At 32.2% G+C, this 144,179-nt stretch overlaps 7 protein-coding genes and 1 pseudogene across 10 annotated transcripts in view; 4 read left to right on the top strand and 4 right to left on the bottom strand.

The window, feature by feature from the left end:
• Positions 1–22,191: 22,191 nt before the first annotated feature.
• Positions 22,192–24,264, bottom strand: LOC137826044 (GDSL esterase/lipase ENOD8). The gene is made up of 5 exons (XM_068631886.2): positions 23,714–24,264; positions 23,281–23,490; positions 23,043–23,212; positions 22,700–22,964; positions 22,192–22,613 (listed from the first exon to the last, which is right to left on the bottom strand). The coding sequence occupies exons 1-5, from the start codon at positions 23,973–23,975 to the stop codon at positions 22,345–22,347; spliced, it is 1,176 nt and encodes a 391-aa protein (XP_068487987.1). The 5' UTR covers positions 23,976–24,264; the 3' UTR covers positions 22,192–22,344.
• Positions 24,265–35,244: 10,980 nt separating this feature from the next.
• On the top strand, positions 35,245–35,350 carry LOC137827314 (small nucleolar RNA R71; annotated as a pseudogene).
• A 7,781-nt stretch (positions 35,351–43,131) lies between these two features.
• Positions 43,132–45,830, bottom strand: LOC137825200 (uncharacterized). Its single transcript, XM_068630873.2, has 5 exons — positions 45,664–45,830; positions 45,129–45,222; positions 44,425–44,901; positions 43,874–44,205; positions 43,132–43,417 (listed from the first exon to the last, which is right to left on the bottom strand). The coding sequence occupies exons 1-5, from the start codon at positions 45,799–45,801 to the stop codon at positions 43,259–43,261; spliced, it is 1,200 nt and encodes a 399-aa protein (XP_068486974.2). The 5' UTR covers positions 45,802–45,830; the 3' UTR covers positions 43,132–43,258.
• Positions 45,831–74,700: 28,870 nt separating this feature from the next.
• LOC137823823 (DNA repair REX1-B protein) lies at positions 74,701–77,688 on the bottom strand. 2 transcript variants are annotated; one of them, XM_068629108.2, is made up of 4 exons: positions 77,168–77,688; positions 76,283–76,376; positions 76,069–76,173; positions 74,701–75,151 (listed from the first exon to the last, which is right to left on the bottom strand). In XM_068629108.2, exons 1-4 carry the CDS (start codon positions 77,335–77,337, stop codon positions 74,879–74,881), a joined length of 642 nt encoding a protein of 213 aa, XP_068485209.1. In that variant the 5' UTR covers positions 77,338–77,688; the 3' UTR covers positions 74,701–74,878. The 2 variants fall into 2 exon arrangements, with proteins under 2 accessions (XP_068485209.1, XP_090149886.1); XM_090293760.1 differs by having other exon boundaries at positions 76,069–76,178; positions 77,168–77,433.
• A 19,997-nt stretch (positions 77,689–97,685) lies between these two features.
• On the bottom strand, positions 97,686–98,588 carry LOC137825198 (uncharacterized). Its single transcript, XM_068630871.2, has one exon. It carries the CDS (start codon positions 98,586–98,588, stop codon positions 97,686–97,688), a length of 903 nt encoding a protein of 300 aa, XP_068486972.2.
• Positions 98,589–111,838: 13,250 nt separating this feature from the next.
• On the top strand, positions 111,839–113,843 carry LOC137825469 (ribosomal RNA small subunit methyltransferase). Its single transcript, XM_068631135.2, has 2 exons — positions 111,839–112,217; positions 112,898–113,843. Exons 1-2 carry the CDS (start codon positions 111,909–111,911, stop codon positions 113,636–113,638), a joined length of 1,050 nt encoding a protein of 349 aa, XP_068487236.1. The 5' UTR covers positions 111,839–111,908; the 3' UTR covers positions 113,639–113,843.
• A 7,261-nt stretch (positions 113,844–121,104) lies between these two features.
• Positions 121,105–127,781, top strand: LOC137823499 (uncharacterized). Of its 2 annotated transcripts, none has more exons than XM_068628668.2 (4): positions 121,105–121,670; positions 123,241–123,284; positions 124,787–125,006; positions 127,392–127,781. In XM_068628668.2, exons 2-4 carry the CDS (start codon positions 123,277–123,279, stop codon positions 127,542–127,544), a joined length of 381 nt encoding a protein of 126 aa, XP_068484769.1. In that variant the 5' UTR covers positions 121,105–121,670; positions 123,241–123,276; the 3' UTR covers positions 127,545–127,781. The 2 variants fall into 2 exon arrangements, with proteins under 2 accessions (XP_068484769.1, XP_068484770.1); XM_068628669.2 differs by lacking the exon at positions 121,105–121,670 and adding an exon at positions 122,001–122,137.
• Positions 127,782–141,704: 13,923 nt separating this feature from the next.
• PDF2 (prefoldin 2) overlaps positions 141,705–144,179 on the top strand; it is a 3,111-nt gene continuing 636 nt past the window's right edge. The window contains exons 1-2 of one of the 2 annotated variants that reach the window (XM_068628665.2): positions 141,705–142,000; positions 144,015–144,179. The exon at positions 144,015–144,179 is cut by the window's right edge and continues 636 nt beyond it. In XM_068628665.2, coding sequence (XP_068484766.1) covers positions 144,019–144,179 — 161 coding nt within the window. In that variant the 5' untranslated portion in view covers positions 141,705–142,000; positions 144,015–144,018. Of the gene's footprint in view, positions 142,001–144,009 lie in introns of both variants that reach the window. The other variant, XM_068628666.2, reaches the window with a different exon arrangement.

Here is a 144,179-nt window from a genome sequence, read left to right as displayed (position 1 = left end):
CTTCATTTTTTTAATTAATCAAATAATGAAGTTATTGTATTACATTATCGTCAAACATGATCCATACACGATTATCCAATTTTTTGTTCCTTAAAACTAGCACTCTTAGAAAATTATGTATCAAATTAATTTTTAACATTACATAACTTACTATCCAATATTTAAACAATAAAATAAAATATATATATATATATATATATATATATATATATGACGTGGCAAAAGGCGTGTCAACTTGGCACGACTTATGTATGACAAGGCAAAAGTCGTGCCAAGTTGGCACGACTTCAATATGACGGGGCAGAAGTCGTGCCAAGTTGGCACGACTTCAGTATGACATTGCAGAAGTCGTGCCTAATTGGAACGATTTCTGCATATGAAGTCGTGCCAAATTGGCATGACTTGCCTAAATTTGTAATTTTTTTTAAACGGACCCCATTTTGGTAAAAACAAAAAAAAAATAACCCCATCATGATCAAAAAACCGATAGTCAAAGTGCATATTTTAACCCTAAAAACTCTCCACTCCCATGTTGAAAAATGATTTCCTCCCATTGGAACAAATCCCCTCAAATTAGAGGTTCACAAGTGGCTCTTCTTCATTAGTGAAAAATCATTTCCATTGAAGAGGTGCAATGTGACCTTTCATGCCTTCTTTGCCTATGCTTAAGTGGACTCATGCTTCCTATGACATGCTTACTATTTACACCTTCTTTTCCTATTTACACCCTACTCTAGTAGGTCCAATACATGACCCATGAAAATTAGTCCAAATAAAACCTACACTACTTTGTACAAAATTTCAATGCTAGAGAAAAATAAAAAGACTCTTCCAAAATGTGGTGGCTAGATGGTCCTCCATCATATTTACACAACAAAGGAAAAAAATGGTTAAATACAAAAAAAAAAACTATAGAAATAAAACATTCAAGTGATAATAAGCCTTACCCAAAGTTTGGCTACGGGGTCCTCAACATATGGCACACTAAGTAGGTCTTTATTGTTATCTCAATATATATCCTCTCCTAGACACTTAGTAGATATTGAAGCCTGGATTTGAATTTATTGAGCCTCAACTAGTAGAAGGGGAACCAAGGTGTGAAATTTGGGTAGAATATTAAAGAGTTTTGGTATCCTTGTGCGAGCACTTAATTTTTTTGTAAATGTTTTGCATGTATAGATGGTAAAAAGGACATTATATTAAGCATCGTTTAGTGACACCTAACTGACTTCAAAATCAGGTTTCAACAAATAGAATAACATGAACTTTGTAGGAATGATAGAAAAATATTGGCACAAGATTTGAAAAATTTTACAAAATATTCTAATTATTGAGGTGAAGTTAACTAGAGTTACGTTCATGGGAGTCAATATCTAACACTCAAACTCAAATAGAGAAAAAAGATATCAAGTTGTTTAAAAATATACATGTATACAAAAGTGAAGTCGATTACATTTAAGGGGATCTGAATACTCTATTGTCATCGAAACAAGCCTCAACCATAATAAACTTTTGTAGCCATGTGGGTAAAAAGTTTTCTATTGCACCCATGGTTCGGCTTTTATAGCGATCACCTCCTTCAATGGGAAGACAATCACTGCTACAACACCAATGAAAACTAATGAAGGAGGATCTCCTCCAGCATATCTCTGATTCAGACAGAGTAAGAAATGTTACAACTCTTAGAAGAAGAATCTTCCTTGTTATCAATAATCTCTCTCCCAACAAAGGGTCTACCACCATCGAGACCACTTTAAAAAGAACAAAACAAAGAAGAAAAAGACATGACAAATGTATATAAAATAAATAAAGTAAAAAAAGTGATAACCAAAGAAGACTATATAAAAATTTAAAAATCAAAGTGTGAAAATGAGAGGAAAAAAAACTTAGTGATATTTCATGTGTTTTACATTAAACAGCGTACCTTTTTTTAAACATCTCATTATTTGGTGCATTAAAAACGAAACATTGTTCACTTAAATATAATGATGTTTCGGAATTATTAACATTTCTTCTTAATTATTAATTATTGAAGACATATTTCTCTATATGATTGACAAAAAAATAAACATTAAATACCTGAATGATTATAAATACAATTTTTTTTTGTTATACTAAGCCAAGTAAACTTGTTATTAAATAAATTTTATAATTTTAATTAATTGTCCCCAAACTGTTAATTACTAATTCCATCTTTGAAGATTGGTGACTCTTTAATTAATATTGTTACTTAACAATGTAAACAACAAGTAGTAATAAACAGGGAAATTACAGAAAAAATCTGATCGATCAAAAGTTATATTAGAAACTTTTAAAAAATTAACAAGTAGATAATATTGTTAGTCACCCAACCTTTTGACGCAATAGGTTAACCATTTTTTTTCCTAACCTAACTTGGTTATTCAAATGATAGGTTATTCAATCAAATGAAAAAAGATCAACAAGTGCTCTTTTACAGTAAACAAGGTCCATTAAAAAAAATTATTAAATAAAAATTAATTTTAAAAACAAAAATAATTAATTATTATATTAACTAAATTAAATACTATTTTAGATGTTAAAAAAATTATTGGTCTCTAAAATAGTTTCTATTATTAATAAAATTATAAAATTAGTTTCTAAATTAGTATATAATTAGCTATCAAGGTTTTAGTGGCAATTAATTTAGATTCTAAAGTTGGTGGCTAATTAAATATCAATTTAGAAACTAATTTATAAATTTTATTTTATAATATAAACTATTTTAGACACCAATGCATTTTTAATCTCTAAAATAGTATCTAATCAAATCAATATAGTAACAAATTAATTTTTTTCTTTAAAATTAGTTTCAATATAGTGATTTTCTTGTAGTGGTCTTGATGAAAACCCATCCAGTCTCGAAAAATCTGACTAAGAAGATTGGAAGAAGAAAAATGAGGTCAGAAGATTTTCATCTCAGGGAGAATTAATTATTCTTTGCTCTTCCATTTTTCTCTAGTTTTATAAACATTGTATAGAGTAGTATACGCTTTATTTTGGGCTTGTATTTGAGCCATGTATCGGGCCAACTAGACTAGAGTGTAAATAGAGCAGTTTCTTTCTACACCCCTACATTTTTCTTCCTGCACCCCCACAATGTTATGCAAAGACCAAACTGTCCCTATTATTTTTTTTAAACCCTAAAATGCACTTGAACTGTATTTATGTTTTTGCATTTTGGATTATGGATTATGGAATCTGGAAAATTTCGGATTAGCACTTCCAGTAAAATTTCAGATCCACCAATCCGTAATTCAAAATATGCATTTCACATTCAAAAATCCATCATTCAAAAAAGCATTCTAGATCCACTAATCCATAATAGAAATACGCATTCTGGATTCATAAATCCATAATTAAAAAAAAAACATTTTTGATCCACCAATCCGTAACAAAATTAGGTTTCTGGATTCAGCAATCTGGAAATCAATAATTTTTACAAAATTTGCTTCTGGAACACCCTCTCATCCGAAAAAAAAATGATTCAGTTTCAGATTGATAAATCCGTAGCACACTCCCATATTCCGATTTTCGATAACCATGGTGCCCTTTTTCAAATAAAAGGTCAAGGCCAGTTTCAGGATTTAGAAAATTGTGGGGGTGCAGGAAAAAAAACGTAAGGGTGCAGGAAGAAGAAGCCTGTAAATAGAAAAAGAAAGAGTTTAGCTAGAGTTACAATTGGGTCTCCTTGGACCCAATGCAACTCTAGAACGTCTAGGGTGCATAAATAAATTACTAGAGTGCAAATAGAGAGCATGGAGTAGCAAGGAAGGCGTGAAGGTCCACATCATTGAAGATGGGAGCTTTGATGTATCAAATTCACATGAAGCCTGAAGTTGTGCTGCTTTCTGGGTTTGAGTTTAGATTAGGTTGTTTAAAATCCTTGTAAAGATCAGTTCTATTTCCTACACAAAGCAATCAATCAGTTTTAAAAGAAAGAAAGTGTTTTTCCATGCAAAGGGAAAACAACCGGTTGAATTGTCGAGACAATAGGTTGTTTGACACTTAGTTGGAAATGAAGTTTTGAAACTATTTTTTTAAATTGGTTATGTAACTACCTGACCCATCAACCGGTTAAATTGTGGTTTCAGCCGGTTAAATGAGTGTTGTGCTAACAATTTTTTGAAAACTTGTTTCAACTGTTTTAAACGAGAACAAAACTGATTTGACTATGTTATGTTGCCTTAAACGGCTAGATTTCAAATGCTATAAATATAGTCCTCTTTCAAATGTTTGATATACAAGTTTAACACAGTATTGTGGAATCAAGAGAGAGTTTAAAGATTCGCTTTTTGAAAGAAGTTTTTCAAAGTTTAGCAAGATTGATGTTAAAGCTTTGCTTTGGTGCAAGAACTGATCATAGGGCTTCTGGTTTTGTAATTCCAGGTGTTTTCTATTCTTGCTTAGTTTCCTGTAATTGTACTTTGATAAACCTGTGTAAGTGTTGGTAAAATCTTGTAAAGTCAGTGGGATTCTGGCTTGAGGTGTGAAGTGTTGCAAAGGGGGTGAGTAGGCTTTGTGAGATTCAAAGTCACCTCTTTGTGGTGTGTGTTGTAATCTGGTTTTGATTACTAGTGAAATACTCAGAGGTTGTTCTGATGATTGGATGTAGCTCAGGGTTGAGTGAACCAGTATAATCTGATTGTGTGAATCTCTCTATATCTTTCTCTCTATCATAATCTGTTTGATATTTGGTTTGTTGTCATAATCAATCGATTATTTCATATTTTCAACCGGTTGATACTCCTACTTTACAAACAACTTATGCTTGCTTTTGATCTCTGTAATATAAACAACCGGTTATATCGAAATATCAATCGATTGTTTTACTGATAACAATTTTAATTGCTCATTGCTTTTGGCTTCTCTGATTCTTCTTTCTGTAAATCTTTAAAGAACTTCATTCTTAGTCTTTATTTGCGAAAAACTTTCTTAAACAATCCCCCTCCCCCCTCTTGTTTGAGCCATCAATTCTAACACACATGTCATCCCTTCAATGGAAAGGATTTTTACCAATGTCAAAAGGCCATTTGTCTTCATGGGAATGGAGAGGATTCTCTCCTATTAGATGAGGACACTTGTCAACCTCTAATTTGAGTTTCTCCAATAGGAAAGTCACTTGTCCTTGTATGAGTGTAGAGTTTTTAGGGTTAAAACTTTCACATTGGCTGCCCATAATGTTAGAATTAATGGCTTAAACAAGAGGGGGGAGGGTGAATTGTTTCTAAAATATTTTCACAATTACTTTACTTTAGAAGGAATCTTTAACAATCAACTCAGATAAGAATTTCATAAAGTCAATCAAATAGTCTAACAGAAACAGGTATCAGAATTTCAATCGGTTAAAATACGATTTAACTAGTTGTTTATGACAGCGAAAATATCAAACAATTAAAGAGTTGAGAGAGAGATATACATACAGGTTTATACTGGTTCACTCAATCCCTGAGCTACATCCAGTCCTCAGTCAAACCACTGAGTATTCCACTAAGTAACCAAACACAGATTACAAACACTCACAAAGAGGTGATCCTGAAACCACAAGACCTACTCACCCTCTTTGCACACAACACACACCTCAAGCCAGAATCACACTGACTTTACAGGATTTTACAAACACGTTTACAGAATGTAATATGAACAATTACAAGAAACTAAGACAGGGTAGAAAACACTTGGAATAACACTAAACCATAAGCCTTATGATTAGTTCTTGAATCACAGCAAAGCTCAAAAGCAATCTTGCTAAACTTGAAAAACTCCTTTTCACAAACAGATTGTAATCTCTCTTTTTGATCTCAAATAAGAGTGTAAAACTTCAATATTTCTCTCATGTGAAGCATTTGAAAGAAGGATATATTTATAACCTTTTGAAAAGCTACCATTTAAAGCAGATTTGAACAACTGAATCAGTTAAAACAGGTTTTCAAAATACTGTTGTGAAAACTCATTTTTAATCGGTTGAAACCACGATTTAACGAGTTGAATGGTTTCAACAGTTACACACAAAAACAGTTTCAAAACTCCTTTGCCAGCTAAGTGACAAACATCCGATTGTCTCAAAATTTTAATTGGTTGTTTTTCCCTTTGCATGGAAAAAACATTTAGTTCTTTAAAACAGATTTAAACAAGCTTTATGTAGGAATCAAGACAGATCTTACAAAGATTCTAAACCCCATAACTAAACCCAAACCTAAAACATAGCACAACTTGAGGTTCCATGAGGATTTGATACATCAAAGCTTCCCATCTCCAACAATCTCCCCCTATTTGATGGAGACAAATCCTTGGGATGCTTTTAGGAATGTTCTTTGTTTAGAATTTGTTGAATCCTGCATTCATTGAACAAACACAGGGTAATCCAATCCAAAACAGATGTACGCCATACACTAGTTCTCACTAGGTGATTTCTAGAAGGAACATCAGCCACAATCAGATGAGAAACCAACAATTATAGAAGAATGCATAAGAATAGTCAATTATTTCACAGAGATAACCAGTAAAAATCTGTAAACCATAAATAACACCATTTAAAAAACTTCAAATTTAAAGCAGTTAACGTAGTCAATAATAGCAATGTTCAAAAGCAGTAAAACACAATTAAGAACATTACAACTCCCAACAATACTTCTCTCCTTATTTGTCTCATCAAATAGACAAAAGGTAGGATTAAAAACAACTTAAAATAAAACCAAATGTTTAAGATAATAAACCAGAAATTTAAAATGAAGGACTATCCTCCCTTTCAAAGTGTAGTTCCAGAATTTGCCTTTATACTTCTTCAATTTTCTCATCCAGTGTTAAAAAACATGTATCCATGTTGTTGAACCTTGACTTGCACATCTCGTGTAGGCTCCTCTGATTGTGAGCAAATGTGTCCATTCTATTGATCATTAGCCTTTCAAAAGATGACATGATAGGCATCCTTTCATCCATATTGATGTCATGATGTTCACCTTCTTGAGTTTCAGCAGCAAGTTCATCTTGCATTGCTGCATCTTCAGGTTCATCACCTTCATTAGTTCCAGTTGGGTCAGCTTGATTACCATCCTTGCTTATCCATCTTCCACCAATCTTAGTAAATCCCATCTTACTTAGGGATCCACTATTGATCTTGTTAGAAAAGATGGCTTTAAACTAGAGGGGGGGTGAATGGTTTAAAGGGGTTTTCGCAAACTTTTCAAAGCTAAAATGAACTTATTTCAGAAACCAATTGATTCAGCAATTCAGTTAGCCAAAACAGCAAGCAAAATTGTTATACTAGAAAAAACAATCGGTTGTTTCTTCGAAACAATTGGTTGTTTATACCAGCAAACAACAAACAAACTGAATTTAAAGAGTTAAGGATAGAGAGATTGTACACAGTTGTTTATACTGGTTCACTCCAAACTAGAGCTACATCCAGTCTTCTCAGAAACCCTGAGGATATCCACTAAGCAATCACCACTTGATCACTTACACCACAACCAAGAGAATGACCTTGAACACATCAAGAACACACAGCCAATCTCAGCAAAACACACACACGAATTGTTCAGCAGTTTACAAAGATTACACTTGTTACAGATGAATATCTGAAATCAATACAAGCAGAATCCTATTCAGCACCTTGATCAATCTCTTAACTCTTTAGCAATCTCAGAACTCTTTGAAAAACTCTTCTTGTCAAAAACTATGTTTCAAGATTCATAAAACATTAAAACAGTTTTTCAGAATATATCTAAGAATATAGTTTGTTATCAAATCTTAACAAACTCTTAATTGTATTTAAAACAGATTGGTCAAAGCATTTAATGACTGGAGCGTATTCAGTTAAAGCATTTAAAGCTCAGTCAAAGAAAACAGTTTTTCTGTTATGGTTTTAAAACAAACAATCGATTGTTTCCTCGAATCAATCGGTTGTTTTGTTACTTAACAAAATCACCATTCAAAAACAGTTTTCAAACTTTCTCAAAACACCTAAGTGTAAACAATCGGTTGTTTCGACAAAACAATCGGTTGTTTCAACTTAGTTTGAAAAACATTTTGCTCTGATAAAATTGAGATGCTAATTGCTTTGAGATTTAATCTAAGGGTTGATTACAACATTGAACTACCCCAGAACAAAGCTAAAACCAGCACAGCAGCATCAAGCAAAGCAGAGGCTTCATCATCCTTCAAAGGATTGGATTCTTCAAAACATTGAACACCACTTGGTTCAACAATCTCCCCCTATTTGATGAAGACAAATCCCTAATGCTTGTGTTGTTCTTTGATTAAATCTGAAGCAATTCCTGCAAAAGAACTTTGAGCAATACATTGAACTTCTGATATTCTGTTAGTATACAGATTAACAATTAAAGCTTAAACATCTAATATCAGAACCAAATAACATCACTAAAACTATTTTTAACAACTTTGAAAAACAGAAACTTAATACAAATTGGAAACACAGCATATATCTCCCCCTATTTGTCTTCACAAATAGACAAAGATAAGAGATAAAATAAAACATTGTTCCAATTACATCAGAAATAAAACAGCAACAGCAGAAGGAAAGAAATTTTAAAACCAGAAAAGAGAACAGCCAAAAACAATCGATTGTTTCGATGACCAATCGGTTGTTTTTCTCTCAATCTTCTTCATCAGCAAACTGAAGGTCAAAGATTTGATTCTGGACAGCTTCAATCTGTTCGTCCAGAGTCATAAACCTTGCATCCATGTTGTCAAACCTTGTGTCAATCCTCTGAAAGTTGCTAACACATAGATCATGAAGGCTCCTTTGATTTTCAGCAAAGGTATCTAGCCTATTCACCATGAGTCTTTCAAAAGGAGACATGGTTTGCATTCTTTCTCCTTAATGTTCAGCATCAGCACTAGGACCTGCATCTTGAAAATCTTCAGCTGGATCTTCATGTTGAACATCCATGTTAGCAGGTTCATCTTGTTCAAGATGAGCAGCACCACTAGAAGAAGCACCATGATCACCATCCTTACTTATCCACTTTCCACCTATTTTTGTAAAGCCCATCTTGTTGAGTGATCCATTGTTCAACTCTTGGGTTGACTTGACCAACTCAGAAGTTTCATCTTCAAGATTAACTTCAAAATAGTGTAGAAACTTAGATATTAAAACAACATAGGGATAGTGGTAATCACCTAACCTCATGGCTTTATGCATATGTTCTTTGATTATGTGAATCCAATTGATCTTCACTTTCTTGGAGATGCAGAAGATGTAAACCAGATCTTCTTCAGTCAACACAGAGTGGTTACTCCCCCTTGGAGTTAGAATCCAAGTTACAATGAGAGCAAGCAACCTCTCATCAAGCTTCAAACCTCCAACCGAACAAGTGTTAACTTGAGATTGATTGTTCTTCAAGCAACTTTTGTAGAACTGAATTTTGTTGAAATCTTCTACCACACCAAGGTTTCCTTTGTTGATTCTTAATCCAGAGAACTTAAGCCCAGCAACAGCTGCCCAAACCTCATGGGTTATCTCCATCTCCACGCCTTTCACATGAGAGACTAAGTTGTTTCCCTCAAACTTCAAGTTGGTGTAGAAAACTCTCACCAAATCTGGATATATGTTCCCTTTGAGCTCCAGAAACTTTCTGAGTGATTGGTCTTTGAGAAGCTTCCTCACATTGTCAAGCTTTTGACTTTTCAGCCAGTCAAAGCACACAACCTTGGGGTTGTTTATCTTCTTGACACTTGTTTCATATCTATACTTCTCAATGAGATCGGTGTCACCAGAAAACCAGCTTGCAAGCCTTCCTCTAGACCTTACAGCTCTGGTTTTGACTCTTTTAGAGGTGGGAGGGGTTGATTCCATGACAGCAGAGACAAAAACTCACTTCAAAGAAAATTTGCAAGAGATGGTGCAAGAGATGTTGCAAGAGATGTTGCAATTGGTTGTTCTTGATGAAAGAAATCTGCACCTGATTTTATAGCAGAAAGAAAATCAATTTGAATTTAATTTCATTCAATGGGTACCTGATTTTCAGAGAGAGGACTTGACTTTGTTCTACACTGAAAAATGTCAGAAAAAGCTGAAAATCACATGGTCTTCACATGTGATCTTTGACTAGTCCTTAAGGCTCTTAAATTTCCAAGATTTTGGAATATATTCCTTTATGACTGTTGTAAATCCTTTCTGAACATGATCAGCTTTCAACACAGATCCTTTGACCAAGATTCTCCCTTTGAAAAATATCTGCAACGACTAGAAATTCAAAAATCAGTTAAAACAATTTCTACACAGTGCTGTCAGACTCAAAACAATCGGTTGTTTCGAAGAAACAATCGGTTGTTTTTCTGCAGCAGTTAAAAACTTGATTTTTCAATTTTTAACCATAAACAGAAACAGATTAAAGTGCATGACATTGATTAAAAAACAATTAATCATAAGAAAGAACTTTGAAAAAAAAATTGATAACAAATAAAAGGAAGGTCTTATCCTTGTGTTGTTTCTTCAATGAGCCAATTGCTTGCTGATCAAGAAAACTTCTTTTCACTGTTTTGACCTTTTGTATAGCATTGATTCAGCTTCAATGACTGCCTTTTTCTTCAACAGCTTGATCAGAAGGCTCAATTCTTCCTTTTCTCTTCATTTTTCCTGCATAAACAAATTTAAGTTGCAAGATTTGGTCCCCTTACAAATTTGGGTCCATTTGGCTTTTCTTTGTTGTTAGAAACATCACATATCTTAGGAATTCATTTCATAAAACCTTTAGGAACATAATATTTTCTAATTTTGCAGAATCTAACAGAGTGGCCTTTCTTCATGCAATAAAAGCATGTAACAACCGGTTGTTTCGTCTTAACAATCGGTTGTTTTTCTGATTTTCTCAAAAAGCTTTTTGAAAACCTATCTTGCTTGTTCTGTGGATTGAAGCCTAAACCAGCTTTTCCAAAAACACAGCTTTGAGATGCTAGGACATTCTCAAAGTTTGACTTTCCTTTTGAAAGCTTGTCCACAGTTTCAACAAGATAGTGAACCTTTTTCTCAAGATTTTCACAATTTGTGCAACACTTGCAAGAGGCATTTTTGAAATCTTTTTCCAATTTTTCAAAATCACTTTTTGCTTTTCTCAGTTCCTCTTCAAGTGATTTAACTTTCTTTTCAAGCCCATTGTTAAGATCTTTCAATCGGTTGTTTGAAAGAACCAATCTATTAGCTTCATCATGAGTTTCTTGAAAAGCTTCAAGCAATTCACTATAGTTTTGTTCATTTAAGGAAGCACATGAACTAACCTCACTTGAACTGCAAGAATCATCATCATCATCCTCAGCAACTAAGCATATGTTGGCTTTTTCATCTTCACTTGATGAAGAGCTTGATGATGATACTTCATTTTCATCCCAAGCAATGTAGGCTCTTTTTGTCTTGCCTTTCTTCTCCTTGTAGCTTGTCTTTTTCTCTTTGCTCTTGTTGGGATAATCAGCCTTTATGTGACCTTGCTCACCACAACCAAAACAAGTATAGTTATTTGAATTAAATTCATTGGGTTTCTTGTTTCCATACCTATCCTTGTTGTTGTCTTTGTTGAGGTTTCTCTTTAAGAATTTGCTGAATTTTCTTGACAGGAAACTAAGATTTTCCTCATCACTATCATCACTTGAATCTTGCTTTCCCTTATGTTTGGATGCTTTCAAGGCTGTGCTCCTTGTGTGCTTATCTTCACTCTCTTGAACATTGAGTCTATTCATCTCTAGCTCATGTTCCCTAAGCTTTCCAAACAAAGAGGCAACACTTAATGATGTTAGATCTTTAGATTCGGAAATAGCAGTTACCTTTGGTTGCCATGCTCTATCAAGACATTTTAAGATCTTGATGTTCAACTCCTCTTTATCAAACGTCTTGTCAAGGCTCACAAGGTGATTGATGATGTGTGTAAACCTTTTCTGCACTTCAGCTATGGTTTCACCTTTCAGCATTCTAAACATCTCATACTCTTGGATGAGAGCATGCTTTCTAGCTCTTTTCACCTCATTTGTTCCTTCATGAGTGACTTCCAAAGTATCCCACATTTCTTTTGATGATTTGCATTGTGAGACCCTGAAAAACTCATCAGAATTTAAAGTAGAGGTTATAATATTTTTGGCAATGCAATCGAATTTGGCCTTTCTACTTTCTGCATCAGTCCATTGAGACCATGGCTTCTCAATGACAGAACCATCTTTTTCAAACGTTGGGATAAAAGGGTCATTTTCAATTGCATCCCAAATTCCTTTGTCAAGAGATTCCATAAATATTTTCATTCTAACTTTCCAAAATTGGTAATTCAAACCACAAAACAAGGGTGGTCTGTTTATTGAGGCACCTTCCCCAAACGGTAGTCTATCAGCCATTTTGAAAGAATTTAGGATCAACTTGAATAACTTTCAAGAACCAAACTCTGATACCAATTGTTAGAAAATATGGCTTTAAACTAGAGGCGGGGTGAATGGTTTAAAGGGGTTTTCGCAAACTTTTCAAAGCTAGAATGAACTTATTTCAGAAACCAATTGATTCAGCAATTCAGTTAGTCAAAACAGCAAGCAAAACTGTTATACTAGAAAAAACAATCGGTTGTTTCTTCGAAACAATTGGTTGTTTATACCAGCAAACAACAAACAAACTGAATTTAAAGAGTTAAGGATAGAAAGATTGTACACAGTTGTTTATACTGGTTCACTCCAAACTAGAGCTACATCCAGTCTTCTCAGAAACCCTGAGGATATCCACTAAGCAATCACCACTTGATCACTTACACCACAACCAAGAGAATGACCTTGAACACCTCAAGAAACACACTCTCCTTGGCCAACACTAAGATTGCTGATCTTGAACACCTCAAGAACACACAACCAATCTCAGCAAAACACACACACGAATTGTTCAGCAGTTTACAAAGATTACACTTGTTACAGATGAATATCTGAAATCAATACAAGCAAAATCCTATTCAGCACCTTGACCAATCTCTTAACTCTTTAGCAATCTCAGAACTCTTTGAAAAACTCTTCTTGTCAAAAACTATGTTTCAAGATTCTTAAAACATTAAAACAGTTTTTCAGAATATATCTAAGAATATAGTTTGTTATCAAATCTTAACAAACTCTTAATTGCATTTAAAACAGATTGGTCAAAGCATTTAATGATTGGAGCGTATTCAGTTAAAGCATTTAAAGCTCAGTCAAAGAAAACAGTTTTTCTGTTATGGTTTTAAAACAAACAATCGATTGTTTCCTCGAATCAATCGATTGTTTTGTTACTTAACAAAATCACCATTCAAAAACAGTTTTCAAACTTTCTCAAAACACCTAAGTGTAAACAATCGGTTGTTTCAACTTAGTTTGAAAAACATTTTGCTTTGATAAAATTGAGATGCTAATTGCTTTGAGATTTAATCTAAGGGTTGATTACAACATTGAACTACCCCAGAACAAAGCTAAAACCAGCACAACAGCATCAAGCAAAGCAGAGGCATCATCATCCTTCAAAGGATTGGATTCTTCAAAACATTGAACACCACTTGGTTCAACAGATCTTCCTGGAGGGCTTGATTAGTTCTGCTAGCTCCCCTTCTATATCCACTTCAAAATAATGAAGGAACTTAGAAATCAAAATGGCATAGGGATAATGAAAGTCACATAACCTCATAGCTTTTTGATTGTGTGAATCCAGTTGATATTTACTTTGTTCATGATACAGTAGATTATAAGAAGATTTTCTTCAAAAAGAGTTGAATGGTTGCTCCCCCTAGGTGTGAAAATCCATGAGACTATGAAAGCCACAAGCCTTTCATCAAGCTTCAACCCACCAACTGAAAAAAAAATCCTCAGTTTGGAGTGGGGATTCTTGAGACAACCTTTGTAAAACTGGATTTTGTTGAAATCTCCCACTACTCCAAGGTTTCCCCTATTGATTCTAAGTCCATAAGATTTAAGGCCAATCACAACAGACCATACATCACTTGTGATGACCATATCTACACCTTTGACATGTGAAACAAGTGAGTCACCATAAAAAAGAAGGTTAGTGTAAAATACCTTTACAAGATCAGGATATATGTTCCCTCTAAGTTCTAGAAATCTATTCAACTTTTGTTCCTTGAGAGTGCTCCTCACAGAATCCAGCTTATGTTGTTTCATCCATGTGAAGGAAACAACCTTTGGTGTATTCACATTCTTCCTACTTGTCTCAAGTAGATACTTGTTGATGAGATTGGTATCACCTGCAAATCATCCTTCAAGCTTTCCAGAGCTTTTAACACCCATTGATTTCATCCTTTTTGCAGAAGGAGGAGTGTCAGCCATTTCTTAATTCAGGACAAGGTTTTTAACTCACTGCAGAAACAAAACATAAAACAGAGAAGAGAGAAAAACAGCTTGTATAAGTGAGAGATAGCAACACATTGCATTGTCTTATATTAGCGAAACTTCATGATCAAAGATGGCACAGATAAAGATGTTTTCAAACTAAAAAACGAATCAAATCTGAACAATAAAGCTGACATAGTCAGTCAAACCAGAAAGTACAAATTCACATGTGATTTTGACCAAGCATTAAAGACAATTTTCATTTCCAAGATTTGGAGGGATCTTATATATTAATAGCATATGCAACAGAGTTAATCCGTATTCAACCATTCATTTAATACACTTTTGACTATACACATCACTGGGTTCAACAGAATTACAAACCAGAATTTAAAATCCAAAAACAGATTTTCCCAGAGTTTGTCAAATAGAAAATAATCAGTTGTTTCGAGGAAACAATCGGTTGAATTTTTGTTATGGGGAAAATTTTTCAAAAACCTTTGTTGCATACAATCATTATTGCTTACCATGTTTGCAAGATATTAAAAGTAGATGAACAGATAAAGCACACAACAATTACAGATTGAAACACATAGTAAAATACTTAATTGAATTTAAGCAACAAATGTTCTCAATAAAGAATGAGAATTTTATTCTCAGATTTCATATTTCCTAATTACAGAAAGTTCAAATGATCAGCACTAGACTTTGGCATGTTGGCATGTACAGAAATCTTGTCCTTGCTGAACCTTTCAAAATCACAAATCTGCAAAACAGAACTTTGTCAAATTTCAAGATTTGATCCCTTGAAGAATTTGGGACCTTCAGTGTTAGATTTATCTTTTGAACTAGCAATACATTTAGGAATCCACTTTTAGATACCTTTGGGTATAAGAGATTTACGAAACCTGTAGTACCTGACAGAATGGCCTTTCTTCATGCAATAGAAGCATGTAACAACCGGTTGAAACGATTTTTTAACTGATTGTTTTTCTGGAATATTTGCAAAAGGTTTTGTAATTTTATTTTAACCGATTGTATTTAACTCACTGCAGAAACAAAACTTAAACCAGAGAAGAGAGAAAAACAGCTTGTATGTGTGAGAGATAGCAACACATTGCATTGTCTTATATTAGTGAAACTTCATGATCAAACATGGCATAGATAGAGATGTTTTCAAACTTAAAAACGAATCAAATATGAACAATAAAGCTGAAGCTGATATAGTCAGTCAAACCAGAAAAGTACAAATTCACATGTGATTTTTCCAAGCATTAAAGAGAATTTGATTTCCAAGATTTGGAGGGATCTGATATATTAATAGCATATGCAACAGAGTTAATCTGTATTCAACCATTCATTTAATACACTTTTGACTATACACATCACTGGGTTCAACAGAATTACAAACCAGAATTTAAAATCCAAAAACAGATTTTCCCAGAGTTTGTCAGATAGAAAATAATCAGTTGTTTCAAGGAAACAATCGGTTGAATTTTTGTTATGGGGAAAATTTTTCAAAAACCTTTGTTGCATACAATCATTATTGCTTACCATGTTTGCAAGATATTAAAAGTAGATGAACAGATAAAGCACACAGCAATTACACATTGAAACACGGAGTAAAATACTTAATTGAATTTAAGCAACAATTATTCTCAACAAAGAATGAAATATTTATTCTCAGATTTCAGATTTCCTAATTACAGAAAGTTCAAATGATCAGCACTAAACTTTGGCATGTTGGCATGTACAGAAATCCAGTCCTTGCTGAACCTTTCAAAATCACAAATTTGCAAAATAGAACTTTGTCAAATTTCAAGATTTGATCCCTTGAAGAATTTGGGACCTTCAGTGTTAGATTTATGTTTTAAACTAGCAATACATTTAGGAATCCACTTATAGATACCTTTAGGTATAAGAGATTTATGAAACCTGTTGTACCTGACAGAATGGCATTTCTTCATGCAATAGAAGCATGTAACAACCGGTTGAAACGATTTTTTAACTGATTGTTTTTCTGGAATTTTGAAAAAGTTTTTGTAAGTTTATTTTAATTGATTGTATTTAACTCACTGCAGAAACAAAACTTAAAACAGAGAAGAGAGAAAAACAACTTGTATGTGTGAGATATAGCAACACATTGCATTGTCTTATATTAGCGAAACTTCATGATCAAAGATGGCACAGATAGAGATGTTTTCAAACTTAAAAACGAATCAAATTTGAACAATAAAGCTGACATAGTCAGTCAAACCAGAAAAGTATAGATTCACATGTGATTTTGACCAAGCAATAAAGACAATTTTCATTTCCAAGATTTGGAGGGATCTGATATATTAATAGCATATGCAACAGAGTTAATTCGTATTCAACCATTCATTTAATACACTTTTAACCATACACATAACTGGGTTCAACAGAATTACAAACCAGAATTTAAAATCCAAAAACAAATTTTCCCAGAATATGTCAAATAGAAAATAATCGGTTGTTTCGAGGAAACAATCGGTTGAATTTTTGTTCTGAGGAAAAATTTTCAAAAACCTATGTTGCATATAATCATTATTGCTTACCATGTTTGCAAGATATTAAAAGTAGATGAACAGATAAAGCACACACCAATTACACATTGAAACACGGAGTAAAATACTTAATTGAATTTAAGCAACAATTGTTCTCAACAAAGAATGAGATATTTATTCTCAGATTTCAGATTTCCTAATTACAGAAAGTTCAAATGATCAGACTTTGGCATGTTGGCATGTACAGAAGTCCAGTCTTTGTTGAACCTTTCAAAATCACAAATCTGCAAAATAGAACTTTGTCAAATTTCAAGATTTGATCCCTTGAAGAATTTGGGACCTTTAGTGTTAGATTTATCTTTTGAACTAGCAATACATTTAGGAATCCACTTATAGATACCTCTAGGTATAAGAGATTTACGAAACCTGTAATACCTGACAGAATGACCTTTCTTCTTCATGCAATAGAAGCATGTAACAACTGGTTGAAACGATTTTTTAAATGATTGTTTTTCTGGAATATTTGAAAAAGGTTTTGTAATTTTATTTTCTTTGCTTTGAGGGTAAAACCTCAAACCTGCTTTTCCAAAAACATATTTTTGAGATGCTAAAACATCTTCAAAATTGGACTTTCCAGTTGTAAGCTTGTCCAAGGTTTTCAAAAGATGGCAAATCTTCTTTTCAAGAAGTTCACAATTTTCACAAGATTTTTTCTCACAACTACGAACAATTTTTGTAAATTAAATCCAGATTTTCAAAATCTTCTTTTGTTTTGCTTAGCTCTTCCTCTAGATCCTTAACTCTATTTTCCAACCAATTATTTAATCCTTTCAACCGGTTGAGAGAAAGTGCCAATCGGTTGGCTTCATCATGAGTTTCATAAAAAGCATTAAGCAATTGATCATATGTGGTACCTTTACTTGATGCAGTAGAATCCATGCTATTTGTTACTGATGCTAGAAGGCAAAGATTAGCTTCCTCATCATCTGAAGAACTTGAGGATGAGACATCATTTTCATCCCAATGACAATGATGATTAACTTGATATGACCCTGTTCACCACAGTCATAGCAAGTGTACTTAATAGAATTGAATTCATTAGGTTTCTTTGAATCATACCTTTTAGAAGTTTGTCTTTTTCTCAAGAATTTGCTGAACTTTCTTGATAATGGACTTATGTTCTCTTCTTCACTTTCACTGGAATCTGGTTGTTGCTTACTAGCTTTAAGTGTTATACTCTTGTTATGCTGGTCTTCACTTTCTTGGACAGCAAGCCTTTGAATCTCAATTTCATGCTCTCTGAGTTTACCGAAAAGAGATGCCACAATCTATTGAGGTGAGATCCTTTGATTCAGAGATGGCAGTGACCTTTGGCTGCCATGTTCTATCAAGACACTTCAGTACCTTGATGTTAAGCTCTTCTTCATGAAACTTCTTACCAAGACTCATAAGATGTTTCACAATATGATAAAACCTCTTCTGCACATCACAGATGGATTCTCCCTTTTGCATTCGGAAGAGTTCATACTCTTGAATCAAAGCATGCTTCCTAGCTCTCTTCACATCAGTTGTGCCTTCATGTGTGACCTCCAAGATGTCCCACATTTCTTTAGCAGAGCTGCATTGTGAAACCCTGAAAAACTCATCACAGCTTAGCGTAGATGTTATAATATTTTTGGCTATCCAATCAAATTTGACTTTCTTACTTTCTGCCTCAGTCCATTCGGATGAAGGTTTATCAACTAAAGCATCATCTTTCTTAACTTGAGGTACAAAAGGACCATTTTCAATTGACTCCCAAATACCCTTATCAGTTGAGTGTAAAAAAATTTTCATCCTCACTTTCCAAAATTGGTAATTAACCCCACAAAACACTGGTGGCCTGTTTATTGAAGCACCTTCCCCAAGAGGCATTTTATCAGCCATCAAAAAGATTTTTAGAAAACAGAAATAAAAAACTTGAGTAACTTTCAAGAACCTAACTCTGATACCAATTGTTAGAATTGATGGCTTAAACAAGGGGGGTGAATTGTTTCTAAAAGATTTTCGCAATTACTTTACTTTAGAATGAATCTTTAAAAATCAACTCAGATAAGCATTTCAGAAAGTCAATCAAACAGTCTAACAGATATCATAATTTCAATCAGTTAAAACACGATTTAACCGGTTGTTTATGGCAACAAAAATATCAAACAGTTAAAAAGTTGAGAGAGAGATATACACACAGGTTTATACTAGTTCACTCAATCCCTGAGTTACATCTAGTCCTCAATAAAACCACTGAGTATTCCACGAAGTAACCAAACACAGATTACAAACACCCACAAAGAGGTGATCCTCAAACTATAAGACCTACTCACCCTTTTTGCACACAGCACACACCTCAAGCTAGAATCACACTGACTTTACAGGATTTTACAAACACGTTTACAGAATGTAATATGAACAATTACAAGAAACTAAGACAAGGTAGAAAACACCTGGAATAACACTAAACCAGAAGCCTTATGATCAGTTCTTGAATCACAGCAAAGCTCAAAAGCAATCTTGTTAAACTTGAAAAACTCCTTTTCACAAACAGATTGTAATCTCTCTTTTTGATCTCAAATCAGAGTGTAAAACTTCAATATTTCTCTCGTGTGAAACATTTGAAAGAACGCTATATTTATAACCTTTGAAAAGCTACCGTTTAAAGCAGATTTGAACAACTGAATCAGTTAAAACAGGTTTTCAAAATACTGTTATGAAAACTCACTTTTAATCGGTTGAAACCACGATTTAATCGGTTGAATGGTTTCAGCAATTACACAACTGATTCAAAAAACAGTTACAAAACTCCTTTGCCAGCTAAGTGACAAACAACCGATTGTCTCGAAACTTTAATCGGTTGTTTTTTCCTTTGCATGGAAAAAAAAATTAGTTCTTTAAAACAGATTTAAACAAGCTTTCTGTAGGAATCAATACTGATATTACAAATATTCTAAACCCCATAACTAAACTCAAACCTAAAACACAGCACAACTTCAAGTTCCATGAGGATTTGATACATCAAAGCTTCCCATCTTCAACACATAACACTATAAATACAAGTGCTAGCCCCCTTATAAATGAGCTTATAATTGATTAAAGAATTGCTACTCAAATTTGTGCACATCTTGTCTTCTTTGCTCACTCTTTGCTAGCACTAGTTTTGTGTCTAGCTTAGAACTTCTTAGGAGTTTGCCTCACATTTCTTAAGTTTCATTATCATTCTCCATACACCAATACTTCATGATTTCTTTCACTTACTTTAGCCACCAAATTTTGCACCCTAAAAATATAAAATAAAAGACACAAAGACATGAAAGCTAGGATTACATTAGGTTTTATATTGGATCTGAAAGTGGTAGGAATAATCCATTTTGTAAGATTTTTTTCGTCTTTCTATTATATACTCTCTATTGTGTTATTTTTCTTTTATTCCATAATATTCTTTTATTGTTACTATAAGAAAACCATTAAATATAAACTAATTTTAGAGACTAAAAATAGTTAGTTATTATATTAACTAAGTTAGATACTATCTTAGAGACTAAAAAAATTATTAATATATATAAAGTAGTTTCTATTATTAATAAAATTTTGTAAACTGGTTTCTAAATTGTTATCTAATTAACTACCAAGATTTTACTTACTACTTAATTTAGATTCTAAAGTTGGTAGCTAATTGATATCAATTTAGAAACTAGTTTATAAATATTTATTAATAATAAAAACTACTTTAGATACTAATAATTTTTTTAGTCTCTAAAATAGTATCTAATTTGGTCAATATAATAATTAACTATTTTTTATGTCTAAAATTATTTTTTATTTAAAAATTTCCTATGTGTTTATTTTGTATACTGTTTGAGTGTTTTTATTTGTTTTTGTTGAATCAAGTGTGTTCAAGCTTTGAAGAATCCAAATCCTTCGAGTTTGATGGAAAGTTGGATGTGCTTGATGTTACTGAGGTGTTTTAGAATAGGATCTGGGGTAGATTATCTATGTAAATCCACTCTTGATTGAATTCAAAGCTTAAGTATTCTCAAACCTTTTTAATTGAAAGTGTTTTTCAAGTTAAGTGAAAAACAACCTGTTGTTTTGTCGAAACAACCAATTGTTTCATACTTAGGTGTTTTGAGAAAGGTTGAAAACTGTTTTTGGTGGTTGACTTGCTGTCAAACCAAAACAATCGATTGATTTGAGCTTTCAATCGATTGTTTGTTTTGAAACCATAACAGGAAACTGTTTTGTGATTTGACTGAGCTTTAAATGATTTTATAATTGAATGCGCTCCTGTTTTAAATGCTTTGATCAATCTTTTAAAGCTATAAAGAGTTTGTTCAGTTTATGTAACAAACAAGAACTAAGATTTAATCATAGAAACACAGATTTGAGTTTTTCACTAATTTTGCTTTTGAAGAATTAAAGAGAGAGTGGAATAGGATTTTCATCTTGTATTGATTTCAGATCATTCTGTAACAAGTGTAATCCTTCTATACTTTGTGTAAACTCTTGTGTGAGGTCGAGAAGTGTTGTGTGCTCTTGAGGTTGTCAAGATCAACATTCTTGGTGGTGTATGTGCTGAGTCAAAGGAAGTGTGTGTCTTGAGGGGATCAAGGTCACTTCTTTGGTGGTGTGTGTAAGTAATTTAGGTTTGATTGCTTAGTGGATTCCCCCAGTGGTTTCTGGGAAGACTGGATGTAGCTCTTGGTTTAAGAGTGAACCAGTATCAACTGTGTGTGCAATCTCTCTATCCTTTGAACTCTTTTATTTCAGTTTATATTTGTTAACTGGTATAAACAACCGATTGTTTTTCTGATGTTGTGCTTAATTGCTTTGTGTTTTTGGCAAACTGAATTCTGAATCAAGTTTTCTCAAAGTAATTTCATTCTAGACTAAAAAGTTTGTGAAAACCCTCTTTAAACCATTCACCCCCTCTAGTTTAAAGTCATACATTCTAACAGTTTTTAGTAACTCTTCATTTACTTTCACATTAGTTTTTTTTTAAAATATATCATGTTTAAATTTAAATTTTATAATAATTAAATAATTTTAATTATAAGAATAATAGTAATAATAATAATAATACAAAATGTGTTTTTAATTCACAGAAGTTTACTTAAATTTATCCTTAATAACTCCTTATTTTCTTAAATCATGATTTTAATCTGAAATTAAATATAATTAATTTTACTGCACCAATAAAATGATAATGAATTTAAGAGGAGGGACCAACTTCTCATGTTTTTTAAAACCACCTAAATTAACAAAATTGGCTCCTTTCTATATAAAAGTTTATACTTTACCAGAAAATCGTACACAAAACTCATCAACCTAATTCAATCAACACCTTTATTGTTTGCTTTAGCCAGAGCAAAACGATACAAACAACATACTTATCACATTTTTTAGACTTGACATGGAATAATATAGCACTTGATATTTATTTAATACAAATTGTTGCATTGCAGGGATAAGCTACTAAAGCTCAATAATTATTTGTGTAAGTTTTGTGACATGCCATATTCAAAGGAAGGGGTGGCTCTGAGAAAGCCCCAGAAGAAATTTGATCAAAGATGAATTTGGCAGCTGCTTCTGTGAAATGAATCCCATCCCAATTCACTCTCACTGATTGCCTTTCACATGAGCCCACAAAAATTTCTGTTCCATTGACCTCTATGCTTTCTCCACATCCAACACTACTGTAGTTGTATTTCCCTCCATGTCCACAACAAGCAACTAGTGGGAGCTCAAATCCTACACAATAATGCACATCACTGACCCACTTAGCTCAAAATATTGTCAAAAAAAAAAGAGAATAGGACCACTTTAATTTGGCTCACCATATTTCTTTGGGTGGCTGAAAAGAGAGTACTTAACAGAATAGATATCTACATATGTGATTGCAGCCTGAGGAAGGTTTCTGCGAAGTTGAACCACAGCTTCCTTCAATTTCTGGTTGAAATACTGAGCTACTTCATTATATGGCTTTGCACAACCATAGGCATCCCTTTCAGCTGATAGAAAACTGGCCAAAATGTAAGGAAGGCATCCAATGGGTCCTATGTTGTGTATCCAAAATGATCTTGCTCCCAGATCATATATGTCCTTCATCACCACAATAATGTACTTAGAATAATGAACTAACTATACACAATAAAGTATCCAAGAAGGGTATTGAACTACCTTAACATTTTCTGAGAAAGCATTAACTATATCAGGTACAGTAGCATTGACTTGTTGAACACTCAAATTTCCAAAAAAGCCAGCACCAAGATCATTTTGACCGATATCAAATGTGTACAAAGCTTTACGAAAATAATCTTTTTGGGGCATCAAGCTAGCAAATATCCCACCTGCTAAGAGATATCTTAGAACAAAAACTTAACTATGCCCTTATTATATTTATAAGTTCTATCTTTACCTTGATGTCTGATGAATTGTGTTCTGGGCTTGAATTCTCTGAATTGAGTATACTGAACATCAAGATAGAAGGGGCTGAATCCACCCTCAGGTAAAACACTAGGTGGAGGTCTAATTGTTGACGCTGATGTTGCAAAGTTTGCACCATGTGAGAAGTTGGTGCCCAGGGAATCAAGATATGCACTTATATAAGGGAGTCCCAAACTCTGAGCTGGGATTACCATAATCAAAGATCAAAATTGGCGTGTGAAAACTTTTGCTTGGTGTTAAATTTATCAGTGCAAAATTCCCACATGTGGTATAGGTGCAGACTCAATCTTAATTTGGTACACTCAAAAAGCAAACCATTGTAACCTTACCTACCCATTTACAAGCATAAGTTTCTTAGCCATGATGTAAGTTAACATACAAATGGAAAACAAGATTACGAGTACCTATGAAATCAATGATGAGACGGCCATCAGAGAATCTCCCTGCAGGTCTGTGAAAATAGGTGTCTCCATATGGTGGTTTTGGTGCAATAATGGAAGCAGCTAAGCCACCTGTGTCTGAGTTTGAGTCACCAAAGTTGAATATTGCAGGGAAAGCACATTGATTGGTTGAAAATACTGGGTTTGGAACTAAGGTAGCAATAGATAAAATCACAAAAAGTGACACTTGTTGGATTTGAAACTTGGTAGAGTTAGGAAAGTCCATTGAAGATAAGATTGAGTCGGCAAAGGGCAAAGGAGATTGTAAATGGTAAAGCTATACTTCTTTGGAAGACCAAGATGTTGGTATGATTGAAGGTTGTTTATGTTTAGGAAATTTTCATATTCTAGATTTGTGAATCATTAACAAAGTCATAAATACTTTTCTCAGTAATAAAAAACTCTTTTTGAAAGAAATTATAAAATTTATTTGTATTAAAAGTAAAACTTAAATTTTAAACAGAAATTAGTAAAATAAGTACTTCATAATCTATATCCAAATCTTGTCCTAGTCTTCCTTTCATATTTTCTTATGATGCTTTATACAGTTTTCTTTTTCTTTCTTTTTTGTTTTCTATGACGTTATTGTCTTATTTTATATTTCATTGTTTTAAATTTGTAATGTAGACAAATTATAAGGTGTCCTTTCAAATACATCCAAAATTATCATGTATTGGTGAAGGACAATTTCGGAATTTGAATAAAAAGTATTATTATCATTATTAGAATTCTGTGAATCTCCTTACACTTTTTAATAAAATAACAAAAAATTAAGATGAAATTATCAAAATAAATAACCAAAAAATTAACGAATAACGTTTTGAATTTAAAAAATTAACAATGTTATTTTCAATTGAACCAATTATTGGCACGTGTTACATAAATTTTGGTAAATTCTTCTACCTCTATATTTTCCTCCTCCATCTCCTTACTTTTTTTAATTACAACAATATCCTTCTGAGTATGTTGGAGAGTGCGATGTTTTCTTCTTCATTCTCAAGTGATGGTAGTTGCTTTGCTTGTGGTAGCTGGTAGCGGTTAGTGGTAAAAATTGGTGGTTGAGGTAAGTTTTGTGGTATTTTTATTAGTGGTAACTATGTTGTTGTTCGTTTATTTTTCTTTTCATTTTTTTGAAAGTCACAAAACTTAAGGAAAAAAAACAGTGAGGGGCAAAAATGGAATACAAAACTCAAAAAACAAAATCTTGTCACACTTAGAAAGTTAAATACAACTAATCTTCTTGTCAACTCTCTCACACACTTAAATGTTGAAATTGCTTTCTCAAACATTCTGATTAAAGAATAATGAAAGTGTTGTGACTGAATGAGAATTATGAAGGAGAAGAGATACACCTAATGTTATTTAAAAATGTAAGATTATTTTAAGATTATTTTTTATTTAAAATTTTTTAAAAGGTTAAAATTGAGTTAATATCACTGTGTGAAAAGAGAAATTAAAGAGGTACATAAATTTTCCACATCTTTAGCATTTTTTTACAACTACATCTTTTTTCCTTTGATTTTTAAGTAATGTGTTATGCATAAGAGGGATGATCCATAGATAAATTTGTAGACTTTTCCAAGTTCTAACTTTTTCACGTTGATTCTTTGTATTTCGACCACTTAAGTTGTGTCCGATGTCAACAAAGGGGAACAAAAAGAAACATTATATTTGACCTTAAATTAATTCAGAAGAACAAACATATTTTTGTATGCGTGTACTTTTCTTCCCATACAAAACAGATTCTTAACAATAAATTTATATAAATGGCAATATCAACATGGTGGCCTCGCGATCTAAAATAACATAATTTTCAATGCACGTGTACCCTTTTCAATTTGTGACGTTATACCAATTTCAATTCAGAAGAAAAACATAATTTTCAATTCAAAAGAACAAAAGTATATATGTGTTCTTGTCATATTTATATATATATATATGTGTGTTCTTGCCTTAAAGTAAGAGAGAATTGTATTTTTTTTCCTTGTAAGATTGTGTATTCTTTGAAGGGTTGTTTATTTCACTAATAAAAATACAAGTTTAAATTAATGAAAATAACCACTTTTTTATGGTATATTTGGATGTGAAATTGTGTACCTTTTCTCTTTCGAATATTATTTTTTCTTTCTACTCTGTAAATTAAGAAAAATATTTACTACATCGTTTTTTTTTTACTTTAGATAATATTGAATTAGGTCATACTTATATAATTGTTGTCTAAACATAAAAAAAAATGCAATGGTTACAAGTATGGTTTAAGGACTATAAAAAACCAACGTTTGCAAAATAATTTCTTATTTATATCATATTTTTTAAGTTTTAGAATGTGTGCGCTAAACAATAAAAGAATGGTCTAGAAATGGCCAACGTGACCTAAATATCACAGGAGAGGCTATAACGAATTCGAGTATTTGGAGTTACGAAGGTGTGGCCAGAGCACATATTGTGTTTTCAGACTTGTGCAAGCGGCTATTTAGCTTTGGGTTTATTGGGATCTAGAAATCTTTTGTGATGAACGTACGGGAAAACCTTCTTTGGATTTGCCAAAAATTTTTGGAATTCATTTATTTCTCGCAGGAGTAGCTTGTTTTGGGTTTGGCGCAGGTGGAAAATGAAAATACAACACATTTATGAATGTAGCATATAAATTACTATCTTTTGGGTCATGGATGATGGAAGAGGCCCCAGCATCAATCCATTGAAAGGCCACCAAAATGTAAAATTGAGGCAACCACTAGAGTTATGGTCAAACAAGGGTCAAGAGGACGCATTCTACATGTCATAAACTCTAGTGTAGAATAGTTTTTACATTTTTGTCAAAAGTAGCATAGTTTAATTCTTTTGTATTTTTGTTGAAACATGCAAAGTGGTACCTAAAATGCTAACCTAAGTTTAATTAGAGTTTCCTACTCCTAATTAAACTTAGGTCCAGCCCACATTTAGCCTAAGTGGAGCGTAAGGTTCTAGAACTCCTAGCACATGGAAGAATTCTAGAACCTACCTCACATGTGCTGAATTTAGGAGCCACCTTCCCATGTGCCAACATTTGAATTTCCCTCCAATTCGCTTTTCATATTCAGCCCTCTCTTGCTATATATAGAGGAGCTTGGGTCATGTAAATTGAAGATTAATACATGAGTGAATTGCTGCCAAAATTGTGTTAATCTCACTCTTTGCCCAAAACCTCCTAGGTTAGGCTCTTACTCTTCCTAAACCATCACCTTCCAAGTAGAGTTGGTCTCACCACTTTCAAATCCTACTTCTCATGCACCTTCAAGGTCACCACCACTCTTAGGAGGACCTTGTTCCATCTCCAATCCATGAAGCTTCCGCAATTCACCTACAAATCCAAACTAGGAAGGCACAAATCCATCATTTGGTATCATGAGCTATGGTTCTTCAAGAGCTAAGTGTCTTCTTTCATTTTAATTTTTTGTGTTCTTCTTATTTTCATGTTGTTCTTCAATTCTCTATATTGTCTTGCTGTTTTTTACATTTTAATTTGATTTAGGTGCTGTTTGGAGAAATCCAATCAGTGCATTGTGTTCAAATTGTTCTTGAGCTTCTAATTTTCACATTTGTGTAGGAATCCATATAGAATTGTGTTGTTGTTCTGTTTTTAGTTTATTTGAGTCTTATTTTCAATTCTATTCGGTTCATATTGTGTGTCTTGAGTCATTTTAATTTCTAAATCTAATTGTGTTTTGTCTAAGTCATGTTTCTCCTAATTTGTCATCAATTCCATGTAGTGCTGATTTTGTTGATAATTTTGGTTTTTTTATTTGATTTGAGTCCAGATTTATAATTCTATGTTTGTTGATCCTTTAGTGCATTTTTATTTTTAGTTTGAGTTCTTATTTGTATGTTAGATCCATACAAATTCATATACATTCACTCCATTGTGTTTTTGAAGTTCTTCAATCTGTTTTTAATTCCAGAATTAGGATTACTCTGTTTTTCAAATTCTGTGCTGACTGTTTTTTTGTTATGAAATTAAAATACGTTGAAGAAAAATTATGAAAATCTGGATCTACACAGATTGATGTATTATAAAATCAAGAAAAAAAGAATCAGATCAAAAGACAAAACAGAAAAAAAAATGATAAATCAAACAAAAAAAATGTGCATCCTGGCGCCAAAAGAAACGGTAATCGGACAAGAATTTTGAAAAATTTATCACAATTATTTGGTGCATAATTTTGGTGTGATTCCAACGCAAAAAGTTTTCTAAGACCTTGAATTATTTGTAGTTCAATTTCAGAATCAAATTTCAAATAGCCAGCTCAGCATAAATTTATAAGTCACACTTTTTGGAACTAAAATTTCCAGTAGTACTGTTTTGGTTTTTCTAATCAATTCTAGTGCCATTGTCTAGGTTCAATTTGTGTGTCACCTTTTATTGAGTGCCTATTTGTATTACTTGTCCAATATTATTCAATACTCCTTCTAGTTGTGTCCTATAAATCAAATCCATTTGTTCTTGTCCTAATTTTTAAATTTGAATTGTTCTTTGCTTTCATTTCTTGACCTCTAAATTGTTGGTGAACAAAATTCAAATTGGTGCTTGTTAAGTGGAAATGAACCTTGTGGTGAGTCCATCCCTACTTAGTAGGTACTGTTTTGAAGATTTAAATTGGCTAACCATAAGAGGTTAAGGCAAGGAGCTGCAGCAAATACAAACACAAATACATATACTTTGTAGAACACAACAAGGAAGATCAATCACAAGCCAAGGAGTGCATAGTTTAGGAACTTTGAATTCTATTTTGTGTAATTCAATTTCTTTTGTATTTCCTTTGAGTTGTAATTACATTCAATTTTGATTAATTAGTGGATTAATTACGTGTAGACGGTAAGTGTGTCTTCAATGGCTCCAAGTGTCTAGAAGCCTCACCTTAGGAATCGTCTAGTTTAAAGCTTTCTAGTTAGCAATCTTTAATTTGTGCTTATTAATTGTTTTGCTTTAATTACTTGTTTTGTATTGTTAATTGCTTTGCATGAAAATTGTGTTTTTATTTCTACTTGTGATTTACGTAGTTTACTTAGAAAAAGGGTTGTGGTAAGTTTTGAGGGATAGGTTTTGGCAAGGAAAGACTTGGTACTTAAGAAGTCCTAGTGACTCACCTCTCTTTCCTCGAAAGCTACCTTCACTTCTATCCTTATCTTTTTGGGGTAAAATACTTAGAACACAAGTTTTTAACCATGTCTTCTCCATCTCGCGATTCTAATGAAAGTGATGTAACAATTCTTAAAACCCTTTTGGAAAAAGTTGCACAAGATGTTCAAACACTTTCATACAGACAATTGCAATATGAGACCCAACTCAAAGAAGGGGATGCTCAATTTGCTTTGATACAAGATGAGTGGAAAATGGTTAAAGAAAGAGATGAATCCAACAAATCAAAAACAAGTTCTCATGCATCTAGCTCTAGGGTAGATAATTCTTTTGGGGAACAAAGCCTTAGAATTAACGAATACTATCAACCATCCCCTAGGAAAGCTAGAAAGGAAAGAAAAGAAAACCCTAAGGAGGTTAGGGTAGAGCTACCTCATTTCTATGGAAAAGAAAATGTTGAAACATATCTAGATTGGGAAATGAAGGTAGAACAATTGTTTGTTTGCCATAGAGTAAGTGAGGAAAGAAAGGTACCCTTAGCCACCTTAAGTTTTCAAGGAAATGCTATGTATTGGTGGTCTGCCCTTGAGAGAGAAAGGCACCTTCATAAGGACCCTCCCATTACATATTGGAATGACCTTAGGGGAGCCTTAAGATGCCACCATCTTCCTTCCTATTATAATAGGGAGTTAATGGACAAGCTCCAAGACTCCAACAAAAAAATCTAAGTGTAGAAGAATATTGGCAAAAGATGGTGTTATAAATAAAAAGGGCAAGGATTAACGAAGAAAACCAAACCACCATATCTAGGTTTTTAAGTGGTCTCAAACTTGAGATAAGAAACAAAGTTGAACTTTTACCTTATAGAGATTTAAATGACTTGATTCAACTTAGCATTAAAGTTGAAAAACAAATATTGAGAAAACAATCAAGTCAAAAACAAAGTTCATACTTTGTATCTTATGAAAGGGATGAGTTCCAAAGAGGGGAAGAACATATAAAAGAAACATCTCTAGAACTTTCCCAAAACCTATCCGAGCATATCTCACACACTCACACTAGAATAATTCAATGTTTAGAATATCTTGGTAAGAGTCAATTAGCATCTCATTGTTCCAATGAAAGATCTATGATCTTAAGGAACAATGCTAACAATATTAGCCAAGAAAAAGAAACTAGTGAGAGTGAAGAAAATGAGAAAAAAAAGAAGAAAGAAATAGAAAAGTCAAGTGAGGGGTTGTTTGAAAAAGAAGAAGAGGGATCTACAAAGAATGAGGAATATCTTACAACACCCCTTACAAGCATAGTAAAAATAGAATCTTTAAAGAGGGATTGCATAGGTAAATATGTAGTAGTTTATGATTACCTAAACCACCTTAGGGAAGTTTTCTTAGTGTTTAGGGCTAATAGTTTATTTGCTAATAGTGATAAATGTACTTTCTATGTTGATAGTATAGTGTCTTTGGGTTTTATAGCTAACAAAAATGGGGTACATGTTGACCCCGAGAAAATCAAAGCCATCCAAGAATGGCCAACACAACAAAATGTAGGAGATGTTAGGAGTTTTCATGGTCTAGCAAGTTATTATAGGAGAATTGATCCTAACTTCTCAAGTCTAGCTTCACCACTCAATGAGTTAGTGAAGAAAGACACTCCATTTTGTTGGGTGGAGAAGCATGAGCAAGCCTTTCAAAGGTTGAAAGCTCAACTCACCAATACACCCATTCTAGCTTTACCAAACTTTGTAAAAACTTTTGAGCTAGAGTGTGATGCATTGGGAGTAGGAATAGGTGTTGGGTTGTTGCAAGGTGGGCACCCAATTGCATATTTTATTTAAAAACTTCATGGTGCAACCCTCAGCTACCCATCTATAACAAAGAGTTTTATACACTTGTGAGGACCCTGCATGAGTCTTTAAAATATTTAAAGAGTCAACACAAGTTAAAAATACATGCAAAGTGAATGGGATTTCTTGAGCAAATTCCATATGTTATCAAATACAAGAAGGAAAATACAAATATTGTGGTGGATGCTCTATCAAGGAGACATGCCCTACTTTTAAAACTTGGAGCTCAAATTCTTGGATTTGATAACATACCTAAACTTTATAAAGAAGATCATGATTTTGCACCCATTTTTGCTAAGTACCAACATAGAGCACATGGAGGGTTTTATGTTTATGAGGGGTACTTATTTAAAGAAGAAAAACTTTGCATACCCCAAATAACACATAGAAAACTCCTTGTAAATGAATCACATGAAGGAGGATTCATAAGTCATTTTGGAGTTGATAAAACTCTTGAGCTTTTGAAAGAAAAGAAAATTAAGAACTCCTCCCTAAAAAAATATTGTAAAAAGTTGTCCAAAACAATAGAAAAACAAAAAGAATGGCAACTTCATAAAATTGATTTTTATACAATTGCTCAAACTAACACATTTGCTTTGTTTGATGATTCCCATAGATGGACGTTTGATCCGGGAGGACGAGCATAGTTGTCAAAGTAAGAGGCTGCTATCCAAGATTGACCCTGTGGATCTGAGGATAGATTTTCTCAAGAAGGAGGAGATGATGGACACCATCTAGCCACATTCACCCCCCTACTAATGACGAGGACGAAGCCTTGGATTTGAGGAAAAATCCTTTTCAAGAGGGAGGGGATGATGGAAAAGGCCCTAGCACCAATCCATTGAAAGGCCACCAAAATGTCAAATTGAGACAACCACTAGAGTTATGGTCAAAGAGGGGTCAAGAGGACGCATTGTACATGTCATAAACTCTAGTGTAGAATAGTTTTTACATTTTTGTCAAAAGTAGCATAGTTTAATTCTTTTGTATTTTTGTTGAAACATGCAAAGTGGTACCTAAAATGCTAACCTAAGTTTAATTAAAGTTTCCTACTCCTAATTAAACTTAGGTCCAGCCCACATTTAGCCTAAGTGGAGCGTTGATGACTTTTTACGGCAAGTGCACCGCGTTTGTCAGAAGTAATAATTGTCCCTAAGGACGGATATCGATCCCACAAGGAACAGTAAATTATCAAGTACAATATTCGCTCAATATAACAACATAACAATAAAAAGAGTTTAGAAGTGATTGTGTTGGCACTGATCAATAAGAAAACAAACAAAGAATTAGTTGCTTCAATTGGAAAAATAAGGATTAGGTTTCATCTCTCCCAATTGAGTTACAATTCACTTTATGGTGTTTTCCTCTCAATCTGACACACTACAATTGAGCCTCTAGCCCTCTATTTATCCTAGTTTTCTAGGGTTAGGTTGCTTCCTATGTCGCGCTAATGGGCTAAATGATAAAACATAAAAAAAAGGCCCAATCTTTCTTTGCATCTTTTTCCATTCTGGGACCTTCTATCTTTATCTTTTTAGCTCAAATCATTCATCTTAAATTCAAATCTCCAATCTTCCATAGGAATTTGCAATTAACACCAAATTTGAGAATAAAATACTTTTATTCAAATAAATATCATAAAAAATATAAAAAGGTATAAATTCATAAATTAGAGATTATTTTATATGTAAATTAGTAATAAATCCTCATAAGTGTCTATATTTTAATATGAAATATTACTAAAATTAGGCACTTATCACTCTCCCCAACTTAGAATCTTGCTTGTCCTCAAGCAAAGTAAATGAATATATTTGAATTTAAATATCAAACAGCTTAATTCACTAAACAACTGATCAAATTAGAAACTTATGATGCTTCCAAATTCAAATATAGAAAAATATAGACACAATCAACTTCCAAGATCAAATCAAAACAAACAAATGACAATTCATCAAGGAATATCTTCTCATATGCCTCACAAGTAAGGGTTTCTCTCTATTTTCACTGAATCATAACAAATCACGGTTGTTTTTCATTTCATCTTCAAATCACAAACATATTAGAAACATGAATCTTGAGGTCTTTTCCAGGGTTGTAATGAGGCTAGGCTTCCAAAAAGTATTGGTTTTTCATAGATAACAAAATGCACATCTTAAAGAAGAAGAACATACCTACAATTCAATTATAGAGAACATATATGTTATCTAATCACCACTTTCTTTCAATATCCTTTTTCCTCATTTTCATTTTGACTTTTCATGATTTTCATGATGATTTTTTTTCTTTTCTATTTTTTTTTCAATAATAGGAAAATATTATTCCTATTTTCAACTTTTTGAGCTTTCACAATCATAACCAACTATTCTCTTTTCTATATGTATTGCATCTATGTTCTCCTTCCTTAAACATGTTAAAGGGTAGGAAAATATATCATTAAAGGTTAAGGTGCAATAGTAACAAGAATTTCTTGGCCCAAAGGGGATATAAAAAAAATGGAATTCTAATATAAAGGTTGGCTTTTTGGCCCTGACTCCTAATTAACACAAACAAATGCCTCAGTCATCTTCATGCTCTTTTATGATGCAACAAAAATAAAAATTAAGCAACCACAACTGTCAATTCATCAGTAAAACTCTCAAAACTGTTTAAGGTTCACACACTCACTTGGTTTAAATGGTCTCATTCCTTCTTGTCTTGTCATTATCTGTCCTAATCAATCATCCTGTTAAATTTTCATGTATCATAATTTTAACTACATTTGAATAAGGATTCAATCATATTTTCTTTTCGAACCTCTGTCTAATTCATCTCACTATTTAATATTTAAACACAAATTCTTTTTTCCACAATTCAAAATTAATATTCTAGTTCTTTTTTATTTGAAAAAAAAATAAACTAGAAAACAAACAAATTGAAATTGAAATTTATTCAAGAAAGATAATTCAAGACTTAAAACTACCAAACTAACAAAACAGGAAATTTATTCAAAATAAGCAATAAAAACAAACTAAACAAATAAGCAAATAAACATAAAACAAAATAAACGAAAAATAAAATAAATAAAATAAGACAAAATTCAAATAACTAAAAAAGAAAAGAGAATTAGAAAGATAAAACCATATTTTTGCTCAATCCTCTCTTCTTAAGAAGTCATCCAGCATTTTGTTAAAAATTTTATCTACAGTCTTGCTTCATTTGCTGGATCTGCCCCCTGAATAATAGAACCTGTCCCTAGGTCAAAAATACATAACCTGCAAAATGATTAGGAGGCATATAGGATTTTTTTTATATTATTTACTTCTTTTTCTTTAAATAAAATCAGCAAAGGTAATAAAACAACATAAAACTAAAATGTGGACTGGGTTGCCTCCCAGTAAGCGCTCGTTTAACGTCATCTAACTTGACGCCTGTTTATTTCAAGATGGACAACTCTCTTTGTTGCATCATGTTGTATGCATTCTTCCTCGTTACTAGAACATCTTCAACCACACCATAAGGATCTTTGATGGATCTGTTTGCCAACTGCATCTTGGTGGGTTGAACCTCCAAATCACCTAAATACAGTGCAACCTTGTCCACAGATAAAACACATATAGACACAAAAAGATTAAAACCTCCTAAGTTCTTTGAATTTTGAAGCAAGTCCTTTTGAGTCATGACACTGCATCTAGCCTCCAACTCTCTATTTCTCTCTTCAATATAGCTCCTATTCTTCAAAAATCTCTCAAATGTTGAATCTTGCTTCAGATTTCCTGCAAAACAATTCCTAGGGAGCAATTTGTCAAAGAATTTTCTTTCCTTCTCTTTTTTTTTTTTTTTGAAGGAGGATGAGGATATGATAAATCTTTTTCAAGAACACTTCTCTCCTTATTTTTAATTTTTTCTTCCTCACTTCTTTTCGTTTCTCTCTCTAACTCCTTAGTCACATCTTCTTTTTCAGCTATTACATTATTGCAATGCTCTTTTGGGTTGGTTTGGTTGTCGACTGAAAACTGGCCACTTTGTATTTCTTCAAATTGTTTGGCCACTTTTCCCATTTGGATCTCTATATTCCTAATCGTTGACATGCTATTTTCTTCCATTATCACAATCTTTGTTAGGGCTTCTTCAACTTTACTCATTCTTTCAAGCATGGATGGATCCTCAACTTCAGGTGAATTGTTCAGATAAGAACAGTGACCATTAAGATGATCACCTCCACAAAAATCACACATGATTGATTGACTCTTGCTTTGAGATGAATGAACAACATATAACTGTTGGGGCAATTTAGCCATTTGTGCGGTTAGTTGCCCAATCTGCTGTGTCAGAATTTTATTTTGAGCCAATAGTGCATCTTCTAACGACCCTTCCTTCTGAGTATTTTGTCTATCTTGTTGGGCTTGATAATCAGTTGACACCAATGCAACAATAATCCTTGTCGCTTGTTCTACATCAAGAGCCATCATTGTGCCGTCAGTTGCAGCGTCTAGGAGCATCTTTGTGTCAGATCTAAAACCGGTGAGAAATATGCTCAGTTGAGCAATATCTTCAAACCCATGATTTGGGAATTTTCTGAGTATCATTTTAAATCGTTCTCATGTCTCACAGAGTGATTCATCTGCTCCTTGTCTGAACACAGAAATTTCAGACTTTGCTTTGATGTAGCGAGAAATTGGAAAAAATCTTTGCTGAAATTTTTAATAGTGAGACTTTGATTTGGAAGTGATCTGAGCCAATCCTTAACCTTTCCTGCCAATGACAAAGAAAACAAGCGCATATAAACATTTTCAAGATCACCTGATTGAAAGTCCATTGTTCCCACAATTCATAGAATGTAGACAAATGTGAACATGGATCCTCATGTTCCATTGCTTTGAATTGATGGGTAATGATGAGTGAGAAAAGTGGGTTTTATTTCAAGGCCTTGGTGGTAGCCGGTATTGCAATACTAGAAAAATGCCTTTGCCCTTGGTACATGACATAATCTCCAAGTGTCCTCTTAGAAGGTGGTGCATGTTCTTCTGTCATGTTGCTTTCTTCCTAAAACATATTAGTGGAGAAAAAAAAAACAGTATATTTTTTCTTTTTTTTTAGAAAAAAAAAATCAAAATAAATTTGAAGATAAAAATAAAAACAAATATGCAAAATAAAATAAAAATAAAACAAAAACAAAATAAAACACTAAAATGACGTTAAGAGAAAAATAACAAAAATATTCAAAAAATATATATATAAACAAAATAAAAACTAAAAATAAGATAAAAGAAAATGAATAAATAAAAAATATAAAACAAAAATAAACAAAAACTTAAAAATACAATATACTAACGTACTTAAAATAAAAAATAAAAAATATGAATAAAATAAAATAAAAAAGAAAATTATAATTGTTAACAACTAACTAAAATAATTTAAAATAACTACGTAAACACTAAATAAACTAAGTAAACTGAACGTAGAAAAAAAATATAATAAAATATAACAAAACAAAATCAAAATCAAAATCAAATCAAAATAAAATAAAAATAAAAACTAACTAAAATAAAATATAATAAATTAAAACCAAATCAAAGAAAAATCAAAATAAATCTGAAAATAAATAGAAACAAATAAAATGAAAATAGAATTAAAATAATAACAGCAAATCTGCAAATTAAAAATAAAATCAAAACAATATCTAATTAAAACAAAATAAAAGCAGTAACAAATATAAACACAAAATTAAAACAAATCAAAACAATTAAAATATTTACAATATTTAGGAAATTATACTCAACTACTCAACCTATTCTCCGGCAACGGCGCCAAAAACTTGATGACTTTTTACGGCAAGTGCTCCGCGTTTGTCAGAAGTAATAATTGTCTATAAGGACGGATATCGATCCCACAAGGAACAGTAAATTATCAAGTACAATATTCGCTAAATATAACAACATAACAATAACAATAAAAAGAGTTTAGAAGTGATTGTGTTGGCATTGATAAATAAGAAAAACAAACAAAGAATTAGTTGCTTCAATTGGAAAAATAGGGGTTAGGTTTCATCTCTCCCAATTGAGTTACAATGGTGGTTTCCTCTCAATCTGACACACTACAATTGAGTCTCTAGCCCTCTATTTATCCTAGTTTTCTAGGGTTAGGTTGTTTCATATGTCGCGCTAATGGGCTAAATGATAAAACATACAAAAAATGCTCAATCTTTCTTTGCATCTTTTTCAATTTTAGGACCTTCTATCTTTATCTTTTTACCTCAAATCATTCATCTTAAATCTAAATCTCCAATCTTCCTTAGAAATCTGCAATTAACACCAAATTTAGGAAAAAAATACTCATATTCAAATAAAGATCATAAAAAATATAAAAAGGTATAAATTCATAAATTAGGGATTATTTTATATGTAAATTAGAAATAAATCCTCATAAGTGCCTATATTTTAATATGAAATATTACTGAAATTAGGCACTTATCAAGCGTAAGTTCTAGAACTCCTAGCACATGGAAGAATTCTAGAACCTACCTCACATGTGCTAAATTTAGGAGCCACCTTCCCATGTGCCAACATTTGAATTTCCCTCCAATTTTCTTTTCATATTCAGCCCTCTCTTGCTATATATAGAGGAGCTTGGGTCATGTAAATTGAAGATTAATACATGAGTGAATTGCTGTCAAAATTGTGTCAATCTCACTCTTTGCCCAAAACCTCCTAGGTTAGGCTTTTAATCTTCCTAAACTGTCACCTTCCAAGTAGAGTTGGCCTCACCACTCTCAAATCCTACTTCTCATGCACCTTCAAGGTCACCACCACTCTTAGGAGGACCTTGTTCCATCTTCAATCCATGAAGCTTCCGCAATTCACCTACAAATCCGAAACTAGAAAGGCACAAATCCATCAATGGATGTTTAAGTAACAATGTAACCTGACCTTTTAAAAAAATAAACTACATTGAAAAAGTGTGATCTAAAATAATACAAACATGGTGTTTAATTGTAGGTATTTTAAATCATATTTAATTAAAGTTGTCTTTAATATAGAGAACGAATATAAAAATATTAAATCATATTTCTCACATTTTTCGTGAAGGCAATGCTTGTGTTGACAAGCTTGCTAACTTAGGTTTTATTCATAGGGAACAACTTCATTGGTATAATAGGTTTCCATCTAGTCTATTTTTATAATTCTTTATTAATAGGTATAGATTACCAAAGTATCACTTTTCTTAGGTTCTATTTTATGGGTTTTGGCCTAGTCCCCTATATTTGCTTGTATTTCCTTTTTTTCTGTTATTTTAAATAATACTTTTTCATGTGGTGACAGATGATTGTTGAAGTTTGAGGTGTCAAGTCTAACTAAGATGTCAAGTCTCATAGTGATCCCTAACATGATAGCTTTTTGTAAAAAAATGAAATAACATAAAATTTAAAAGTCTTCAAAGTTTTCTTCTCATTTCTCATAAGTATTTCTCTTCAAGCCTTACTTGTTTGCTCTCGAAGTGTGAATACCCCTTACAAAAGTCTTTTGTATTTTTAAGATGTTACCTAGAAGTTAGCTTAATTCTCACAAAGAACAAATCTAAAGTGTATTCCACTTCAAGAGTCAATAAGAAAAGTAATAAAAGCTCAATTTTGAAAAGTAAAACTCATGGAAAATTAGAAATGAGACAAACTCAAAGATGATAATAAAAATTATAGAGAAGCAAGAAATTAAAGGTTATGAAGTAAGTAGGCACTCAAAAAGAATTACCTAGAGATTGGAACTAGAATGGATTACAAAATTTAAAAAAAAAAATAAGAATTAGAACATTGTTCCACCGCTGGCCTTCAATTTGCTCAATGCACAAAATTTACATTGCACTGGTTAGCTTCAATTGCATTGCATCAATTTACTTCCAATCAACAATTCACTTCAAATAACACTCAAACAACCACCAATATATCCTCACGGTCAAAAAATTTTAACACACACTAGCAGCTTCGACAATATCTAGTGGCTTAAACTATTCAACGCAGCTGCTAAAGAAATCAACTTTATTGTTGCATTAACAAAATATCAGCATCAATGTCTTTCAATTAATTCGTGGTCAAAGTCAATTTCTAAACCAGATTTGTGACAAGCTTTTACCACTTCAGATTTTTTTTTCACTGAATCAATTTAACAAACATGTTATCTGCTTCAAATCAATTTCAAATAATCACAAGACAATTCAATCCGTCCACCGAATGCTTCAAATCACTGATTCAAAATAATGATAACTCAGCTACCACACATGTATCAATTGTACCAGGAAATTCATTCTCCGAACTAAAAAAACAGCTGATCATGTTCATATTAAAAAAATTCAGAAACGTTGAACGTCAACCGGAGTAGTTCACTAATGAGCGTGAGTGAACATCAACTGAAACTGATCATTATTCATTATCTTAATCGAACATGGAAATCGCAAAAGAAGAATTGCACCGTACAATCATACCGATAATGCTTCAATTAATTTGGGTTCAACTCTGAAACAGGTTCGCGTGCTCATTCTTCTAGCAAATTTCACCGTTTGTTTTTTTTTATTGAGAATCTCCAAAGCCGGGATTCGCAATCTGATAAATCTTCCAGAGGGTCGTGGATGAGCTAACGGATCTTATGCGCTATTTCAATGATCTTTAATTTGAAGAAACTAGCACCGATTCTAATAAATCTCACCAATTATGGAGTAATTTCAATTCATGTGATGAAAATTGCTTTGCGTTTAATAATTTTGTTTATGAATATCGACTCTACCACTGAAATCCAATTCAGTTCTTCAATTCATCAACGTGGAGACTTCATGAAATTGTAGCGGCTTCTCTCATGGAACTTCATTTTCAAACGCGACAAGAAATTATGCACAAGATGAACGTGAATGAAAGCGCAATCAAATTTTTGTGAAAATTTTGAACACAACAAATTACTGTTCACACCTCTGGAATTTCTTTTGCACCATGGAAATTTTGTCAACAAATTTTCGAAACTGATTTTTTCAAGAAAATGATAGTGGAAACCTAAGTCCAAAGAAATTTTAGTAATCTAATAGCAATTTAAGAATTTGAATATAAAAATTAAAAACACTCAATAACTATAATCTATCTGAAAAATTGAAAATTCAAAAGTTTAACTAATTGAGTTTATGACATAGGACAAAACATGACTCTAGGCAAAATATTCATGATCATGTAAAATCAAAATGAACAATCATAAAAAAAATTACTGAATAAATTTGAAGATTAAAAAAAAATCAAAAGAACACATGACTATTGGAGCACACACATGGAGGTTAAAGATTAACTAAATAATTTGAAACAAACATAAAGTCAAGAACACAATTTCAATTATTAAACAAGTTCAAGACATTCAATAAAACATATGAACAACGTGGAAATTAAAAAAAAAAATAGAAGAAGAATTACTTAGCTCTTACAACCATAATTCTGATTCCAAATGATGGAAAACGTTCTTCTTCTACTAGTCTTTTTTATGATTTCTTCTTTGGATGGATGATAAAGGAGAGTTGAGCACCAAAAGCATTCTTAAAACATAAGAGGACTTTTTGGTTGTTTGAGTGGAATAAAGGAATTTGTGAGAATGAGAGGTGAGGTCAAATCACTAGAAAAGAGACTAGGCTAAGTCTAGAAACAGACTAACCTAGGAAGAACTTAGAAACAAGTAGAATGACAAAAAAATAGGCATTGTTTCATTATGTACAAATTTCAAGTTAAAAATTATAAGAGAGGAGAACTCCAATTTATAGGAGGCTTAATTATCAAAAAGAGGGAGAATGTGAGGGAAGCTTCTAAACCTAGCTTGGAGCCCAAGTTTAACGAAAACTTGGAAGGAAAGCTTCTAACCCTAAATTGGAGTTCAAGCTTTGCACCGCATCCCGTGCATATCCTTCCTAGCTAAGGTTTCTATTGGGTCATTAGAGGCCCAACTGGAACCCAAGCTAGGTTTTAGAAAATCCTATTTTACTTGACCCAAATACATGGTCCAATTATTCTATGCTAGCTACTAGGTCCAATACATTGCTCAATAAAAATCCTAAACTACTTTATAAAATTATTTAAAATAAATTTTGGCCCAAAATGATGATGACTTGTCCCTACTGGAGTCAACTGAGTTTCAGTCTTCTTGTAGTTCTCTAACAAAGGCTCCAATATTCTTTCATGGTATGAAAGTCTCCTCTGAAATGTTATGTACAATCCTTCATCCTAGAGTTGTCCTTTTTATTTGGCCTTCAAAAGATAGACAACAACCCAATTAGGATCAAATGTACAAATAAGTTCTTGAACAAAGCTCTAGGTCTTCATTCTCCTTATTTTGTGGATATTATGGTTGGATGGATTTTCATTAATCTGCTCAATGGAACTTGACTGGTTGGTCAAGAATTTGACATAGTCTGTTGCAATAAACAAAATAGTATAAAAATACTTTATAAGCACTCTCATTCACCTCTTTGTATATTGCATGTTATTTGCATAAGTAACTTAAAAGGGTGAACTGTTAAAACAGAAGTTGTAAAAATTAAAAGTCTCCATTGCTCTAAATATTGAATCTATCATCTGAGTATGAAACATCAAATGATACTTGTGAAAGTCAAAGAAATTTTTAAACCCAATTCAACTCTCCCTTTTTGTGTTTTGTCTTGATTTTTCACAGGATCTATATCTTAAACAGTAAGATTGAGAGTTTTTAGACGTTTAAGGAGTGACACACCATGATGAGTAATCGAACTGAGGCCAAACTTAAAGTGCTCAGGATAGAAAATCGATTGAAGTTTGTTTTAGGGGAGTTAAATGAGTTCGTAGGATAAAAGGTATAAATAAGCAAAAAAACAATTGCAAGTATACTATAGCAATGGAATAGTCGAGAGAATGAAAAAAATCATTTTGGAGATAATGAGATGTGTGTTGTTGGGAGTTGGATTGCCTTATAATTCCTTTTGGTGAAATGTTGCAAACACTATTGTTTACTTGATAAACAAGAATGCATCTAAAGTGTAAGACTCCTAAGAAAGTATGGAGTGGAAGAACATAAATTATGTGAATTTTAAGGTGTTTAGAGCCTTGGCATTTACATATGTCAACAAGAATAAACTAGAAGCATATGCTCATAAATGCTCACCTTATTAGCTATGCTTTGACAATAGCTGAAGAGATACAAGATTTAGAGCCTAGGATACTTGCAGAAGGTGGTTGAGATGTTTAGGATGCATGAATCTAAACTTGTTGGAACACTTTAAGACATCACACAAAGCTCTATGTTACCCAAGCTCATAGTACAGAGGAAGCTATGAGGGAGATGAAGACTACTTTATATGCTAATGGAGTAGGGAGCATCGTGTATGAGATGACCTGTAGCAAATTGAATCTGGTGCATGTTAGTGTGGTTAGAAAATTCATGGAAGATATAGGACATGCTCATTAGGAGACTTTGAAATGGGTGATGATATATCTAAATGAAGCAATATTGTCTAGTCTAGTGTATAGAAAGTCTACCCATAGCAAAGTTGTTATAGAGGGGTTTATAAATGTTGACTATAAAGGTAATTTTAATACCAACAAGGCTATTTCTAGGTATGTGTACATTGTTTGGAACTATACTTAGTTGGAAGGCCATCTTGCAATCTTTTGTTGCATCAGTTATTACCTAGGTAAAATATATCACACTCACAAAGGGGGTGAAGGAGGCACTATGGTTGAAGGAATGATGGGAGAGTTGGGTACAATGTAGGATTGTGTGACTATTCAGTGTGATATAGTCCAAATATTTTTCATCTACCTAATCATCAAATATACCACCATAAGAGAACCAAACACATAAAAGTTAGAATGTACTTTGTGAGAGATGTTGTTGAGTTCATAAATGTTAAAATTGAGAAGATAGCCTTAGAAGAAAATCTCACATATGTGTTTACAAAATACTTACTAAAATTGAGGTTAAAATAGTGTTTGGAGTGGATTAATTTTTTTCTTAAGAAGAAAGGAAGATGAGTGTAAATGGTTTGCTTTTCTTAATAAAAAAAAAATACTTATATGGAGTTAAATTTACATCACTAAAAGGCATAGTAAAATTAAGGTGATAATATATATCAAACTATTTTAATGGTTTAAATAAATAATTACATTAAACAACTTTAAACATTTTAAATTTCAAAACAATTCAATATTTTTTTTCACAAACACAATGAGTATAATATCATTGGTTAGATGTTTTCAAAAATCAAATTCAATATTTTACCACACAAAGCATAAAATATAATTCATCTAACTGCTAACTGAAGATAGTACGTGACATCAATTAAACTTTTAATAAAAGTCAAACTTGTTATTTGCAATTCCCATTTTCTTTATATTAGGATATAGCAATTTGGCCACAATAAAATCATACAGCCATTTGTATAAAATTTCACCAAAATTCAAGTAAAATGTTTAAAAAAGTAAAAGCATCTAAATAACCAAAAGTTATAAACCCTAACTAGTTTCATGGATCCAGATTCCTAATATTAGAGCTATCTATTGCTTCCAAGAGGATCAAAATGCAAATTAATTCTTTGCCCCAAATTCTTTTGCAATGATTGGCCTTACATCATCTACATCAACTAGCTTTTCCAAGAATGAGAGCAAAGCAAGCAAAGAACAGTCACTAGGGTCATCGTACCAGCTTTTGATAGGAATCCCATTGTTAACTTGAAATCTAAATACCTGTCATCAAAACACATTCTAGGTTTCAGTATCATAAACCTTTGAAATGAAAAATTCCTAGCACAACATATTTTCACACTTTTCTCAATAAACATTGTTATTTGTGAAATTTCTGAAGTATATATTTTCCAAAAGAGGAAGATGATGAATCTAGTGAAGTTTTATGATATTGAAAAGGACATAACAAAGTAACAATATAAATGAGGGTGTTGGAATCAAAATCAAAAATGGAAATGGTCACAATACATTTATTTTTTATTAATATGTGAAGTAAATGAATATAAGAGCACACTCTAGTTAGTACAAAAATAATAAAATTTCAATCTATCTAAATTCTAAATAATAAGATTGCATGTTAAATATGATATTAAAACAAATGTTGTTGCTAAGAAAACAAATACAGTAAATGGAAGAAAAAAAATGTGGCAATAGAAAAATAAAGAAAGAAAAAAATACCTCTGGAGTGTTGTCAATTATGAACACCTTTGCTAGGTCAATCCCAAGAACTGTGAGATCCTTAACACAACGATGATCTTTCCAGGTGCATGATTCTCGGTACATGCGTCGTGCAAAGAGCTTATTATTAGGATCAAGAACATCTAGCACTTTTGCAGCATATGTGCTTTGACTAGCTGTGAAAATGATGACTTCAAACATATCGGATACTTTTGTCAGAAATTCTTGGAGAAAGGGTCTCTTTCGCACATACACAGTGAGCAATCTATTTGTGATCATTTGAAATGTGAAGTCAGCATCGCAGTTCTCTAAGGAAGAATGTACCAAGGTTTCTGCAGAGAAGTATATAGTTTACAAACAAATTACAAATCATAAAATTGTCTGAAGATAAGTTTTAGTCTTCTAAGAAAATTGTTCTTCTTTCATCCTTCAAATTTGAAAACTATAATACATTCACTTTTGGTCTTCCTAGTGCATTTTGTAATGGTTTATAACCTCATCAAATACTAATTACAATTACTTTAGGACAATATGAGATTTTAGAAAGTTACCATCCAAATCAAGAACAAGGGTATTCTTCTTTTTGCTTATTTCCTGGTTTACTAATGCAGGCAATATGTGAACTTCATCATCCGATGGCACTGAACAATTCCCAGTAAATGTCTCTTGATGAATATGATCCACTCTATCTGAATCAAGTTCTTGAGTGAATGGAATGGCCTGCTCACACAAGAGATTATTAAACCACAAAGGATCACAATATTGAAACCCATAATTGTAATATGAAACTCCTAACGTATCCTCCAAAGTAGGAAACACCATATTTCCATCAACATTTATCCCAGGAAATTCAAGATCATGAAGGTTAACATAGTTTTGACTGTTGTCAAATACAGTTGGTTCATCACTGGGATACCCAATCTCACATGTTTCATATATATAGGAGTCTAACATGGCAGACATTTGTAAAGGGGTGAAGGAACTGTTATCCACCTGATCAGGTTCCCAAGTTATTTGTTCCCTCTTAACTGCAATGATAGACAAAAATTAAAATTACTGACATAAATAAAGTTATAGTATGCAGGTATCAAAAAGGATGTACTGGAATTAATAGGTCACTGTTCCAAACTTACACAACTAGTCTTGAATTCTAAAATAACAAATATTAATCTAAAAAATTATTTGTTTTGCCCTAATTATGGTGATAATTTACATGTTGTTATCTTTATCATCTCAAAATATTCAAATTGGGTACCTATTTCAAATTGCTGACTAAGGGGATAGTTACTCCCATCAATATAAGGCAACAATGTTTCTAGACCCGAGGATACAGAAGGTAGTACAGAGTCCTGCCATAAACAAACAATAAGTGTAAATAATGTCAACCAAAACCAAATATATATATATATATATAGGATATAAAAAAAGTCATAAGTGAATCAATAAAAGAGTAACTAATACTATAATCACCAATATACACATATAAAATAATATATTAGATTTCACACACAAATAAAAGCTACAAATGAAGGGGATAAAATAAGAAAATAATTAATCTAGCCATCGCAACTCCTACTTCCAAACTAATATTACAAGATAATAAATTTTTACAGTTTACACATTAAGAATTAAATCAGAGATATATCTTAATGTTTTGATTGAAAGTAGTAATCAGAAGCAACATTCAAACCAAACACACATGCAATACACCAAATTTATTAGCAGTATAGTGTGGAAAGCTAGATGTATAAGTAAATAAATAAAAGAAGAACATCAAAACTCATTTTTACTGTTACTGCTATTGAATCTGTAGATCCACTGAATGAAAGAGAGTTCTGCCCCATTGAATCTATACATCCATTGAAAGAAATATAGGACTCCCCTATTGAATTTGTGCATCTATTGAAATAAAAAGAGGTATCCTCCATCACATTATCCTCGAGAGATTCTTCACTTTTGCAACAATCTGCATCAAACATGTCCAATTAAATACTAAGTTGTACAATATGTTCAAATAATGGGGATAAAACTAAATTTATGCTATAATATTTGCATTTAACACTTTTCAATCTTTCCAATATCTAAAGTTATCGAGGATTACCATTTTGATATGTTTCTTTTGTCTTAGTTACTCTAATCATGGACCATGGTGCTTTATATATTTTTTTTGAACTTTGAGAGACGTGAGGGTAATTTCCCTTTTTCTTTTTGGAGTTTGTAGTTGTCTTTGTCTTCATTTTAACAATCTGAGCTTCTCAAGCATAGCCTATAAGGTCAATTCAAGCAATTGAAGAGAGAAAAAAATAATCATAATGTAGTTCATGCAAAACATATATGCATAAAATGAAATTCGAAATTGGTCATAGACAAACATACTAATCTGCACTGCGTTCACGCTTCACAAATGTTGTTCACACACCACACCAAGTTCCTTGTTAGCAGAAGCTAAGGACCTGCAACAAAAGCAATACTTCAATTTCTATCTATGAGGATCTTTATCCCAAATTCCTCTCTCATGTCACACTCCATACCCTTCAATTCTATAAGGGGTACCCTTCAATTTTACTAGGGGTGGTGCCCTCTGGTAGATTTTTTTAAATTAGGAAAAACATACAAATAAGTTTTTTTAGTCAAAACCTTTTTCACTGGGCATCTCTTTAGCAAAACTAGCTGATAACGCATAACTGGTAGTGAAATTGCTAATAACAGATAAATATAAAATAATATTGAAATACATATTTATATTTTTTTTAATAAATTCTATTTATTTATATTATTTAGTATAACCGCAAATAACTTAAAATATACTCTGCACTTATTAACGTGCTAATTTCAATAATCAAGTGAAGTATGTGGGGGCTTTAGAAGGAATAATGTAAAACATAACTTAACCGTTGTCATAACATATTAACAAATTGATAAAGAATATTATTGTGCATTAATTGAAAACTCAGAAATTAAAAGAACCTTCAATAAAACATTAAATGAAATTAATTAGGAAAATTAATAAATAATAAGAAATGCAAATAGTGGTATAAGAAAACCAGACAGCTCACCCACTGTAAAACAAAACATCTCTTCTAAAATATGAACAATAATTAATAAACACTGGACAATCATTAAATAGATATTTCTTTAAAATCATTAAATAAAAATCAAGATACAAAATAATTAATGATTATATTGACTAAATTAAATCTTATTTAAGATAGTACAAAGATTATTAGTATCTAAATTAATTTTTATTATTGATAAAAAAAATTAAATTAGTATTTAATTAACTATCAAAATTTTAGTTATCAATTATTTATATTCTAATTAGATTTTTTTTATCAAGAAAGAATAAATAAAATAAAATAAGGTACCCTTATAAAAAAAATATATATATATAATTTAATTATTTAAAAATAACAGAACCTAATAAAAAAACTAATATATAATTTAATTAATATAATAACTTTTTTTTTCATTAAAATTAGTTTTTATTTAATTATTATTTTTCAAAAAAAGAAAAGTCACCTTACACAGCACAGGATTAATTTGGGAAAAAAATTCTATATCTTCCGCAAGAAGTGACACATGGAAAAAGATATGACAAAATTCAACAGTATAATATCTAATGAAAGAGAAACAATTGAAATAGTTTTCTATTCATCCGTAGAACTTTAAAAAAAAAAAAAAAAACTTGAACAAAAAAAATCTTAATTTTCATTTCACTTAATTTTTCCTTATGGATAACTTTACAAACAACTCTCAAGAAGAAGAAAAACTAATTAAAAAAAATCCACAAAGATTGAAATCTTAAGTTTCACAATCACCTTGGATATTAAAAACAGGTCTCAATGTGAAAAGCCAACTAAACAACCCAGAAATGTTGAAACCTTAATTTTCACTCTTTTTATAATCTTAGACATTACAAGCAGGTATCAAGAAGAACAACCAATAAAAAATAATCCAAATAGAAAAATCTTAATTTTCTCCCTAGCAATTCATAGACCAAACTTAATTAATGCAACAACATAGATACCTCATTAAGGAAAAACAACCCAGAAAGAAAAACTTAAGAGTCAAGACTTGTTTTCTTTTCACTGTATCTGCCACAAGTACAGAAAAGATAGAAAAAAAACTTACAACAATTCCAGATTTAAAGAAATTGAAGCGGTTTCTATTCATCCCATGATAGAACTTTAAAAACACTTTAACAAAAAAAAGAGGGATAAAAAAAATCTTAACTTTCACTCATTCACTCTTTGTGTAACCTTTGATATTACAAACTGTTAATAAGAAAAACCAATTCAAAAAAATAGAGACAACCAAAAAAGACAACAAAAAATCAAACTCTAAACAGTTAATAAACCAAACTCAAATGAAGCAAAATTAAAGGAAAACAACTCAGAAAGAAAATAAAACTTAAGAGACAAAAATTTATAAGAAAATTCCCATTTAGAATTGAAATTGAAACAAAATAGCTGGAACCTTATTCAGGAAAATAATAATTGAAACAACTTCACATATAGGTAAAGAAAAGAAAAAGAAACGCACCTGCTATCTTTTCTTCTCTCTCCTTTCCCACTCTTTCTCTCTTTAACATTGAGTTGAGTCACCGAAGGCAATTCGATATTCTTGTTTATGTGTGAGAATATATTTATACAATGTTCATGACACTCCTCTCGTTGTCCTCTCTTTGTATTGGGATGGAATTTGTAGAAAAGGGAGAGAGTGAATTTTGAAAGAATTAGATAAGAAGTCTGAAGATGTCTGAAATTGTTTGGATTGAGAGAATTTAGATTGGATTTGTAAAGATAATTTATTAGAATTTGTAAGTGATCGGTTAGTTGGAAAGGAATTTTGAAATTATTTTAAAAGTATAAGATGTAAGTGTACAAATTTATCCTTGTTATTAAAAAGTATTTGAATAATGAATTATGATATTGAGGCTCAATTCCCTATCTAGCACCATTTACATCTTTATTTCCCTATCTAACACCCTTTTGTTTTTATTTCCCTATCTAGTACTCTTTTGTTTTTATTTCCCTATCTAGCACTCTTTTATTTTTTATTTCCCTATCTAGCACCATTTTAAAAATAAATAAATAAATAATAAATTATTATTATTTTAATAATTTTAATTTTGAATGCATTAAAAAATAACTATTTTTAATGTTTAAAATAATTAGAAATATAATTAATGAATAAATAAATGAATTTTTACAAAATAAAAATAAAAAAGTAATAAATTAAAAATGTTTAGTTTAAATTTTTTTTTAAATGAAGAAAATAAAAAATTAAACTATACAACAACAAAAAAGTTGAATCCATAAACATAAATTAGTATTTATTTTTATTATTATTGATGATATAATCATGTTAATTTCAAGTAAAAAATACAGGACATAATTATTAAAAAACCAAAGTCAATTAGTATTAATTAATAGTGAACACATAAATAATATTGAAGTATCTACCCTAAATGCAAAATTCTAAAAAAAAACTAATGCAAATGCTACACTTAATGCTACACTGAATGCATTAAAAAATAAATATTTTTAATGTTTAAAATAATTAGAAATATAATTAATGAATAAATAAATGAGTTTTTATAAAATAAAAATAAAAAAGTAATAAATTAAAAATATTTAGTTTAAAATTATTTTTTTTAAAAATGAAGAAAATAAAAAATTAAACTCTACAACAACATAAAAGTTGAATCAATAAACATAAATTAGTATTTATTTTTATTATTATTGATGATGTAATCATGTTAATTTCAAGTAAAAAATACAGGACATATTTATAAAAAAAACCAAAGTCAATTAGTATTAATTAATAGTGGACACATAAATAATATTAAAGTATTTACCTAAATGCAAAATTCTAAAAAAAACTAATACAAATGTTACACTTAATGCTTAAAAATGAAACCAAAAAAATAAGTATAGAAAATAATGCATTCAAAATTAAAATTATAAAAAAAATTACTGGATTGTGCAATTCTCGTCATTAATTATGTTTCATTTTGCACAAACTATTTAATGTACCACTGAAGAAAATATCAAATGAATGATCATCTTTTATTTATTTTCCTTTTTATGATCAACATATACTTATTTAATATCGCCTTATATCTCTTATCTTTATCTTGTTTGAATTTTTTTTATATCTTTTATCTTTATCTTATTTTGTTTTGCCTTTATTTTATATCTTATTTTGTTTTGCCTTTATTTTATATCTTTTATTTTAAAAAAAACTAATACAAATGTTACACTTAATGCTTAAAAATGAAACCAAAAAAATAAGTATAGAAAATAATGCATTCAAAATTAAAATTATAAAAAAAATTACTGGATTGTGCAATTCTCGTCATTAATTATGTTTCATTTTGCACAAACTATTTAATGTACCACTGAAGAAAATATCAAATGAATGATCATCTTTTATTTATTTTCCTTTTTATGATCAACATATACTTATTTAATATCGCCTTATATCTCTTATCTTTATCTTGTTTGAATTTTTTTTATATCTTTTATCTTTATCTTATTTTGTTTTGCCTTTATTTTATATCTTTTATGTTTTTAGTTGTTATTTTTTTTTCTGTCATTCTTTATTTATATCTATTTTTTGTTTTTATTTTATTGTTGCTATTTTTATTTTCTATACTTATTTTTTTGGTCTCATTTTTAAGCATTAAGTGTAACATTTGTATTAGTTTTTTTTAGAATTTTGCATTTAGGTAAACACTTCAATATTATTTATGTGTCCACTATTAATTAATACTAATTGACTTTGGTTTTTTTTATAAATATGTCCTGTATTTTTTACTTGAAATTAACATGATTACATCATCAATAATAATAAAAATAAATACTAATTTATGTTTATTGATTCAACTTTTATGTTGGTGTAGAGTTTAATTTTTTATTTTCTTCATTTTTAAAAAAAATAATTTTAAACTAAACATTTTTAATTTATTACTTTTTTATTTTTATTTTGTAAAAACTCATTTATTTATTCATTAATTATATTTCTAATTATTTTAAACATTAAAAATATTTATTTTTTAATGCATTCAAAATTAAAATTATTAAAATAATAATAATTTATTATTTATTTCTTTATTTTTAAAATGGTGCTAGATAGGGAAATAAAAAATAAAATAGTGCTAGATAGGGAAATAAAAACAAAAGGGTGCTAGATAGGGAAATAAAAACAAAAGGGTGTTAGATAGGGAAATAAAGATGTAAATGGTGCTATATAGGGAATTGAGCCATTTTTTTTAGGTTTGAGTTAATTAACTTTTTCTAATATATAATATTCATAATTATTTTTATTTTTTAATAAAAAATTAAAAAATATAAGACAAAATAATTTTGTGTTAAATTGAAATAAAAATATTAAAACTTATGAAAATAATATTTATTATTGTATACATCTATTATTTTAGATAACTATATATGTTTTTGTTGATATTATAATTTTATATTCATTATTTATAATTATATGTTGTTATTAATAGTCTAATTAAATATTTTTGAAATTGTTAAATAAATTTATCTAATATTTAATTTTTTATATTATATATATATAATTATGTTTTGAAAATGCATGCAAAAAGATATTTGAGTAAAATACAATAATATAACACGTGGAATCACTGTCAATCTCTTCATTTGTATTAAGAATCATAAGATGCTCTCACCCTCTCCCCCACTTAAACTAGACTTTTTTTTTCCTCATATAACATTATTTTCACTTTTATTTTCCCATCTAGCACCCTTTTGTTTTTATCTCCCTATCTAGCACCCTTTTATATTTATTTCCCTATCTAGCATCATTTTTTCGACTCAATTCCTCATATAGCACTATTTACACTTTTATTTTTCCACCTTTTGTTTTTATTTCCCTATCTAACACTCTTTCCTTTTTATTTCCCTATCTAGCACCATTTTAAAAGTAAAAAAATTAATTTTGAATGTATTAAAAAAAATTAATGTTTAAAATAGTTAGAAATATAATTAATGAATAAATAAATAAGTTTTTACAAAATAAAAAAAATTAATAAATTAAAAATGTTTAGTTTTTTTTTAAATGAAGAAAATAAAAAATTAAACCCTACAACAACATAAAAGTTGAATATATATATATATATATATATATATATATATATAAAATAGTATTTATTTTTATTATTATTGATGATGTAATCATCTTAATTTAAAGTAAAAAATACATTACATAATTATAAAAAAAAAACAAAGTCAATTAGTATTAATTAGTAGTGGACACAGATAATATTGAAGTGTTTACCCTGAATGCTAAATCCTAAAAAAAACTAATGCAAATGCTACACTTAAAATAAATAAAAATATATAAAATAGAATAAAAATATTTTTTTTTAAAACAGGAATTAATAAATTAAAAACAATTGATAATTTTAATTTTGGAGACATTAAAAACATAAATATATTGGTTGTAAAAAAAATATTTAAAATAGTTAAAAATATAATTATTGAAGAAAGAAATGAGTTTTTGTAAAATAAAAATAAAAAGTAATAAATTAAAAATGTTTAGTTTAAAATTTATTTTTTTGTAAGAATTGAGAAAATAAAAAATTAAACCCTATAACAACATAAAAGTTGAATTAATAAACATAAATTAGTATTTATTTTTATTACTATTGATGATGTAATCATGTTAATTTCAAGTAAAAAATACAGTTCATAACTATAAAAAAAACCAAAGTCAATTAGTATTAAGTAATAATGAACCCACAAATAATATTAAATGAATGACTATCTAGAATTTATTTTTCTTTTAATGTTCAACATATACTACATCATTTCTATAATTAACAATAATTCACTACTAATAAACATGAAAACATTTAAAAATAATTCACATTTATGTTATTTCAATCTCATCTATTGTCTTTTTTTCACCTTTAACTAATATATAAATTGTATTTTAATTAATGTTCACCACATATTTCATTTATCTTTATAATTTCTTATATTTATTTATAATTAAATATGATTATATAATATTTGTTATTATAATTTATGACATATATTTATATATAATTCATTATTTACATAATCTTTCAATTTAAATTTTACTATTACTTATTTTGATATCTTTTTAACAAAAAAAATATCAACATTTATTATAAAAATATATTTACAAATGTATTATAATTTATTCTCCACAATTCAAATTTACTATAAAATACAAAATAAAAGCAAAATAATGTTACAATTTTACATTTATTTTACCCAGAATATTTACTTACATCAAAATACCTATAAAATATTTTATTTCATTCTCTTTGTATTGATATATTTCTTCATAAATTTTTATATATTTAATTATTAGTTTTCAAATTTCAAATTTTCTTCTATTTCAATTTTATAAATATTTAAATTCACTACAATTTTATAAATATTTAAAATTTATTCTCCCCATTTTTAATTAAAATTTTAAAAACATTTATTACTTAAAAAGGTTTTTAAAAATTATTTTATTTTATTTTATTGGTTCTTAAATTTATTTTTATTCTATTTTATATATTTTTTTCTTTTCCATTCACTCTAGACAAAGAAATAAAAAAATTCTAAAACGACCATTATCAGAAATTAATTTCTAAGAGAGCTTTTCTTTTCAGAAATACAAAATAAAATCATGGAAAAAAACGGTGCTACTTAAGAAAATAAGAATAAAATGGTGTTAGATAGGGAAATAAAAACAAAAGGATACTAGATGAAGAAATAAAACTAAAAATAGTGTTATATAAAGAAAAAGAACCACTCACCTCTCCCTCCTCATTTCACATACCTAAAAACAAACTCGTACTCCAAACACTAAAAAATAAATGTTAAATAAATATTTTTATTGTTAAGGATATCAAACCACTTTTTTCTTCATATATGAGATTGAAAACGACAATAATACTATCTAATTCTAATTTTTGTCAAACTCTTACTTCAGAACTAATAATATTATTTGTATTTTAAAATTTTATTTTTATTCATTTGTATTAATTAAATATAATAATTTATTGTTAATAGGGGTTGTAAAATAGAAGTGAAAAAAAAAGTGTGTAAAAATTCATTGAAAAACAAAAGAAAGAGGAACACAATTGACGACTATGATGAAATGGGGTTTTACCAATCCAACGGTAAAGAGACTCAGATGAAATTTTATGAATCCAAGGACTATGAAGATTGACACATGGCAAAGTGGGAGACGCACACCTCTAAAAAGTCATGGTGGAGCTTCAATGACAACAGCAAGTGTCATTTTTGTAACTCTGAGCCTTTATTATTTTCTTTTCTCTTTAACTTTTTTAATTCTTTATTTTTTATCTTATATGGTTTATTTTATTTTTATCTTTTGGATTTTCTATTTTGATCTAAATTCAAATATTTTCCATATTACTAACTTATTTGGTGAACATGAACAAAAACTTATTTTCATTATTTTGAAACTTAAATATATATTTTTGTATTGTTGATAAAAAAGAGTTGATTTCATGACTATTTTAATATGTGAAATTTTCAATTAAAATTAATTTTACTGGATGTTTATAAAATCATCATTTGCACAAGTTTTTCATTAATGTTATTATTAATAAAGACTCCAAATTTAATTTTATTATTAAAAAAGACTTAAAGATATATTAAAATTTAAATATATGTTTAAATTTTTAAGGAAGATAAATATGTAATAAAATTGTAGAGAAATAAAATAATAAGAAAAGTTTAGGAATATATTTAATAGTTAAAAAATTCAAAAACATAAAATGCATTTTACGTTTTCTTTCAAAGACTTTAATAATCCTTATAAAAAAAGTGAATTTTGTCATATATTATTCCCTTATTATTGAGTACACATTTTGAAAAAAAAACTAATTATTATTAATTTTCCGAATAAAATTTTAATTGGGTTAAAGTCAACAAACAAATATTAAAATAAAATTTATGTTAATATAATTTTATTTTTGATAGGGTTTCACATTTTTTTTATAAAATCCATGTTAAATATTATTATTAAATTTAACATCTCGGTTAGACTGACATTCCATACTTTATCAATGATATATTATCACATAAAACATAATATAAAAAAGAAAAAGGAACAATTAAACATGGAAGACTATACCAAACTGATGTAAAGAAATATAAAAAAAACTCCTTAGAACAACCTAAGCAAAATGATACATAGGGAGTTTATACCTATTATGAAAAAATACAAAGAAAAACTACTAAATCTTAAATAAGCAACCTATCAGCATAGTGGTTGCCCTCTAAAAAAAATATGAGAAACTTTAAACTCAATATCTTTACAAAAAGACAAATTTATTCCATCTACTTCGGATGAACAAGGGAACAAGATGCTTGGAAGAAAAAGCAAGGCAGGACCAAGGTAAAATCACTCAAGCGCCATAAACAACACTTCTAACCAGTCTCCTTAGCATGCTCAATAGCAATGATAACTCTCATAAACTCGGCAAAGAGGGAAGACTAGATGTCAGGGAAAGAAGAAAAACATCCAACAAACTTTCCCATACCTCCTCTAAAGATTTCAGCACAAGCAACAAGGCCAATAAAATCTCTAACAATACAATCAATGTTGACTTTAATATAACTAGCAAGAGGAAAACTCCATAAAACCTGGATAGGCTTGGAAACTTTTCTAGGCCTAATACTGATACCAAAAACCTTCAAGATAGAAAAGTCAGATATTTCATTATACATGGATTTATTAGAAAAGTTACAAGACATTCTAATGTGGGGAATAGGATTGGGTTGTAATTCTGAACTTTAAGCTTCGCAATACCCATGTGTATTCTATTCTCATCTTCCTAGATTACTGTATTTCTATATTTGTGTTGCCAAAGAGTGTTGTGTGTTCTTGAGGTGTTCAAGATCAACATTCTTGGTGTGGTTTGCCAAAGGTAGTGTGTTTCTTGAGGGGTTCAAGGTCACTACTTTGGTGTGTGGTGTTTGTAATCTGGTTTTGATTGCATAGTGGATTACCCAGTGGTTTCTGGGGACTGGATGTAGCTCTTGGTGTAAGAGTGAACCAATATAAATGTATTTGTGTGATTCTCTCTTTTCCCGATCTCACATATATTTGTTTTAAGTTGTTTTTAATAACTGCTAATAAAAACAACCAGTTGAATCGCAAAAACAACCGATTGATTTTTTTGAAAGCAACTAAAACAGCTTTGTGCATTGCTTTCCTTAGTTTCTTTCTCTGTGATTCTTCATTGACTTTCATTATACCTTCAAAGTTTTCAAAAATCTTTTATAAACAATTCACCCCCCTCTTGTTTAAGGTCATATATTCTAACACTAAAATCATAAGGTTAATTAAAGTCCTAAAATCAGCCTTGAAAAAAAGATGAATATCTTCTACATAAAGAACATGAGAATGAAACTCTCAAAACCTTATAGACCACTCATGGAAAGCTTCTTTACGCAAGATATAAGGTAAGAAATCCCTCTACTCAATAATTCTTCAACAAGAAAAAAAAAAAAAAAAAGCAAAGGGGAGAGAGGATTTCCTTGATGAACACCTCTTCCACTAGGAAAAAAATAACCAGATTAACATTTATCTTGGTAGATAGCATAGCCAAATAGCCAAAGAAAGAATAACTTGGATTCATTTATAAAAGATTTCATGAAAACCAAATTACTTCAAAACTAGCTGGAAGAAATCCCAATTAAGCATATCAAAAGTTTTCATAGAAGCAATGTTTCCCAACAATTGTTTTATTTTTCTGGTTTGCCACACCCGTAATGTTCCAAAACAAGCATCTCACTTCCACCACTTCTTTTTAGCTTCTCCTGCATTAACTCATCCTCTTGAGTTTCAATGGTAGCTCCAGCAGCAAAAGTAACAATTTCATCAAGATGTCTTTTAGGGTCAATAGAAACAGTAACATGTTCTGTATTAGTGGCTGTCACATTAGGTTTTCCAGCCACTTGAGGAGTTTGATTGTTAGCTAAATCACTGATGATCTTAGAAGGATTCTTTAGGAAAAAAACATGTTTATGAGTGTTGCTTTCTTTGATCTATAGTGCAACATTCTTAGAGAGGAGTTTTTTGTAAAAGAGTTTTTTGTCTTCTATAGTTGGACAGCTCATGACGAATCATCCTGCAAAAATAACAAAAAGGGAAGAGCTTCTCATACTCCAAGTCACAACAAAGATGTGTGAACTGTAACAACTTTTTTTAATTAACTTCTTGTTTTAATTACAAAAATAATTAAAAACTTTTAAATAATCCTAACATATAATAAATATGGTGACTGAATTTTACTTGAGGATTTACTTAAATATTGGAATGGAAATTTTTGAGAAGATGAAATAAAGTTAAAAATATACTTAGAAGTTTCAAAATAAAATAAATAAAAAGGAAGAAAAATTGTGTTTTTCAAAAACAATAAATACATGAATTAAAATTAATTGATCATACAATTATAAAGTTACTCTTATAATTATGAATTGAGTTTTTATGAATTAAATAGTTTTTTTAATTATTATCTTTAAATGAAAATTTTATTATTTCCAATATATTTATACTTTGATATATAATTAGGAAAAAATTGTAACTCTTTAAATGTTAGAGCTTAGTTAAGTTAATAAAATAATATTATTTTACCACAAACGTGCTTAACCAGTATTCGAGAGATGTGAAAGAAGTAATTTCAAAACGTACTTAATTATTCTAAATTTTCCACTTTTCTTTTCTTCTCATATCTAAGTGGGAAATGAAACATGTGATCCAATAACAAAATAATTTTTTATTTTAACTCTTATTATTAGTAAGTCAAAAACAAAATAAAGCTGGCTGGCGTGGTGTGTTGGATAGAATGAAGATCTTGTTCCATCCTGATGTCAGTTTGTCAATTTTTCTAAAAATATTTGCTTTTCTTAAATTTATTTTTAATTTTCATTTTAATATATATATATATATATATATTAAAAGCATACTTAATTATCACTACAAGAATATCATGAAATAGAAACCAATTAGATAAAAAAAAATAATTAGTTCTTATAGTGACTAAAGTAGAGACCATTTTAGAAACTAAAAAAAAATTAATTTTTAAATTAGTTTCTATTATTATTAAATGATTTTTAAATTGGTGTCTAATTAGCAATCAAAGTTTTTGCTACCAAATTTAGAATCTAAATAATTGGTAGCAAAATCTTTGGTTGTTAATTAGACACCAATTTAGAAATCAATTAACAATAATAGAAATTAATTTAGAAACCAAAATTTTTGTAGTCTCTAAAATGGTCTCTAATTTAGCCACTATAGCAAATAATTATTTTTTGTCTCTAAAGATTGATTTCTATTTCATAATATTATTGTACTGCATGTAAATATTTTTAAATTAAATTATTATGATTTTTATATGTTAAATTATTTTACGATAATTAGAAATTTAAATTTAATTTATAAATATTAATAATTTAACTTATAAAAATATTAAATATTTATATTTTAAATAATATAATATAAAAAATAATATTTTAAATTATTTTTTATTTTAACTTTTAACTAAAAATGCTGATAAGTTAAAAATATCAATTCAATAACAAAATTGTGATGGGTTAACAAAAGAACATAACTATTTATTATTAAATAAAAGAAATATTTGCTTTTACTAGTATAAAAAATAGAAATAGTCATAAAAATAGTATGATACATTTTTGTAATAATTAATATACTTATTATGTCAGTTAAAAATAAAAAAATATAATAAATAATTAATATGACAGTTTTCTTTAAACTCATCATAATAACTTAGTTCTAATTTAAATAAATATAATAAAAAAATTTCACCATTAATGATCCAAAGTTCTTCCCAATCTCCAAACTCTCTTCTCCAACTACAAACCTTAATCGTGCAAGAAGCGCACAAAGAAGAAATAAAGATGATCTCTCCAATCCTCCACCATTGAAATCAGTGGATTTGGACCTCACCACCGACAAAGCACCCCAAGAACGAAAATTAGAAGAAAGACAATCTGAAGCACTACGACATCTTCTATTTCCCGAGCTACGTTTCCACAACCTCCTCATCTCCACGCGCCTCCGCAAGTTCCCCTGTAAAGCTCCCACGATAAGATCCACCTCTATGGCATTGTTGTTGGAGCTCTTGGTGGGTTCCACTAGAGGAGAGGCTTAAATTCGAAAAGGACAAAATCGCGGAGAAAGTCAAGAATGACGTTCGTTGCTAGTTTTGTGCGGAACAACTACTATAATTATCCATTGAACTACTTAGCCAAACAACTCCTATGGCTTGTGTTATCGTAAGATTTCCAAATTTATAAGTTATCTTCATTAGGACTCTCTATAATGTTATTCAAGTGTATATTATAAATATATATAATTGTTATATCTTTATGTATAATGGTTTGATCTGGAGTTGAACTGATGATGGTTTAATTACTACTTGTGGTGATTTAGTTCTTGCGGCTTGTGATTAATTCCATGAAAATCTATAATTGTCGCATTTCTACTACTTTTTCTTGTTGAACAAGAGCTTTAATGTCTCCAAATCTATGTGGATTGCTTGAAGGCCTTGTTGCTGCTTGTGTGTGTGAGTTCTGGATAGTTTGAATTTGTAAATTCACTCTTAGTTAGGATCCAAAGTTGGTTTAAATCAAATCCTTTTGAAAAAGAGTGTTTTACAAAGAAGTGGAAAGAAAACCAGTTGTTTTATCGTTTCAATTGGTTGTTTCACACTTAGTGTTTCTGAAACAAGTTTTGACAAAGCTTGAAATTGGTTGACTTTGCTGTGAAACCAATTCAATCGATTGTTTCGATATTTCAACCAATTTTTTTTTTTAGAAAATCCTTAACAAAATTTGTTAAGTTTGGTAAATCTATTTTAATTGATTCAAAACTGATTTGGCTCTTTCATTAAATATTTTTAACAGCCTTTTGGAGTTTAAATAATCAGTTTTACGCTCCTGGTAGTTAGATATTAGATTAAATCTTTCAAATAAGTTTTCTCCAAGATTTACTTCAAGCTTTGGATTGATTTTTCTAAGAGTGGAATAGGACTGCTTTATAACTTTTGAATTCAATATGTATCAGATGTGATCATTCTTTTTTTTCTCTTGAATACTGTAATTCTGTAAACATATTATGTGAAGATCCAGAGGGTGTTCTGTGATTTGTGGTGTGTTGTATTCCAAAGGAGGTGTGTGTTCTTGAAGGGTTTAAGATCACCTCTTTGGTGTGTGGTTTGTAATCAAGGTTATTGATTGCTTAGTGGAATACCTAGTGGTTTTTTAGGACTTGATGTAGCTCTTGGTATAAGAGTGAACCAGTATAAATCTGTTGTGTGATTCTTTCTATCCTTAATCTCATTTAAATATGTTTTGGTTTGTTTTTATTAACTTCTGATAAAAACAACCGGTTGAATCGCATAAACAACCGGTTGGTTTTCTGGAAACATAATAAAACAAATTTGTTTCTTGGCTAACTTGATTCCTTTCTCTTTGATTCATCATTGGCTTTCTTTATACCTTCAAAGTTTGAGAAAATCTTTCATAAACAATTCACCCCCCTCTTGTTTAAGGCCTAAATTCTAACAATTGGCATCAAGAGCTAGGTTCTTGAAATCATTCAAGTTTTGATCCAAAAATCTTTTTCATGGTTGATAAACTAGATTTTGGGAACGGTGCATCTATTAATAGACCACCTCTATTTTGTTGTGTAAATTATCGGTTCTGGAAAATAAGGATGAAAATATTTGTAGAATCAATTGATAAAGGAATTTGGGATGCAATTAAAAATGGTCATTTTGTTCCTATGGTTGAAAATCACAAAGTGATTTCCGAAAAACCTTGGTCCCAATGGGTTGAGCATGAAAGGAAAAAGGCTCAATATGATTGTATTGCAAAGAACATTGTTACATCTGCCTTAAGTTCTGATGAGTTTTTCAGGGTGTCTCAATGTGAATCAGCAAAGGAAATGTGGGATACTCTAGAAGTCACTCATGAAGGAACAAATGACGTGAAAAGAGAAAAGAAGCATGTTCTCATCCAAGAATATGAGATGTTTAGGATGCAGAAAGGGGAGACAATTGTTGAAGTACAAAAGAGGTTTACCCATATTGTCAACCACCTCATGAATCTTGGGAAGATGTTTGAAAAAGAGGAACTTAACATCAAAATCCTCAAGTACCTAGACAGATCTTGGCAGCCCAAGGTCACTGCTATCTCTGAGTCTAAGGATTTAAACTCTATGACCACTATCTCACTATTTGGAAAGCTCAGAGAACATGAGTTAGAGATGAATCGGCTGAATGTTCAAGAAAATGAGGATAAGCATGTGAGGAACATTGTCCTGAAGGTTGCTGGACACAAAAACTATCAAGACTCAAGTGATGGCAGTGAAGGAGAAACACTAAGCTTGCTAACCAGGAAATTCAGCAAATTCCTGAAGAAAATCAGCAACAAGAATCAATCTTCCAAGAGGTATAATAGCAAGAAACTAAATGATTTTAACTCTAACAAATATACCTGTTTTGGTTGTGGTGAACAAGGACATATTAAAGTTGATTGCCCCAATAATGAGAGTAAAGAAAGAGCAACAAGCAAGAAAAGTGAAAAGAAAGGCAAAGCTAAGAAACCCTATATTGCTTGGGAAGAAAATGAAGTTTTTTCATCTAATTCATCTTCAGGAGGTGAAGAAGTTAATCTCTGCTTAATGGCCAAGGGAGAATCTTTCATGAGCTGTATAAGTTCCAGCACTTCAATTAATTTTGAAACATATAGCCAACTTCTTGATGCTTTCAAAGAAACTCATGAAGAGGCTAATAGATTAGCTCTTTTGAACAACTTATTGAAAGGCTTGAATAATTGGCTGAAAAATAGAGTCAATTGGAAGAAGAGCTAGAAAATTCGAAAAATGATTTTGAAAATCTAGAATTAGTTTACAAAAACTCTCCATGCAAGTGTGACTCAAATGTTTGTGAAAATTGTGAATCTCTTGAAAAGAAGGTTCACTATCTTATGAAAACTGTGGATAAACTTTCAAAAGGAAAATCAAATTTTGAGACTGTTTTGGCATCTCAAAATTGTGTTACTGGAAAATCTGAATTGGTTTCAATCCACATAGCAAGAAAAGTGGTATTTCAAAGCCTTATTCAACCATCAGGGAAAAAAAACCAATTGAAAAGTTGAAACAACCGGTTGTTTCATGTTTTTACTGTATGAAAAATGGTCATTTTGTCAGATTTTGTAAAATTAGAAAGTTTTCTGTTTCCAAAGGTATTCTTAAATGGGTTCCTAAGAATTCTAAGGATTCAAATGATCCAATTAATGCCAATGGACCTAAATTTGTAAGGGGACCAAATCTTGCTACTTGATATTGTTTTTGTGCAGGTACACTTAGAGACCAAAAATCACTGGATTAAAGAATGAAGTCACAAAGGGAATGATCAGAATTGGATTCTGGAGTACAACTCTTAATTGCACGTTGTTCTTGAGGGTCTTGCGGAATGTATTCTTGATTCATGTACTACGGTTCTATAATTGAAAACATTCTTCAAAAAGCTATGAACTCATTTTTTTAATTTTGTGCACTTTATTTATTTTTGTTAAATAAACTCTCTTTTTCATTTTCACACAAAAATATGTTTTCTCGAAAATCAACCAGTTGTTTTCTCGAAAGAACAAGTTGTGTATACCAGAAAAATATAAAACAGTGTTAAAACAATGTAAAAGAGAAGGGATAGAGAGATTCACACAAAGAGGTTTATGTTAGAATTAAATGTCTTAAACAAGAGGGTTGATGAATTATTTAATGAAAGATTTTCGAAAATTCTGGACAAGAATGAAGATTAATGCAGAATCACAGAAGAAGCAATCAAATAAGCCAAAAAACAAAATTGTTTTAAATTGATTCCAGAAAATCAATCAGTTGTTTATGGGAATCAACCTATTGTTTTATTAGCACTTTGCAAAAACACAGATCAAACAGTTTTAATAGCATTGAGGGATAGAGAGATTCAACACACAAAGTTTATACTGGTTCACTCTTAACCTAAGCTACATCCAGTCCCAGAAACCCTTGGATATTTCACTAAGTAATCAACCACAAATTACACAACACAAACACCAAAGAGGTGATCTTGAACCCTTCAAGAATACTCACCATCTTTGAAACACAAACACTACAAGCCAGAACACCCTCTGATTGTAGACACCAGTATCTTACAATTTTATAAATATGAATTGAAACACAAGTAAGAACAGGAAAGATCACACCTGATACAAAACGAATACAACAGATCATATTCCACTTTTAACCAATGCAAAGCCTTAAGCAATCTTGCAATCTTGGAAAACTTTTAATCTCTTTTTGTAATATGATCTATCTCTCATTTTTTAGATTTAAAAACATGTTATGTAGCCTAAAAAATAGTTGTTTTAAACTTTCAGTCAGGGGCCAAAACAAATTTGAATCAAGAAAAAACAGATTTAACAGACTTAACCAATTCTGTTAAGATTTTTAAAAAACAATCGATTGAAAGCACAATTCAACCAATTGAATTTTCTTTGACTATGAGGTCAGCCAATTTTAGCATTTTCAAATCCTTTCCAAAACCACCAAGTGTAAAACAACCGATTGAAACGACAAATCAAAAGGGTGTTTTTCACTTACTTTGAAAAATACTTTTCTTTTGAAAGAACCTCATTGATTCAGTTTTAGATTAAGCTAAGAGTGGATTGACAAATTCTAATCTACCCAGAACCCATGCCCACAAGCAGCAACCTAGTCTTCAAGCAATCTTCATGGATTTGGAGACATCAAAGCTTCAAGTTCAACAGTTTATACGGTTCACTCTTAACCAAGAACTACATCCAATCCTCAACTAACCATCGGGAATTCACTATGTAATCAAACCTAGATTACAAAACATACACCAAGAGCTCAAAAACACATACCACTCTTTGGTAACACCACAATTTTCATAATCACTTTTTTGGAACTGCCTTACACACAAATACAGAAATACAATGTTCAAAGAAAAAAGAATAGAATACACATGGACTTTACAAAGCTATAGTACAAAAGTACACAAACACCCAATCCTATTCCACACACAAGTGATGATCCAAATATCTTGATCTCTTGAAAAACATTTTTAATAATCTTTCTTTCTTAGGTTCTTGAAAAGAACATAAAGGAGTCTTTATATAGACTCAAGGAAGTGGTCAAAACTGTTAGATCATAAATCAAAAGCAGTTGGAATCATTTAAAAACAGTTTCAAACTCTTAACAAAATTTTGTTATAAAAACAACATATTGTTTTCCAAACAACAAATTGAAATAAATTTTCTATTAAGGTTTTCATAAAAACAGGTTGTTTTATCGAAATAACCGATTGTTTCAATTTGACAGCAAAGGGAAAACAAAGCAAAGTTTTTCTAAATCATTTTAAAAACCACTAAGTGAACCAATTGTTTCAACAAATCAACAGGTTGAAATTTTACAACTTTTTAGAAAACATTTCTTTTCAAATAGATAAATCAAGTGATCTTAGATCAATATAAGGAGTGAATTATCAAGTCAAAAACTACAAGATAACACACATAACAGCAGGATCTTCAAGCTTTCCACACAAATTTGCAGGCATCAAAGCATCTTGTTCAACAGTTTTAACCAAATTTAGCATATGTTGCTAAATATAGAAGATAGAGAGTGTATGCAGATTGGCAACAATATTTTTTTGTTAATAAGAGCGACATTAGAGCATATCATGATTTATGGTAATTGAAAATCTTGTTTCCTCTACTGTATTTTGATTACTAACACTTCCAACAATTGTATAGTCATGGCAGTAGTCCGAGCAGCAAATGAAGATAAAGATAAGTCAAAGAGGCTAAGGTATGGTTATAGCAATTTGATAAATAGATACAAATTTTCAAGAACATAAATACAAATATATCTATATTAACCATATACCTTTTCCATAAAAAAGTGTAAGGTGAGAATAATTGATCAAGAGAATGTTGTCTTGAGTAATCTTACTATCTATCCATGGCATATTAATCGTTTTTACTTCTCTTTGCATATTTTTTTTTGTAATGGGGTATGATCCTGCCGGTTGACCTGAGTACAAGAGCCTTGCCACGTCAAAGGTTTCTCCTTCTCGATCAGCTTCGCACCACGTTAGCCTTTGTCTTTCGCGTCTCAATTCTTCGCAAGAACCTGCAGAAAACAGAGTGGCGCCGCTGCGGCCGATCGCGCTCCGACGCTCAAGTCAGTGACGGAATCACCAAATACTAAGAGAGAAAATCTAAACTCAAGGAACCGTGCGCAGTGAATCTCAGTGTACTCAAGAGTATTCTCAAAGCGTACTCAAGTGTTCTGAAAGCGTACCTCAAAGTCTGTTAAGAGTTCCTTATATACCTGAGCACTTTCTCTCTCCTGACGGTTATACCTCTGGACACGTGGCTCGCATCCAGTTGTACACGTGTTGCCATCTGGAGCCCCCTTCTACTTGAGCGTCACCTCTACTCTTCAAGCTATTCGACTAAGTTACCCATGCAAAGAGTAACTTGGTGCATAGCTTCCTTGGAGCGCGACCCCTTAAGTGGCGAGTACGGGGTGTCACCATGCACACCTTCTCTGTGGTCTCGCCTGCCGCTATCACGATCTGCTTCACTTGCATCGTGCATGTTCTGGGAAACTGTTCCCTTGCCTCGACCTCTGGCTAGGGAATGATCATCTGATAACCTCGTCCTTCGTACTTGTATCCCTTGAAAGCCTTAAGCAAGCCTTCCTGATCTTTCGGCGATGTGCCCCTTTCGGCGGTCTCTAACCACTTGATCGCCTAAAACTCACATACGGCGACATGACGCAAGCCTGGTGACCGCCGGTTATACATACTAGAGATCGGAGAACGCCAAGCCAACAATTGGCGACTACACAGACTTCCCGATGTGCTTCCCTTCTGTCAGCCAGGTGTTCCGTTCAACACGCCTATATTATCGCTTGCTGCCACGTCATCACTTTCAATTACCTGATCAGTACAGGGTATAAAAGCAGTGTGGATAGCAGATTATTGGTTCTCTTTTCATATTTCGAGTATGACTGGCATCTTGTTAACTACTAAATATTGAGAGTTTGTAAGAATTAATTAGAATATAAAGATATTTTATGAGAAATTTTTGTTCAAAGATTCATCCTATGTATCGGTATTCCTATCATTTCTAGTTTGTTCCTTAATGCTTATCTCTGTAATTTCTTCTGACTTTTTGAAACATGTGAAACTTCTCTATTTTTACTCCAAAGTATGAGTGGAACGTAATAAGTATGAGTGTTCCAGCACCAAAGGCATCTGCTGAGACTTGGGCAAAAATGGTGACTGAGATACAGAAATTAGCATTGTCTACTCTCCTTGGAATTCCGATGATTTATGGAATAGATGCAATTCATGGCCACAACAATGTCTATAATGCTACAATTTTCCCTCACAATGTTGGGTTAGGAGTTACCAGATAAGTTTATGCATGTGCCATAATAGAAAGAATAGTCATAAAATGGTTTTAAAAGAAAGGGGGACAAATGACAATAAGTAGTCATGGGTCATATTTGTTAATTTTGATTAGAGAATTTGGTTTTCCCAACACGTAATGAAGTAATACTGGCGGATACTGGCGGAGGCTATATTTAAACATGTGAACATTTTTAGCACCCCAAATCAATAATTAAAAGCATTTTGTTATGAAATTTTGTTCTTATAATGAGATCTACTGTCATATATAAAACTAAAAATGATTGAAAAGCAATTAAATAAAATAATATTTTTTATTTACATAAAATGAAAATGTGTTTATATTTGTGATGAAATCATTTAATTGATAAAATTTTAAATGAAATGTATAATAAAAATGTTACTTAATATTCACATAAGTGTGAATGTTATTTATATGTATAAAAATATTAAATAAAAAATAAAGTATAATTAATAAAAACATAATATATCCATATTGGGAATTATATTATTATTGCATAAACATGATTAAAAGAAAATCAACCCGAAACTGATATTTTGAGTCATTCTATTTTACCCACACAAAGGTGTGTTAGTGCTAGTCCATGGTTAGTAAGTTCAAGTTTAAATCTTATAAGAAAGTTAAAGGTTGAAAATGAAAAATTTTAAATCTTCTTATAATATTTTTCTATTAATCATCTTACTTACTTTAAATGTAATTTATTTCATTTTTATATTTGGAAGGCATTCAATATGTTTAATTATGATAAAAAAAATATTTTATATTTGTATTTTAATTTGTAGATTTCACATCACGAAGTTATGATGAGGTAATAAAAAATTTACTCAATTAATTGTGAATTTTACTTTTTATTGATTAAGTTAATTTTTTTTTTTACTTATTCAACTATCCATCTCCATTTAAGGATAAAGATATAGAAGACATTACAATCCAATGTGCTTCATTTTTCTAAGTGTTTATGATCATATGTAAAATTTGTTAGTTTATTTAAATATACAATGAATGTTATATTTATTATTTATTTATTTTTGTACAATTTTTATTGAAAACCATTGAATTATCAATGAATGAGTTTGTTTAATGATTGTTATTAAAGAATGAAATAAAATTAATAAAGCAAACATTTTTTTTTTTAAAAAAAACTTACTATGAAGGTTAATGCTACTATTTGACATAAAAAGTCTGACTTAGTATGACCGGTGGTAGAAATATGTCATAGAAAATCACTTACTATGACGGGTGGTAGAGATATTTGTCATAAAAAATCACTTATTGTGACAGTTCTGATGAGAACCATCATAATAAGTCCTATTTTCTATGATTGTTCTAGAAATACCAGTCATAGAAAGTTCTATTTGAATATATTATGATAAATATTTTTAACATACATAAAAAGTGCAAAGTTTCTATGTCACCTGGATTTATGTTGTTATAAGAATCGTCATAAAAAATCCTGAAAAACCATCATAAAAAGTTCTGAAAAACCGCCATAAAAAATCTTATTTACACTTTCACTCATTTTTTTTTGTAAAATTTTTTTATGTTAGGCATCACTATGCTACTTGACATCTCAGGTAGGCTGACACCTCAAGTAACAACAATCATTTGTCATCACATGAAAAAAGTATTATTAAAAAAATACAAAAATATAGGAGACTAAACCAAAACTTATATGTTAACAAAAACGATACATAAGTAGACAATACTTATTAATAAAGAATCCACTTCCACTCATTTTCTCATTGAATTTTTTATTGCATTTTATATTTTAATTTCAAACAAATATAACTTTAATAAATAATCTCAATTAATGAATCATAAATTACAACTAATAATAATTAATTGCAGAAGTATAATAGTATTAATTATATATTAAATTATGTAAATTTTAATCTTTAAAAATTTCAAATTAACTAATATATTAATGTCTTTTGTAATTACATATTAGTAAAATATCAATCTCTTCATTCCTATTTTATTGACAAATATTTATTGAGATAATTTTTTGTATTTTCAACAAATAAAAATGAGTGTTTATAGAAAAAATAAATTGTTTTTTTTTAAAACCATTTTAATAAATAATATTTATTATCTTGATACTGTTGTGAACAAGATAAAATATGTATCCTCAATACTGTAAAATCTGGAAACACTTTAATTTATTCAATAATTGAAAACTTTGTAGAAGATCCAAATGTATTGAAAGAAAGATTTACTACATGTCATATTTATAGATGGTATAAAGATAATTTTTTGTTAAAAATCAATTTAAGAGAGTAACAAATCTATATTATCCAACCATGTCTTATTGATGGTATAAAGATAATTTTATCAAAAATAAATTTAAGTGAGTAACAAATCTATACCACCCAACCATGTCATATTATACATGGTATAAAGATAATTTTTATCAAAACTAAGAAGATGGATTCATAGGATTTTGGAAGGAAGATTTCTAGTAGAATTATCAAAATTATTATCAGAAAAAGGTTAAAATTAACTTAAAAGACATTATGGTAAAACAAAGAGAAAAGCCAAATATAAAAGATCCAAGTTATGCACAAACAAATGATTCATCTAGGACATCCCGCTCAAGCAGACCTATAATCTTTATTCCAAGAAATTATGGATAAGTCAATACCACCACACATGATACCAAAACTCAAATATGGATCATGAGACCTAAAGAGCCACCTCAAAGCTTTTTTTAGCTCAAATGCTGATCTCGGAGGGATCAGATGCGATCCAATGTAAAGGGTTCATGAATACCTTCACGGGAACTACCTTGTAGTGGTCTAGTGGGGTTCCCAATGTGACAAATACCTTTTTTCAGATTTTCTCATGCATTTTTGTAGAACAATTTTCATCCAACTAAATAAAGCCTCCCTAGAAAGCTAACCTTATCCGTATCAAGTCGACATTATCAAGTGACATCAACAAAAAATTGACCTTATCAGGCAGCATCAACAAAAGTTGACCTTATCAAGCAGAAAGTTGACCTTATCAAGAGACATCAACGAAAGTTGACCTTATCAGACATTAAGTCGACCTTATTATGCGACATCAATGAATGTTAACCTTGTCAGGTAGAAAGCCACTAACCTTATCATGAAACAAGCCAATCTTATCAAGTGACATCAACAAAAGCTTATCTTATTAGGCAGCAAGTCGACCTTACCAAGCGACATCAACCAAGCTGACCTTATTAGGCAACAAGCTAACCTTATTAGGTGACCAAGAATGATACAACCCAACTCCACAAGCAGATGACCAAGGGCCTAAAGCACACTTCACACCTAGCTCAGTCCTCACAAAATAAAAGACAAGGTTCCACTAGGCCTTAGAGGAGTTTCAACATAAGAAGACCCGGACATGGGCTAGAGCATCATTTGTTTTTCCTTCCAGTATTTTTAAAACACATTAAATTGTAATCAAATGGGCTCACATTGGCCCAAGTAGAATAACCTGGCTTAAGGCTTCTAGAAAACCTAGCTTCTACAAGACTTTCCTCCCCCATGTGTCGCCCATATGCATCACTCTTTGAGCTACCTTCTAGAAACATCACCCATGGTGCGACATTACCTAAGCTAGACCTAGATTCTAGAAGCTTTGTGTAAATGTCGCCCCTACCCTTCAGTCTTATTCCCCAAGACACTCCCACCAATAAATAGAGTGTCTTGCCTCATTGTGATCGACATTGAAATTGAAGTAAAGAAACTCTGTCAAAGTGAATCCTTGTGTGGTTTCCAAGCTATTTTTTAGTCTTATCTTAAGTAGAGAATACTTCAAGTGGTGACTCCTCCTCAGTCATCTTGGAACTCTCCCTATTCCAAGTGGCGTGATGAAATCACCATTTCCATCGTCTCCATAAGCTTCCTTCTCTCTTTACTATTTTCCTTTGTCTTCTTTTCCGTTCCGCCATTATTCTTCTTTGCTTAGCTATTTCTTTTATTGTTTCCGCTCTTTATCTTCTCCTTATCTTGCTATTAATTTCATGTTCATCATCATTCATTGTCTTAATTGTGTTTTTCTCTTTGTTCTTTTGAAAAGAGCCTTCACATTTACTTAACTACTTGGTTAAGTTCGTGACCAGTGGCAATCTTCACTAACTCTCACCATATTTTGTTAATCAAAATCATAATTAAGTGAAAATCCTAAAAACATGTGTAATTCTAAAATCAACTCACATCAAAGAGTGACCTTATTAGGCAGCATTGCCCTAACTTGGTTGGAAGATTGATCTTATTAGGAAACATCGACCCGACTTGGCTGGAAATTTTTTAAAAAAGTTAAAAAAAATTACATTTGTTTAAAATATAACATTGTGCGACAAACACAACTTACGTTACGTTGTAGAGGTGGTTTAATTTGAAGTCCTTTTTATAATCGTCCTTTTTTTCTATTATTGGTGGTTGTGAACTAACCTGTTTTCTTTTTTTTCTTGGTTGCCTTAAGCTCATAAGTTTATTTTTCTTAAAATCTAAGTTAGAATTCTCATAAATTAGACAATCATGAAACCTTAGTTTGTAAGATAATTTAAATAAGGACAATTAATAGAAAGATAAGAGTCACTTAGTTAGTCTTATCTCCTATTAAAAGGGAATGTAACTTATCTAAAAAGTTAAGGCCTACTAATAATTAACAGAAAGATTCAATAAAACTAAGCAGAATCATACAAAATAAGAGAATATATGCTTGTGTTACTTGAAATTGATTGAAAAAAATATAAACTTTAAGAATTAAATAATATTAATTAGTTTTGAGAAGATAACATACAAACTAATTATGAAATACATATATCTTAGTATGATCAAATAGACTCAATTATGAATATTTTAGTTCAATGTCACTTGAGCTTTAAATTAGAACACTACTAAAACTTAAATTAAGAATAAGTATAAAAAAATAGTTTAACCAAACATTTTTAATTGAATGCATTTTTACATTGGAGAATTGCTCTCTTACAATTTTGTTACCATGCATAAGATTTATACTGAAATCAATAAGCTCATCGAGTGAATCCAATAGATCAAGCCAGAATGCAAAATTTATGGTTTATCATAAATAAGCCAAATTAAGATAATATGTTTTGAACTGAATTTGTGATTAACTAATTAAACTTCCAGAGCATAGTAAAGAAAGATGTAGTTAAAGGGTAGGGGATGAATAAAATGTAGTTACAGAAACATTTGTAGTTGCACCATCGATAAACTGAGAAAATGTTACCATCTCTTTGTGCAGATAGTACAATTAATAATGTAACATCTATTTTGTTGAATTATATTATACTTCTCTAATAGAAAACCCAAAACCATCTTGGTTCTTTGTTGTTGTTCTTCTCTCCGTTGCGTACACATAGAAGGAGAATATAAGGACATGCTTGCAATGACCCGAATCAGGCCAATCCACCCACGTAGTGAAAGAAGAGTAAGCTGGACTCTTTACAATCACATGATCTGGAAGCAGTCTGGCCTTTGCTGTTTCGTAATCTGGGATTTCAATGTATAGATTCAATGGGGTAGAAAACTCTTCCATTCAGTGGATGTACAAAATAAATATCACAGTTAGTTAAAGCCCATATGCTGCAAAATTGCTAGATGTTCTTGATACTAATAATAAGCTCTTTGCACGATGCATGTAGAAAGATTAAAGTTGTGATAAGGACTCACAGTTCTTGGGATTGATCTAGCAAAATTGTCCAGTATGACAACACTCCAGAGGTATCTAGATTCCAAGTTAACAATGTTGTTTGGGGCAAGGAATTAATTTGAAGTTTGATCCTCATGGAAGATTGCTCTAATAGTAGGAATATGGATCTGAAGCATCAGCACTTCCCGGATACAGTCATATGGATCTAAGGATTAGTTTAGTCTATCTAGCTTTTGTTTATCCAAAGGAATTAAGATCTGGACTTGTATCTTTGGTACTGCAAGCTGTCATGCGGGTTATAGGAGTTTTGTGCTATTTTGCTTCTGGTATATCTGTTCTTAAATTCTGTCAAAGATGCATAAACCTTTGAGCATGTATCCATTGGGACATCCGGAAATGTTCCTATTAATTCCTTTATTTATTGTTGATAAAAAAAAAAATTAAAGCTTTTAGGCAGGTCAGTTACCATTCAGTTCCATCCACACTTTATTTTTGTTACACACGCTATAAGGTTTTTCACTCATTTCTCACCACTTCAAGTCACCATGAATTCAAAGTCTTTTCAACAACAGCATATCTGCATATCTATGTTTTATTTCCTTTTATTCATTTCTCCTTCAAATTGACAAAAGAAATTATTTTAACTATGACTATGACAAGTTATAAACATGTGGAAATGTATATGTTTATCTGATAAGACATGTCTTGAGCTATACAACCACCCAAAGTTATATCATATCTCACCTTAAGTGTTTTTACTATAAAAGAGTATAAAAGAGTGTAGTTGGATAAATGGAATAATGTGTAATTTCAAAGTTCACTTTGAAGAAATGAATACATATAATTCATTCATTTTGTGCCTGGATCGATTAATTGTGGAAGTGAGAAATCTACATTGTATAGGTTCCTAAATGACATAAAAACGAATATTTTTTTTATCATGTCACCACTACCTTCTAATATTTTTTTCTTGCAAGAGATGAAAATATGCAAAACATAATTTGGTGGCATTCCAAGTTTCCTCATTCCAAGTTTCCTCATTCCAATATTACATTCTGCCACTCTTTGTGAATTTGCTGAAGGTTGAACCAGTAGACATGAATTATGAAACATCATACAGTAATAGCGAGAGTAATTGTCTTGTGTAAAAGTTCTCATCATATTTTTAAAAAAGGAAAGTTCTGCAAGTTGACCTAGTTTATCATGTTTTTTTAACTTCAATTTCTTCAAAATTAAAAACTACAACTGCTAATTTTACATACAAATTTTATTTTTCAACATTTTTATGTGTAGAAAAACACTATTACACATACCATAAAATATTCACTTTAATTCCTTAATTAAAATTAATGCATTCATTTTTCAACTCCAAATTTCTAATTTTTAACATTTCCTAAATAACATTTTTTATTTATAAAAAGACCTACTCGCATTATTATTCCACATTTAAAATAAACCTACATAATTTTCTTTTATCATCTTTCTCTATATTAATATATTACTATTCTTGTTAACTGATCTGGGTCGGGCACTGGTGGTGGATACTACCTTACTCTGTCTTTGTCGCAACTATGACTTCAAAGCTCCTGAAATTCTTCAATCGATGATGTTGCACCTGTAAATTACAATTCGACGATCAAATCATTGAGAACACTTATTAGTATGCAATGTATATAGCATAGAGTCAACTTACATAGTGGTTAAGGTCTCAGAGCCCTTTTATAGTAGTCGTCAAACATTGATAACTGCGTAATTTATCCTTTAATATTTTATATTTTGGGGTTACATCTTTTTGCAGAGTATGGTCTCAGAGTGGGTAAATGTTCTTGCTTCTTCTTTCAACAACTAACTGAAATCAGATAAAATATTCTTTTTGGTGTTTAGGCCGTGTTAATTTTACCAGAAGTGAAGAATGGACGTTCTTTTGGAGATAATGAGCCTTATCATGTTTGGACCGATTTCTAAAGTTATGGTGTTCTCAACATTGACCGGACTAGGAACCCACATGTACCGGACTAGGAACCCAAATGTTTACACTATGTGCCAAACATGCCCTCATCGAGTCGTAGATCAAACAGTACAATTACATACACTTATGTTTTAAAATTAATATATTTTTTTAACTTAATCATTCAATTATATCACATGATTCCATTACCTTCTAATTCTTTACAAAATTTGCTTATTTATATTTCTTTAAAATATATATTTTCAAAAAATTATTTATCTCATTTACTTCTCTAAATAACTAAATCTTATATACTTACTAAATATAATTATTTATTTATTTTCCTTAATATTTCCTTCAAACAATACTTTTCAATTAATTATTTTATAATTTTTCCCAAAAATTTTCTTTTCTTTTCTTTATATTTCTTTTCTTCTTATTTCCCAAAAATGCCAAAAAACGAATAACAAACCAGCTCACAATGTCAAAACCACATAAAATGTGATTTTCCCACACAAACTGAGTTAATTCGTCACAAAAAAGAATGTAAATATTTTTTTTCGTTCAGTCTTCCGTCGATATAAAACACATTGTACAAATTTGACTTTACAAATTAACAAACCTTAACCTCCGACACAAAGAAAAAACTCAGAAGTACCAAAATGCATTTTAACTTGTTGGCGACTGGACAAGATTCATGAGCTGCATTTCTTTTCAGGTGTATATACATTTCACGGACTGCAGGAGACATACAAATGTTCGTCTGAACCTATCCATTCACCCACAAATGAGCAAATGATTGATTGAATGTGAATAACAGTCACTAATATTTCGAAAATATTTCGAAAAGAATCACTCTGCATTATCAAGGGCAGCAATTTCATATCTAACTTCTTCTAGGTGTTCATTTATGGTCATCACAACATCCTGAACACCTCTAATAGATTCATTTAGAGCATTATCATACTCAGCATCTGCTTCTGCTTCTTCAGTTCCAGAAGCTTCAGTAATCTCCTGAACATTAACACACTCATGCTCTGTTGGTTTTGTAAATTTGCAGTTCTCATGGCTCACCAGACGTTCAGATGGGCGACCTGCTTTCTTTAACATCTGAATGGTGACAGTCTATAAAGTAAAGTCATCTGTCAGCAAAGACTTTTTTGTACAAGTCACAATTAACACCACCAACCAGAAAGAGGACAGACAAAATAAAATCATTCCATTCAACAAAATTATCCTTCTTTTACCTTGTAAACTAATACTAGGGCATGTATCTGCTCAGAAAGTAATTTTACGTGACTAAATACAACCATATTTTTAAACCCACGTGATTACATCACTTGAAAATTTTATGACATTTTTAAGAACTCGCGAATGTATTTTAATCTTCATTACTCATGATAAGATTTAGTGGTCAGTGTATTCCTCTTTGAAAAATTGCAGTTCAAGTACATGGAACAATTCTAAAATCACAAGCAGGTTACTACACAATAAAATATGCCTGAAGTGCTGCTGTCTCAATTTGAATCATGACAGGTTTCAGTTATTAAGTAGGAGAAAAACCTAGTCCAACCAAGAGTATTACTGAGAGCAAAAACTTCGTCCCAACAGAGGTAGTTTGAAGCTTACACTGGTTATGGATGTCCCAAGAAAGAAAAAAATAGAAATAATATTAGGTTTAGGTGTGTATACCTGGAAGAAACGCTCTAACAACATAAATTTAATATATAACTACTTATAGTGAATTAAGCAGGATTTCTACACTTACAAACCTAAATGAAACACTTCAACAAATTAAAACAGTATAACAACAGCTGGATATCAATGGACAAAGTATGCTTAGTTGATATCCAGATAGCACAGAACAAATTAAATCCAAAACATCTTTGGTAACATGCTTTAGTCTGATAATCAATTTCCAGAAAGATAGAAGGTAAAGCAAAGTACAAGATAGATTTTTTAAAACAATAAAAACAATTACAAAACTGAATTTTATTTCAATAAAGGAACTATTCTATTCATAAAATGAACCAGTTACATACCAGAAGCAGATTCTGCTTTTCTTGATCTTGAACAGCTCTAAGGAGCTGTGCTAGATCTTCTCGGCAGTAATCAGAGCTCCTAAACAATCCCTCCATTTCAAGGACCTATGCTAAATCAGAAAAAAGAAAAGAGTTGAACAAATGCAGTAAAATTAAACAAAACCCCATTTTTTGTTAAGTTAAGAAACAAATAATGTTTGGATCGTGGTCATACTTTTTTCGAGCAATCATTAAACTCTATTGTCATTTCACTGCAAAGCTGCTTATAAGCCAATTCCCCTCCATTAGCCATGTAGTCAGAAAACCCCCTGACAAGTTAGACATCCAACCAAAGTCTCAAATTCCAATGTAATTAAAGCTAGTAAACACTATAATGACAAACTCTAACTATTAAACTTGTCATGGAAAAGTAACATTGGCTAGCTTAGGGGTTTAATTTCTATAGAAAAATTACATTCTCAAATTATCAAAACTCATTATAGCGACGAAATTTAAAGCAGTTATTATAAAACTCAACAAACTTACCTCACATGTCAAACTTTAATAGGATAACTGCGTAAACCGCGGCATCTAAATTATATTCATAACTTTTAAAGTAATAGTTAACAAAGAGCAATCTTTCAATGCATGTTAATCTATGATTGGATGACAACGAATTATAATTCAGTAAAAGAAAAAATAAATTAAATGGAAAAAAAGATACCTAAGGGTTCATTTCCTTGTACTTCTATTTTCCTTTTTCATTTCTATTTCCACTTTTTAATCACAAAATTGTCACCTTAATATGATATATTTTCCCATTTTCAAAGATTTACAAGAATGTGAAAGAAACTTTTTCTTGTTTTGTTTTTTGTTCTCTGTACAAGTCTCTGAAAACAGGGAACAGTGAGAACAAGTGGCGGATGTGTAACTAAAAAGAGAAACTGAAAAAACGAAAATGAAAATAGAAAACAAATAACTATTTTTCCCTAAAGCTCAAATTATGAACCCTAAATATCAGTAACATTAACGGAGCCATGGGTTCAAATAACTGGCAGAAAAAACTGATTTGACACTTCATTTGACGGAATCCAAAAAGCTTTGTAAGAAATTTATTAACCTTTTGAGCTTGGAATATGCTTCAGCCCTGCGTTGCTGAATTGCAAGGAAATCGCGAAGCAGCAGAAGGACTTTGGGTGGATCAACCTCCATCGTCTCCTTTAACGAGACCTTCTTCTCGAAATCCAAATCTTCTTCCGACATCGCTCGCTGCGACGTTTCTTCACTCATCTCCTTTTCTTCAAGAAATGTAGCTACCCTTTTATACCACCACTGTCGTTTCTTTCTCTCGCTCACGCTCCCAATTTTCCCCCTTTGAAAACGACCACGTTTAGATTTCTTTTAGGAGAAGTTTTAAAACATAAATAATTTTTTGAAAAAGAATCCCTTATCAAAGTATAAAATCTCTTTTTTTTTATCAAACTCCAAATTAGAAAAAAATTAAATAATATTGAAAGATAGGAAGAAATGAGTCATAAGTACACAACAATAAATAACTAAATGCACCACAAATTAAAAAAAAAATACACCATATTAAAAGATAGAAAGAAATGAATCAATAAGTACACAAGAATAAATAAATAAATGCACCTGTTAACCATAGTATGTATAGATAATAAGATGAACAACAACTTAGAAGCAACAAATAAAAAACTAAAGATGCTTTGAGGAAAAAAAATTCAGCACAATGACAATGGCACAATATTTAGCACCATTACAAGATAGTTGTCATACTAAAGCAATTTCCACTTCCATCACACACTACAGCATTTTTTTATTTTTAAAAACATTAAAAAAAGATGGTTGCCTAAATATAGAAGAGGTTCAGTTGTAGAGATCTGGCTTAAAGACTATACACACATGTGTAATTTTTTAAGTCACTTTTTAAGTCACGAATATAAAAATGTTGATACTTTAAGTCATTGGTATAAATTCGTTGATATTTTAAGTCACGATTATATGTGTGACCTTATGATGGGTTAAAAAATCTGAATTAAAATATATACAATTTTGCGAACACATTTTTTTTTTACACTCTCGTGAAAAATGCATTTAATACACGGTGTTTCCCTCTCACTAAATATGCATTTTTCCTCTGTTCTCACTATACGTTCTTCCTCACCATCTTTCTCCGTGTGTCTCGCGTTCCTCACTTGTTAGGTTTGTTTGAATAAAAAAAATTTATTGTTTTTTTGATTTCGATACTTTGATTTTAGTATTTTGAATTGAATTTTTTCACGCGCTAGGACATTTTCTCCTTGGAAGCCAAATGGATCTGGAGTGTTTGGGATTTTGAATTGAGACTGGGATCACTTGGAGATGAGATAGCATTTGGAATTTCTTGATTTGATATATATGTGTTCAGGTATGTGTTCTACTTGTTCTGACACTGATTAGTTATGAGTTGAGTTGTTTTCATGGTGTACTTGTTAATTGTAATTGCTTTGGTGTGCTATTATCATCATCATCTTCCTTTGCCTACTCTTTTTCCGTAGCATGTTACTGGTGTGACAAATTCTTCTTGTTTTTTCACCACTTTTTCTTTAGGAGTCGCCATGTATCTCTGCTAGAAAAACATATAATAGAAAAAATAATGAAACCATTGTATAGATCAAATCACTATATTGAAAAGATATGGTCCCAAACTAGGGTAATGAGTCATGCAAGTTGGTTAAGCACATCAGAATGAAAGTTGAAGATACCCTGTTCCAAACATATTATGACCTCATTTAAAGACATTCTGGCTGACTTTCCTAAATATAGGCACTGTTTATCTTAGTTCTAAAATTAATCATCTAACATCATTATATAATCTACATACTGGTCATAATAGTTCATATAACAATGTCATTCTACATTATTTTTCTTTTAATTGTGTAACCATGAAAAGTACATATATGGATGAAGGTAGGTAAAATCAACCCTTCAAACATATGATCAAAGAAATACATGTTCCCGAACCAAAATAATTTTAACCAAGTATATAGGTATCAAAGGTACAAGGATTAAACTTCTCAATATTCATTATTTCTAATTAAGTAGACTTCAAAGTGCTTGTAACAGAAAATGCCATATTTGATTAAGACTAAATAGTAATATCTATAAGCTTAAGTAAGGCACACGTGATCTTTCCCTTCAATTATGGTAATTGTAAATGGATACCACCCTATTTTCATTGTAAACTCTTCCCACAATGAACATAGTTCTAAAGCTCTATCTTTCGCATCCTCATCATTGTATTTTTTTTTCTTCATAGCTTCAAGGAATGGTCTACTATCAAGCTCCCTTATTCTCTTCAAACCAACACTATCATGACAAGATACCTCTTTAAGGCCCTGCAACATATAAAATTTTGAGAAAGTTTAGAAAAAGTTAGAAAAATTCAAAACACAAAAGTACCAAATGTGTTTTGAAACCCAAACATTGTCATAGTTTAAACGTTGTTAACTAGTTTGCAATACACTTCAATATGGAAATGTAGGTGATTCAAGGTATGTTACTACATCAAATATATGGTATGTTGGAGGAGACATATTCACAGTTGATATACTACTTGAGTTTGTAATACTTTTGAAATATGAATTAATATGTTATCCATATAATATTAGAGCTTTTCTTTTTTGCTTTCAATTTCTTGTTTTTATTAATGTTTACATCTTGTTGTGTTTTTCATAATTTGCTTAGAGAGAAATTTGTGAAGTGTATTGGGATAGTATTTGGCTAGGAAAGTCTTGGTACTTTAGTGATCCTCAGTGGTCCACCTCCCTTCTCTGAGAAACTACCTAGTGCACTAAACTTAGCTTTTCTCTTTGGGAATTGTTTTTAACACAAGCTTTTATCATGTTTAAACATACTACTCACCTTAGTGAAAGTGACTTAAGTTCTACAAAAACCTTTTTAAAAGAAATGGCTCAAGATCTCCTGTCACTTTAGCTAAGGAAATTACAACATGAGAATCAAATTATTGAAGGGAAAAGAGAAAGAGATTTTCATCTTGTAATTTTAGAGGAGGAGTTAAGAATGATCAGAGAAAGAGTTGATTATATTGAAAAAACTTAAAAAAACTCAACCCTCTAGTTCTATGTTTAGTGATTCCCACTCTGAAGAAAGGAGTCTTAGAATGCATGACTATTATCAAACTACACCTAGAATAATTAGAAGAGAAAGCACTAGAATAGAAACCATAGTTGACTTACCACATTTCTATGGGAAGGAAAATGTTGAAATCTACTTAGATTGGGAAATGAAAGTATAACAACAATTTGCATGTCACCATGTTAGTGAGGAAAGAAAAGTACATGTGACAACCTTAAGCTTTCAGAATAATGCTATGTATTAGTGGACATCCCTAGAAAGAGATAGACGCCTTCATAAGTAACCTCCCATTACATATTAGAATGATCTTAGGGAGCCTTGAGGAGTCACCATATTCCTTCTTACTATAATAGGGAGTTAATGGACAAGCTCCAAAGACTCCAACAAAAGCATATGAGTGTAAAAGAATATAAGTAAAAAATGGAGATGTATATGATGAAAGCATCCATTAGATAGGAAAAAACTACCACCATATATAGGTTTTTAGGTGGTCTCAGTCTTGAGATAAGGGATAAAGTAGAACTTCTGCCCTAGAGGGATCTTAATGACTTGGTCCAACTTTGTATCAAAGTTGAACAACAAAATTTAAGAAAAGGATTAAGTCATAAGAAAGTTCTTACTCTAACTCTTATCCCAAGAAAAAGTATAAAAGAGAGTGTAAAAGGGAGGAGAGTTATCCTAAAGATCAAACCAAACTAGAAACTCCCAAAAGTATAGATAGGGAGAAGATGTGCAAACCCCACATACACACATTAGGTAAATTCAATGTTTTAAATGTCTTGGTAGAGGTCATGTAGCATCTCAATGTCCCAATAGAAAAACTATGATCTTAAGCGGCAAAGATGAATATAGTAGCCAAGAGGAAAAAACTAGTGATATTGTAGTGTCTGATAAAGAAAAGAGTGAGGGTGCATATCCTTGTGAGAAAGAATTATTGATGATTAAAAGAACCTTCAACAATCAACCTATTGTGAAACAAGAGTCATAGAGAGAACATCTTTCATACACTTGTTATCTCATTGTTGACAGTGGCTCTTGTTGCAATTGTTGTAGCATTAGGTTGGTTGAAAAACTTAACCTACCAGTTATTCCCCACCCCAAGCCTTATAAGTATAGTGGTTAAATGAAGAGAGGGATTTAACTGTAAATAAAGAGGTAAAAGTCAATCTTTTTGTGGGTATAATGACAACATTTTATATGATATAGTACCCATAGAAGCTTGTCATATCTTATTAGGAAGGTATTGGAAATTTGATAAGAAAATTATGCATAATGAACTTACTAACAAGATTACTTTTACCCATAATAATAAAAAGTTTGTACTTTTTTTCCTCTAACACCTTCACAAGTAGTGGAGGATCAAGTACACATGAAAATAAAAAGACTGAAGAAAAAAAAATCCTCGAAAATCAAAGGGTAGTTCTTAGGGATAATGCTGAGGCGTGGGAGAAGAGTGTCCCTTCCCACGAGGTCATTTAGATAGAAACAAATGTGATAAAAAAAATTAAGAAAATTATTCTATTTTAACAACCTCCAAGCCTTCTTCTTTGTAAATGAGCACTTACATGCACTACCACACTTTCAAAATCCAGTGTTTTACCTCCTGGAGTCAAAATTCTTTTAAAAAAATTGGTGATGTGTTCTCTAAGGAAGGCCCAATTGGATTTCCACCTTGTAGGGGCATGGAACATAAAATAGATTTAGTGCTTGGAGCTAGTCTACCAAATAGACCAACATACAAAACTAATTCAAAAGAAATTAAGTAGATAGAATCCTAAGTTCAGGAATTGTTGGAGAATGGTTGAGTGTAAAAAAGTCTATGTCATTGTGTTGTACCTGTTTTATTGGTGCCTAAGAAAGATGGAAAAATGGAGAATGTGTTGTGATTGTAGAGCCATCAATAATATCACCATCAAATACAAGCATCCAATTCCTAGACTTGAGGATATGTTTAATGAATTGCATGGGTCCACTATGTTTTCTAAAATTGATCTCAAAAGTAGTTATCATCAAATTAGAATTAAAGAGGGTGATGAGTGGAAAACTGCTTTTAAGACCAAATTTGATGGTTAGTAATGCCTTTTGGTCTTACAAATGCACCTAGCACATTCATGAGACTTATGAATCATGTCTTTAGGGATTGTATAGGTAAATATGTAGTAGTTTAATTTGATGATATTCTAGTTTTTAGTCATAGTCTAGAATCACATTTAGTTCATCTTAGGGAAGTTTTATTAGTTCTTAGGAATAATAATTTACTTGCTAATGTAAAGAAATGCACTTTTTGTGTTGATAGTGTAGTTTTTGTACGTTTTATAGTTAACAAAAATGGGGTACATGTTGACCCCGCAAAAATCAAAGTCGTCCAAAAGTGGCCAACACCATAGAATATAGGAGATGTTAGGATATTTCATGGTTTAGCAAGTTTTTATAGACGTTTTGTTCCCAACTTCTCAAGTCTAGCTTCACCTCTCAATGAATTGGTGAAGAAAGACATTCCATTATGTTGGAGTGAGAAACATGAGAAAGTCTTTTAATGGCTGAAAGCTCAACTCATCAATGCACTCATTCTAGTACTTCCAAACTTTTCAAAAACTTTTGACCTAGAGTGTGATGCATCGGGAGTACGCATAGGAGCAGTGTTATTGCAGGGTGGGCACCCAATTTCTTATTTTAGTGAAAAAATACATGGTGCAGCGCTCAATTACCCCCACCTATGATAAATAGTTATATGCACTTGAGAGGACCCTGCATACTAGGGAACACTAGTTGGTTTCAAAAGAATTTTTTATTCATAATAATCACTAAAGTATCTTAAGGGTCAGCGTAAATTGAACAAACGCCATGCAAAGTGAATGATGGAATTTCTAGAGCAATTTCCTCATGTTATCAAATACAAGGGAAATATAAACATTATGGTTGATGCTTTATCTCGGAGACATGCCTTATTTTCTAATTTGGAGCCCAAATTCTTGGATTTGAAAACATACCTGAGCTTTATGAGCATGATCAAGATTTTGCAGCCACCTTTGTTAATTGCAAACATAGGGCACAAGGAGATTTCTACATTTTTTTTAGGGGTATTTTTTTAGAGAAGGAAAATTGTGTATACCTCAAGGAACATATAGAAAATTCCTTGTCAAAAAGTCACAAGAAGAAGGTCTTATGAATCATTTTTGAGTTGATAAAACTCTAGATCTTTTAAAAGAAAATTTATTTTGACTCCATATGAGAAAAGATGTCCAAAGACAATGTCATAGATGTATTTTTTGTTTAAAAGCTAAGTCTAAGACAATGCCTCATGGACTTTATATTCCTCTACCTCTTGCATGTGCCCCATGGGAAGACATCATCATGCATTTTATTTTAGGGCTTTCTGAGACATCCATCTGTATGGTAGTGGATATATTTAGCAAGATGACACGTTTTATACTTTGCCATAAAGTGGATGATGCTAACAACATCTCTAAACTCTTCTTTAGAGAAGCGGTATGACTTCATGGACTACCTAACACTATAATTTTAAATAAAGATCCAAAATTTGTTAATCATTTATGGAAAACTCTCTGGGAAAGGCTAGGAACAAAACTAATTTTTCAACCTCTTTTCATCCTCAAACTGATGGACAAATAAAGGTATTCAATAGGTCTCTATCAACTACGCTAAGGTCAATCATGAAAGGAAATCACAAATTTTGGGATGAGTACCTTCCCCATATAGAGTTTGCATACAATAGAGTGGTCCATAAGACTACTAACATTTCTCCATTTGAAGTTGTAGATGATGAAAATCATCCGACCTCAAAACTTTCGGCTAAGACGATAGACAAAGATCGAGACTTATTGAAGAGATTGTAAAGTCTTTTTCTTATTTTTAGCCTTGTAAGTTTTGTAAAGAGTGGTGTAGGATTTATTTGGGCTTGTATTTGAGCCAGGTATAGGGCCTATTTTTTTTAGCCATGTATTGGGCCTAGTAGAATAGGATGTAAATAAGATAGAAAAACCTAGATAGAGTCACATTTGGGCTTCTTTTGGCCCAAAATAAAACCTAGACAATTTAGGGTTTTGGAAAGCATTCTAAGGAGGCATGGGTGGGACTTACATGGCAAGGGAAGTGTGAATGGCCAGCTGAACCAACACATGGAAAGCATGAGTGACACATAGTTGCACCTCATTTGATAGGATTCCTCTCCACTTACAAACCGTCACTTGTCTCACTATGAATGGAGAGGATTTGCTCCAATTATAGAGTGACATTTGTCAAGATTTAAGTGGAGAGTATAATCAGATTGTTGGCACCATTTTAGACTATAAATAAAGGTGCTTAGACATGTAATTTTCATATTTGAATTGATAATGAAATGCTGCCCAAATTGCTAGCTCATTTATCTTCAAATTTTCACTCTCAAGTTTGCACTTCTATTACTATTTTGCTTGAATCTTCTTAGAAGTTGGCCTCACCTCTTCTAAGCTTCTACTTCTTCTTTTCATTTCATCTTCTCCACACTTCAATTCAACCATTGATGTCACTTTCAAGTCCATTCTTTCGCAACATACAAAACTACAACAAAGAAAAAGCCAAAACAAGCTAGTTTTGCATCAGTATGTGTTAGAATGTATGGCCAAACAAGAGGGGGTGAATTTTTTCACAAGATTTCCGCAAAGATTGGAAGTAGAATGAAAAGTTTTGTAAAAGTAGTCAATAGATTTTCTGTTCAAATGGATAAAATTTCAGATTAACAATTCTTTATGAAAAATCAATTAGTTGTTTTATCGAAACAACTAATTGTTTATACCAGAAAACAAAGAGCGGAATATAAAGTAGTGTATAAGATCGGGGAAATAGAGATTCACACATAGATTTATACTGGTTTACTCTTAACCAAGAATGTTAATCTTGAACCCCTCAAGAACACACAACACTCCTTAGCAACGCCATAGTTTCCAGAAACCCTTTCAGAAACTGACTTACACACAATTATAGTATTCAAAGAAGGAATTAGAATACACCTGGGTTTTACAAAGAAGTAGTAAAAATGAATAGAAAATCCAGTTCCCATTTCACACACAAGCAATGATCCAAAAGCTCTCAATATTCTCTTGAAAATGTTTTTAATAAACCCTCTTTCTTGTTCATTTCAAATGATCATAAAACAGTTTTTATATGGACTCAAAAAAGGATTAAAACTATTAGATCATTAATCAAAAGCAGTTAGAAATATTTAAAAATATTTTGGAATTCATAATAGAATTTTGTTAGAAAAACAACTAATTGATTTGAAAAACAACTAATTGAGTGAAAAATAACTTATTGATTTATTTTTGTATTAAGGATTTCACATAAAATAGTCAGTTCTTATATTGAAATAATCGATTTTTTTTGCCTTACATAAAAGACAAAAGAGAGCATAGTTTTTTCAAAACCTTTAAAAAACACTAAGTGTCAATCAATTAGTTGTTTTGACAAATCAACTGGATAAAAAACTTGTTGAAGTCACAAGACCTTGAACGACAGTTTTTTCAACTAATTGAAAGCTCGAAACAACTGACTAAAATTCATACAACTTTTAGAAAACACTTCTTTCAAAAAAGATAAAGAATCAAGTGAGCTTGGATTAATACTATATGTGAGTTGACAACTCAAAATCTATTAAATGACACACATAAACACAGCAACAGATTCTTCAAGTCTTCAAAGCAGATTTGAGAGCATCAAAGAACCTTATTCAACAGTATATTATTTTAATCCCCATACTCCATTATATTTGTTACCTTTGCCTATCCACGTGAATTTGAGCATAAGGAAAGGGTAACAAAAGCTTATTTTCATTAAGAAATTGCATGAGAATTAGAATTCAGATACAGAAGAAAACTGAGAAATACATTAGACATAATAATAAGGGGAAGATGGAGTTATTTTTTAATCAGTTAGATTGGATTTGGGTTCACCTAAGAAAAGATAGATCTCCTGCTCAGAGGAAGTCTAAACTTAGTCTTCAAGGAGATGGTCCTTTTTAAATCATCAAAAGAATAAATAATAATGCACATAAGTTAGATATGTCTTAGGAATATGGAGTACATGCTACTTTCAATGTTATTGATCTAACACCTTTTACAGGTAGCACAAATGATGAGGCATAAACTATTGATTTGAGCACAAAGTCTTTTCAAAAGGGAGTGGATGATGGTAGAGCCCTCAACAAAGGACCAACCACTAGGGCAATGGCCAGAAGAATCCAAGAAGAGTGGGACTCAGCTACTCTAAGAAGAGACATTCTATTATACATGTTTGAAGGAGCCCTAACCCAGTGGTATAACCTAGAATAAGATTTAAATCTTCTTGCTTAAAAGTAGTATAGAATTTTGGCTTGTATTTTGGCCTTGAGTAAATTAGGGTTAGGTTTAAGCTTCTAAAACCTACTTAGGGTATAATTGGGCTTAATTACAGCCCACATTAAACCCTACACAAATCATTATACCTAATTTAGTCACATTGTTCACACACACTCACACTTACCTTGTGACTTAGAATAGGTGCCAACTTTGTATGGTTTGGAATTCTAATTTCCCACTCTTTTCTTTGTATCATTGGTCGACTACTTCTACTATAAATGGAGGTGCTTGGCTATGGGAAATTCAAATAAAAAAATACATAAAGTTATGCTGCCAATATTGCTAGCAAATCTCTTCTTGTCTTCTCTCTCTAAGGTAGACCCCTTCTTGATCTCTCTTTCTCTAAATTCTTCAAGTGATTAGGCCTAACATATCACTCTCCACACTCTTCACGCCACTCCTAGGAGCAAATATCTCTTTCCAGCTTTTATTTGACCTCCATTCTTTAATGCTTCCACCAATCACTCCATCAAGCCAAGAACCAAGCCAATCCATGGAGGTTTCAAGCTATCAAAACATCTCATATGCCGCTTTCACATAGATAAGAACGTGAAAGCAAAGTGCAAAATGTTAGTGCATCCAAAAGAGACATGGGATAAAGTGATGGAAGCTTGGGGATGTATTGTTGATTGTGATCATGTAGATGCATTTGAACATCGTGTCCACGCATTTGAAGTTATTTGTTCTCCATGACCTATATTTGTTGAATATGTGTGTAATACATGATTAATTTCACACAATGAAAAAATTGTTAAGGCATGGACGAATAGGGTGATGCACTCAGAAAACACAACAAGTAACAAGTATGAACATCTTAACCCTATATTGTATAGTATTTCATTGGAAACTATCTACTAATATTTTTTTCCTTTGTAGGGTTGAATCCTCACATTGAATTCTAAAGAGGGTGCTTCAAACCTCAATGGGAGACTTATGTTATTATTGGGATACCATGAAAAAAATGATTACTTCGAAGCATACTACAATTAAAGCTTCATTTGAGCAGATCCTTCTTGTAATTGGTAATTTCTTTAATGTCACATCAAACAAAAAGTTGGTTGGGTTTGTATCAAAGTATGCTTTCTAACATATTACTGAAGAGAATGATAGAGTGAAATATGTTGGATTAGATAAAGGTCATTGTGGATGTACCCCTAGATCAACTCATGGACATATGTGTGCTTCTGAATTGGTTTCCTTTGGTGTTGGTAGCATACCACTACAATAAGTACATTTCATATGGACATGATTAAGCTTTGATGATATTTCAGTAGATGATTGTTCAATAGAGCTATCTATCCAAAATGAGTTTGAGGTGATCATGAAACTCTTTAAAGAGGTAGACATTATTGGTAAGGTTAACATCAAATAAGTTGCACGAAATTGCATATCTATATGTGATGTCTTGTGTGAACCACTTGATATGGTCAAAACTAAAGGTGCACAAAAGGGTTAGGCTACAAAATTTGCTAGATCAACTAAGAGAATCCCTTCTTATTTTGAGAATGTTGATGCATTACATTCACAAATTGATAGTTCTTCTACTATGAAATCTAGCAATGGATTGATTAAAGACATTACTAAAACCAAAGAAGTCCCTTTGATAGCTCAATTTCCAGTAGGGTTACATCCATACATTACTAATGTTGTTGATGTTAAGGCTGATGGGCACTATGGTTATTGCACTCTTGGGTTGTTGTCTGCATGAACTTGGTTAAAGAAATAAGTTAGTGGCGACAAGAATATACTGATTTGTTTGGAGGGATGTACGATAGGAATATTTGAAGAACTCACTTCTTGTTGACCACATGTCAATGATATCATGTATTGACTACATCTAAAATTGTTTATATACATGTTCAAATTTCATACTAATCATGTTGTTTTTGTATATATGGGTACAAATAAGTGGATGATAATTCCTGATATGGGATATGTAATTGCAAATCAATATAATGTCATTGTTGTGTGTTTATCTCAGATGAAATCAACAACCATTTTCTCTTTAATGAACAAACCACGTCTTAATTTAGGAACCATCGAATTGTTGCAATTGGACACATTAATGGTGTTCTCGTCAGTTGACTCTGGTGAAGAGCTCTGCTTCTAACCTGTCTCCTATAGTCTTTTCTACGTCTTTTTATTGCATTGGAACATAGCTTCGTTAAAACAGAGGGGCCTCTACCTTGACTACATCTAAAATTGTTTATATACATGTTCAATTTTCATACTAATCATGTTGTTTTTGTACATATGGGTACAAATAAGTGGATGATCATTCCTGATATGGGATATGTAATTGCAAATCGATATAATGTCATTGTTGTGTGTTTATCTCATATTCAATCAACAACCATTTTCTCTTTAATGAACAAACCACGTCTTGATTTTAGGAACCATCGAATTGTTGCAATTGGACACATTAATGGTGTTCTTGCCAGTTGACTTTCTCGTCAGTTAACTTTGGTGAAGAGCTCCGCTTCTAACTTGTCTCCTCTAGATTGTTTTTTGCGTCTTTTGATTGCACTGGAACGTAGCTCCGTTAAAACAAAGGGGGTTCTACCTGTTGATCACACTCCGACGATCAAGTCAATGAGAGCATACAAAACAAAAGAAGTATCCAATTTCAGTCTAGTATTAAAAAACATTGTCCCTTTACCGAGGGACTTTAGCCCCTTTTATAACTACTCTTGTAACAGCTTTCTCTCATGAGAATCTTATCTCTACTAAAAGCATAAATAATAACATAAAAACTATTTGCTAACAGGACACCACTTATCTTCAGGTGCTAACAGCAAGGAAATATTTTGTTTACGTGTGCACCCTTACTCACGGTGCTTCTCTTATTTAACAATTTTATCTTTTCAATATGCATGTATTTACGTAGCTTAACAACCACCTATGCAAACACGCACACTTAGGTTAAAGTATATTCTACTAATAACTTTATATTAATATATGACAAAAGATTATTTTAATTATTCTTTAACGGGCTTACCAATATAGCTGGACCAAACTCATGACCCACCCTTGGGACTCAAGAACCGAGCTGACCTACCCACGCCCATGCACCGAGCTACGAGCACTCTATCCAATACAAATGGCAATCATTTTATCCAGGTAAACTTCAGCTCGTTCAAAAATTATTTTTTATTGTTATGTAACTTATATTTTGTTGCTTTGATGAATTTTCAGATAAAATTACAATAAGGTTGTCTAATTCCACCAAAAAATATGTTGTGGTTTACATATTGTTACCCAACCGTCCATGATTGATCATCATATTACACTAGTCGGATGCAAGTTTTTACGCAAATAATGTCCATTAGAGGAATTTTGAAAAAATTACAGAAAACAAATTTGGGAAACACAAAAAATTACCTTCTTCTTCAGCGAAACGCGACTGAAAAGCTCCAACGCTACAGGGATCCCAACGATCACCAAGACGACTATCGTCGCTCCAAGAAATACACTTGTCACCGCTCAAGACTCACTCTACATTCAACCCTAAGTAGTAAAGAAGAAAAACAAATTGGGAAATTTATTCTAACACTAAAGATATTTTTTTATCATTCATAGTATTAATAGGGTGTAGAACCAACACTCAAAATATGGAGATGTAGGATGTGCCCATTTTTTATTATTTGCAACCTGCTTTTCTAATATGATTGCTTCTTCCTAGACCTCCATAGGTTCTTCTGCCACCCCATATAAAACGTGAAAATACCTTTTTATCCTTCTTATGTCAATCCCATAGAGTAGCTTTCGGATTATGTAATCCGAACACACATTTGAAAAAAGACTTCAGGATTATGTAATCCAAAATATTATAGAGGGATATATTTTGAAATACGAAAATTTATGGAGGTAAAAAAAGAACATATGGAGGTGCAGGAAAAAACAGTCTTCTAATATACACAACATGTTTGGCAACTTCTTCCTGCACCTCTACAAATTTCTTCCTGCACCCTCTCATTTTCAGAGAAGACTATTTTGCCCCCTTTAGAAAATGACTTTCGGATTATTCTTTTCGAAATATTTCTGGAACATCTTTTCTGGAACATATTTTATGAATTCTGGATTTAAAAATCTGGAAATAAAAAAAAAATGTGTTCTGGAATGATTTTTTTGTCTTCTGGATTTTCTATTCCAGAAAAATGTAAAGTAATCTCGGTATTTTTGAAGAATGTAGGGGTGCAGGAAGAAAAATGTAGAGGTGCAGGAAGAAATTGCCAACATGTTTTTATTGAAAAGCCTGAAATTATTCGGTTGGCCCAACAGTTTTCCTATTCACCACTTGTTCTTTATATTCTTAATCCCAGTCGTTAAAAAAATCTGGGCCCACTCATTCGGCCCAATATTTTGACTATTTTTGAAGAATGTAGGGGTGCAGGAAGAAAAATGTAGAGGTGCAGGAAGAAATTGCCAACATGTTTTTATTGAAAAGCCTGAAATTATTCGGTTGGCCCAACAGTTTTCCTATTCACCACTTGTTCTTTATATTCTTAATCCCAGTCGTTAAAAAAATCTGGGCCCACTCATTCGGCCCAATATTTTGACTATTAACAACCCGCTTTTTATATAGGCTTCTTTTTCCTGCACTCCTATGTTTTTCTTCCTGCACCCCCACCATTATTTGAAAAAGGACACCATGCTTATCGAAAATCGGGATCTGAGAGTGTGCTATGGTTTCATCAATCCGAAACTGAATCATTTTTTTTTTCTGGATGAGGAGGTGTTTTGGAAGCAAATTTTGCATAAATTATTTATTTCTGGATTGCTGAATCCGGAAGCCTAATTATGTTATGAATTGGTGGATCCATAATTTTTTTTTAAAATTATGAATTTCCGAATCTGGAATGCATATTTCTGTTATGGATTGGTGGATTTAGAATACATTTTTTGAATGATGGATTTTTTAATGTGAAATGCATATTATGAATTACGGATTGGTGGATCTGAAATTTTACCAGAAGTGTCAATCCGAAATTTTTCTGGATTTCATAATCCTGAACGCAAAAAAAAAAAATACAGTTCAAGTGTATTTTAGGATTTTTAAAAAATAACAGGGAGAGTTTATTCTTTGCATAACATTGTGGGGGTGCAAGAAGAAGTTTCCTTTTATATATAGACTATTTTTGAAAACTCTCAGCCCATTTGAGTGGCCCAATATCTCTATTTGGCACTCTCTGAATTATTTATGGACTTCTATTTTTTTTATTTATTTAAGATTTAGCTTTCTATTATTTGCCATGCGTTTTTTCATATAAAATCAACAACTTTTTGTTTGTGTAAAAATTATATGTATGAAATGTGTACACCAAAATGAAGAATTTATATTATATATTGTTATAAATTAATAATAAAAATTATCTTTATTATTATTTTTTTAAAACAAATCTTTATCATTTTAGCCTTTATTTTTTAACTCAAAATAAAAATTAATTCACAATAAAATTATAAAAATTGATAAAAATAATTTGTTCTTATAATTTGTTTCTTTATGGATAAAATTTTATAATTTTGACAATATTTTTATTTTAACAAATGTTATAATAGTTATTTTTTTTTAACTTTGTTAAAATCGATAAAAAAAAAGTAGACATATAAAATTAATGATAATTACTTATTTGTTATTTAGTCTATATTTGACGTACAATCTTGGTTAGCTTTTAGTTTTTACTATATTAAAGGAGATGTTTATAAAATTACTTTTAATTTTAACTTTTTAACTAATGTGAGACTTTTTTTAATATATAAAATGTTTATTAAATTTATTTTTCACTCTTTTGTTTTTATATATACAATACAAGGCATAGCATATATACTTTTTAATTCTTATAAATATAATTCTCTCCTTTTTAACCACTACAAAAATATTTGTCAGTTTTAAATTTCTAGTATTTTCTAACTTTTATTTTTTAGATTTTATGATAAATCAGGTTTAGTTTAATACTAAATAAAAAATACTAATTAACGTGATTAACATATTAAAAATATTTTAAATTAAAGTAGTTATATTATTTATATGTGATTTAATTTAGTAATGTATTCTTTTTTTTTTTTTATAAAGTTTTCGTGTTAGACATCACTGTGCAACTTGACATCTCAGCTAAGCTGACACCTCAAGAAACAACAATCATCTGTCATCACATGAAAAAAAAATATTATTAAAAAAAAGAAAAAAGAAAGAAAATACAAAAATATGGGGGGACTAGACCAAAATCCATATGTTAACACAAACGATACATAGGTAGATTATACCTATTCATAAAGAATTCTAAGAACATACTAGTTGGGAATCTATTATACCAATGAAGAGATTCTCTATGAATAAATCCTAAATTAGCCAACTTATCAGCACACACATTCCCTTCACGAAAAATATGAGTTACCCTAAACCTGATTGTCCCACAAAAATTAAGACAAGTATTTCATCGATTCTGAAGCATACACGGGACATTAGTCCTAGCAGTAAACGCAACACAAACCAAGGCAGAATCACATTCAAGCCAGACATTAGTGAGTCCCATTTTTTTAGCTTCCTCCATAGCATGTATAACTCCATAAAACTCAGCAACCAAAGCAGTTTGAACTTCAAGAAACGCTGAAAAAGCACCAATAAATTCTCCCATACTCCCACGAAAAATACCTCCACAAGTAGCAAGACCAGGATACCCAGGATACCCCCTAGCAGCCCCATCAGTATTAATTTTGACCCAGCCTGGTGAAGGAAATTCCCATCTAATAGGAAGAGGACGAAGAACTTTACCACTACGAGTCTTAATACCGAAAAACTTAATCACGTTGAAGTCCAACATATCATTCTTCATTGAAGCTTTAGACGAATTTCCCACTAGACAAGTTAAATTTTTAATTATCGAAATAGCCTTAGGAACCCCAATCTTATCCTGAAATCTAGCATAATTCCTCATACGTCATATCATCCATATAGAAAAGGTTATCACCGCAAGCTTAATCAATTTAACCAAAGGACTACCATCACTCTTAATAAAAGAAAGTAGATCATCCTTATTAGAGAAATGAGAAGTAAGAAAAATTTGTCGTACCCAACTCCAAATATGCAATGCGTTAGAACATTCAAAAAATAGATGTTGAATAGATTCCTCTTGCTTTTCACAAAGCAAACACATAGAACATATATGCAAACCTTTATTCTGAATATGTTGATCTGTAGGAAGTCGCCCATGAAAATTTTTCCAGAGTACTAGAGTTTTGGAAGGCGGAATAGATGAAGACCAAATGAATTTACCCCAACCACCTGGAACTCCTAGTTCTAAGAAAAAAGTCCTAGCCGATTTAAGAGTGAAACGACCAGACTCTTTTAGAATCCAATTAGGAATATCCTGTTCCTCTCTAATCATGATATGATTAAAAAAAAAGAGGCATCTGCTGTAAAGAGAAGGGAATATTCCAATCACAACCTATCCAAAATTGAGAGACTGTATCCGGAATGCTAACACCATCAGATAACCCTGCAATATTTGCTAAAGAAGTAGTAGAGCACCATTTATCATTCTAGAAAATAATAAAAGAACCTGTACCAACAGTCCAATAAGTATAGTCAAGTATGGTAGAATAAAATTGCTTAATTCCAGGCCAGAGAGAGGAAGATCTATAAATCGTTCGAAATTCATATTTTGATTTAAGAACCCTGGCTTTCAAGAGTAAAGACCAAGGTTTGTCGCTATAAGCAAAGTTCCAAGCAAGCTTAAGAAGATATGCATTATTTTCATGATGAAGATTAATGATATTCAAGCCTCCATCCTCAAGAGGTGAACAAATTTTCCCCCAATTAACAGTAGCAATACCTTTTTTCAGAATATCACCAGTCCAAATAAAATTCCGACACCACTGCTCAACTTGCTTAATAAGTGAAACAGGCCACTTATACATATTAAAACTATAAGCTAGAGATCCAGTAATCACTGTATTGACCAGCTGAATTCGACCCATCATGCTAAGAGATTTACCTTTCCAAGATGCTAGCTTCAATTTAACTTTATCAGCCAAAGGTTGAAGAAACCGACACTTTGGAGCACCAACAAAGATAGGCACTCCTAAATAATGGAAAGGCAAACAACCATGACTACAGGAAAGAATATTTTGAATTTTGGTGACAAATCTTGGAGAATTATCCATGGTGAAGAAACTACTTTTAGAGTTATTAATATATTGACCAGAAAAATCACCATATGTTTTAAGAAAAGAACTCAAATTTCTAAGAGACTTAATATCCCCCCTACAAAAAATAAATATGTCATCAGCATACAAAATATGAGAGGGAGTGAGATAACCGTGCGGACTGGCCATATTTAAAATCTTCTTATCATTCACAAGCTTAGAGAGACCTCTACTAAGAACTTCCTCTGCAAGACAGAAAAGTAAAGGAGACAATGGATCACCTTGTCTTACCCCTCGACTGCAAGGAAAAAAACCCACCAAACTACCACTTATTCTTATAGAAAGCATAGCTGAATGGAGAATTGTACTAATCCAACCGACAAATGAGGGGTGAAAACCAAAGTGTTTTAAAACTAATAATAAGAACTTCCAACTTAGAGTGTCAAAAGCTTTATGAATATCAACTTTGTAAGCCACATTACCTCCTCTAACCTTTTTAGAAAGCAGGTTAATAGCTTCATAAGCAATACCAATGCAATCCTGAATCTGTCTACCCTGCACAAATCCATATTGATTAGGAGAAATGATTCTAGCAGCCACAAGTGCAAGCCTATCCGCCAGTATCTTGGAAATAATCTTAAACTTGAAATTAGCAACAGCAATTGGCCTGTAATCTTTAATGGAATCAGCACCCTGAACCTTTGGAATAAGAGATACCACATTACTGTTCATTCCAGGGAGAACCCAGTTTTGTTTAAAAAACTGTTGAACAGCATTGAAAACATCTGTCCCAATAATTTCCCAGCAAGAATGATAGAAAACACCACCAAAACCATCAGGACCAAGAGCACTATTACCGTTAAGATTAAAAACAGCATTTTTAATTTCAGAGAAATCTGGACACTTAATCAACATCATATTCTCCTCAGAGGAAACCATCGCAGGAATATAAGTACCAATAAAATCTTCCATATTACCAGTATCCAAAACATTAGAAATAGACTCAGCATAAAGATTTTTATAAAAGTCCAAAATATGATCCTCAATGATTTTAGGATCCTCCGTAATCTCATTATCAATCCGTAGACGATGAATCCCACTAGAATTATATCTCCTTTTGACCACCGCATGGAAAAAAGCAGTATTTCGATCTCCATCCTTGAACCATAACATCCTAGCCCTTTCTTTCCAAAACAAATATTGACAGTGAAGAGCATGATCAAGCTCCTCCTTAGCAATCTTTTCTTGACAGAGAAGTCCATCACTATCAGACAAACTAGCAGTCTCTGAGCTTTTTTGAATACCAAGAAGGATGCCCTGCTTAAGAAGAACTCCATTATGAACATTACCAAAAGAATTTTTATTCCAGTCACAGAGCTCAAGTTTCAACCTTTTTAACTTATGTTGCAAGATAAACATAGGACAACCAACAACCTGATTAGCCCAAGAATCATGAATAAGCTTTAGACACGAAGTGTCCTGAAGCCACATCGAAAAGAAACGAAAATTGCTAACCTTCCGCAAAGAATTACTAGCAAGACTAGCAAGAATAGGGGAATGATCAGAACAATTTTTAACAAGAACCTGATAAGAACAAGATTCCCATTCATCTAGACACACTCCATTACATAAAGCCCTATCCAGTCTTCTGTGAATTCTATGCAACCCTCTCCTTCCTTCCGTTACACCAAGTATAACAAGATCCAGTAAAAGGCATACAAGAAAGATCATTAGTATTAATCTAGTCCAGGAATTCATTACAAGAAACCTGATTAGGAGCCACCCCCCCTTTACAGTCATCCGCCGAGAGCACAGCATTAAAATCTCCCAGAATACACCAAGGCCCTGTGAAGAAACTAAGATCCCTCTATAAAAATCGTCTAGACAAGTATGTGTTAGCACCATAAACACCTGCAAAGCTAAAACTTTTATCCTGCAGACGACAAGTTACAGAGATAAATTGATCATTAACCAAGAAATTTTGGACAAGATTAGGAACCGACAAACACCAAAGCTTAGCAACTTTATTAACAATAGGAGACGTACCCACCAAATGCATATTAACAGATTTGAAAAGGACGTGGAAAGCATTAGTGTACGACATCATGGATTCAGCAAGAAAAACCAGGAGAGGTTTATGTAGGTTAAATAAACTAAGCAACATCTCCACAGTTTTGTGGTTCCCCAATCCTCTGACATTCTAAAAAAATGAAGAGACCTTCATTGCGACGTTGTAGAGAGAACTGCCTTAGCAGTTTTCCTGGATTTACCAGTCCCCTTAGGTGGTCTCCCTGGTTTTCTTTTAGTGCGAACTGTTTCCTCCCCATTATCACTGTCATCCTCCTCCATGTCATTAGAGTCAGCCCAAAATTTTGAAACAACCTGATTTTCAATATGATCAGAATTAATTCCAACAATGGTAGGCGGAATAGTTGACGCTCCAATATGAGAATCAACTCCCACATCTGTAGTTTCCAAACCATCAAGAGAAGAAAAGTGATTTTGAAGGACCAACGATATTGCTTTAAAATCCCCAAGATATTTAGCCTTTCGAGGGGAGGGATGAGGCGACTGAGATGGTACAGTCACAATAGTAGAGACCTCCACATTAGGAACTGGTGCATTAGTATCCGCATGTGATTTAACCCTCCGAGGAGAGGTAGTACGCAACGGAGATGGTACAATCACAGGAACAGATACCTCCACATGATGATCATCAATAAAAGTTGTTGAATTTGACTCTGGGTCCTTAGCTTGCATAACAGCTAGTGAATCCAAAGTGGGAGTGGACAACCCCTACTTGGGTGAGGACCTATCATGATCTGAAGCATCCTCAAGAGGAGGCATATCTGCAAAAACATCCTCCCCTCCACCTTTTTCATCAACTTTCAACTTATCAATGAGGCCTTCCACGAGTTTTGTCTCCGGATCTTTTTTCCTATATTCTTAACGTTGTTTAGGAATCACGGTCCTCCATTGGTCCCGTTCATCAGAAGATGCCTTCTGAGAAGGTTTATGTTGAGGCCCAAGAACACGACCCTGGTCATGGATCGCCCGACACTGAGCAAGCTCGTGCCTAATCATCTTACAATGAGAGCAAAAAGGAGGGAGCCATTCATATTCCACACCAGCTACAAAAGCAAAGCCTGGACGTTCAACCAAAAGTTGATCGGAGAGAGGGGACAGAAGATCAATATCCACCAACACTCTAGCCAACATACCCCTATTCTTTCTCATAGTATGCTCATCCAAAGACAAAGGAGTACCAAGGCCTCTAACCATGGAATATATTGTATTTGGTTTCCAATACTCCAAAGGCAAATGGTAGATTCTAACCCATGTCTGAGTTTTGGTATTCTTCATGGTAGCTGGGACAAAGTCTTTTGTCCAGGCAAACAATCTCAATAAACCAGGAGATAACTTGAGGGAACCCATTCCGAGGGCCCATCTCATGTCTTCTATAGAAGCGAACTCAAACTCATAGAAACCCTTTCCAAGAGGAATTGCTTTCCATGGTCCAAGAGCTTTCCACACCGGCTGCAACTTTTTAGTTAAATCCTGGTGTGTGAGAGGTTTATCCCCCTTAGATAGAATAACCCGACCATGGAGATGGGTTTTGCAATCCTCAAGACCAGCCAAGTAATCTGCCTCATCAATCTGGACAACAATCATGTCACCCTTAATACAAGGGGTAGGTAGTTGGGACAAAGGAATGTCACATGTATTTCCCAAAGCCTGAGCAAAAGTCTTCCTTTGACCGGACATGGAATATACTTTATTATCAGGACAGACTTTTCGATCGATCAAACAAGTCCATGGAATGAGGAAACCCGCAGAGCCCTCTGCCATTTTAAAAGGCTAACAAGTCCGAACCTGTAGTAGGAAACCCTAAAACCCCCAAATCTTCAATTTAGGGTTTCAGTTTCGTTAATTTACGTAACCTGGACCTGCTGTTATTAGGGTTCGTCACCGTCTTTCTCGCAGCTGGACGGCGACCACTGGTTTCACGGCCAACTTCCCAGTGGTGGAGGCGTAGTTGGAGGCTGCGACTGTTGCTGCACCGCGGCGGCGACTGCTGGCCTGGCGTTGGAGGAACCAGGCGTCGCAGAGAGTTGCGACGGCGGCGCTGGTCAAACGCTAACCTAGGGATGTTTCGTTGCGTCTTCTCTGTGCGGAGGTGGTGCGTCTTCTCTGAACGAGTGCGGCGGGGGCAATCGAGCAGAGCAGGTCGCGCGGTGGTAGCGATTGGACAGAGGACATCGCGTGGTGGTAGTGATTCGTGCGGTGGTCGCGGAGTGCAGGTCTACGGTGGTAGCAGATTGCAAGTCGACGATGGTCGCGATGGTGTCGTTGGGTGGTGTGGAATTAGGGTTCCATATTCCCAAAATTTTCAAAACAATCAAATAATATATCAAATGTATTCCTTGTTTAATATAGATAAAATAATTATATATACTAGTGAGAGCATAGGCGTTCTCGCGTCTGTATCCGCATTTCTTTTTTTTATATATATTAAACAATGTTATTATTCGCAAACTTATTAACAATAGAAATTTACAGTATATTACGAATAAAAAAATGTCATTATCATCACTATTATATAAAATTTAAAATCATTATATCTTGGTGTAAATTGGCTTAACCAATGCGAGTGATTAGTCATCCTTCTAAGTGTTTCATTCTTTACAAATTTTGTTTTCTACAAAGAATGTCAATTATGAATAAATTGCAAAATACACACATATATACATTGATAATTACTTGTTTGTGTAGATAAATGTGTGAATGCTTTGTGTTAATATCTTCATTCAATTGTAAGGGCTCCGTGTATATTATGTTACCTTTAATATATAATCTGTATTGGTAGACTCGATCCCCACAACCGAGCCGACTGAATGATACACGTCCATGTAGGACGACCGACACCCTCGGTCCATTAACGCTCAATCAAGGTCAGTAAAGTTAAATCATCATTATGAATTAGGTAATACACCTCTAAGTACGGCCCACTTCACTAATCTGACCCAACAAGGTAAACTCATTAAAATAATATAAATAGCGCACATTCCAAGAAGTAGGTACACCATTAATTCTGACAACCGAGTGTCGAACATCCTTTGCTGACTTGATGCGTCGAAGTGTCTTCTGCAGGTACCCCCCATTTGACATTCTTCAGGAGATTGAGTGATCTAGCAACCGAGACCCAAAGGAGTAGCACGAAGACTGAAGGAGTAAGCTGACCGAGACCCAAAGGAGTAGCACGAAGACTGAAGGAGTAAGCTGAAGTGTAGGTCAACCGCCCGATAGGAAGAAGGAAGATGAAACCTCTCAATAGTTCTCTAGGTTTCATCTCCCTTGCAAGAACATAATCTATACCTATATATAAAAGGGATTTTCCACTTTAACTGCTTTAAATTTTTTCCCTATTTTATCCTTACTTAATATTTTATTTTATTAATTTATTTTGGTTATTTAGACATTTTATAATTTCAAAAGTTAATATTTCCTAATTACTCTCCCCTATTGTAGTAATTTTAAAATTGATTTAAGAAATAGCTTTTATGATTCTCCATTACACATAACCATGTACCATACTTCTCACTTTCTCTCTCTCATTTTCACATACCTACTCCCTACATTCTTTTTTTATCCTACTTCCCACAATCTTTTTTATCCTACTTCCCACATTCTTTTTTATCCTACTTCTCACTTTCTTTCTTTTCTCTTTCCTTTCCTCTTTTATGTAAAATCATACTTTCATTCTCACTTATCTTTCTCTTTCTATATTTTGATTAATCTTTGTGAAACCCTAATTTGACCTTTGCTTTATGAATTTGTAATTGAAGTTTGTGACTAGAGGGAGGGAAAAGACTCAACAAAAGGAGTTGCGCGCACCATCACAACAATCAGTAATTCTCTTTATGTGCATTTCAATTTATGAAACACTAATTTGACATTTGTCTTCTGAAATTTGATTGAAACATGTGACTAGAGGGATAAGAAGAACTCAACAAGAGGAGGCAGAGGGTACATGATGAAAGTTCTCATAAGACGCTTTTCAGTAACAATTTTATGGATTTAAATAAAATCATACAGAGCATTAACTAAACTATATTCTCATTTCTCATATTTTACGGAAAAGTTACTTCCAATTTGATTTTATGGTTTTTTGTCATCACCATTTCTCTACCTTTGTTATTCCTCTATATTTTCTTCTTTTAGGTTTTTTATATTCGAAAACATCTTAATTTTTCATAAATTTATGATTCTAGAGACCACCTTCAAAATAGGTTTGGTCACCAGAGAGCATTATGTAGAGAAGGTATGTCATCGTGTTCTTAACTCTACTTTTTACATGTTATACAAATGTTTTGTTTGTTCTTTATTTGTTAACTGTAGAGAGTTAATATTCATAGCAAAATAAAGGAATAAGATATGGAAAAACTTCAGAAGCAACAACAAGAATTTGTCTTCTCCCATATTTTTTTAGTTTATTATTACTTATTCATAATTTTAAAACAGGGATAAGCTATAAGTTAGAAAAGCGTAAAAAGAGGAAGACACCAAACCCCAAGGCACTGTTTCGCTGTCGCGCTCACTCCCTCAACCGCAAGCTTCTCACGCGAAGGAACATTATTAAGAGCGGTGTGAAACCTAGATTTGGTGCGAAAGATAGGAACAATTTAAACGAGTCTCTATACGAGTTCAAGGCGAAGAAAAGATAAGCATATTCCATTGCATTTTCTTCTTTTGTATATAATTGTACTGGACCAGAGGGCTCAGAGCTCAACGCTCGGTGGTCGGACCTCAACACCTGCCATAGACAGGTCAGCTCAGCTCTGGGGTCAAGTTGGCAGGCCAAGTTGGCGGGCCATGTGATTAGGCCCCAGATGTATATATTAGTCCCTTCTTTCGTATAACTCTTCATAAGGCCTAGGTGGCTAACGAGGGGTAGTTATAGACCTTGGGGTGCGCTTAGTGCGCAGGGTCTAGTTCAAGTAAAACATTTTCTTTTAAACCTAAGCCATGTGTGCTAGGGCACGTAAAGGTTAGGTTGCATGTATGCAGAAGAAGAGTGTAGCACCACGCTGAGGGCGCCTACGTAAACAGACTGAACCCTTGATGTTGGTACATGAGTTGGTACCCTGATGGTTATTCTGTTATTATTTTATGCACTCCCTAGAGAAAAGATTTCGTTCTGTTGTAATACCGTGAGGGTTTGCCCTTGAACAGAATATTTTCCTGTTGAGTATACTTTCAGTTGAGATTATATTCTCGTGATAGAAACTTGTTACAAGAGGTAAACTATAAAAGGGACTTGAGATCCCAGGTTAAGGTACGTTGTTTCTAATACTGAAACTTACTACTTCTTGTTTCAACGGAGTCGTGTTCCAGCGCAACAAAGGGAAGAGCAGATTCCAGCAAAGACAGACAAAGTTAGAGCTTGTCATCAGAGTCAACCAACGAGCAGGTCAACTGACAAGAACAATAATATTTTTCACGATTAAAGTTGATTAAACTATTGAGGATGAATTTTTGGTTTATTATTTAATGATGTCACATGTGTTGCCATGATTGTCATGTATTATTGGTTGTGTATAGACCTAATGAAAAAATATTGGTTTAATTCCGATAAAATATTAAAAATTATTAAAAAAAAATATGAAACTCAAATTCTATTTAGTTTTCTCGATTGAGGTTGTAGTTTTAAATAAATTTGAACTATTACTAAATATATATATATATATATATATATATATTTTCCCATAATTGATAAAATATTACAAATTATAAAAAAAAACATGAAACTCAAATTCTATTTCATTATTTTCTATCTTGAGTTTGTAATTTTAAATAAATTTAAGCCATTACAAAAAAGTGTTTTTAAAAGAGTGTTATCGGCATTTTCAAATTTCATTCTTATTTAAAATTTTATCACATTTTATCACAGTGATTTTATTATAAGTAACAATGAAACATAAAAAAAAATTTGTAAGTTTATCTTTTACTTAAGAAAATGTTTAGAAGTTTCTACATGATTTTAAACAATAACTACTATAATAAACAAAAATTTTGAAAAAAAAAATGTAATTATGGTTGTTATGGATGTACAGCGGGACTTAAAGAGGAAAGAATTTTTTTTAAATAAAATAGTGTACATTTATTCCTATGATATACATAATATTTTTATTTTTATTTTAGTCTTATTCTGCTTTAAAAGTAAAAAATAAACTATAAAAACTAAAAATAACTTTTGAATACATCTTAAAAATATAATACATTATAAATAATATATATATATATATGATTAGTTATAAGATGTAAAACTTTGAATTAAATATGACAATTGTATAATCAAAATAATTTAATAAAGATATATATTTTGGAATAAATTTCTGTTGTGAAGATAAATAAAGTTCGTAAGAAAATTGATAATATCAGTTGTGTATTGTTTTGATGATAATTAACTAATCTAAAATTTTGTAACAACATCTTGATTTTGTGGAAAAGTGACATATTACAAACAAAATTATAATAAAATTAATAAGTAGAAAGACAGAAAACAATTGGAAAGAGGAATAAAGATTAGGAATAAATTGATAGTATGTTTTTTATGTTTTATTAATAGTTATAAATTTTCAATTTTTATTGTGTTGTAATATGTGTGTTTTTTTATAGACAAAAACAGTCTTATAAAATCAGTTACAGAAAGTCTTTTATAATGTTATCATTTGTATTTAAAATTGATCTATTTCATATTTCGGATGTTTTCTCTTTTTTTCTTTCTTAATTTTATGATAAAGAAATATTACATAAGTTCCTTTGCAGATAAAACCTAATATTGTTAACAAATATGAAATTTACTTGAAATTAATATATCAATACCCTTCTATGTTTGTATTATTATTTACTAACTTAATTTTCTTTACTGTAGTTTTATAAAAAAAAATAATACTAAAACATTATATAATGTTATGTAAAAAATTTATTTAGAATTTTAAAATTTTCTAATTAAAAGTAAATATAAATATTTAATTTTTATAATTTTTTAAATATATTTTTAATGTTTATTATTTTTTCACATTTTAATAGATTACATAACAAAATGAAAAATATAAGTGATAAAATATCAACACAAGAACAACAAACACAAATTTGAAAACTAAATGTTGAAAATAGAAAGAAAAAATGAATGCACGAAGAAGAAATTATAGAGAAAAGAGAAAAAACATTATTTATATGAGAAATATTGTTTCAGAAATGAGATTGACATCTATTTGACATTTGACTCAATCAATAAAAATTGCAGGTAACAAAAATGTTATTAGTGCTCAATGCTATGTTTTTATTTTTATTGGTGGCAATCTACATTGTAAAAATTTATTTAATTCGATGAAATTTATGTGTCTTTTTACATGTATTCGTATTTATTAAAATGAACTATAAATTTATATTGATAATATAAGTGTGTGAATAATAATATCATTTATTCAATTTTAATATTAAATATAATTATATATAAATGATAAAAATAAAAAATGTGGATACACTGGCACATCAGTGCTCTGTTCCCGCTAGTAACAAATAGTGTAAATAGAATATTCACATATACTTATCTTTATGTGTCACGCATAAATAAAATGAACAATATCTGATTTTTTAAGATAATAAAATATCTTTATAAACAACATTTTTGGTAAAATTTTCATCTTCTCCTTCAATGTGTCTTTCTTTAATAAGAATTTTTGTTAAATGTAACAAAGAAGTTTGGTAGAGTGAAGAAGAGAATGTGCATAACTAAGAAGAATGAAATAGTTTTTTTTGTTGAAAGCATGAAACTTTTTTTTTTTCCAGTATCATTACACACAGTTACACTTATGGGAAAAATGATTCACTAATGTTTAGTTGAATAAGTGAAAAGAGGAGTGATAATTCAAAATTCAAAAATTTAAAATTTAAAATTTAGTTTGTAAAAATAAAGAAGTCATAAAATGACAAATATCTCATTTCATATATTTTTTAAATAATAAAATAAAATATAAGTATAAAGATAAAATTGGAATAAAATAAAATAAAAGTTAAAAGAAAATATCTTTATATATATTATTTTTATTTTTCATTCAATATAAAAAGGGATAGTATATTATTTATTATATCTATTTATTTATCTTGTATTAAAAAATATATTTTCAAAATATTATCTTTATAAGATAATTTATAATTTAGTGTCACTATAATTTTTATTATATTTTTAATATATAAAAATTAAACTATTCAATTTTTCTATAAAACATATTTATTATTTATATTTTAAAACTTAATTTTTAATTTTCACGATTTTATATAAGTTTTAGTTAATACCGTATTTTGTATTAAATAAAAAAGAGTTGCTTTACTAAAATACAAGAGATATAAATGTGATTATTAACATTATACAAACTAGCCGCAATACACAGGCGTGAGAGCTCCTATCTATCGGCATTTTTTATTTTTTCATTTATATGTATATGTGTTTAATATTAAATTTAAATAAATAATATTATTATTTCTAAACTTATATTAACAATATAAAATTATATATGAAAATGAACTTAAATTATCTAACCACATCTACTTATATATTTTTTTTAAGGAAAACATTCTCAATATAGTAGTTACAGTAAATTTTCAAATATTTTTAAATTAAAAAATATAGAAGAAAAGTAGTTTAAAACTGAAAAACAATTAACTATGATTTTTTTATTCTCCAAATAAAGTAGTTCAATTCTCTATCTCTAATTAAGTGACTATAAATAAAATAAATTTTTAAAACTGAAAAACTGGTTAAGTTTAAAATAATAAAATTAACTAAAAAAATAAAATATTAATAAAAATATACTCTTTCTAAGTAATAACGTGATAATAAATACACTATTTCTAAAAAATTACTGAAATGACAAATTAATCAAAATAAATTAATAAAATAAAATATTAATAATAATAAAATAGGAATAAATTTGTGTAAGAAAAACAGTTATAATGTGATATAGATAATTTTTCTTTTTATTGGGTATGTTATTTTTTATTGGAAAGAATTATTTGAATTTGGAAAACTTAGTTATTTAAAAGATAAAATTATAAGATTTTTTTTTTCTAATTCAAATTTCTCTAAATTTAAATAAGATAAAATTGGAAAAGATTTATGTACAAACAACATTACTGTTAATTTTATTACTGTTATCTTTTATTGGGAAGAAGAATGATTTGAATTTAGAATACGTAGTTATTTAAAGGATAAAATTATAAGATTTTTTTTTAATTCAAATTTCTCTAAACTTTTAAAATTCAAATTTTCAAAGAAGATAAAATTGGAAAATATTTACGTAAAAAAAAATAATCACTTTGTACATTGTTATAGATGTCAATAATATGTATATCATTTCTTGTAAATCAAGTTTGGGATTTGTTATTCATTTATATTTTATTATTTTATTATTAATGAGAGTTATAAAATAAAAGTGAAAAAAAAAAATACAAAACAATTATTAGTGTATATAGTATTTGTTGTTATACATTCAATACAAACATCATTCACCTTTTTCAACTTCTTTTATTACTTTAAAGCCTCTTTTATTACTTTCATTTCCATTGGTAATGGAGTAAGTAAGTTTGGTTTTCTCACCTTCCCCATTTTTTCCAATGGAAAAATGCACACTTCAAGTGAGTACAAAATAATAATTTAAAAATAAATTGGAATAAACAATTCTCCAAAGGAGGTTCTGACAAAGACAAAACCCCTTTAATGATAGAAACAATACCCAAATAATCATTATTGTTGTTGCTAAATAAATATATCAATATTTTCAACTTTTTGTGGGTTTGGTGCTTGTTAAGTGTATAACAGAATGACCTTTACGTAACTGCATGGGTATTCCTATATATACCCTTACGCCTTATGTAATACTTACTTTTCTATATACATAATGAAAATATAAGCCCTTACTCTCTCTTCTACTCACTTGACCTAATATGGTATCAAGAGCTCCCTGTTTTTCTTTTCTGTCATGTCTTCCGCTACATCCACAGTTTCTTCTTCTTCTTCCTCTTCTTTTCCTTCCCCTCACTTCTTTACCACATCGATTTCGTTGAAACTGTCTGAAGAAATTTTTTTGCTGTGGAAGCAGCAGGTCCTTGCAACCACTGATGGGTACAAACAGCAAGATAGTTTGCTCGTGGCTTGGATGTTAGCTTCCATGACCACACCGTTCCTCACCAAGATGGTGGGTCTTCACTCCTCCGCTGAGATTTGGGATGTTCTTCACACCTATTTCGCTGCCAACACACGTGCACAGATCAAGAAGTTCAGATTGCGTCTCAAGAACCCCAAGAATGAGCGCTCTGTTTCCACCTATCTCTTGGATATCAAGAAGACCGTTGATCTTCTTGCTGCCATAGGAGCCCCTGTTTCTGTTGAAGATCATGTTGAAACAATTCTAGATGGACTTTCTGCTGATTTTGACCCTTTTGTTGCATCCATCATGTCCCGCAAAGAGGCGTACACTATTAATGAAATTGAAGCTCTCTTATTAGCTCAAGAAGAGCGTCTCGCTAAACATCTTCAGGTTGATCATCTCACTGTTCCGCCCACCGCTGATGTTGCTATGTGGACTCCTACGCGTTCCACCAATGGCAAATCTCACCGCAAGCCTGGTGGCTCTCGTGGTGGTCGTGGCGTCATGCATGCTCCTTTGAATTCAGGATGTCTTTCCAACTACAGACCCTCGCATACTGACTCTTGGGTCTCGCTTCGCCCTGTTTGTCAAATCTGCAAAAAGCATGGCCACTCTGCGGATGTGTGTTGGCAACGGTATCATCATTCTTCGTCTAACAATATGACGGCCAATTATTCCTCTTTTTCTTCTCAGGATTGTGTTCCTAGTGACGCGTCCATACTTGGTGCGCCTTCCTCCATGGATGACCCTCTGTGGTATCCGGATAGTGGCGCTACTCACCACATCACCAACTCTTCTTCTGTTTATTCCGATAAACAACACTATGCAGGTTCTGAAATGGTTAAAATGGGTAATGGAAAAGGTTTGTGCATCTCCCATATTGGTTCTACTTCTTTATCCTCTGGTACTCACAGTACGTCCCTTCATTTAAACGACCTTTTGCTCGTGCCTGATATCACAAAAAACCTTCTAAGTGTCTCAAAATTCTCTCGTGATAACAATGTTTTCTTTATATTTTACCCTCACTCGTGTTATGTTGTGCATCAGGATACGAAGCAAGTCCTTCTTCAAGGAACTCTTAAAGATGGGTTGTGCACCTTTCCTGGCTTAAAGGCTTCATCACAATACTCTGCTAATTCTCTTTCTTTTACTGGAAACAGTGCCACTATCAACCTTTGGCATCAACGTTTTGGTCATTGCCATTTAACACCCTTAAAGCAAATTCTTTCGTCTTGTAATATCTCTGTAAAACATGATCTTCATTTTTGTGCTGCCTGTGCGCGTGCTAAGTGTCATCAGTTTCCTTATCCCACTACTTTAACTGTCTATACTGCTCCATTACAACTTGTGTATACTGATATTTGGGGTCCTGTTTATGTGCCTGCTTCTAATGGAGCTCGATATTATGTGTCTTTTCTTGATGCTTTTACCAAATTTACATGGATTTATGTTCTGCATACCAAGTCTCAGGTTTCGCATGCTTTCAAAAAATTTAAAGCTCTAGTTGAAAACCAAACTGGCCATAAAATTTGTAATCTGCAAACTGATAATGCACGTGAATTTCTTGCCTTAACTCCTTTTCTTCAACAGCATGGTATACATCACCGCCTAACATGCCCTTACACGCACCAACAAAATGGTTATGTGGAAAGAAAGCACCGCCATATTGTGGACATGGGTTTAGCGTTGCTTGCTCATGCTCATCTTCCCCTAAAATTTTGGGCTGAGGCTTTTATTTCTGCAGTTCATATTATTAATGTTCTTCCCTCTCCTCTTATACAAGGTGACACGCCTCATCATAAACTTTTTCACACCACTCCTAATTACGCTCACTTTAAGGTTTTTGGTTGCGCTTGTTACCCTAATCTTCGCCCCTATAACACACGTAAATTTGCTTTTCGTTCTCAGTGTTGTTTTTTCCTTGGTTACAGTCTTCACCGTGCTGGTTATATTTGCCTAACTGCAGATGGAAAAACTATTATCTCTCGCAATGTTATTTTCAATGAATCTCACTTTCCCTATAATGCACAATCGCTTCCCTTTGCTGTTTCATCAGGTAATATCTTGCCTATTGTTTCTTCCACTCCCTCACTCACCATTGTGCCGTTTCATCCTCCTCCTGCTACCCCCCTGCCTCACCTCCTGCTGCACCTCCTGATGTTGCTCCTGAGGTTCCCCCTACTGGTCCTCCCACTGATACTTCTGCGTCCTCTGCACTGCTCCCTGTCTCCACTACGACCAACGTTCATCCGATGGTTACTCGAGCAAAGGTTGGCACTCACAAACCAAAGGTGTATCTCTCCTCTCTTCCTAACATTCCTCACATTCCATCTTCTGTCAAAACTGCCCTTGCTTCCCCGCTTTGGTCTATTGCTATGTAAGAAGAATACACTGCTTTGCTCTCTAACAACACTTGGACCTTAACTACTCTCCCTCCCAATGCATCGCTGGTTGGGTGCAAGTGGGTTTTTAAAACTAAGCTACATGCAGACGGCTCGTTTCATCGGTGTAAAGCTCGTCTCGTGGCAAAAGGCTTTCATCAAACGCACGGGTTTGACTATGCCGAGACCTTTAGCCCTGTGGTTCGTCACACTACCATACGTCTTGTGCTCGCCCATGCTGTCACTTCAAGTTGGCCTGTCTGTCAAGTTGATGTCAATAATGCTTTTCTTAACGGTGATCTTAGTGAATGCGTTTACATGCAACAACCCCCTGGTTTCGTTTCTGCAAATCCGCATCTCGTATGTCGGCTTTACAAAGCCATCTACGGGATGAAACAAGCCCCTCGCTCTTGGTTTCTCAAGCTAAGTAATACATTACATACCCTTGGCTTCACACCTACAAAGAGTGATACCTCCTTGTTTGTTCGTTTTACTTCTTCACACACTCTTCTGGTTCTTGTTTATGTAGATGATATTCTGATCACTGGGTCCTCTCTCTCTGCCATCACTACGCTCATTTCCAGCCTCCATTCCTACTTTGCATTAAAAGATCTTGGTAATCTACATCATTTTCTGGGTATCCAAGTTACACGTACCTCCACAGGTGACATGCATTTGTCTCAGTCACAGTACATTTGTGAGCTCCTTCATAAAACCACCATGGTCTCCTCCAATCCGCAACCCACACCCATGATCTCCACTGTTCGTCTTCAACAAAACTCGTCTATGGCTTTTCATGATCCCACTCTCTATCGGTCAGTCGTTGGCATTCTCCAGTACCTCCTTGTCACTCGTCCTGAACTCTCCTACTCGGTCAACAAGGTTGCACAGTTCATGCATGCTCCCCAAAATCATCACTGGCAAGCTGTTAAACGTATTCTACGGTATCTTGCTGGCACTGTTCACCATGGTCTCCTTCTTCACCGTACCTCTACCTCGAATGTCCTAGCCTTTGCCGATGCAGATTGGGCTGCCGACCTTGATGATCGCAAGTCCACCACAGGGTTCTATGTTTATCTTGGTTCCAATCTGATCGCATGGTCCACACACAAGCAAAAATGCGTTTCCCGGAGTAGCACTGAAGCTGAATATCGTGCCATCGCTGCAGTCATGGCTGAACTCCTCTGGCTCCGGTCGCTTCTTCACGAACTTCAAATACCCACGTCCATCCCTCGAATCTACTCTGACAATCTGGGTGCTGTCCTTCTAAGTGTTAATCCTGTCATGCACTCTAAGTCTAAACACTTTGGGTTATACCTTCACTTTGTTAGGGACAATGTCCAAACTAAGCAGGATCAGCTGTTTCACATCCCAGCCCGCTACCAAGTTGTTGATCTGCTCACCAAGCCTGTGTATGGAGTCAGTTTTCTTCGGGTTTGAAATAAGCTCAAGGTTGTCCCTACTTCAACCATAAGCTTACGGGGGGATGTTAAGTGTATAACAGAATGACCTTTACGTAATTGCATGGGTATTCCTATATATACCCTTACGCCTTATGTAATACTTACTTTTCTATATACATAATGAAATATAAGCCCTTTCTCTCTCTTCTACTCACTTGACCTAATAGTGCTTAACAAGGACAAAACAATAAGCATGTAAGTTTTTTCCATTCCTGAAATGCACATCCAAGAAAGAAAAAGATAAAGGCCTTCGTTAACCAAGCAAACAGAAATCCAAAATAATAATAAAAAAAACAAAAAGGGAAGTTTTGCGTTCAATTTTTGGGAGATGAGCATGAGGAGGGTAGAGGAGTAGGCAAATAAAAGTTACTTTAGGCCATTTGAGAAGAACCGAGCGGCAAGATGGAGAAAGGGGCAAAGAGATTTGAAGAGATTGAGGAAGAAGAGAAATACAACGAACATAGAGAAACCCTGATGAGCCCAAAAATCAAGTTGAGAGAATTATACTGAGACGAATGAAAAGGAAACGTTAAGAAGTGGTTATTGTAGATTTTTGGTTGATTATTGTAATCGAGGATGAAGTTTTTTATTTATTCTATGTGAAATTACAAAATGTCCAAAATAATTTAATAGAATAAAATGTTGTTATAATAGTAAAATAAAATAAAAATGGTTATAAAGGAAATTTCCATTACGTATAAATATTAATATTTATTTAAAAATCTTAGTAGGTTTGGATATAATTTTATTAAAATGTAAAGAAAATATGTGTTTTGAAACTATAACTTAACTTTAAGTACAATTTTTTTATTAATATTAACGAAATATTTTATTTATTTATTATTATATATATTTATGTTTAATATTAAAATTTGAATAAATAATCTTATTATTTGCACACTTATATCATAATATAATTCTTAAAATTATAGAATTACCTTGTTAATTATTAAAATTATAAAATAACAAAATAATTAAAATAAAATAGAAAATTTAGAAAAAATAATCTAAAACAGTAACTTATTAATATTTTCTGAGAGAAAAACCCTAATTCAATATCTCACTCCGTATTCCTGCGTGCGTCTTTGAACCAAAACAGTGCAGCGAGTTTCAATGGCGGGTGGGAAAGCGAAGAAGGAGAAGGCGAAGGCGCCGCAGCACATGCCGTACCAAGGAGGAATCTCCTTCCACAAATCGAAGGGACAGCACATTCTCAAGAATCCTTTGCTCGTCGACTCCATTGTGCAGAAATCCGGCGTAAAACCCACTGACGTCGTTCTTGAGATTGGTCCCGGCACAGGAAACCTTACAAAGAAGCTTCTAGAAGCGGCCAAGAAGGTCATCGCCGTCGAGATCGATCCCCGCATGGTTCTCGAGCTCCAGCGACGGTTCCAGGGAACTCCTCACTCCAATCGCCTCACTGTATGAAAACAAAGAGTAATTTCACTTTCTGTTTCAGTTTTCACCCACTCTTGTTTTGAAGAAAATTATTTCAAAGTGTGAATTGTCAATTTTTTCTGTAAAAATTTAAAATAACCAGAAACGCCAAGTTACAGTGACTGGGAAAAAGGGGAAGCGAAACGACATCGTACAATCTTTTGTTTGAAGCGTATGAAGGAATGAGATTCTTTTGTTTGAAACTCGGTGATGTTGTGTGAGAAACACTTAGAAGTCCATTTGGTAGAGGTTATTTAAGGATTCAAATTGTGGTCACAGTTGCGATTATGTTGTAATGCTTGTTACTATGGGAAATTGTGGACAACTGTAACCATAGCGGTCAGTGACCCCAAAAACCTGAACCTTTTTTCTCAAAATAGTGGAAATAGTGGGTGTGACTGGTTTTTTAAAATCTGGGTTAGTATGTTTGAATGAGTTTTTTAGGGTAGCCCATGAGAACCGTTTAGTACGCATATTTCAAGTGCTTATTTTCAATGACTTATATGCATTAAGTTGATGCATGGTGAACACAGAATCTGTTTGGAAGAGCTTACTTACAACTTATTTGTTTTATAACATGGATACTTACTGTAAGATCTTCTTGGTCCCTGATTTTACTAACATGCTTTTGTATTATGTTCTTTTTTATTTTTTCATGGTTTCAGGTTATTCAAGGTGATGTGCTGAGGACCGAACTTCCTTATTTTGACATATGTGTTGCAAACATTCCATACCAAATATCTTCTCCTCTCACATTCAAGTTACTCAATCACCAGCCTGTATTTAGGGCTGCAATCATAATGTTCCAGAGAGAGTTTGCCATGAGACTGGTTGCTCAGCCTGGTGATAAACTATATTGTCGTCTTACGGTGAACACTCAACTCCATGCTCGAGTTTTCCACCTCCTCAAAGTTGGAAGAAACAACTTTAGGCCCCCTCCCAAGGTTGATTCCTCTGTAGTGCGAATTGAGCCCAGGAAACCTCGTATAGAAGTTAAGCTAAAGGAGTGGGATGGGTTTTTGCGAATTTGTTTCAACAGGAAGAACAAAACACTTGGTTCAATATTTAGGCAGAAGAGTGTGATCTCCTTGCTTGAAAAGAACTACAGAACTGTGCGGGCGCTGGAACTTGGGCAAAAAGATTCACTGAAGGAAGCGGATACCAAAACAGACTTGGCTAGTTTTGGTGACGATCAAGGTATGGAGATGGATGATGATGAAGCAGATGATGACGAAATGGAAGTTGAGGATGGGGAAACTGATGAGGTGCAATCTGAATTCAAGGACAAGGTTTTGGGTGTTCTAAAAGAAGGAGATTTTGAAGAAAAGAGGTCTTCCAAGCTCACATTGCAGGAGTTCTTATACCTGCTTTCTCTGTTTAACAAAGCTGGAATACACTTCTCCTGATTTCAGATGATCAATTTTCTTGATAGTTCTTCTCTCTTTTTAGTCTACACTATTTTTTTGCTTATTAGTCTTATCATTAGGCTGTATTTGTATTCTCCAAGAAAGAGTGGTATCAGATAACCTGTTCTTAAGCATAGTATTTTGTTGTGCTCCTTCTTGGATGTAATCTATATTGTTTTCATTAAATTATGTTCTTCCTTCATTACTTTATGAGCATCTGCATCTGCAACTTTCTGAGTGGTGTCATGTTGATTCTTTTATTTCAAATGTTCTTTTTCTCTCGGTAATGCAACCTTTGAGTTGTGGATAATGATTGTGAGGCATATTGTAGTATCAATATTTAGTTAACACTATTTAGTTAGTGCTATGTTTTGTCACTGAGAGGTTAAATTTATTTATGGGGATTTGAGACATGAAATTCTAAGTATCACCTAGATTGATACGGACGTAATGTGCTCATTTCAATATCTTTAACTGAAAGCAAAGAGAAAATATAAATTGGTCAAGAGAAGCAGCAGTGATGCACAACCACAAGAATATAGTTTCTCAAATTTCCTAACGTTGCAGTTTTGCTGTTTCTCCAAGCCTTCACGTGTTTTCATTGTCAGGGACTTATGAATCATGGACACTAAGAGGGCACTTGTGATCATGACACTAAGAGAACACTATTATCTTGTTAACTCATCCTCACTCAGAATTTTTATGTCCATTCACTCTTCTAGGAGAGAGACCAACAACTATATCCATGGAATTTGGGCAGTTCAGGATATCCATAGGTGTTAGGTATGTCTAACAATTTTCATTCTATATATTTCTCTCCAACTACCTTTCTTATTTTAAAATATTGTCTTATTTAATTTTAAAATTTCAACTCCTTTTAGAAATTTTGTTATTTAATCTCATTTCATGCTTATCATTTTCTTTAAAAGCCCATTAGATTTAATGGTCTTACTTATTTTTAAAACTATTGAGACAATGGTACTTTAAAAAAAAGTCAATAAGTTTTATCACATACAGTTTAAAATGCTCTAACATTTTAAAAATCTAAAACATTTAATGAAAATCAAAATATTTTGAGAAGTAGTGTATTTATCTAGACTAAAAGTACAAATAAGAAAACAAACAAAAACGTTATTAAAGAAAATAATATTGTTAATTCAAACTCAATTTAATTTTTTTTGGTATAAACAACCAAAGGACATAGAGTATCATGGTATGAAATATAATCTTTAGTATAAATCAACAAAGAACACAATAAACTACCATCCTATAAATTATCAATTTGATAATGATATTGGATACGAAAATTACATAAACTCCAAAATATAAGACAACACTGCCACTAATATGTACAATCAACATGAAAAACATCTCTAATAAGAATTCAGATTTATATAATTCTTGATATAAAAAAATAATTTACTTTATTTTATCATTTCCTATAATAAACCTTTACAATAGAATTTTGTAAAACATATATCTTAATAATTAAAATAACAGATGGAATCAAATCTTTGAAAAACAATGTTGTGAATCTTATAACATATATATATAAATTATTATTTTTTCTTTTATTTTTTTTAACTTTTTTATGATAATTGTGTAAAAAAATTATTCAACTAAGTATCAGAACAATATAAATCTACAATTATACTCAAGTAAAGTGTCAAAAACATGTCTAAACTGATTTTTTTTAATTGTAACAAAATTGAATTTTTTTTTAAACATACAGTCAAAACATGTTTGGAAAGTGTGTAAAGGGATAATATATCTCACTGCTTTTTAGTCTTTTCTGTTGTAACCACCTATTGGTTATAACTCCTTTATATACACTTGTAATTGTAATCTTTGATATGAATATTTGATATACATTTTTCCTTTTCTCAAACTCTCACTCTGTTTTACTCTTTTACCCTTTATCTTCCTCTCTCTTCACATGGTATACAGAGCTTTTTTTTTTTCATCATGTCTTCCCCTTCTTCATCTTCTTCTTCTTCGGGTACCAATCTTGAAAAATTTTCTGGTGTTTCCTCCTTCACACCTCATACTTTCTCTACTCCAATTTCATTGAAATTGGAAGATGATAACTTTCTTCTCTGGCAGCAACAAGTCACTGCCACTGTACATGGTCTCAATCTTTCACGGTTCTTGGAGGAGTCTTCATCACCCCCAGAATTTCTCACTGCTGAAAATTCAAAATCGCCCACCCTTAATCCTCTTTTTCTTCGGCATCAGCAACAGGATCACCTTCTCGTTGCCTGGCTTCTCGCGTCCATGACAATGCCAATCTTGACGAAAATGGTGGGTCTTCACAGAGCGTATCAAATCTGGAATAAACTGCATACGTATTATGCCACTCAGACTCGAGCCAAAATTAAGAAACTCAAGGTACAATTACGCAATCCTAAGAAAGATCGCTCCATTTCCACCTATCTTCTTGATCAAAAGAAAATCGTGGATACAATTGTCGTTGTCGGTGCCCCAATCTCGATCGATGATCAAATCGAAGCTATTCTGGACGGCTTACCTGACGAATATGACGGTTTCATTACTTCCGTCACCTCTCGCATCGATCCATACACAGTGGAAGACATTGAGGCTCTTCTGCTTGCCCAAGAGGAGCGTTTTGACAAACATCGATTGTTGGATTCTGGTATTGTTCAAGCACATCTTTCAATAGCTTCTTGGCAACCGTCAAACCCCACATACAACAAACCATGGATGAATCAAACTCACAGAGGTGGTCGCCGTGGTGGACGACCCCCAAATCGCTTCTCTGGAGTGTCAAATCGAATTTCTGGAGCGTCAAACAGAAACCCTAATTTCAAGACTCAGTGCCAAATCTGTGGAAAGATGGGTCACACAGCTCTCCGTTGTTGGCAAAGGTATGACACCGATTCAAATACCTCTATCAATGCTAATGCTACTGAATTTTTTGCTTCAGCGAATGAATCTGCTGAACCATCTATTTTGGGAGTACCATCTACGGTCACCGATCCTCTCTGGTATCCTGACAGCGGTGCTACACATCATCTCACAAGTGACTTCAATGCTTTTACCACCAAAGCCAATTATAATGGCACCGAGGATGTAAAGTTAGGTAATGGTTCAGGTACTCCTATTACTCACATTGGCTCTGCCACTTATATTACTCCTCACCATAACACTGTCGTTCATCTTCATCAACTTCTTCATGTTCCAAACATCACCAAAAATCTTATAAGTGTTTCTAAGTTTGCTAAAGACAATAATGTCTTCTTTGAATTCTATTCTGATTACTGCCTTGTCAAACAACAGGATACAAAGCGGATCATTCTATAAGGAAAACTTAAAGATGGTCTTTATGTGTTTCCTTCGTTTATTCACAAACTCAAACCTTTTGTATGCAATATTAGTGTTAATTCTATGTGTTCTAAGTTTCAACTATGGCATAATCGCCTTGGTCATGCTTCCTATAACACTGTTACTAGAGTAATGAAATTGTGCAACGTACCATGTCTTAAACACTCCGTTTTTTGTGAAAATTGTACTATTGCTAAACATCACCAATTACCTTTTCATGATTCTGAAACTGTTTATACTTGTCCTCTTGAACTTGTATTTGCTGATATATGGGGTCCTTCTCCATACTATTCTTCTAATGGATCTCGGTATTACTTAGCCTTTCTTGATGCTTATTCGCGCTTTACATGGCTTTATCTCATATCCTCTAAATCTCAAGTTTTTTCAGTTTTCCAGCGTTTTAAAATTTTTGCTGAAAAACAAATTGGATGCATATTAAAAAGCTTACAAACGGATAATGCTAAGGAATTTCTTGCTCTTACACCTTCCTTGCATAATAATGGGATACAACATAGGCTAACTTGTCCTCACACACATGAGCAAAATGGCTCAATTGAAAGAAAACATAGACATGTTGTTGAGACAGGTTTAGCCTTATTATCAACTGCCTCTTTACCTTATAAGTTTTGGGGAGAAGCTTTTCTTACTGCAACTACTATTATTAATCACTTACCATCTTCTGTGCTTAACAATCGTACACCTAATGAAGTTTTTTTTAACAAAAAACCCACTTATGAATTTTTTAAAGTCTTTGGTTGTGCTTGTTATCCTTTGCTTAGACCGTATAATCATCATAAATTTGAATATCATGCTTTTATATGTCTGTTTTTGGGATATGATTCCAATCATAAAGGGTACCTTTGCTTGATGCCTTCTGGTAAGACAATTATCTCACGCCATGTCATCTTTAATGAAACTGTTTTTCCTTTTTCTCTTACAAATAATCCTTTCTCTATTGATTCTGATTTGTCATCTTCTACTCATTCTAATGTGCCCCTCACTGTTATTCCTTCATCCACCTCTTTACCATATGCTCCTAATAATAATTCTGCTCCTAATAATAATAATAATTCTGCTGCTCCTGCTTGCACCACTGCACCTATATCTTGTGAATCTATGGAGTCTCTTTCTTCTCCACCTGCTTCAGATTCTATCATCAACAATCATCCCATGGTGACTCGTTCCAAAGCTGGTGTGTTCAAACCCAAAATATATCAGGTTAGTACATCATCTGTTGAACCCCTTGGTTATAAACAAGCTTTATCTGATTCAAACTGGTTTAAAGCAATGCAATCTGAATATAATGCGCTTATAACTAATAACACTTGGACTCTAATGCCTCATCCTCTTGGTGCGAGTGTCGTTGGGTGCAAGTGGATTTTCAAACGCAAGTTGCATGCTGATGGGACTTTTCATCGCAACAAAGCACGCCTTGTAGCAAAAGGCTTTACTCAGGTTCCTGGTCTGGATTATAGTGACACATTCAGCCCTGTTGTTCGACCTACAACAATTCGAATTGTTCTTGTTTTAGTTGTTTCCCACAATTGGCCACTACATCAAATAGACATTGACAATGCTTTTTTGCATGGAGACTTGCAAGAACATGTATACATGGCTCAACCACCTGGTTTTGTTTCATATGCGCATCCTCAACATGTATGCAAACTGAACAAAGCTATATATGGTCTAAAACAAGCTCCTCGGTCCTGGTTTCAGAAGCTTCATCACACTCTTACACAGATGGGTTTTCAATCTTCTAAAAGTGATTCTTCTCTGTTCATAAAGTTCTGGGATGGTAATGTCTTACTCATTCTTATCTATGTTGATGACATTCTTATTACTGGTAACTCATCTAATGTAATTCAAAAATTTATTTTTGCCCTACAAACTGTTTTCCTTTAAAAGATCTTGGAATATTGCATTATTTTCTTGGTGTTCAGGTCTCATCACTACCAGATGGTAGTTTATTCTTGTCTCAGGAAAAATATGCAAATGATCTTCTGCTGCAAACGGATATGCTTCATGCCAAATCCCAGCCCACACCAATGATTTCTTCTTTGCGGTTAACTAAAGATGGTAGCACAGTCGTTCCAGATCCCACTGTTTACAGATCTACTGTTGGAGCACTTCAATATCTCACTATCACACGTCCTGAACTTGCTTTTTCTGTGAACAAAGTCTGTCAGTTCATGCATGCTCCTCAAGAACACCACTGGAAAGCTGTGAAACGGATTCTAAGATATGTTGCTGGCACCACTGCGCATGGTCTCCGTCTTCATCCCAGTTCTACATCATCCATAATGGGTTTCAGTGATGCTGATTGGGCAACTGATTTGGATGATAGACGCTCCACAACTGGCTACTGTGTCTACTTGGGAAAGAATCTTATCTCATGGTCTTCTCAAAAACAAAAGGTGGTCTCTCGGAGCACTACAGAAGCTGAGTATCAAAGTGTTGTTGCTGTTCTTGCCGAGTTGTTATGGATTCAATCCCTTCTAACATAACTCCGACAAGTTTTCTCTCCTCCTACAATATACTCTGATAATCTAGGAGTTGTTCTTATGGCTGCCAATCCTGTCATGCACTCCAAGACTAAGCATTTTGAATTAGATTTACACTTTGTCAGAGAGAAAGTTCAACAAAAATACATTCATCTAGTGCACATTCCTGGTCAATATCAAGTAGCTGACATTTTTACTAAACCTATTTCAGGAGCATCCTTTTTTAATTTTAAGAGTAAACTTATGGTGGAACACATCCCCACCACAAGTTTAAGGGGGGATGTAAAGGGATAATATATCTCACTGCTTTTTAGTCTTTTATGTTGTAACCACCTATTGGTTATAACTCCTTTATATACACTTGTAATTGTAATCTTTGATATGAATATTTGATATACATTTTTCCTTTTCTCAAACTCTCACTCTGTTTTACTCTTTTACCCTTTATCTTCCTCTCTCTTCACAAAGTGTTTTTGAAAAGAGTTTTGAACACATCAATATGTTATACTATACAGGTGAGTGTTTTTATTCAATACATTAAAAAAGAGTTAATTATAATTTTTTTAAATTTTATTTATTAGTTAATGATTGAGCTAATTATGCACGTGTTTGATAGTCTTGTGTGTATCAAAGAAAAAATTAACTTAACATGCTGTGAACAATGAAGAAAATCAATAAAGAAAAATAAAAATATAAAAAACAAAAAATAAAGGATAAAGATTTTAAATTTACAAAAGATGAAAGGTTTTCTTATTACATATTAAGATTAAATTTCCCTTTAATCTAAGTAGCAACTACTAAAGGCCAAACATACTCAATCATCTCAAATTTAACATAATTAAAGGTTAAAGTTTTTATGTTAAAATTATTCTTTTATTATTGTAAGTTTTTATTATTGAATCTCAATTTAATGCTGGTGACAAGGCATTGCCTAAATTGAAACAACTTAACTATTACGTTTTCGGGTTTGGTATATTTGTGTTTATCAAATTTTGATATTTACACTCTGGAATCTGGTTATATATCTTGAAATATGTGTAGTGGGATTTATCTATTTTGCATGATTTTTTTTTTAGTATACTACTAAAGTTTAAGTAATTATTAAGCTATTGAAGTTGTGTGATTTATTGATTTTGTGTGGTTTTGTTTTTGGTTCATCTAAAGCTGAAAAACTTTACTATTGAATTGATGACAAGTGCATGTTTGGATTAAAGCATGCAAACACAAGTTTGAATCAAAAGTTTGTTGGAAACTTTAAGTTTGATAGAAAATATGGGTATTTGATAGAAAATATGGGTATACTATAATGTGATTTAGGTGAGTGTCTATGTAATCTCGTGAGAGTTCCATAGGCTCAACTCGTAAACTCGTAACTTCACATGATTTTTTTTAATAATAAATAACTACATTTAGTTATGAATGAAAATTATATAACTTCAAAGTACCTCAAATAAATAAGTTCATACAAATATTACAAAAATTAAATTGTTCAAGTCATATAAATTAAATAATAAGGAATGGACAAATGTCAAGTTTCTATGTCCAATTTTCTAATGATATCCTCTCCTCTATCATGTTCATCTCCATCTTCATCTTATTGCTCCATCATCTATATCTAGAGTTGGAATTTTTATTCTTCCATTTAGTTGAACCCTTTAACCAACACAAGATTAAGAGTCCTCTCTAATTATAAGAAGATTCTTGAATCTAAATATTTTTTTACTCACATTCTTTGAAGAATTATTATATTTCACTTTTTTATCATTTCCATTAATATCTATGTTATGCTATTTTTTATTTCTATTAAAAATAGAAGATGCACTTGAATTCACCTGAACAAATACACTGCTCCAAATACAATTTCTGTAAAAAAAATTGCAACAAATTTTCTTAATTAAAATAAAAAAAACATTCCAAAAAAATAAAATAAAAAAAAATCTGCACCTCAATTAAATAAAAAAAATATAATTTGACCATATACGATGAACTGCACCTCCGACACCACCGTCGACCTGCAACCCGCGATCACCGCAATCGTCGCACGAACGTACGAATCGCCACCACCGTGCGACCACTCCGCTCGATCGCCACCACCGCCGCACTCGTTCAGAGAAGACGCACCACCTCCGTGCACTCCACAGAAGACGCAAAGTGAAACCAAAACGAAAACGAAACGCGAAACCCTAAAGGTCAGTTTATTTCATTTAATTTTCCCCATTCAGAAGGACACCGTTTTGGGTTAAAACGAAAACCCAGTTGAAAGCAGACTCGCGAGTTTGATAGAGTTCACCGAATTCACTCCGATTCTGCCGAGTTTACTCTAAAACCGAGTTTACTATCGAGTTAACTCCGTAAGGATGTGTGGAAACGTAAACTTGTACGAGTTAACGAGTTGACTCGCCAAAACCATGTGTTTTGAATTTTGTTTTTTGTTCAAAAGTAAGTGGATAAAATAAAATTTGTTTAGACAGTACTGATAAAAAAAGGTATACTTGTACTTCATGTTACTCTTTTAAATACAAATCAAAAGTACTTTTACTTTAAAAGCAACCTTGATGTTGTTTTGAGCTGAAACTAAGTTTACTAGCAAACTTAGGTGAGAAGAGTACCGAGGGACGTTCAAACATGATAACAAACTGAGTTTGTTGTGATTAAAGTAAGTTGGAGGTGGTAAAACTGTTGCTATTGAAGTTGTGGGGTTTATTGATTTTGCATGATTTTTTTTATTGGTTTATCTAAAGATTATAACTTTACTGCTGAAGTCGCCGTAATGATTAATCTACTAACTGGTTTCTATTTTGCTGATTAAGGGAAAATTTGATATAAATTGTTGTACTAATTTTTGTGTTTGTGGAATAATGCTCTTATAAAGGTGTCAAATTCCCGCTTTTAATAACCTAACACTCCTTCATCCAGTATTATGCAGCTAATTAGGAATTTTTTTAATCCATTTGACACCCTCAAACTGATTAGGGATCAGAAAGAAATCACTATCTATGAAAGTTCTCCTTTTTGTTCATAGAATATGTCATGTCATGTAATTTTGTGTGTTTTAAATAACTAATGTCAGATGTAGTTTACTGGTATGCTCGTAATAACATAGTTAATCTTGATATGATTTTTGTCCTTTTTTGGTTATTCATGCACAGTTCTTTAGTTCCTTATCCAACAGGTCTGTTGCTTGCGGTGTTTCCTTCCTACATGAAAGATATAAACTTTTAATCCTGCTTGGACTATCTAATATCTGTTTTTTAAAATTTATGAAATTTTTGGTGGCTTCTGGCTGCTGCTACAGTGTTTTTGAGTGTTGGTCACCACCCACCTGACACTACATCTTGCCTTTACATCTTTGGTCTGTAAATGATCCTTGAGAACCTGTGACGCCTTTCTCTGATCATTTAGAGTATAATACCTTTTCTATTTTGCAAAGGTTGTTAGACTGGTGAGAGTTTCTTAGAACTCAAATAGTAGAGAGTATACTTCGTATAAAAGTTGCATTAAAATACTATAAATTAACATAATAATTTCACACTATATATTATGTTTATGGTTTCTCATATAAATTTCCAATATTTTCGTATGAGTTAGGGGTTTCGGCGGTTTATTCATCAACAAGGTCTCTTCTCTCTCGTCCTCTCTGCACCCTAATTTTCGTTCTCTCTGCGACCTAATTTTGTTTTAAGTTGTAAAAGGTCACATCCTTCGAGTATTGACGTGTTTGATAACATCTGATTTGTATAGTTATTTTTGTTTTCGCAGGAAGCAAAGCGTGTCTTTTGAATTCAACAAGTAAAGATGTTAGGGTATGTTCAATTTTCCCTTATTGATCCTCTTAGTTGGTTTATGGTTTATGGATGAAACTCCTTTCCCCCTGATTTTTTATTCAATATTTAGTAGAAATACCTATTCCAAATCATGTTATTGTTGCCTGAGAATGGTTCCTCAGAATGAAAATTTGGTAGTGAGGATATACATACTTATTACATTGTCTGTTAGTAGTTGTGTCTTTCCTTGAGGTTCGATTTGGTAGTTTCAAGTTTCGATTGTAACACATTGATGGTTCAAAACTGAAATGGTTTTATCACGTCATGTTGTTTAAATAATTGTAGTTGAATTTTGATGTTGAAGAGTGATGGAGTATTTGTTCTAATTTCCAATTTCTGATTCACTCCTAACATGATTCTGTGTTGAAAATGAATGAAGTGTAGTATCTACGATGGTCTATTATAGTCCTGGGTAGTCTTGGCATTTTTGTTACGGAATTTATCATATGAAATTGTTTTTGTAAAATTGAAAATGGATTAGAGAAATTTGTGAGGACTGCTTTGCATAAGCACTGCTAATCAGTTTAACTTGATTTGTGGAGAATTGAATGATAGCACTTCCCCTTTCTTTTGATTATGGAAATAATTCTTGTAGAAGCTGCTGGTATAATTTGTTCACATGCTTCTAATTTTACGTGCAATGCTCTAGGCCCAGAGTTAGGGCTTGCGTCATTCCATGGCCATTTTAGGTAAAAAAACGTAGTTTGTTTAGGTTTAGGTTTAGGATTGGGAATAGGAACCAAATCCATTTTGCTTCGGGCATCATAAACAACGAGAACGACAAAGGATAAATATGAGACAATTTCTCCCTGCACCATATCATTTAAGACATGCACCCAATCCAAAATTCAACATTGCCCTTGGTTTCATGTTTGCTTACGGATGCAGAAATTCGGAAGTGGTTGTTGTATATTCCGGATTTAGATATCTGGAAGGTTATTTTCGTACTTCATTTAAGCTTTCGGATGACCATATCCGGAAGTGAGTTATGAGTCCCGGATTTTCATATCCAGAATGGTGTCCTGTAAATGGTGCTGAGGATTAGGATTCAAAACTCATTATGTTTGCTTATGGATCTTGGCATCTGAAAGGGTCATTTATGTTGTCCAAGTAAGCTTCTAGATGACCAAATTCGGAAGTGACATAGAACTTTGTAATTTGGCTTACGGACATGAATATCCGAAAGCAAAATCTTTTAAATCATTAAGGTCAAAACGAACATTTCACGTTAGTGTGTTGGGTGCATATTTAGATTGATATGATGAAGGGAGAATCATAAAAGAAATGACAAAATCCTAGGGTATATGATGATTTTTTTATAATTTTAAACCTAAACAAACTACGTTTTGCCTAAAATGGCCATGGAATGACGCAAGCCCTAACTCTTGGCCTAGTCCCTGCAAGCTTAAGGGTCCTTGGCCATTGAAGTATCTCCAAAGCCTTGGTTTAATTGCTTTCAATTTTGCGAACTCTGTTTGTAGTTGGAAGAAGAAAACGACTCTGGCACAGTCGAAGGTAGAGCAGAGAGCATTTGCTTCGGCTCTGGCGAGCGGCAAGGAGGCGACTTTGGTGGAATTCTACTCAACTAAGTGCAGGCTCTGCAATTCCTTGCTCAAATTTGTTTCCGAAGTCGAAACGAGGAACTCTCACTGGGTCAATATTGTCATGGCCGATGCTGAGAATCCCAACTGGCTACCTGAGGTACCTTCTTTTGCATAAAAGTACCCACTTTAAGTCTTGAGATTGTACATTATGAAATTCTCACTTTAATCCTTCACTTTGCAAAACATCATTAACTATTGGTAGTGAATAAACTTGTATGTGCATTCATAGGTAAAGAAAAATGAAATAAACCTTTTCACAAACTAAAATGAGATGATGTATCTTTGGAAATAAACTAAACTTGTAGAGGTTTTCCATATTATTTATTCTAGAAGTTTATTTTTTAATTTCTGTGTTATCTAAACTGTCCTAAACTGAATTATGTTTTGCATTGTGAGGGACTGAGGTGACTAACCCTTATAAGCTCAAATAATAGAGTAAGGGTACACTAAATTATAAACGAAATCTGAATGCAACTGACCAAACCCATGACTATAATGTGATTGATTGAGTAGTACTTTGAAAAATAAAACCATTGTTCCTTAAGTTTACATCTTCAATTTAAACATTTAGAGATCGTGTGGTGGAATAACCATATTTTTCAATGTTCATCCTCTAGAAAATCCCCATCATTTAGTAATCTCTTGATTACTCAAGTGTTTAATATTTTCATTCTTATGCTCTTGAAGAATTAAAGCATGATCTACTTAACCTGTAGATTCTGCTGGCAGGCACCCAAATAAAAAATGGGTTAGAATGTGTTAGTTGCACCAGTTAGTTAGATAAGACTAGAGATGATTGGATATAAATAGAAATAGAAGGAATAGATATCACTGCTGGAGTTTGGAGTGGAAATTGGGAGAGAATCACTGGTTTATATCATTCAATTGTCTTTCCTTTGTACCAATATTCATTAAAATAAAGATCATTTTCTTGTTCCATTTTATTTAATGATTTCAGATATGCCTTCATTCTTCAAATTTTATCTTGAGAATCATCATTGGCTGGTGGAGAAATCTAATCGAATAGTACCTTCAGGAAGTTTTGATTGTATGTTACTGATTTCTACAAACCTTTAGTAGTAGTAAGGGGGGAAATGCTCCTTATTTGCTTAGTGGGTTTCAGAAGCAGATTGTTGTTTGGCTTGTGCGCCTTTGAGAATCCCCGCATGGGATCAAACTTGATCTCAGCAAAGGTTTCTGTTTGGTTGCATAAATTGCATGAACATTCTGTGTGATTAAGTTATTGCTTGGGCTTGGGTACATCCAATGCATTTTGGCATACAAGAGTTCATGATGATCTGAGTATTATTAACTTCATTTCTGTTACTGCATTGTTGTAGAATGATAATGACCATTTAGCATCACAGAAGAGACACAGAGAAAAGGATAAAAAGTAGATCTGAAAGATAGCTAAGAAGCAGCTAGGAAAAATAAAAGATAACCTAATACAGTTTGGGAAAAATCACACTCTGTCACAGCAGTTAAACCCTTTTTTAGCAGAACTCCTTAATAAAAATAATATCTATCTATTGGAATAGATCTAATTCTGGTTATATGAATTAATTTGCATAAATAAGAACTAAAAGACTAATTAGAAGATAAAATAATACTTTTACAATAACTGTTCTAGGGTAGTATGGACAATACCCATGGAATCATGCAACAGCATAGGTGTTAAGAACTTATGATGTTAGCTATTTTTTTTTCTGTTATGGAGATTGGATTTATATGCCATTGGATTGTGAAGAATATAAATGTACTTTGATGCTTTGTAATTTTTTTATATTATTTTGTTTATTTAATTGTGGTGTATAAGCTTACATGTCAATTTGGTTATTAGGAAGAATTTAATGGGACATGGGGGTTTAGTAAATACTATGATAGTTATTCATGTTATGCTGAACCACGTTTGAGCAGACTGACTAAGCCATTGGGTTCACATTCTGTGACTCTTGTCTCCTGCTCCAAGCCATGTTTTGACCTTTTCAAGATGCCGACCTGTTTCTCAGTTTGTTTTCTTCAAATGTGATTGTGGTCACTACATCCCGTTAAAGAAGTATTGTATTCTTGACTCTTCATCTGTGTAACTTTGGCTTTTTTATTTTTATTCATTCTTTCTGAATTACCTCTACATGCAAGCAAACCATGCAAATTTTATTTGCAATCCAGATGCTGCTTAAATTGGCCTTCACCCGGTATTTTTTCTTGGATTATGTATTGTAATTTGTAACAAATGTTGTTTCCATGTTTAACTGTAGCAAATGTTGCTTCCTTGGACATCTCAATTATCACCCAATACTAATAAAAATTGATGAATGGGCATATTACAGTTCTCTGGAAGGATACGGAAGAACATATTACATTTTAATTAAAAAGTAGAATACATTTTTCAATTAAGATACTTGAGGCCTTTATAATTTTATTGATGGAAAAGTATTATTACTCCTTCTTGCTGACTTGGTTTTGAATATTCCTATTGCAGCTCCTTAATTATGATGTTAGCTATGTTCCTTGTTTTGTGCTTCTTGACAACAATGGCAAGGCCCTGGCAAAGACAGGTGTCCCGAGTAGTCGTTTACACGTTATTGCAGGACTCTCCCATCTTCTCAAAATGAAGCGCCCTCAACCAAAATGATGGATGATGAGTTAGTGCTTGTGAGCACACACTGATTGTTTATTGATGTAGATGTCTTGAATTACATTTTATACAAGAGTTTATTATCTTTCTTCGTTTCTCATCTCCTAGATTTCATCGTTTATTCCCTCTGTCTATGCCATGGTCGCATTTCTCATCTCCTTTCGTCTGTCCATATGTTTCTGGCTCATAGTTTAGAACCACTGAACTTCGATAATCTACTTTAATCTTTTATTACTGAGTTCACAACCGCAACTATATTCAGTTTAAACATAAGCATGTCTGAAGAATCATTTATATTCTGAAGAAGTTAAGATTAAAATTCATAATGAGAGGAAACAGTTACAAAAATTAAAAACTATAGAGACAAGTTACTCCTTCTCTGTGCTTTGAAGTGGTTACAACAAACAAGTTGCAGGGCTTTCTCTGATCTTTGAGTTTTTCTTTGGATGTTTTGATGGGTGTCAGGTTTTAGAGGCTTAAAGGGTATATAATACAAGTAGTTTCAGTGGGACGTTGAGGTGTTGGTTCTGTACAGTTTGCTGTAGGTGTTGGTCACAGGTTTTTTCTTATGGCAATTACTTCCTGCACGGCACCCAATTTTAGTATGAGAAGACAAAATGCCCTTAAATAAAATGGAGTACATATAACAAAAAATTTCGAATCCTCTTTTCTGGAATGTTTCTGAATTTTTTCCGGAAGATTTTGAATGGGATTTTTTTTTATTTTTAGATTTTTATTTTAGAATACAATAATCTCTCTTGGACGTATATTTCCAGAATGTATAATTTTTAATTTCAGATTTTTATTTCTGAAACAAAAAGTATTTTTGGAAATTTAAAATTGTGTAGGTTGCAGGTTTTTTTAAACATTCTTGGTATTGTTTTTATCTTTTCTTTATCTGTAAAAGGATTGAAACACTTTCCTTATTCAATTTATTTTTTTATAAAAAAAGGACAAATATTTTAAAAAACAGTAAGTTAGAATGAAAGTTACTGTTACAAAATTAAGACTATCATATTGTTTTTTTCTTTTAAATTACTATTTAATTGCATGATCATGTTTTTTTTATTTAACCTCATGCATTTTAGAAATCATTTCTTTCTTCTCTATAATAATAATAATGTTAATAATTTATAACTATATATAAATAGATAAGTTGTTTTGTAGTACACATTTTATATGTACTATTTCACTCTTATAATTTCTAGAATTCCTATTTCACTATTATAATTACTGTTATTACTTTTCTCCCATAATTTTATTTACACTTTTTAAATTACTTCTATTTTCTCATTTACCTATGCAATACACTACAAACCACCTATTATTTATAATGTTATCACCATTATTAATTCTTTTAATAGAGACAAAAAAATGTCTTTTTCTTAATAATAATAATAATAACAATAATAATAAAAACATTACACTCATCAAAGGATAAGATAGAATCTAGAAGTAAAAAGTGATAGTTACAATAACGGTCTAACATAGTTCGATAAGAACACACTGCCACAAAGTTCAAGATTATTATGGAAAATTTGAATTTCATTTTAAGTCTTTTATTACACGTGACTCGATAGGAATATATTAACCAACCCTAGGTTGAATAATGTTGGTGATGAATAGTTTAAATGAGAGAGCTTTAATGAAAATGTTTAATATCTACTTGGAGGATGAGACTCAAAGCAAGATTTTAATCCTTGTTGAACCCTCTCTCAGATATGACAATCAACGTTTAAATGTTTAATTCACTTATCAAACACGAAATTAATAGCTATGTGAAAAGTGATTTTACTATCATAATATAGAACAACTAGGTGAGAACAAACTATTTGAAGATCATTAAGAAAGTGAATTAGTCTAGCTCACACGTTACTTAAGCAAGTAGCAAGAGCTTAGTCTTTAGTCTTAATATGAAACAATGTCTTGTTTCGTTTCCTTCCATGTAAGGAATGAACTTTTAATGAATAAGTAATATTATATGATAAATCTTTGTGAGTCAACATATGTGCTCCAATCAAAAGTCTAACTGTTTACCAAATTTGTGTATTTCAAAATCTACGACTCTTCCATCCTTATATTTATATTTTATTTAATTATTTTAAAAATATATGAGAAGAGATATTTGACATTTTGTGAGCAGTTTTAATTTTATATATCAAAAGGATAATAGAAGAGATAATACTATTTTTAAATTCAAAAAAATTTAAATTCAAAATTAAACATTGCAAAGTGAAACTTGCTGAGGAGCATTGTACAATTACATCTTTTTCTCCCTTCATCTTCACTTTTATCCCATTAAGCACATTTTTCGTTTTCTATTTTCATATTCAAAATTCAAAATATGAGAAGTCATAGTTTTCTTCCAGAACCATAAAACTAATCACGAAGTGTTGTTTTTCAATTATAAAGTAGAAGATGGAAATGCAATGTCTAGATTTACTTTTCTTTTTTATTCATTTATGCATGTCTTTGACATTGTATGATGACAATATTGTTATTATTGTGCTGACATAAATAACACCATAAAATACACGAAGACAACAATTTAATCAACCTTATAACAAAACTATTAAAGAAAAAAAAAGTAGGATTTTGTTCATTGGATAAACAATTGAAAGGGAAAAAAACATACAAGATAAAAGTGCGTCAATGGAATTGAGAGAGGTTGGTATATGAGAAAGAGAGGGTTTGGGAGAAAGATATAGTAAATATATGTTTAAAATATAAAATATATTTTAATTATTAATTTCTTTTATAATACTGATTCAATTTAAAATTATAAATACTAAAAATGATAAATTAAAAGATATCAAGATTTTTTTAAAAAAAGTTCTTTTTATTATTGAAGAATAACAACTAAAAGCTCTTTAGTTTACGATATCTATTATAATTATAATTTTTATAAACTTAGGTGAAAAGAATACTGATTATATTCTAAATAATACTTAATTTATAATTTAAATTAATAAGATAAATCTTATACAAGAGAATAATTTATTCTTTTTCCTTATCTTTGTAAATTGTAAATTATTGTAAAAATAACGATTTTTTTTTTGCTCCAAACAAATCTTTCTAAAGTATTTTGACGGGTAATGCAAGGATATCATTTGTCTGCTTTCTTATCTTTTGATTTGTTTTTTCACAAATAAAACTTTTAATAATAATTTTTCATTATCATCAAAATATGTATTATATATATATGTATATGTATTTTTAATTATAAATAATTTCTTTATTAAAAAATAGGCAGGATAGAGAAAAGGAAATCACTGTGGCAAGTTAAATGCGAAAAAAAACTCTCATTCTTATCTTTTTTTTTATCAGCAAAGAATTAAATAAATTAAAATGAGATATTTTATGGGTATCCCAATCTGTTTGCAGATAAAGTATATAGATACATAGGATGATATCTATCTATATGACAACTCTTCCCTTCCTAACAAAAAACTATCGTCCATGAAACATAAAACAGCTAACACCTAAAAACAGGGACATATTCTTGATGATTCAAGCAAGTACTTCTTTTAGAGGAAAGACCCCACCACAAGCAATATCAGCCTTGTAGAGAAACAACCTTGATTTGGCCTTTTAACATCATCTAACACAGCTTGTATGAGAAAAACCAACGTTGTCTTGAGCTTGTAGTAAGCTATTCCTGCAGTAACTGAGCTAAAAGCCAGAGAAACCAGAGGGACCAAAAACAGCAAGTAAAAGCAACTACAGCTGCAACTGCAGCTGCATAATTCAGGTTTTTCATCACATGATCCATTAGTGGCCTTATGCCTTTAACTCCAGCTACTACACGTCCATCTAAAAACCAGTTTGCTTCATGCCATGACCCATCTGTTCTTACAGCACCTCCAACGTCCTCCATTACCTTCATTCACATCCGGCATGCATCCTTTCATTAGCTCCCGCGCATACCTTCCATTTGCACCCAACTCTTGTCCTTCTTCCAGAGCCTACACAAATAGAAACGACAACCTTTCCCTGCCATCGGTAGATCAAATAAAGGACCTTTCAATTAGATATCTTTACAACTAAACCCAAATCCATGTACTAGTTACATTTCTCTACCTTCTTTTCACCTTTCTCCCCCCTTTTTTACTTATAGCCCCCTCACCCATTCTCTTCCTTTCCTTAGTGATTACTATTTAGACATAGGCTAGGATTCAGTACCCAATCCGAGAAGGCGTAGTTAAAAGATTTCGTCCTATATTTCAAACAAGACCAGGTTTTGAGTTGTGCCATATGAAAGATTTCTTCCGCATCAACTTTCCCTTGATTGAAGATAACTCTATTCCTGTGTTCCCAAATACTCCACACAACTGTTGCACAAACACCTTTCCAAACCATATTTTGTTTAGTGTTCATATGTACCAGATGAAAATTCTCAAAATGATATTTCAAATTGTAATGTTGCGCACCCAATACGCCAAACCACCTGAAGCAATAATTTCAAACCTGGTAAGCTATTTTACACTCCAGAAACAGATGTTGGTTTGATTCTTCCCTATCAAGATATAGAACACAAATGTTATCATTAACTACGACCCCTCTCCTTGAAAAATTTACTTTAGTCGGTAATCTTCCCAAAAGGGCCCTCCATGTCGTGGTCAGTACTTTTGGCATCGCCTTGGCCAACCACAAGTATTTAAATACATCTTTAACATTACTTGTGACATAATTCGACAAGCATTCATAAGCTGTTTTAACAGAAAAGCATCCAGATTCCTCTCCATTCCAAACCTTTTGGTCTTGTACCTCCCTGTTCAGATTTATGTTTACCAGACTCTTTAATAATTGTTCTTCTTGTTGATCCTCCCAAACAAACCTATTACGTCTCCAACTTAGCCTCCATCTCCATTCTACACCTTCCCAGATCCCAACCTCTCCCACCTTACGCCCCTTATCTAAGGATATTGAATATAGCCTAGGGAATGCAATCTTGAGATTACTTCTTTCAACCCAAACATCCTCTCAAAATCTGACTTTGTCCCCTGCTCCTATTCTCCATGTGATTGCCTTTTGGAACCAGCCCTCTTCTTGACCCTCTCCACTCACTTTTACGAGATCTCTTCACCGCCAAGATTGGTATTTGCTTTGAACTTGTGTTCGTCCTAAATCGGGTCCATACTTTGACAAAAGAATCTCTTTCCATTTCCCTCTTTCTTCACTTTCGATACGCCACTTCCACTTGGCCAGGAGCGCTATATTGAATTTGTGAACCTCTTTAAAGCCTAAGCCTCCCTCCTCCTTTGGTTTGCATAAATTATCCCAACTAACCCACGATATTGTTCTTTTATCCTTACCCCACCCCCATAGGAATCTCCTTTGGATGTTGGTTATACTTTTTTAGACCGATTCTAGAGCTTTATAGAAGCACAGATAGAAAAGTGGTATTGATGTGAACACCGATTTTATTAAGCATATTCTTCCTGCCATAGATAAATGTCTTCCTTTCCATACATTTAATTTAACTCTAATTTTTTCCACAACATGCTCCCAGATTTGACACTTCCTTGGATTGCCACCCATATACAACCCCAAATATTTAAAAGGTACCTTCATTAGTTCACAATTCAGAATCTTTGCATAACATTCGCTTGTGGTTCTCTCTACATTAAAGGCCACAAGTTTTGATTTATGGAAGTTAATCTTCAGTCCAGATGCAAGTTCAAAACACCTCAGGATAGCTTTAATTGTTACCACACAGGAATAACTATCCTCACACATAAAAAGAGTGTCATCTGCAAATTGCAACAGACAAGACTCTACTTCGAGCCTGCCAACTTTCACACCATTAAGCAGATTACTCTTTATTGCTTTTCTAACAAGGCCCGCAAGGCCCTCAACTACAACAATGAAGAGAAATGGAGCTAGAGGGTCTCCCTACCTTAGCCCTCTCGTTGGTTTAAATTCTTTTGTAGGACTTCCATTTACTAATACTAATACTGATGCTGACTCCAAACATCCTCTAATCCAAACAATCCACTTATGATGGAAGCCTAACCTTTGTAACATATCAAATAAGAACTCCCATCTGACCGAATCATATGCCTTTTCAAAATCTACCTTCAAGCACAACCCTCTTTTCTTGTTCCTTATAATGTCTTCAACAATCTCATTGGCCATAAGAACACTATCAAGCATTCCTCTGTCCTTTAGGAATGCTGACTGACACTCATCTATAACCAAAGGCAGAACTTTCTTAATTTTATTTGACAGAACCTTTGAGATTATCTTATAACATGACCCAACTAAAGATATAGGTCTGTACTGATCAAGCTTCATTGGGTCACAAACTTTTGGTATTAAAGTAATGAACGAAGCATTGCACCCTTTGGGAATGGTTCCAGATTCTTGAAACTGGCTAACCGCTGCATAAATATCTTCTTTAAGAGTTTCCCAATTTTTCTGTATGAAACTTAAATTAAACTCATCTGGCTTAAGGCTTTTCGAACCATCACACTGTCTAACTGCTTCCCTGATTTCTTCCTCCGAAAAAACAGATATTAGACTTAGTTTATCCTCCTGGGAAATGGTTTTAAACTTAATTGCTCCTAATCTTACCCCAAAATCCTTTGTGGCTGTGAATCTCTCTTCAAAATGGTTTTTGACCTGACCTCTAACCACCTCAGGGTCCTCGCACCATTGGCCCCCAACTTCAACCCCTTTTACTTCATTCCTGATTCTTCTCCACTTAATAGAAGAGTGGTAAAACTTTGAGTTTGAGTCACCATGCTTCAACCAATTTGACCTCGCCTTTTGGCACAACAGCGAGTCTATCTTATTTTCTATTTCCTTCAGCTGACTCATAAGTTCCATACTCTCAATTTTTGTGCTCTCCTCTTGCTCACTGTAATTGTCTTGGTTATCAAGAACCTCAATTTGCTTTAGGATATTGTTCTTAGAAACCTCCTAATTCCCAAACACTTCTCGATTCCAGACTTTTAGACCCTCCTTCAAAAAATTTAGTTTATCTTTGAAATTTGTTATACCATCTCGTCTTACAACGTAAGAGTTCCATTTATCTTTCACTAGTTCCTTAAAGCCGCTCTCCATTTGCCACGCATCAATAGACCTAAAGGGTCGTGGACCCCAATCCTTTAACATCGATTTCACTACTACATCACAATGGTCTGAAACCTCCCTAGGTTGGATATATTGTTTACACATAGGCCATTTCTGAATCCACTCTTCGGATACCAGTACTCTATCTAATTTGCTCTTAGCAGACCCATTTGCTTTAAACCAAGTATATTTCATGCCAACGATTGGTATATCTAACAAGAAATTTCCTTCTATGAACTTGTTAAAGTGACGAATTTCTCTCGTTTGACTGCCCCTTGCACTCTTTCATTTCCTTTCGTTGGTCCTCCTAACAACATTAAAGTCTCCTATGAAGCACCATGGACATTTTTGGTGTGCTGTTTTTATACTAGATAGTTCACCCCACAAAGTTTTCTTATCTTGAAAATTACAAGCAGAATACACGTTAACCACCACAATATCCATATTAGTTTGCAAATGCTTCCCAAAAAACACAATAAAACCTTTCCCCATTAAATGACTTTGACAAAGGAATACCTCTTTATGCCACATGGTTAAAAGGCTCCCTACCCCGTTTTCACCTCATTATGTAACCAACCCACATTACTATCTCTTCACATGGAGAAGCATTGTGCATCTGACGTTGTCTTTGTTTTTGTTTCTTGAACACAAATGATTCTCGCACTTTCCTTGGAAATTAATTTCCTCATGTACCTCAACTTAGTGCCCCCTCTTAACCCTCTTATATCCAAACTTATAATTATCATATAAGACCAGTTTTATTACCCTTCTCATTCTTCGTCATTATCGCTACATCTCTCTCTTCCATTCTTTCTACTTCTTTAATTACCTCATCCTCGTCCCTAAAACAAGTTGTTCCAATATGTTTACCCAACTCCCACAAATCAAACGATTCAGCATTATCTTACCTTCCAGAAACGATTATTACAACCAATAATATCACCATCCGAAATTGATAGGCTTGCAGATTTAAGTTTTAACCTGGCAACGCAGCAATTCCTTGCTCGAAGCGAGTTCGTTCCCGACTCTGACTCCCTCAATGGATGCTGCACATTTGGCTCCCCGTTTGTCTAGATCCCTCTTCGCTACTGCCTATGTGGTGGAGTGAAAAATTGGTCTCCCATCAATGCTCCTCCTTCGTCGGTTTTTTTCGTGACGGGGGTGGTTCTTCCACTACCTTGATCCTCATGCACTGATTGAGGGCTAACAACGTTCCTTTCATTTTCAGAGTCAAACCCGTCGGCATACATGATCGGATTGGGCAGCACATTCTGGGCTTCTCTGCAGCTTACTCCAACCCCCTTCATGTTGGCTTCCGCTAGCGTATTGGGCCCCTTCTCCTCTGGACCCAAACCTTCTTCACTTTGATGGATAGTTTCACTACTTTCTTAGGCCACATCCTTATTGGCCCAAAGTTGCACCCGTTTTACAGCCTCCAGTGCCACAACTAGGTTTGCTAGCACGTCTTGGGTTACATTAGCGTCTGACAGAGCATAACTAGCCGTTTCATTTGCTGATTGCAATCTCTGCACTCCCCTTACCAAATCCGTGACAGGTCCTGACATCACAGGCTCAGAAAAAGGGACTTTGATTGGCCCTTGTTGGAACCGCGTGCCACTACCATCTTCCACCAGTGACATCTGTGGTTGTCGTCCACCGCTACCTGAACCTGCGCCTTCTTCTCCAAGACCTTCCTCATACACTTGTAACTCTTCACGAAAAACGTTATCCTCAGATACCACCGTTTCCTCCACAAACGATTCCAAAGAGGATACACATTCAGATGTTGTGTAAAGATTACTCCTCCATCTACGTAAACCTCCATGCACTCTTGGATCCTCCTCTTTAATATTAATGCTATAAATCTCTCCATTTATACACATACCCTTAGACAAGCTTGCTCTGCAACTCCTAGGAACACGTACCTGAAGTCTTACATATTCTATTATCTCCCAGCTCTCCGTAGCTTTATCAACTGAAATCAGAGAAGCTATTTCACCAACTACTTTTGAAAAGTAGTCCTTATTCCGTAGCGAGAATGGGAGGTCGTAACATCTTGCCCAGACAATTATGTGATCTGCTAAATATGATTCTGACCAAGGATTCAAGACATCAAAAACACTCTCAAACCATTCCTTGTTGAGCTGAATCAGATCCTTCAATCGTTCTCATTCAGTTGAAGTTAGGAGAACCAGGTTGTCCCCCATATACCTCACTTTTATTGAGGTCATCCCTCCCTTAATAAATTCCTCACATACTTGGTTATAATCCATATCAATTGCCATTTGACCTATGATGCTTTTCTCCATCCAGGGTAAAGTAATTTTCTGGGTGTCAATAATAGGGCCTTTCCATTGCGCTTGTGAAGATCCTTTTACTGCTTCTGCATATGATTGTAACCCTTTATTCCTCTTTTCCTTCCATACCTTCTTGTACTTCTTCTCCCTGGAATCATTACCTTGATGTTTTCCTTCCTCCTTTTTAGGACTAAAATCTGTTCTTCGATACCTTTTGGGATATTAACGTTTAGCTTCATTTTCCCTAAGTGAATCTGATCCAGTTCTTTCTCCAGCTGGCTCACGTTTGCCACATCAAAGAACCTCACAAAACCAAATCTTATTCCCCACCTATTCAACCTACGGGAGATAAACACTTCCTTTACCCTTGCCCACCTTTGAAAAATCTTGATCATGCCATATTCACATAGTCATTAGGAAAGTTGGAGAAAAAGAAGGTTGTGTGGTTATTTGGTGGTCGTTGTGGATAGCGAGCTCTACCCTGATAGCCATTTTCCATTGAAAAAGAAGAGAAAGAAGAGAGCTTTTTTGTTTTTGTTTTTGTTTTTATTTTCCTGACCAGTCCTCGGGCATCGACCTAGGGACTGACCTCAGACATCGCGCACCGATGTTTGGTAATGGAAGGGGGCCACGCAAGGTGGGTCCCAGACGCACCTACCAGGGGATTGGTTAGTCTTCAGACATTGGTGTCATAGACCCCGATGTTGGAGATCGACATTGGACCTCGCTAGCAGAGGGAGAGATTGGACATCGACAGTCTGAACGTTGTGGTGGGCCACGTAAGGTGGGCCCTAAAAGTTATGCTATGTTAACAGTTAAGCCACGAGATATGTGAGAAGCCTAAGTCACGAAGGATCCATGCACGTGGTGTGTATAGCGCACGAAGGCGCGACACGAGGGAATAATCCTGGGAGGCGCTAAGGCCCATTAGGGTTAGGGTTTCTAAGGAAAGTTGCATGCATTGCACGTGAATACTTAGGGTACCCACAAAGCAGATGGGGCTAGAGATTAGGTGCACAAGTTGGTACCCAAGCGACCACTCTGTTATTCGTTGCACTCCAGTTAAGGGAAGTTCTATGTGTCAGATACGCTAAGATTCTATAAATAGCGACGCAAGGACGTTCCCTAAGGAACCCTAGACAAGGGTAACAACACAAAAGTAAACCTCAGTTTCAGCCTATATAAAGGGTGCTAAGAACCCTAGCAAGGTACACAGTTTCTAAGACTGAAGCTAATATACATTCTTGGTGTTTCTTTGCCCTAATACTGACTTGAGCGTCGGAGTGCAAACGGCCGCTAGGGCGCCCCTTTGTCTTTGCAGGTGAGAGGTTTCTTGATCAAGGAAGCACAATTCTCAAGCGGAGATAGAAGGGCCAAAGGCTACCGTTGGAGTCAACCGGCGAAGCGAGTCAACCGACAGGAACATTTATTATAGATTTTAAGGATAAAAACATAATTAAATAACACCTCTATCATCATGCACGATCATTCAAAAATAAAATAGTTATTGAAGTTTTATTTTTCCCAATAATTTTAGACAATAAGATTAAGATCGTTTGGTGATGTTGGATGTCCTTCTACTCTACTCTAGCATAGCAATTGCAATAACACAAAAGAAAGAGAAAGGGAGAAACAAAAAGCGCTAGTCGCGGTTATTTTTATTCGCTCTGAAACAAAAACATTGTTGAACAGCGAGGTAGAACAAAACGACTACCCCTTTTGCGTTTTAACCTTGGCTTATGAACCTCTTCCATGTGGTAAGTTCTATTATTTCATTTAGTTTCAATTGAATCTCGATTTCGTGCTGGTGACAAGGCATTGCATAAATTGAAACAATTTAACTGTTGGGGTTTTTGGGTTTGGTATATTTATGTTTATCGAATTTTGATTTTTGCGCTCGAAATTTGGTTATATGTCCTGAAATATGTGTTGTGGGGTTTATCTGTTCTACATGACCATTTTTTTGGGTATATTACTAAAGTTTAAGTAGTTATTAAGCTATTGAAGTTGTGTGATTTATTGATTTTGCGTGGTTTTGTTTTTGGTTCATCTAAAGATGAAAAACTTTATTATTGAATTGATGACAAGTGCATGTTTGGATTAAAGCATGAAAACACAAGTTTGAATCAAAAGTGTGTTGGAAACTTAAGTTTGATATAAAATATGAGTGTACTATAATGTGATTTATGTTTGAACAAGTTTGTCAAACTTGAGAGTCTACGTAGACTCATGGGAGTTCCATAGGCTCGACTCTAAACTCGTAAGAGTTTACTTTACATGATTTTTTAATAATAAATAACTACATTTAGTCATGAATGAGAATTATATAACTTCAAAGTACCTCAAATAAAGAAATTTATACAAATACTACAAAAGTTAAATTGTTCAAATCATAAAAATTAAATAATTAGAAATGGACAAATGTCAAGTTTCTATGTCCAATCCTCTAATGATATCCTCTCCTCCATCATCCTCGTCTCCATCTTCATCTTCATCTTATTGCTCCATCATCTGCATCTAGAGTTGGAACTTTTATTCCTCCATTGAAGTGAACACTTTAACCAACACAAGGTTCAGAGTCTTTTCTAGTTATAACAAGATGATGCTTGAATCTAAATGTTCCTTCACTCACACTCTTTGGATAATAATTACATTTTACATTTTTACCATTTCCATTAATATCTATTTTATGTTTTCATCCAATATCCGATCTATTTCTGAAAGTAGTTTTACTTCTATTAAAACTAGGGCTGGGCAAAAAATCTGGTTTTGTCAAACTGCTCCACTTTTACACTATTCTAATCCATTAAAAATCCGTTTATCTAAATTCAGTTTTTAATTTGATCCACATTTTTATTATATTTTCAAATCAGATATCCATTTTGTTTATATGGATTTTAGAAATTGAAAAATCCAAATTTCTAATCCAAATTTTTGAAAGGAGACTTTCACTCCAGTACCTCTACCCAAACCACTTTTTTATACTTTTTCTCATTTTTGGTTCCCTCTCTCTCCAGCCTCTTATTAATTTTTTGTAATTTTATTTGCTCTCTTTCACACACAATGAAACAACCAAGTCTTATACTTTTTTTTTTATAATTTTATTTGCTCCAATATTTTATACATAATAAATTAATATAATATTTTCAAATTTCAAGTATTATAGGTAGGTGTATTTTAATGTTAAGAATATATATATTATGTTTAAGTTTTTTAGTATTATTAAATTATAATTTTATTATACTTTCTTATAATATTCAACTCTTTTACATGTTATTATATTAATATATTAATATTATGTTAATTTTAAAAAAGTACATGGATTTTGATTTAAAATACAATTTACCTTATTTTTTTATAAAAATATGGATTTGATATAAAATCTAATTTGGATTTGAATTTTAAAATTATTTTTATAAAAAATATGAATTTGAATTATAAATCTTATTTTTTACTTTTTTTTCACAAATTTTTTTTTTCTTCACTTAAATACTGTATAGATTTTCAGTTATCTTCATGTATATACACTTGAGAGGGACCATATGCAAACAGTAATATACCAAAAAATTTTATCTAAAAATATATTTACATTTAAAGAATATTCTAAGTAAAATATAAATTCAATGGTTGATTTTTTACACTGATTACTTTAACAATAACATAAAAAAAAATCACCAATTTTATGTATAGTTTGTAATTGTATATAATTACTTTTTCTGTATCACTGAATATTGATTATCTGTAATTTTAATTTTTAGTATTATTAAATTATTATTTTATTATATATTTTAAATATTTATATGATATTAATTTTTTTACATATTTTTATATTAATATTGTTAGTTTTTTTAGAAAATATAAATTTAGTTTGAAAAATAAATTTTTTCATCAAGAGGGTATTCATTTTAGAATTTTGAAAAATAAATTTTTTCTACTGAATTGACATCAGTGAAAAATAATCCCTTTTATATAATTTATTTTAATATTTTAAAAATTAAATAATTTTTATATCAAAAAAATAAAAAATAGAGAATGTTTTATCTTAATAAAAATAACGGAGTAATTTTATATTAAGTTTTTTTTATCAAAATTAAAACATGCATAATACGAAAATTTTAAATTAAACATATTAAAATTATTTAATTTATATTTTATCTGAATAGATATAACTGAAAATAAAATCATGATAAATTTTTTTTCCTAAAATTAAACTTGCTTATTTAAGTATATATTAAATAAATAATAAATGCGTAAATGTAAAAAGTTAAGCTACTATAAAATATTAAAATTAATAACTAATTGAAAACATAAGCTTAACGTTAAAAAAATTAATAATTAACCTTTATCATAAAAAAATTAAATTACATTACATTAATAATTTTTTAATATTATATAAATTTATAAAAAATATGGATTTAGATTTTAAATCCAATCCAAATATTTGGATTTGGATTTACAAAAATCCAAATTGTTTTTCCAAAAAATATAGATTTAGATTTTAAATCTGATCTAAATATTTGGATTTGGATTTTTCCATACACCCTTAATTAAAACAATGTACTTCGATTCCTTAATTAAAACAATGTAAAACAATGTACTTCGATTGAGCTCAGTAGTTGAATTCGGTCCATTCCCATAAATTTCTTAAAAAATACATTGCTCCAAATTTAATTTCTGAAAAACAAAATTTGCTGCAAGTTTTCTCAATTAAAAAAAAGAGCATTCCAAACAAAAAACAATTCTGCACCTCAATTAATTAAAAAAAAATCCAATTTGGAGCCCATCTTGTGTAGCCCAATAAAATAAAAACAGAACCCTAATTCCACACTATACATCTGTAACCTTATAAGATGAACGGCACCTCCGACACCACCGACCTGCAACCCGTGACCACCGCAATCGCCGCACGAACGCACGAACGTACGAACCTCCACCACCCTGCGACCTAACCGTCACCACCGCGCGACCACTCCGCTCAATCGCCACCACCGCCGCACTCTCTTCAGAGAAGACGCACCACCTCCGCGCACTCCACAGAAGACGCAAAGTGAAACGAAAACGAAACGCGAAACCCTAAAGGTCAGTTTATTTCAAACATGATAACAAACTGAGTTTATTGAGATAAAAGTAAGTTGGAGGTGGTCAAACTGTTGCTATTGAAGTTGTGGGGTTTATTGATTTTGCATGATTTTTTTTATTGTTTTATCTAAAGATTAAAACTTTACTGCTGAAGTTGTAGTGTTGATTAATCTGCTAATTTTGCTGATTAATGGAAAATTTGTGATATAAATTGTTGTACTAATTTTTGTGTTATGGAATAATGCTCTTATAAAAGTGTCAAATTACCGCTTTTAATAATCTAACCCTCCCTCATCCAGTTTTATGCAGATAATTAGGAATTTTTTTAATCCATTTGACACCCTCAAACTGATTAGGGATCAGAAAGAAATCACTATCTATGAAAGTTCTCCTTTTTGTTCATAGGATAGGTCATGTCATGCAATTTTGTGTGTTTTAAATAACTAATGTCAGATGAAGTCTTAGATTTTACTGGTATCCTCGTAATAACATAGTTAATCTTGATATGATTTTTGTCTGTCATTTTTTGGTTATTCATGCACAGTTCTTTAGTTCCTTATCCAACAGGTCTGTTGCTAACGGTGTTTCCTTCCTACAAGAAAGATATAAACTTTTAATCCAAGTTTTTGGTTGCTGTCACTTAATTTCTGGTAGTGGCTTCGGTCTCTGCTACAGTGTTTTTGAGTGTTGGTTACAACTTGCCTTTATGATCGGATACTTAGGATCGGATAGATAAACATCAATAGTAAATCGGAAGATGGTAACACGTATAGTTAGATCCTACAAATTTTATGAAATTCATAATTGAACCTTATAATCTATAAAGTGTACATAATTAGGTGTAAGGAAAGGGGAGAGGAGAACAGGAGTCATGACTGCAATGGGGAAGTTGAAAGGGAAGGGGAGAGGAGAGCAGCCTCTGTCTTAAACACTACCCCAACTACCCCATCTGTTACTGCCACACCAAGCCACCGTGCCGCACCCCGTCACATTACGAACACTTAAAATGTTGTTGCGCCACCGCAACCATGAGTATATATCGTAAAATTGTGCGATCTTAAGATTCAACTTGCGATTTTGACTACCATGCCTGTGACGTCTTTCTCTGATCATTTAGAGTATAATACCTTTTCTATTTTGCAAAATGCTAGTGCTGACTGATAAGGTTGTTAGACTCGTGAGAGTTTTGTAGAACTCAAATAGTAGAGAGTATATTTAGTATAAAAGTTGCATTAGAATACTATAAATTAACATAATAATTTCACACTATATTATGTTTGATAACTTTTTATATTTTATATCATTAGTGGATCATACTATATATTATTTTTAAATAGTTTTTATATTTTTCTATTATTGTTATACTTTTATGATTACTCTAGTTGATTATATTATATATTATTTTTTTATATAAAACAAAGAAAAAGTTGTTGGACTAGAACTGAGCCCAACCATCCAAAATAGCAAGAGAGGACTTAGAAAAACTAGAACCCTAATGTGACCCAACCCACTAGTTTATAGCTTGCACCACCCTATCAATGAAACACACAATAGAAAGGAAATGGGAGAGTAGTGAGATTGCAGAGGCTGTCCAAGACACCACTTTTTCATGATGTAGGAGAACGCAACATCAACACCCAAAACAGACACAAACTTGTAAGAGAGAACCAGTGAACCACGAAATTGTTACCGCTGTGTGTTTTGCTTAAATAAAGACCTGAAAAACAACCAAATCCAATGTCTGTTTTACAAGAGGGATTCATCTTATATGGATTTTTGCATGAAAGTATTGGCAAAAACATGTGACATTGATTTTAATTATGAATGTTGATGTTATTGCTTCTTACTGTATATCTCTTTATAGATTGGATAGCCCTGAAAGAAACGGATTGTACTGAATTGAAAGAAAGATAAAGCTCACAATATTCCAAACATTTTCCTAGTATACTTGTGTTTATTACTATTACACTTCTCTTTCTTTACCTTGGAGATGGTTTATTTTTCATTAGTGTAGAATCATGGCCAAAGCTGAAGGTGGCAAGGAACCAATAAATGAACAAGCTGTTGCAAATATGTATGCTTCAATGAGGTCTGATCTCAACCAAATTTACTCCAAAATAACTGAACTTGAGATGGAAGTTAGTGAGCACACATTGGTCATGAATGCCATTCAGCCTCT

This window comes from Phaseolus vulgaris, chromosome 8, assembly GCF_051622355.1.
Source record: "Phaseolus vulgaris cultivar YP4 chromosome 8, ASM5162235v1, whole genome shotgun sequence".
Lineage (NCBI taxonomy): Eukaryota > Viridiplantae > Streptophyta > Magnoliopsida > Fabales > Fabaceae > Phaseolus > Phaseolus vulgaris.
This window is presented reverse-complemented; position numbering and strand designations above follow the sequence as displayed.

Coding starts and splice junctions, on each gene's coding strand:
- LOC137826044 (XM_068631886.2), bottom strand. CDS start 23,975: ATGGACTTTCCTAACTCTACCAAGTTTCAAATCCAACAAGTGTCACTT. Junction 22,965..23,042: donor CTTTCTCAGAAAATGTTAAG/GTAGTTCAATAC, acceptor GTGGTGATGAAG/GACATATATGATCTGGGAGC. Junction 22,614..22,699: donor CAGCCACCCAAAGAAATATG/GTGAGCCAAATT, acceptor ATTATTGTGTAG/GATTTGAGCTCCCACTAGTT.
- LOC137825200 (XM_068630873.2), bottom strand. CDS start 45,801: ATGGAGGATACCTCTTTTTATTTCAATAGATGCACAAATTCAATAGGG. Junction 44,206..44,424: donor CCTTGTTCTTGATTTGGATG/GTAACTTTCTAA, acceptor ACTTCTCTGCAG/AAACCTTGGTACATTCTTCC. Junction 43,418..43,873: donor TAATTGACAACACTCCAGAG/GTATTTTTTTCT, acceptor TTTTGATGACAG/GTATTTAGATTTCAAGTTAA.
- LOC137823823 (XM_068629108.2), bottom strand. CDS start 77,337: ATGAGTGAAGAAACGTCGCAGCGAGCGATGTCGGAAGAAGATTTGGAT. Junction 76,377..77,167: donor GCATATTCCAAGCTCAAAAG/GTTAATAAATTT, acceptor CTAACTTGTCAG/GGGGTTTTCTGACTACATGG. Junction 76,174..76,282: donor TTAATGATTGCTCGAAAAAA/GTATGACCACGA, acceptor GATTTAGCATAG/GTCCTTGAAATGGAGGGATT.
- LOC137825198 (XM_068630871.2), bottom strand. CDS start 98,588: ATGGCAGAGGGCTCTGCGGGTTTCCTCATTCCATGGACTTGTTTGATC.
- LOC137825469 (XM_068631135.2), top strand. CDS start 111,909: ATGGCGGGTGGGAAAGCGAAGAAGGAGAAGGCGAAGGCGCCGCAGCAC. Junction 112,218..112,897: donor CTCACTCCAATCGCCTCACT/GTATGAAAACAA, acceptor TCATGGTTTCAG/GTTATTCAAGGTGATGTGCT.
- LOC137823499 (XM_068628668.2), top strand. Junction 125,007..127,391: donor ATCCCAACTGGCTACCTGAG/GTACCTTCTTTT, acceptor TTCCTATTGCAG/CTCCTTAATTATGATGTTAG.